General features: G+C 47.3%; 2 protein-coding genes across 2 annotated transcripts; both read right to left on the reverse strand.

Annotated features, from left to right (window-relative positions):
• Positions 1 to 40,352: 40,352 nt before the first annotated feature.
• LOC142568355 (uncharacterized) lies at positions 40,353 to 55,061 on the reverse strand. The gene is made up of 4 exons (XM_075678356.1): positions 55,031 to 55,061; positions 44,863 to 44,931; positions 43,720 to 43,800; positions 40,353 to 41,383 (listed from the first exon to the last, which is right to left on the reverse strand). The coding sequence occupies exons 1-4, from the start codon at positions 55,059 to 55,061 to the stop codon at positions 41,130 to 41,132; spliced, it is 435 nt and encodes a 144-aa protein (XP_075534471.1). The 3' UTR covers positions 40,353 to 41,129.
• Positions 55,062 to 56,246: 1,185 nt separating this feature from the next.
• On the reverse strand, positions 56,247 to 120,936 carry LOC142568356 (uncharacterized). Its single transcript, XM_075678357.1, has 13 exons — positions 120,846 to 120,936; positions 116,966 to 117,812; positions 114,362 to 114,742; positions 102,392 to 102,506; positions 101,365 to 101,512; positions 100,479 to 100,597; positions 98,830 to 99,009; positions 90,522 to 90,584; positions 89,710 to 89,801; positions 79,348 to 79,421; positions 70,883 to 71,111; positions 65,880 to 65,982; positions 56,247 to 56,598 (listed from the first exon to the last, which is right to left on the reverse strand). Exons 1-13 carry the CDS (start codon positions 120,921 to 120,923, stop codon positions 56,304 to 56,306), a joined length of 2,724 nt encoding a protein of 907 aa, XP_075534472.1. The 5' UTR covers positions 120,924 to 120,936; the 3' UTR covers positions 56,247 to 56,303.
• Between the last annotated feature and the right edge of the window lie 960 nt (positions 120,937 to 121,896).

Consider the following 121,896-nt stretch of genomic DNA (forward strand, 5'->3'; position numbering starts at 1 on the left):
CAACACAATTTTCACCATGTATCGGAAGGGTGTTTGAAATTCCATCATCATCATCATCATCATCATCATCAGCCTAGTTACGCTCACTGCAGGGCAAAGGCCTCTCCCATACTTCTCCAACTACCCCGGTCATGTACTAATTGTGTCCATGTTGTCCCTGCAAACGTCTTAATTTCATCCGCCCACCTAACTTTCTGCCGCCCCCTGCTACGCTTCCCTTCGCTTGGAATCCAGTCCGTAACCCTTAATGACCATCGGTTATCTTCCCTCCTCATTACATGTCCTGCCCATGCCCATTTCTTTTTCTTGATTTCTACTAAGATGTCGTTTACCCGCGTTTGTTGCCTCACCCAATCTGCTCTTTTCTTATCCCTTAACGTTACACCCATCATTCTTCTTTCCATAGCTCGTTGCGTCGTCCTCAATTTCAGCAGAACCCTTTTCGTAAGCCTCCAGGTTTCTGCCCCATATGTGAGTACTGGTAACACACAGCTGTTATACACTTTCCTTTTGAGGGATAGTGGCAACCTGCTGTTCATGATTTGAGAATGCCTGCCAAACGCACCCCAGCCCATTCTTATTCTTCTGGTTATTTCAGTCTCATGATCCGGATCCGAGGTCACTACCTGCCCTAGGTAGATGTATTCCCTTACCGCTTCCCGTGCTTCGCTACCTATCGTAAACTGCTGTTCTCTTCCGAGACTGTTAAACAATACTTTAGTTTTCTGCAAATTAATTTTCAGACCCACCTTTCTGCTTTGCGTCTCCAGGTCAGTGAGCATGCATTGCAATTGGTCTCCTGAGTTACTAAGCAAGGCAATATCATCAGCGAATCGCAAGTTGCTAAGGTATTCTCCATCAACTTTTATCCCCAATTCTTCCCACTCCAGACCTCTGAATACCTCCTGTAAACATGCTGTGAATAGCATTGGAGATATCATATCTCCCTGTCTGACGCCTTTCTTTATAGGGATTTTGTTACTTTCTTTGTGGAGGACTACGGTGGCTGTGGAGCCGCTATAGATATCTTCCAGTATTTTTACATATGGCTCATCTACACCCTGATTCCGTAATGCCTCCATGACTGCTGAGGTTTCGACTGAATCAAACGCTTTCTCGTAATCAATGAAAGCAATATATAAGGGTTGGTCATATTCTGCACATTTCTCTATCACTTGATTGACAGTGTGAATATGGTCTATTGTTGAGTAGCCTTTATGGAATCCTGCCTGGTCCTTTGGTTGACAGAAGTCTAAGGTGTTCCTGATTCTATTTGCGATTACCTTAGTAAATACTTTGTAGGCAACGGACAGTAAGCTGATCGGTCTATAATTTTTCAACTCTTTGGCGTCCCCTTTCTTATGGATTAGAATTATGTTAGCGTTCTTCCGAGATTCCGGTACGCTCGAGGTTATGAGGCATTGCGTATACAGGGTGGCCAGTTTCTTTAGAACAATCTGACCACCATCTTTCAACAAATCTGCTGTTACCTGATCCTCCCCAGCTGCCTTCCCCCTTTGCATAGCTCCTAAGGCTTTCTTTACTTCTTCTGGCGTTACCTGTGGGATTTCCAATTCCTCTAGGCTATTCTCTCTTCCACTATCGTCGTGGGTACCACTGGTACTGTATAAATCTCTATAGAACTCCTCAGCCACTTGAACTATCTCATCCATATTAGTAACGATATTGCCGGCTTTGTCTCTTAACGCACACGTCTGATTCTTGCCTATTCCTAGTTTCTTCTTCACTGTTTTTAGGCTTCCTCCGTTCCTGAGAGCCTGTTCAATTCTATCCATATTATAGTTTCTGATGTCCGCTGTCTTACGCTTGTTGATTAACTTAGAAAGTTCTGCCAGTTCTATTCTAGCTGTAGGGTTAGAGGCTTTCATACATTGGCGTTTCTTGATCAGATCTTTCGTCTCCTGCGATAGCTTACTGGTTTCCTGTATAACGGCGTTACCACCGACTTCTATTGCGCACTCCTTAATGATGCCCATGAGATTGTCGTTCATTGCTGCAACACTAAGGTCCTCTTCCTGAGTTAAAGCCGAGTACCTGTTCTGTAGCTTGATCCGGAATTCCTCTAGTTTCCCTCTTACCGCTAACTCATTGATTGGCTTCTTGTGTACCAGTTTCTTCCGTTCCCTCCTCAAGTCTAGGCTAATTCGAGTTCTTACCATTCTATGGTCACTGCAGCGGACCTTGCGGAGCACGTCTACATCTTGTATGATGCCAGGGTTCGCGCAGAGTATGAAGTCGATTTTATTTCTAGTCTCACCATTCGGGCTCCTCCACGTCCACTTTCGACTAACCCGCTTGCGGAAAAAGGTGTTCATTATCCGCATATTATTCTGTTCTGCAAACTCTACTAATAATTCTCCTCTGCTATTCCTAGAGCCTATGCCATATTCCCCCACTGACTTGTCTCCAGCCTGCTTCTTGCCTACCCTGGCATTGAAGTCGCCCATCAGTATAGTGTATTTTGTTTTGACTTTACCCATCGCCGATTCCACGTCTTCATAAAACCTTTCGACTTCCTGGTCATCATGACTGCATGTAGGGGCATAGACTTGTACCACCTTCAATTTGTACCTCTTATTAAGCTTCACAACAAGACCTGCCACCCTCTCGTTAATGCTATAGAATTCCTGTATGTTACCAGCTATTTCCTTATTAATCAGGAATCCGACTCCTAGTTCTCGTCTCTCTGCTAAGCCCCGGTAACACAGTACATGCCCGCTTTTTAGCACTGTATATGCTTCTTTTGTCCTCCTAACCTCACTGAGGCCTATTATATCCCATTTACTACCCTCTAATTCCTCCAATAACACTGCTAGACTCGCCTCGCTAGATAGTGTTCTAACGTTAAACGTTGCCAGGTTCAGATTCCAATGGCGGCCTGTCCGGAGCCAGGTATTCTTAGCACCCTCTGCAGCGTCACAGATCTGACCGCCGCCGTGGTCAGTTGCTTCGCGGCTGCTGGGGACTGCGGGCCAGGGTTTGATTGTTGTATTCATATAGGAGGTTGTGGCCAAGTACTGCACCAGGGTGGCCAATCCTGCTCTGGTGAGAGAGTGCGTTACCGGTTCTGGTCACCGGGATCAGGCCGCACTCCAGGCCTGCTTGTGCAATTTTCTCAACACACGTTCTTTTTTTTTTTGTATTTTCCGGTGGAGAATTGGAGAATTGCGCTGCACCGGGATTTGAAACACGGTCCTTTTGCACTGGAGACGGATACTCTACCGTCCCCGCAGGAGTTAAATTAAAAATTGGATTATGGGGTTTTGCGTGTCAAAACCACTTTCTGATTATGCACGCCTTAGTGGAGGACTCCGAAAATTTCGACCACCTGGGGTTCTTTAACGTGCACCAAATTCTAAGTACACGGGTGTTTTCGCATTTCGCCCCCATCGAAATGCGGCCGCCGTGGCCGGGGTCCGATCCCGCGACCTCGTGCTCAGCAGTCTAACACCATGACCACTGAGCAACCACGGCGGGTCCCGCAGTAGTTGTACGCCTCATTTAACCTACAGTGGTGCCCAATTTGATCAGTCAAGGTGGGCCAATCTGAGCTCGGTTATACCGCATGGATGGCACTCGCCTAGAGAACCTGGTATTTATGACCTGCACATGTGTGGCCACACATAATTGAGGATATATAATTTTTTTTTTAGGAGGGTTTCCATACAGTGATAAAATGAAGGAAAAGACATTAAAAAGAAAGAAAAAAAAAGGGGGAAAAAAGGAACATAACTTGTGATTTGAACTCGTGATCCTTCAATGTTGCCCGGAAAGGTAGCTCAGTCGGTTGCTTCGTCAAGCCAGCGGTTACTTTCAAGCGCCATAGCTCCTGCTCCGAGCCTCATACTTATGTGGAAAGGGGCTGGTGTTGTCCGCGACAGTTGGAAGGCATAATTCCTTGGAAAAATGGCCGCCAGAGGAGCAGCGTGAACTCGAGCGGCTTTAGAGACTAGGAAAACTGCCTTACAATATTTAGACTTGAGGGGAAGCTTCGTTAACAAACTATAACACGGCAATCAGCACTCGAATATAATTATAACCCTAATAATAATTGTAAATATTCATCTCATCTATAGGATCTAAAGCGCGCGCTGTTTCTTGCCTCTGCGTGTAGTAGTTAAGAGAGCCAGTTTAAGGGCGGAGAAGAGGGAAGGAAAGGAAAGCAAACATGCAGCGCCGTGGTTTTAAAGCGCAACCGTGGTAGAGAAACGGAAAGGCGATATAAGCATGCGTGGCCATGATACGCACACGACAAACTGCCTTACAATATTTAGACTTGAGGCGCAGTTTCGTTAACAAACTATAACACGGCAATCAGCCCTCGAATATAATTATAACCCTAATAATAATTGTAAATATTCATCTCATCTATAGGATCTAAAGCGCGCGCTGTTTCTTGCCTCTGCGTGTAGTAGTTAAGAGAGCCAGTTTAAGGGCGGAGAAGAGGGAAGGAAAGGAAAGCAAACTTGCAGCGCCGTGGTTTTAAAGCGCAACCGTGGTAGAGAAACGGAAAGGCGATATAAGCATGCGTGGCCATGATACGCACACGATAAACTGCCTTACAATATTTAGACTTGAGGGGTAGTTACGTTAACAAACTATAACACGGCAATCAGCACTCGAATATAATTATAACCCTAATAATAATTGTAAATATTCATCTCATCTATAGGATCTAAAGCGCGCGCTGTTTCTTGCCTCTGCGTGTAGTAGTTAAGAGAGCCAGTTTAAGGGCGGAGAAGAGGGAAGGAAAGGAAAGCAAACTTGCAGCGCCGTGGTTTTAAAGCGCAACCGTGGTAGAGAAACGGAAAGGCGATATAAGCATGCGTGTCCATGATACGCACACGACAAACTGCCTTACAATATTTAGACTTGAGGGGTAGTTTCGTTAACAAACTATAACACGGCAATCAGCACTCGAATATAATTATAACCCTAATAATAATTGTAAATATTCATCTCATCTATAGGATCTAAAGCGCGCGCTGTTTCTTGCCTCTGCGTGTAGTAGTTAAAGGGACACTAAAGGTTACTATTAAGTCAACGTGAACTGTTGAAATACCATCCCAGAAACCTCGAAACGCTTGTTTCGTGCCAAGGAGAGACTTATTTTAAGAGAAAATGCGTTCTGAAGCGTCCGCGTACCTCTAGCGCAGTTCAAATCGCCCGCCCTCCGATCGAGGAGTACTGACATCATGGTCTCACAGTGACGTTGCGCCATCGGTGAGTAGAACGGCGTCCGCAGACGGCGCTACGGCTTTTCTGCGCAAAACGAAAACGCGCGGCTAGAAACACAGCCAAGACAGAGCCGACAGCAGAGCGAAAGCGGGAGTATGGTGGCTAGCGGAAGGAGAAACGCGCGACCATGAGGCTCTTGCATTGCCTAGGGGGCGCTGCGAGAAAGGTGCTAAAAAACGCCCTCTGTCCTAAAATGGGTCGTACCAAGCTCGGTCGTCTGCTTCGGAAAGCACGTTTACAATATGGACCCGCCACTTTTGGTTTTGTTGTACCACGGCTTGCAGCTAATATCGGGTGCTGAAGATTTTTTCAGGGGTGGCACGCTGCGTAAAGGCAAGAAATTATGCAGTGCCGAATATGTGTACGCCTTTCAAGAATTAGGCGGCGAAGTTTTAGCACGGTGTCAATCGCAAGTGAAGCGAGTCGCGTACGAAGTGGAACTACAGGTAAGGTTTGCACGCTAGCTGCTAGATTCAGGCGCACAAACGCGAGGAAATGCGTGCTATAAATGAATCCACAGCAGCGATAAGCAGACATCATGTGTACGGAACTGCTCGAGCACACGACAATACGCGCCGCGATGTACGAACTGCTCGAGCGCACGATCGTACGCGCCGCGACGGCAGCGGTCTTTCGACATGCCGCCAAACGGCGGGCCTCCTGCAATCTTTGTTGACTGCATGCCGCTAAACTGATGCAATGGATATGAGCTCGCACGTGCGTGCGAATCGCGCTGTAGCGCGAGCTTGTGCGCTGCTCGCTTGATGTAGCTTTTAATGACAGCGCTCGAACATCGATGTGCTGCAATCATTACTGCCTTGCTGCGCTGCCTCAACGTGCTGGCTTGAGATCAAGGATGAGCGCATTTAACTCTCTTAACCTGTGCTGCTCGTAGTGGAGTAGTGAATTGTCATCGAATAAGCCCGACCATTTGTGCTAATTTGCACACACTTCACCACTTCGCATCGGTCGAATTGTTAATTGTCGCTGTGGCCGGGTCTCGAATCGTGAATTACCAGCCATGCCTGCTGCTATGTCGGTCTGCTGTCGGGACTGTATGTGCAAAAGACCGAAATTTCGAACGCAGATAATCAAGCAAGCTTCAAGACAGGCGAAGCAGTCAGCATGGCACGAAGTTTCGCTTACTCAGCGCGACGAACTGCAGCTATGCAGCGCGCCCGACGCTCCACTTCGTGAGGCCTTGAAGGAAAACGGTAGAATCTGATGTTGGGATTCAGGCCTTCTTGTTCATGGCAGCCCATGACGCAGAAGTAATGACGGTGACATCTTTTCGAGGCTGGGCTAGGTCTCTCCGGATCGGCATCACCGATTCCTTCTGCTCCCAGCATTACGTCCCACGGCACACGGAGAGTCCGTTTTCGTTAAACTATAGGCTGCGGCGAGCTCGCAGCGTGGTCGGCGTGGTCTGTGAGAAGTGACGAGCCTTTTCGCACTCGCAACAGGGCAGAAAAAAGTGCGAATCGACGCAAAACTCGGCCTAGAAACGTGCTTCGCCACAGCCAGGGCTCAATACGACCCAAGCTGGTACGACCCAGATGTCGTTTCCCGCACCGCCACCAGGCGCCGCTACTATACCACAAACTCCAGCGCAAGACGCCCATAAGCTGGTACTTCATTCTATGACGCAAACTTCGACGCTCGTCGCAATGGTGGGCTCAACTTCAGCGATTTGAGCACTGACGAGCGCGACCTGTAAAACCCCTCAATCTCCCAAAGTAGCTCCATTCACTTCCCTCCTCCTCCGCTCGGCGCGGCCTCGACGGTGGCGCCGCCGGTGGTGGGCCTGCCGTAGCAGACGACAGATAACACGCTACGGGAGGAAATTTGCAGAAAAGTTCGTGCGAGCCCTGCGGAGCAGTTTTTTCAATCGAGATGTTTCTTTGTCAGTCGGTAACTGGCCTTTAGAATTTCGTGTTGGAATTGCGGAAGAAATAGAGAAAAGGCGCGCGACGTTGAGAGTTCGCGCGTTGCTGAAACACGACGCAAGCACGCGGTGTATTCAAACACGCGCGTAATTACCAAATTTTCAGGTGTTGTCAGCGTAGAAGTATGTGTACGTGGTTTCGTAGGTTCATTTACGTACCTGCAGGATACTTTTGTTTGGCCGGTCCGTGAGAGATTCCGGCTGTGTGCGGTCAGCAATGCCTGCCAACAGGGCCGTTTTTTTTTTATTGCGGGGTGCTTTGGTAATCGTGATGATATACAGTTTTTTTTTACAAGTACAGCTCCTGGAGGGCACATGTAATGGCTAACGGAGGCCTCTGAAGAGCACGTGACATTACAATAATGCAGGCGTCGCAGGGGGTGTTCGCATACAAAATTGGCTGTCCGCGATCTTATACCCTCTTGGCATGCACACGCTTCGGCGAGCCCCATCCAGCCCTGGTTCTAGCTTTGGTGTTCCCGTTGCCGCTTTGGTGCCCTGGAGGCGCCGTCAATAATACGAAATAATGACAAGTTGTTACAACTAGCAAATAAAATTTATTGGAGAAATACAATCGCGCGAGGCACCAACTTCTAAAGCAGCGCTAGCGCGCCCGCGCGGGTATTATGAAACGCCAACGAGGAATTTACCGGCCCACGTACGACTCTACGATCAAAGTGCACGTTAAACATCCCCAGGCGAGCTAGATAAAGTTATCCGGAGCCATCCACTAGGACCTCCACCCTAGCTTTAGTGGCTTGGGAACGTTAAAAACGTCAACCACCACAAACCAAATCAATACATGCGGGCGTACATTCGAAGCTAAAATACTGCATCGTAAGTCATATTGAGCCTTGCAAAAGCGTCGAGAATGTGCGAACTTCTGGTGGAGCTCAAAACACACCCTGAATAATGTCGCTTTTATGTCACAGGCCATCTGCAGATGCGTGCATTTCACCGCAAGACGAAACTACATGAAACAATGAGAGCACATTCGAAAAAAAAAAAGTCGAACAACGCGCTAAAAACCACGCAGAGCATGAACACACACTTTTTCGAAGCGGTAGGCGTGAACTAGGCTAAAAATAAGAGGCTGTGAGTAGGCGTGGCCCTTACTTCACTAAGCCGTGCGCTCTTTGCCACTTCCTCGAAGTCAGCCCGCCCGATCCTGCGAATCCACACTTCTTTTTGCCTTGCGCCCGCCGGACGGCAAACCAAAAAGCTTTTTGCCCTCACTGTGTCTATTGCGGTAACCGAAGGCGCAGCAGCATGGCACCGCAATTAAGTTCTCGGCCCTACACATTCTATTACGCTAACGCACTCCGTCAGTCCGCCTGCCGTACTTTCGTCGCGCAGGCCCAACAATGGAGGTCGGCGCGCGCTGGAAAGAAAAAATATACAAAAGCGCGGCGCCTGCTCCGCACTGGAAAGAAAAAATATACAAAAGCGCGGCGCCTGCTTGCACGTGACACAGATTGGCCAATGGGGGAGCGGAGGAGGCTGGGGCGACTAAAGCCCCTGTATCTACGCCCCACCCCCGCTTTCTTACGTAGCGACAACCTTTGTTGTGCGACGCCTTTTCCCCTCACACCAAATCCGGTTCCGGTATTTCCGGTTCCGGCATTTCCGGTTTAAAAATTTCCGGTTCCGGCGTTTCCTCTTCCTGTAGTTGCGCTGCGGGAATTTCTGCTTTGACTGCTGTTAGACGATGGTGAGACGCCCGCGCGTGCTTAGCAGAGCTGTGGCAGTCACCATAAGAAGAATGCAAAGGGGACAAGCTGTTGTATTCCGCTGAAGTAGTAGTTCGCGGTCGCTGTTGTCCAAATGCACGAAAAACGGCAGTGGTCTCCAAGCGCCCAGGCACTACATTCCACTGTACGTTGTCGCGCGTGCCACAACCCGTCGCAGGTTGACGCGAAGCAGCGAACACGAGCAGATCGCTGGTTACAGTAGGCGGTGGTTCTTGAATGTAATCGCATTCACAGTTTCAACCGCAGCTCGTGCAATTAAAGCCTCTCCAGCGGCGTGAAAGTAAACAACGCTAAAAAACAAAGTGTCACTTCCACTCGGAACAGGAAGCTGCAGCTACGTAAGTTCCGCTTGACGCCGGAAGCTAAGGGGATGAGGGGGAGAGGGGCGTGGAGAAGGAGGGCAGGTTGGCGGTACTTAACCTGGTCGGAGGAAACGTGTATGGAGGGGCTTTAGGGGCGACAGGAAGCGTGGAGGAGGAGGCGCCAGGGTGAGCGCGGTGGCGGAAAGATCTAAGAATGGCGCTACTTTTGAAAAATTGAGGGGCTTTAGCGACCTGCTGCTGAGGGCTCGCGCTGCCGGCGTCGTTGCGTACTACGACGGCGGCCTCGACACCGGCTCTGCGGAGGGGGAAAGCAACGAGGGCTTCCCACGACATCGCATGGACGTGGCATTCTCGCTGCTTGTTCCAAATGAAAGTTTCGCGAGCCAGCAGAACCCTCACAGCACGACGCGATAACCAAACTACTGAAACTCCAAAGCGTGCGCGGCGCAGAGTTATGGTGGCTGGCAGAGTCGAGCGCGCAGAGTCTAGCGAAAACGAAACCTTTCGAACACCCATATTACTGAAGGGTAACGTCAAAATGTTATTTTTTCTTAGAATCGAATAGACGTAGACAAGTAGCATTTTTTTCCGTCTTATAATCGAATTAAATGATATTTTTAATACGAGTAGTTGAGTATTAGTAACACAAATTATGAGGAGTGCTTTCGTCATCGGGCTAGTACCGGAATGTCGCTGGGGGGTCTCAAATCGTGTCATGCATTTACCTCAATTTCTCGGTTACTAAAGCTCTGTTCGCGATTATATTGACGCCTTAGACGTTCTAGAACATTGCTCTACCACTTTAACTTGAGTTTCTGGTAACCTTTAGTGTCCCTTTAAGAGAGCCAGTTTAAGGGCGGAGAAGAGGGAAGGAAAGGAAAGCAAACTTGCAGAGCCTTGGTTTTAAAGCGCAACCGTGGTAGAGAAACGGAAAGGCGATATAAGCATGCGTGTCCATGATACGCACACGACAAACTGCCTTACAATATTTAGACTTGAGGGGTAGTTTCGCTAACAAACTATAACACAGCAATCAGCACTCGAATATAATTATAACCCTAATAATAATTGTAAATATTCATCTCATCTATAGGATCTTAAGCGCGCGCTGTTTCTTGCCTCTGCGTGTAGTAGTTAAGAGAGCCAGTTTAAGGGCGGAGAAGAGGGAAGGAAAGGAAAGCAAACATGCAGCGCCGTGGTTTTAAAGCGCAACCGTGGTAGAGAAACGGAAAGGCGATATAAGAATGCGTGGCCATGATACGCACACGACAAACTGCCTTACAATATTTAGACTTGAGGGGAAGCTTCGTTAACAAACTATAACACGGCAATCAGCACTCGAATACGACGAGAGAAATTATTGAGACGTGGAAAATTCCCTTGAAATAAATCTGGTTTGCGAGACAAATGCTTGTACGTATTGAATCTCTTAAAAAATGAGGGGGGAAATATGCGCTCACCGAGAGGGCATCGTCCGCACGAGACCACCACCAGGCACCTTACGGGGATTCCATATGAAGCTTAATTTGGGGAAATGTGAAGTCATGCATATATCTCGTTCTCGCATCAAAACTGCGCTCAACTATAATCTTAATAATTTTCTTCTGTCACCTATAAAGGTCTACAAGTACCTTGGTCTTCAAATTACTTAACTTTCAGGGCACGCCTCTGCTATTTTGTGACCCCGGCCAACTCGCCCTTTTCACACACTGGAAGGCATTGAGAATCAAGCCACACGTTTCGTTATTTCCAACTACTCGCGTCATGTCTGAGTAACGTCGTTGAAGACCAGTTTAATGTTACCCGATTTTTCAATGCCTCATTAAGGCTCCCACCTCTGCCTTTTTTCGTAAAATGCATCATTATAACCATGTTTTCAAAGAAGCCATCTTTTTTTTTCTTCCCTTGCCTACATTTCACCTAGGTCACACCACAGGTTTAATGTAGCATTGTCAGCTTGTCATGCGAACTTGTTTAGCGAATCGTTCAGCGCTAGAGCAAGCGTAGACCGGAATCACCTTCCTGCTTCCATCGCTGTCATCCTGAATTATAACAACTTCAAGTCTGTTGTTAGCCATGCTTCTTGGGCGCACCCCTGAGGCGCCCCTTCCTGGGTTGAGCGTCGTCGTCGTCGTTGTTGTTGTTGTCCTGAGTGGCCGTGGCACATACCCACAGTGGGGGACTGGCCATGAATCGGGTGGTTCAATTAGGTGCATAAAAAGTAATAAGAACAAGGGAGTTAACAATTTGAACATTGGAGTTTAAAAGTAAACGTTTTGTGTTTGGAGAGAAAAACATAATCGAAAAAAAACCGGGTATAACAAGAGAAAAAAATAGGAAAGAAAATTTATAATAGATAAAAAACTAAAAGATATGGTGGGGAGGGAGAACGATCAGTCTAACCTGAAAATCGATTGGTTTCAACGCGGTAATTTTGGATTGCCAAGCAAACATTTCTGTGACTCCAAAAATGGAGGCTCCAAAAGATAGGATCACAGGCAGTAATAAATTTAGACAAATGGTGCGAAGCGGGATTTCGAGTAGTCGTTTTCTTATAATATAAAAACGCCTGCAAGACAACAAGAAATTGTCTATTGTCTCCGCTTTGCCACAGAATTACCATAATGGTGATAGGACGAGACCAGACCTGTGAAGATAGAAGTTCAACGCAGGTATACGGCAGCGCAGCCTCGTGATGGACATTTCAATTTTCCGTGTTCGGCAAAAATCTCTGTGCCAAGGGTATAGGAGATGTCGGTAATCCACAGAGTTGGTAATTATGGAGCCTGATACTGCCTGCATGACACTCCTGCGAAATCTAGCAGCAGTAACATAAGTCAAAGGGCAGTAAGGGAGAATCGGGCCACTTATCGATGCCTTGGCTAGAGTCTGCAATTTCATTTATAATTAGTCCTCTTTGACCAGGCGCCCAAAGCAAACTCACGCTTCTCAAGTACCCAGGTGCCAATGATTGAAACGTCCTCATCACGCGAGAATCATGAGAAGCAGTAAGGGATGAGCCCAATGATGCCGAATCAGTGACTATCACGGCTGACGTAATTGATGGTCCTAATTTGCGTAATGTAAGCACCACGGCCATGAATTCGGCTAAAAAGATCGGTATGAAATCTGGCAGCCGAAGAGAAAATGTCCAATCAAGAATCGGGTAAAATATTCCTACACCTGACTTTTCTTCACATTGTGAAGCATCTGTCGCAATTACAATGTTCGAAGGTTCTTCAGATGACCTTGTAACAAACGATCTAGAATACGGTGTGGAAGTAATTTTGCATACCCGCGCGCTCGCGCTTTCGTCGTCGTCGTCGTCTTCTTCTTCTTCTTCTTCTGCTGGCTCCGATGCCGCTCATCATGCCAGCGTTCCCTTACTGCCCCTCACGTTCGTGCCACCACTCGGCGTTCGTCCTCGTCGTCTTCGACTGCTGGCTCCGATGCTACCGATGCCGCTCATCATGCCAGCGTTCCCATACTTCCACTGACTCCGCGCGCGATGGCGCTGACGGCACTTGCCCACCACTGCAAGTCGGTGCCGTTATTTTGGTTTCGATTTCTGTGCCTCAATATAATTGAAATGAGAACGCGTATGCAGCTGCGCTCAAATTTCGCATTAGGGTATTTTAAACGTCGGACACTTTTTGTTAAACGGAATGCATATGTCTTTCTTTTTTAATCGCACTTCTCTAAACCACCTTCGCGACTTGAGAGTGTTTAAAATAAATAAATTGTCTAATATAGACCTGACCATCAATGGGACAGAACAAACTGAATACATCTTTTCCCTCCACGGCATCACCAGGAAAGCGGGCTCGGCACACTCCCCCCCCCCCCCCCTCCACTAGTATACCAAGTGTCTCGCGTAACATATGCCAAAAATTTAGAACTATGCAAGTTCCATACGTAGCTGGACAAAACCAAGGTAATGTTAGCTTTCGCTTCGGGCAAGTCAGACAATTTTTTTGTATTTCGCCTTACATAATTAGTCAATATTAATCAATGCGCTTCTTAATTATAAATTCAGAGCAAAAGTGTAAACTAGAAAATTTTAGACCATCCTCGAAAATTCCCAATCATGCGCGACTAGTCGCGTGGCACTTTTTCGTGTTTCGCGGGCTTTCTTTCGGGCTTAAAAAAAAAAATTTTATCATGCATTGAAAACAGAAATGTTTTAGTAATTTTTCAGGACATTGCATTATTCTTTCAAATTCGAAGCGGTTCCCTCTCTAAAGACTTTCTTTTCCTCGAATTTATTCCTCATAACATTTCTTTCTTTGCTTTGAAGCAGGTTGTGCTCACTCTTTTTCCGTTCAATATTTATTGTCCCTGGATACGTTTTTAGCGTTCATTGTGCACGATATCGCCTTTTCACGAACCGATTCTCGCTCTATACCCCTTAGTGTGCCTGCGCCACTTGACGTATGGAAAACAAAGACGACGACGGCCATTCGATGGCCTGTGCATTTCCTGCTCCATTAACACCGGCATCACCTACACAGCAATGTAAGTGCTTCCTAGGGGAGGCAGGATTCTCTTCTGTGGCTCTAGCCTACTATCTTTGTCTAGTATTTCCCGTTTCATGTACCAATTAGTGGTTTAACTTTAAAACATTATCACTTTCGGCACCATTGAGGAAGCGTTGCGGGTGACATAGAGGTGTGTGTGTGTGTGTGTGTGTGTGTGTGTGTGTGTGTGTGTGTGTGTGTGTGTGTGTGTGTGTGTGTGCGTGTGCGCGTGCGCGTGTGTGTGTGTGTGTGTGTGTGTGTGTGTGTGTGTGTCAAACATCTGCTTTGCTGCTGTGCTAAGGGAACCTACCGTTCGACCAACCTGAGTCACTCGGTTTTGTTCCGACGCCGTATTCACAATGCTCGCGGTTTTTTCCCTCCGGCGGAACTACTTGGTTGTGATCGGAGCTTGACGTGCCGTGAGCATCAGGACACTAGGCGACTGGGCAGGGATGACGACGAATCGTTGTAAAAACTTAACGATGTATTAAACGATGGTGAAGGTTTGAGAAACGATCAGAGCAAAAAGTGCATGGCAGGCTCCTTAAGTAGCCCGACGTAACATTGGATGCAGTCAGGTGACTTGAGGCCAGTGAGGGTCTAGACGCAAAGAGGTGTTGTCCTCCCTCTGATTGGCAGCCGGTCACGTGGCATCAGGAAACGTTTTGGATTGGCGGTCAAGTCAGTGGGCCAAGTTAACGCCATTTTCGGCGAGGAGGTCACTCCTTTTCCCACAGTTGCGTAGAAACCTTTACACCATAGTGATACATGACGTCGTTCACTCTCTGGGCGAACGACGTCATCAGCGCTCCATGTGGCTGCTGCTTTCCGCGGTGCTTGAGAGAGGGCGCATTCTTCAGTCTTCTATGCGCCAATTGTCAACCCCTAAGATAAGCTCCTCACGACGGTGTCCTTTCTTCTCGACGACGCGACTTCAATAGATCTTTCGCAGAAGATCGCGGCCGCGACCAGTGTTTAACCACGCACCGCCCCATATTATATACAGTGATCTCAACTTGTAGAATTTCCTACTGAAGTTGTAGCTGGCAGACCAGCAGGCGCCTGTCACTCCCACTCATTTAAGGCATGAGTCACACACCACACTAAACCGATAGTTCCAAAATTTGAGTTGTAACAGTATGTAACGCTGGGTATGTGCAGCTCTTCAATTGACTTTGGCGGCAACTTGGGTCACTGGGTATATGTGCCACAGTGGTATGCGCCGCTCTTCAAGGAACCTCTTTGACCGCAGCTGAGGTCGCTGGGTGTGTGCCACTCAACATCCGCCGCCCTACAATGAACCTCTTCGATGACACCTTGAGTCACTCGTTATACACCACTCTTCGATCAGAAAAACAACTTCAAAATTGATCCGGTGCTGGGTGGAATATGATCCACGTAATAGATATTCGGATAATCTTGTCTGAATAATATATATATATATATATATATATATATATATATATATATATATGCGGACACGCGCGGACTACGCGGCAGTGCCGCTAGATGGCGCAGCGTGTCCAGTGGGATGCGTGAGAGAGGAGCCCGAGTGCAGTACATGGCTCGTACATGACGCGTTTCGGCGGTGGCAATGCGGTGTCTCGCTACATTGCTTCCATGCTAATCGCATTCAGCTCGACAGCCATCGTAAAATGGGTGCTGCCAGAATTTTTTTTCGTTCACTTTTGTCCCTTTGATATCCACGTCTCATGGCCGGCTGGTCACAGGAATAGTGTCGGTGGAGAACAGCTCGGACCACTGAAGAATAAAAAACATTTGAAAGAAAAATAGGATGGAATCGACACGTATACCGACCAACGGTTCAGAAGTAAATGTTTAAAATTTGAAATTGAATTTGAAAAGTGGTAGTGCTAATTTTGTCCTTGCGTATATTTGTTGTTCTTATCGGGAAAGCGAGGGTTAATTAACTGGATTGGATGGAAGAATACTCTCAGAGATGTGGGTGGGCTCACTAACTTGGTTAACCCACTAAGCAACACAATATGTGGAGGCGCGGATGCTTACACCTTTTCCCCATGAGCACCTTTTCACTACAGGAAAGCGGTACTTTGTCAATAATGCTAGAGAGCTTTACAATCGCGTTTGCAAGCATGGGGAAACATCTTACGTATGCAAGAATTGTTGGCGTTGCTCTTAATGACATTGGGTTTCAGCGGCTTGTTAAATGGCAGCGCTCATGGCTTCCGCTTCAGTCCGAATTGTCCCTATTGCAGCAATCACACTATTGTTGGACGCCAATAAATAGTGAAATGAGCTTGCGCTTCCTGTAAAGCCACCTGAAACTAGTTGTGAGCGCGTATATCTCGCCCAGTTTGCGAAATGGTTGGGATATTCCAGTAGGGCTCCTAATGAATTATCTTAGCTATGACAGGGTTGAGAAGAGGCACCATAAGCGCCCTGTAATCTGACGCTTTCTTTCGTCTACAGAATGTCTGCACTAACTGTAACAGAAATTATTTCACGTTCCAGAATTGGTCGCCTTGGCAAGTGGTGCCTTGTTGCAAAGATAGGCCGGCAACCAGCAACAAGACTTCATCTGAAGTAAGCCCCTTCGCGCAATGTTGCGGCGTTTTGAAAATCCCTTTTGCCAGGCCCGTCAAGAATACCGAAAAAGCGCACAGCTGAGCAAAGGTCAAGGTAGTGACCAAACCGATTCACTATGACGCAACCATCCCCCGGTGCTGAGCTAATCTGCGGACTCCCGCGTGCAGCGTGGGAATCGATATTCCAACTCTTGGACGGAGCCTCCCGCCTCGCTCTCACCGAGGCAGCAGCTGAGCTCACCGGAGTCGCCAACTGCATGCGGGTCGTCGAGGCAATAACGTTCACTTCTGACACAGATGAACGTACGCTTGGTGAATACTGCGAGAAGGTGAACACGAAGAATTTGCGCCAATTGAGGTTCACCAACTGCCTAGCTTTACCCTCCGACGTCCTCCTTGGATTTGTCGCCCTCTGCGATAACATACAGGAGCTATGCGTTGTGAACTGCGTCGTCGAGCCTCCGGCGCTTTTTCGAATGCTCTCACAGAGGCTCGCCAAGATGAAGAAGCTAGAGTGGTCGCTTTACGAGGACCGCCGCTACAATTCGTGGCTGGACAAAGACGCTGTCGCGGGCACAAGCACGCAATGCGAGCCTCAGACACTAAAGCTACAGTCCATGTACGTCGAAGTTGTAGCGACTCCGCTGACAGCAGACTTCTTGGAGGGCGTCTTGAATGGTTGCCATGGCCTGCAGAGCCTGCACATTCACGTCATACGTAAGGATGCTGTAGGAATACCGATGGGCGACGCCAATATCAGGCTGCAGACGCCCAGGCCCGGTCTGCGCACCTTCCTTTGCACTTGCGAGCGGGTACCTCCGCCCAAAGGCCGGCTCTCACCCGAGACCTCGTGCAGCTTCATCCGACTCGAGGACGTTTGGGAGATGAGGACATCGCTTCAGGGAGTGCGCCGCGCGGTCGCGGCAGTTGAAGCCGACTCGGAAGCTGCCAGCCGCTTCCTCGGAGCAGTGAAGCACCCGGAGCACTGGAACGATGTCAGGTCCCTCTCGCTAGCCCTGCTGCTCGAACAGGTCCAGCTCGAACGCCTCCAGAGAGCTGCTCCCGACTTCCTGAAACCAATGCGGAAGTTCCTCCGAACGTGCCTTGCCAACATCTCCGAGCTCAGCCTGACAAAGAGCCACTTCTCGCTCGTCTGCAACTTCTGCTCAGTCGTGGGCCCGGCCTTGTCTCAGCTGCGCTCCCTGGCCCTTCCACCGTGCGCCGTGAATTCTCATAACTCACTTCAGTGCCTGGCGCGAAGCTGCCTTTTCCTCGAGGAGCTGGACGTCAGCAACGACGAGACTCCTCCATGCGCCGCCTGCAAAGTGCCTTTGATGTTCACAGAGCGTGACTTCGAGTGCCTGCACAGGCAGACTAGGCTGTGGCGGCTGCACATCGCTGAGACTGCGAGGATCTTATGTTTCAAGTTCCTACTTGGGTGCCGAGTCACCGACCTTCGCTTCAGCCTAGATAGTATGGTGAGTGACGCCGGCTCTGTCTTCTACTTCGGGCCTTGCCATCTCCTTTGCGCAAATGAACGGCTCTCTACACTCACCATAGCAGCACGCCACGTGATGCTTGGGCAGAAGCCTTGCTTCGCTGCTAGACTCACTGCGGCAAAGTCTCTGCGCAGATTGTGCCTGCTGACCGGAGCTCAGGCAACGGACAGCGCGGTGGCAAACTTTATCGCCCGCATGGTGGAAGCATTGCCACTACTGCGATTGGTTCACGTGCACTACCTGGCTACCACCTCCACGCTGAAAACCATGTCCTGGATCAGGCAGCACCACGCAGTCGTGAACACTCTGCCAAACGGCAAGAGGCTTCGTTGGCAAGGCCAGCTCTGTGACGACAGTCCATGCGTGGGCCGCTACTGCTGCGCCACATCGTTCATCGGTGTGGCAAGGCCGAGGAACCGCTACTGAAAAAAAAAACATACTTTCTCCGCAGTACACCGCCGCCGCCACCTGTTCGCCTATCATGGAGTAGATTTCCTTCGGAAATAAATTCCAAGTGCAGCTACTTTCTCCTTGCATTACCGTTGACGTAGTTCACGTAGCCTTCCTATCTGTGCATAGGGCGGCAATAAGGAAATGTAATACGAGACACCTCAAAATTTGGCACGTTGTAGGCTCTGCAGCCAAAATCCTAACCTACTTGAAGTTTTTAATGTGCGTGCATTATTTATGCTAACACGAAGTTATGATTCAGAAACAGTACCGGCATTGTTAACGTAAGTCTTCAGTGCTACGCGGACTATTATACGGAAGAAATAGCAAAAACCTTGTGGATATATGCCTAACGTTGCATGGGTTGAGGTGCGGCTTAACTTTCTGTTCGTACAATATTTCGGACTAGTGTTCTAGCGCAAAATTAAGACAAGGGCGCTCACAGCACCAGCGCTTTTGTTGCGTTCCCCTGTCAAGCACTGATATATTTTGCAGTAAAGCAGTTGCATAACTATTTTACAGGGTCACTCTTGCATGAAATTTAAAAAAACGTGTTGAGAAATGTCTGTCCCGAATTGCATCCGTGAGTCAAAACGACAAGAAATAGAGTGACAGGAAGTCTGCGCAGCCGCGTCATGACCGTGAGGCGTCAAATATATTTTAACCGTGGAGATATAGCTCTACTTATACAAATATGTCCAATGCTTTTAGCATAATTGTTACTGTGGTCCCCAAAATAGTGTTCTGTAAGGCTGATTTCGTTTGAAGCACCTCGTCCACACACTTACTTCCGCCCTTATTTCAAAAACAAAACGTCGACTTATTCGGACTCGCTTGTGCAGCAATAGTATAGTCATATGAAATCGAGGGTTCGACGGAAGCCCGTCTGGTCGGGATGAAGCATTGAAGAAATAAAACGAAGGACACGGCACCGGCTGTAAATAAAACAAATAAAACGAAGTATAGTCATAGTGGTAGTGATTCAGGGTGAGCAGAAAAATTACTTTCGACCACCCTTAGATAGAGCCAGTCTTCGCGTCTTGGAGGAGTTAGGGAAGAGAAAAAGAGTAAAAGCCGGTTATTACCACATAGGAAAGGGTTGGGAAACCATTCCCCTTGTTCTCACGAAAGCATCGCCCACACAGAGCAACGACCAATCTACTTAAAGAAAGCGAACGCATACATTCACTTTGCTCACCCTTTATGCTTGCCAGCGAGCGCACCCTACCTCGAATGCTTTAATACTCTGGAAACCAGGATGTTTCGGTAGAAAGCCACTTTCCAGGAAAGCCAAACAGCGGTTCATTTTATCTCGGGGAAAGGAAGAAGGGGGCGGGGTGCACACATGGTTCGTGCACAGTGCAGGAACAGCGTAGGCAACACAGTGGTTCTTTTTTTCGACGGATTGGGATATTTTATATGCTTGTTCGCTTAGGTAAATTCGCAGGGAGCACTCCTAGTGCTAGAAAAACCTATACAGGGCTGCGAACACGAGGATTGAGCCACTTAGCATGTGAAAATAGTGTCCAAAGAAAAATTCAGCGAGAATACAATTGTCTGCATACTGCTTTCTTTTTCATATCCCCTTCACTAATGTTCAAAATTTAGCAGCATTCGTATAGCCTTAACGCATTTATCTAAGAACAAAGGACACTTGACAGTATAAATTTGTTTCGTTGGACTAATTCTGCCGATAAACAACGGCAGAATTAAAATAAAATAAAGATTGAATTCTGGAGTTTTACGTGCCAAAAACAATTTTATTATATCAACTTTTTCTTTTTACCGCCCTTCGTTATCGGCTCGGACATGACTCGCTCGCCGCCGCGCTGCCGCTATCTCTGCGATCTGCCCCACGGCGCGTCGTGTGATAGAAGCAATGGAACATGAACTCGAACATTACGATATACGGGCCCTGCATTGCCTGCGCGAAGTAAAATAGAAGAGTGTGGTGGTGACGGTGCGCGCTGTGCGTGAAATTGAGAACCAAAGTGCGGCACTCCCGAACTACAGCAAAAAGAGCACCCAATTAAGAGATCTCCACAATCTTCCCGTCCTGGCTCTGCGGTTTTGTCAGCCGAAGAAAGGAAACGCTGGAGCTGCCTTTGTTTAACCTTTCTGTTTGCCGCATCGTGATCTCCGAGCTATGGACGCTGGCTACAGCACAGGGAATTCGATCTCGCCATGCAAATATCTCCTTGACATTGGCTTTGACAGCGGGGTTCTTAGGAAGGCTCACCCAGCGCTTCTACTGGCCAACACAGCAATTGCGAGAGCAACTTCGTGGACAGAGTTGGCAACAGAGATCTAGGCCATTCGGATTAATACTTCGCTTCCGACAGGCCGGTGGCGATAAACCGCAGCGCGCAATTCCTTTTTCTGCGTGGAACGACCGCTAGCTGGTACGCTGTCACTCGTGTCTACTCCAGTTGATAGCGTATACATATAGCCTGCAAAAGGTCTGCTTAGAAAGCCTACAGGGGCGGTGCAAATAATTATCCGTCATCTCTTCGAACCATAGAGTTTCTCACTATAACACCTAGAGGGTAATCTGGCGCCACCGTCTATGGGAGTTTCTTAAGGGGGCATCGTGCCGTCATGGGAATGACGGTATATGTGTCTGCGAGGCTCGTGTTGGCTGGTGTTGTAAGAGGCTTCGTCTAAAACGTGGATATGGCTACGCAAATAACGCGTTCTCAAAGTAAAATCTTCATAAAATGTTTCCATTCACGCATATTAATCTTTACTCACCCACGATGCATGACCAAGCGAAGAAAAGCAAGAACAGACGACCAACTGTTTCAAAGCGAGCGCGAACCTTGTCGTCTGTCCTCCAACTTTAGCGGCCCGCTGATACTTTTTACGTAACATGTAGTCGTACACGCATTAACAAGTTCTCATAGTTAAACAAAACGCGTTTTCGCGTAATAATAAAGCTAAAACAGCTTTTCACGTGCTGTTCCAGTAGAAAATGAATCATTATGACAGACGGAACGGTATTTGCCAAGCGCGTCTTCAAGGTGTCCTGTCTCTACGAGAACGATGCCAATCCGAATCCACAATATACCGGCATTCCCTTGCATACCACAGCGCAGCAGCGCCAGATTTCCCTCTAGGTAATGTAGTGAGAAACTCTATGCTTCGAACGCGCATCGCATTTGCAGCCGTCATAGATATCGAAAGAGCAACGCCAAGCAGACAAGGGCAAGCGATAGCCCCCGTAGCAACCAACGCACGCAAGCGCGACGCCAGCGTGTCTCCGGCGTCGCGCAGCCAGTTTCGCAAGCCACCAGTCAAGCCACAGCAACCGAACCAAAAGTAAGCTGCCTCTTCGCCGGTTACACTCTTAGCCGACGACGGGTTTGCTTTGAAAATAATTGACGTATGCGTGACGTGTTCATAATTTGCAGTGCCGCCCCACGGTCTGGGATAGCCGGTGCCGCAAACATAATTCTGACCAATCACATGAAGCGAAGTGAACCGTTTGTTTTCCGAACTGTTAGAAGATTCCGGCCCTCCTGAGCAGCTCCTCACGGGGCCGTACCGATGATGATGTTGCCATCGTGATGAAATACAGGGAGGCGATATTACCGTCAGAGGCGCTTTTATTTTTACGTATATGCCACAACTTGAAGATTCGCGATGCGGTTGTATGAAGCTTGGCGGTAAATGGGGGCACAGCGCCAACGAATGAGGTCTGCGGCACAGCTGTCACGGCGGATGATGGATGAAATCGAGCGGTGCTGCGGATGACGCCATTGGTTTTTCCCCTCTCATTTAAAACGCTGTCAGTGTCGCATCGGTCACAGCGTTATAATCGTGACCTTGAGCAAGATGGTCGAAGTGAATGAAGTTAATTCTGTAGTTCTACGTGCGAAAACCATGATTCGATTATGAGTGACGTCGTAGTGGGGGACTCCAGATTAATTTTAACCACAAATGATGTTTAACGTGCCCCGAATGTACGGGGCACAGGCGTTTTTTATTTCGCCCTTGTCGAAATCCCGCGACCTCGTAAGGTGGTCCACTCTTTTTTGCGTCGGTTTCGCTTTTAGAAAGACACAATGCTCTAATGTTCTGAATGCAGTCATTCATTCTTGTCTGGTGGATTTATTTTGAGTTTCCATGAACTCTATATCTGATTTGTCTCCTAGTGTGGATGTATGCAGGGAATTGCTCACTCGCTCGCTCATTGTCTCTTTCGAGCGCGCGCGCCCACACACACACCCAAACACACCCACACACACCCACACACACACACACACGCACGCACACGCACACACACACACACACGCACACACACGCACGCACACACACGCACGCACACGCACGCACGCACGCACGCACACACACGCACGCACGCGCACACACACACACACACACACACACACACACACACACACACACACACACACACACACACACGGACGCTGGCACAAGACGTGGACAAGTATATACACTCTCTCTCACTCCTTGCTGACTCTCAAAAACTTTCGAGTTCAAACTGAGTGAATGACATTCGCTCTGCTGTTACCCGTCCAACGCAAGCTATAATATCTCTGTACGGTCAAAATTTGGCGACTCTTCCTCAAGTCAATGTGCCATTTGCAGGGAGGTTGCAAAACGATTCGCACCGGTCGTGCGACTTCACCGCCCATCCATGAACAATACACGGCTTTGTCGCCCCAGCAATGTTCCGACTAAGTGCCAATATGCATATGTTGTAAGAAGGGGCTACCCTCTCGGTGCAGTCTGCTGAAACTTGTTGATACTACGCCGGATATTTTGAAATATCATTTTCAAAAATTCAGAGCCCTTCCACTATGAGAAGATGGAAGACCAGCGAGGCTGTATTGCTCAATAGCTATATTAGGTTCTAATGATGGTTATGGCATATTGATTGAATAAAGGCGCAAACACATAACTTAGTTATTTGTTTCGTCTTAGTTATTTCTTTTTATTTTTTTCTTATTCTTTTTATGTGTTATTGTTTTTTTGCTTCTGACTTCTTTTTTTTACTTTTGACAACGCAATCACGAGAACTATCCTCTGCAACCTCGTAAACCTGGGCTTCGGGTCTCGGACATACGACTATGTCAGGAATTTGTTCACGGACCGCACGGCCGCAGTTGGAATATACAACCTGCGCAGCGACAGCTTCCGACTATTGAGCAAAGGCACCCCGCAGGTTTCGGAAATATCGCCGTTGCTATTCAACGTCGCCGTGTTCAAACTACCCAGCCTCCTCGACGCCATACCAGACTTTCGACACGGTTTTTATGCAGATGATATCACGTTATGGGGGACAAGGACCTCAAACACCGGAACGCAAGAAACACGCCTACATGACGCAGTAGATAACATCGAGAGCTACTTGCGAAAATTAGGCCTCCACTGCGCTCCCGAGAAGTCGGAACACCTCATCCTCAAGTCAAGAATGAGAGGCAGACCATCCGGCTACGATGAAGGCGATCCAGATGTCACCCTCAATGGAACGCCCATCCCACAAATGGAAACCCTACGAGTTCTAGGGCTACACATCCACAATGACGGATCCAGGGCAGCCACCCTCCCTCGACTACAGTGAACGCTATCACAGCTCACGCATCTCGTTAGCAGAGTTGCAAGCCATGGAACCGGACTTAAAGAACAAGACACACTACGCGTGGTGCAAGCACCCCTCACCGGTCTTATAACATACCGCCCGCTCTAGCTCGCGCTGATGAATGCGGAGGTAGAAAACTTGACATTCAAATACGCGAAGCCATCAAAATCGCCCTGGGGCTACCATCCACGGCTTCGACTACAAGACTTCTCAATATAGGCTTACACAACACCTACCAAGAACTAGTTGAAGCTCACAAAGCCAGTCAATTAGAACGACTGAAACTCACGCCCACCAGAAGATCAGTACTACAACGGCTGAGTTACCGGCGGAACCTTTAAAGCCACCAGGGATCAAAAAGAAAGAATTCCTCCAAACATCTGCGAATCTCTGTGCTCTGTGCATAGCACCCAATTCCACGCAACATGGACACACACGTACCACAAGGAAACTGGGGCGCACCAGCTCCCGCCATATATACAAGTCATGTGGACAAAAAAAAAACGCTTACGCCCTGAGCGTCGTTGATTCCCAGAGCAGAGAGCTAGCGTCTGCCATAGTACGCGCACAAAACCCTGAGACTGCAGAAAAGGCGGCGATCTCTTTTTCAGAGAACAATGTCCAGGGCCGCACATCGCATCCTGATTGGGGCGCACCAGCTCCCGCCATACATACAAGTCGTGTGGACTCCGGGGCAAGAGTCCTTACGCGGTAATCAGCAGGCACACGCCTACACCCGAGCGCATGCACACCAGATGCCGCGAGAGGGTCACGCCGAGCAGTTCCACCCCGAGCCCATACCATTAACATGCACGCACATCCTACAACACTATCGTTTTTAACAAAAAACACACCGCCGCCTCATAATGCCCTGACGCGAGAGGAAGCCGTAATATGGCCAAAAATCCAAACTAGTACATATCTTCACTTTAGTCTCCAGCACGCCATACACCTTGCGCTGTATTCCTATAAGTGGCCACACTGCGATCAATGCGCAACCCTTTAGCGCATGGTATGGGCTTGCGCAAGTACACGACAGCTCACACCCATAACACACCCCACCACACGGCAATGGGTGGCAGCGCTGTCCAGCTCAGACTCGACGGACCAGCTCAACCTGGTCAACCGAGTGAGAAGGGTAGCTAAGGCCGCTGGACTCCTGGACTGAGGGGCCCACCCAGTGCACAGCGGAAGAGCCACCCACGCTCGTGTGCTCTTTTCTGTAAAGTCTACTGTCTGTCTATCTCTAACCAGAATTTGTTAGCTGTACTCGTTAGCCTAACGTAGAGGTACATTTAGAGATTTTATGTCTTTCCAACATCCACTTTCAAAATAAAAAATGTCGCAACTGCGAGGAAAATATTAGAGCTGACAGAGCCAGGTCAATCTTCGCTGGAGTATTGTTGTGAGAAGAACCCATTCATTCAGTGGCTTTCAGTATGCCCTCACGAGTGACAATTCTTATATTGGTGCCGTTCACGCTGGCCTTACCCGAGACCTAAACTTGGGGGTTTACTTGAGGATTGAAGCCTGCCGGTGAAATAAGAAAACTCACGCGATATTTCGTAGTCAGTCACTAAGGATATAGATCTTACATAGGATGTAGGTGTATGCTAGTACTGAACAGCAGCGGTGAGAGCCAACGGCTGTTCAACAGTGCCGCAACAGTTTCAGAAGTGGCCGGGCCATCTATATTCTCTTTATCTTCAATGTCGCGTAGAAAAATTTTGCAGGAGAAGCAACTGCGGCTTCCTGGCGTTGCAAAGTGGGATTTAAATGCCCTAGTAATTTGGCTTGTGTGCATCAATGACTTGCAACTCTTCGATGTCATGGTTAGAGTGCCTTTAATAATGTGCACAAATGCGACAAAGAAAAGCCTGTGCCAGAAGCCAATGATTCCTGTTTGCGTCTGGCTGAGTTGCGTTTACGGCGAAACTGCTGTTGCCACATGGAGCCAACCTGCAAGAAACCACGAATAAATGATTTATGAGTGCTGTTTCCGCTTTTTAAGTCATAAATAGCAGATAGGTAAGCGACAGCATTTTAATGAACACCTAAGTTGCGCGTAAAGCCCTGTTTAAACCACAATTTCACAACAGTGTAGCATAGCATTTGCAGATAAGATTCAGGTGGCCATTGGCGGAAATTCGTCTTCATAAAAAGGTCAAGCAAACATCTGTGCATGACAAGAACGAAGCCATGGCGGTGAATATCGAGGTATACAAGCCCCTCTTGGAAACTATTATTGTGAATTATCTGAATTACTCGGAATTTTGAATTCTCATTTGAATTGCGTTAAGCTTAACTGTCATAGACTGATATAAAAAAAAGTATGGGTGCTTGTGGCACATATATGCCACATTCTGCACGCCGCATGTATAATTTTTAAAGAAAAATAACAGTAGATGACTAAAATATAAGAACGCTATAAATTTGCGTGAGGAAGGAAGTACAGCACCAAAAAAAAAAAAACACGACAGGAACTGACTCCGAAACAAACAACCACAGCCTAGCTGAAAACTCATATCTGTTCAGTTTACGTATTCTTTTGTTTATTTATTTTTCGTTTGTATGCCTGAAAACACCTTTTCAGTTGCGCTAAGAATTTATTTTATCACATGTTTGCTTAATTTCTCATTGTGTTATCTGGTTTAATTTTCTTTCTTTTTTCTCTTTATACATGTGATGTTAGCCCCTTCCCTATCTAATGCATTGTATGCCCTGACGGTACAATAAAGAAATAGATAAATAAATAAATAAATCTACCTTTCCTATTCGAAGCATAGCAACTCAGCAGAGCGAATACCAACAAATCGTAGTAACACGGCGTGGTTGCTTGGTGGCTATGGTGTTGGGTTGCTAAGCACAAGGTCGCAGGTTTGAGCCCTCCCCCCCCCCCCTACGGCGTGCCTCAAAAATCATATGGTTTTGGCACGTAAAAACCCATATACAAGAATTAACTGGCAGCCTAAAACGGGGTCTAATGTGTACTAAGTAAAAAGAAGCAATACATCAGACGAATTTGCATGCATAAATATTTCACAGTATGAGCGACTAGACTATTTCACATTTAAAATAATTTTCTCCAGAGAAATATTGTAGATTTCATTTGCTAACAAACACTTCCATCAATGAAGCGCCCAGGGAAATCGCACTCACGTGTAGGGCCTGAGGCTCACACTCAGTTCTACATCGGCTGAAACATTTCCCAAAGCTGTCCCAAGAACCGTTGTGCACTGAGATCACCAAAACATTTTTCTACACCGTTGTAGGCATGGCAACGCCAAAACACTTTTACATATAGCATTGGGAGACGAAGTTATCGACGTATGTATAGCCTAACCAAATGCATTGTGCAATATTCTCGTGCGAAGAGATTACAGAAATGTTTTAACCGCATTCAGTTCGAGTAGTGTTACTTCTTTAATACAGGCTCCTCCGTAGAGCATACTTCGGGAAAGGCATCACAAGTGACCATTGTACAAATTGTGACAAATGCGCTGCAAGATACGGATACAGGAAACGGCATTGTCTCATAGGGTACGTTTTTTTTTTAATTACACAGAGGATCTATGCAACACAAAGCACAAGCACATCAATGCTCAACATGCCACACGATGTGTGAGCACAACGTGTAATGCGCAGAGCACGTAAACATCATCCGAATAAACACTGTGCAGTGCATTGCACTGTTGTACGGGGCGATATTTTCCGTCATGGTAGATCGGCAGATATTCCCAGTGGTACTTATACCTATTCACCAAACGTGGTGTCGAAGACATTCATTGAAGAGCGGCACACACCTACTGGCACATACCCTTAGCACTTCTACATATAAACCAGTAATTTAACCTATGCTTTCATTGGTTTCTAGGACTGTTGGCTTTGTATTATTGTAACTCACAAAGATCGGTCTTGGATAACTCTTGTATTCATTGCTATGGATGTAGCTAAATGATCTCCAAGCACGTTAGACTCTTAAAAAAGTTCGCACCCTATAGGGCTTATCTTGTTCCACAAATAATAATCCCCATCTTTCTTACCGCCATTTCCTTTCTTTAACACTGTGGGCCCGGTACTTCCATGCCACGAACGGCATGCGCGCTATCAGCGTGACATAGCATTCTAGACAGGACACAATTTTCAAGAAAGGAAACGCAAGCAAAGCAGATGACGATTACTGTTGTGGGACAAGATGAGCCACAAAGGCTGCAAACTTCTTTAAGTGCATACCCCCGATTCATTTGTGCCCGAACGCACAGCACACTATAACATGTTGGTTACATGCGTAGGTAGCATGGCAGCGAATAAAAGTAGTTAAATACAGGGTTTTTGTGTCTTTGTAATGAATTGGAAATGATTGCAAAGACACAAAAGTGCCGTAATACATGAAAGTGTAGTAAAAGCAATAAATATTTCCTTTACTGCACTGAATCTGTAAACGAAATTACCTTCTGTAATTTTACTTTATTTGCGTTTTATTGCGGACAATATTGCATAGGGCTCAGCAGTAAAAATACTTGTTTTCGTGTGCAAACAGCAATACTGTTACGAGAAGGATGAACCGACTAATGCATAAGAAAATCCAAGCGTGCGACTTTGGTGCGTGAAATTCAGTACAACCGTACTTCGCCTAAAGCTCTAGGAAGCGCATACGAATGTGTATCTCTGAAGCGTTCTTCGTGACTTCTACAAACGATGCGTCACATTCTACCAGCTGCCACTATCACGGTGGCGGCAGCTTCGCTGGAGCCATCAGGTAACGTTCAGGCACTGAGACACTTATTCCTTCACTGAGTTTTCACACATGGAATGAGAACGAAAGCTTCGCTGTAGGTCAGTTATGGAAGCGTAGTACATGTGGCATCGGTAATGGTGTAATAGGAAGGATACGCACGGTTTGTAGTTATTTTCAGAAAATATCGTGAAACTGGAATGTGAGCTTTGAAGATGCAGTGACTACACATATATGACTCTACTTAAACAATTTGTGCAGGGCTTGTCCTAAAGGCACCGGTCGCGAGGCAAATGTCAAGACGTGAGCCGACGGGGGTTCTATACAAGTTCAAAAAGGCGTTTCGTGTGAATGCCCCTTGTTGAATGTAATAGAGATTTCAATAAGTTCATTGTCTTCAGGCGTTTAGCTTTCAAGTATTTATTGTGGGGAATGAATGTCAGTTTTGAGTCCAAAATGATGCCGAAAAAGTTCTGTGCTTACAGATGGTGTACTACCCAATAGCAGGCTCTCGTACGATTCCTCTCTTAATTGTGAAAAAAAAATTCATGAACTTTGTGCAGACTCAACCCAAAACCACGTTTATCAGCTCATTTAACCAGCTGGACATATCATTTCACCATGAAAAATGTATAAGTGATCCCGCCGTCTTGTGTAATGCCAGTTTCTTGGTTGAAAGACGTGGACAACGCCTGGTCAACCTTTACACGGAAAGTACGGTTCGACAAATAGCTTTCGATTTTATTAACAGGTTTGTCTTCTCAACCCGAACCGAAAACCGTACCTGAATTCTAGCCGGAACTGATCCCTAACCCATATTCTTATAGTGTACCTGAACCCGAACTGAACCGAAAAAAATGAGCGGTTTCGGTTTCGGCACGAAACGGTTCAAGCATAAAGGGCGCTAACGGGCGCTCAATGAATCAGCGATTTATCGAAACTAGTTTTTTTAGTCGCTGCACGCCACTATAGCAGATCGTTACGACTAACTAGTTGGGTTATGCGCGAGAATTGGCGTGTGTGTTGGCAACTGTAGGACCACCTAGGTAGAAATGCTTGCACTTACCTCGGCTATATGCGGCCTGTGTTCCGCCGCTGAAAATTTTTTTCAAGGACAATGTAGAATCACCGTTTTCTCTTCAAGGTCCCAATCCGGCCGTCAAATCAGCTCGCTATAATTACAGCTAAATTTGAAACGCGGGCTCCAGGACACACGGAAAGCAAGAAAGAAGGTAAAAAAGGAAAACCAACTAGTTCGTCAGCATGTCTTCATTTAACGACACCGCGGTCGCTAATAAATGTCCCCACCCTATATTCTGGCGTCTTACGTGGCAAAACTACGGTATGATTATGAGACACGCCGTAGTTGGGGACTCTGGATTAATTTTCGCCACTTAGGGTTCTTCAACGGGTACACCCAATGCACGGAACAGGGCCGTTTTTGCATTTCGCCCTCATCGAAATGCGGCCTCCGCGACCAGGATTCGATCCCGCACCCTCGGGCTTAGCAGCGAAACGCCCAAGTGCACTAGACGCCACCACGCCGGATGTAGTTACCTTCTCAATGCGCGCTAGCAGTGATTGTAAACGGCACAATATCTTTTTTCTTACGAGCCATGGTTCAACTTGCGTTTGGCGCATACAAGCAGAGTATACAACGCTCCTAAATTTCTGCAAATCATTCCCGGACACGATATGCGCGATTTCGACATTTTCTTTAATCTGCGCTTCCTAAGCGCAAGCCTATGCGTGACGTGCAGTTGCGTAAGGTCGTCACACAATATTTAAACAAGGAAAAATTCTTTCTGGCGTGGAACGTGGAAGGGAGCGGACGAGATCTAGGTCACAGCGCACAGTGCAATTTATTGCTCACATGGCGAGTGTATAAGCGCAATGAGGGGAAAGGATACGGAAAAAGAAAGAAACGGGTGGAACTGCGTATGGACATGTACGAGAACACGCGCCGCTTCTAAAAAAAGTGATATTCATTATCTACTAAGTTAACAGAGTGCGCTCTCCAATGCAACGTTTCTTCCTGCAACCTGAATAAGAAAGGCTTCGTGAATTCCACATGCCCAAGCAAACTATCTACACAAACTTTGTGGAGAGCTTTTGTGGGCAGCTGTGTTTAGCACCACCTGTTGTCGCCCATAGTTCAGAGGCGTCAATGTCCTCACCTGCTTTTATATTTAAAGATATAGTAGAAACCCGAGCAATATATCTCTCGCTGGTCTCTTTCTTACTAGAAGTTTCGAGTTGCAATTTACGTAATACAACGTCATCCTGCGCATTATCATATGCTACTTTGCTACCACCAATACAGTAGTAATTAATTGAAAGGAAAGTTAAGTGACGATACTGCTGGCGAGGTGCGGAAGCTAAGCCCACCCCATGCGTACACAGGCATTCTCGCTACTTAGCTATGCGATAAGTATACACGAAAATTTCTCCGTATCGGCGCAATCGAATCTTAAGCTGCCCGTTGTAGAGGAAATACGTCTTCACCCATTCGTACGAAGCCGTCTCACCTGCTTTCCAATAGCTTGCCTTCGAAAAAAAAATGCCGCTAAGATCGCAGCGATGGCTCCCGTTCTAAGCACGACGCGCGCAGCTTGGATAAACGTTTCGCGCTGCCGCCATCACTGCGACTTTAGCGACGGCGGCAGCGCGAACAGTTTATCCAATTGCGGCGCGCGTCGTGCTTAGAACGAGTGCAGCTAGCACGTTAATTAGGTTGTGACCGTGACAATTCGTACTTACGAATCCAGGCGCTTATACTATTCGCGCTTTCCAGCTACGCTAGCGCCGCCGCGCGGATTTTTTGGGAACCCGGGAGGGGGTGATGGATTTCCCGCTCAAGCGGTTTCTGCAGCTGTGTTAGCGTTTTGGTACTCTTCGATATGGAAAAAAAAACTGTCGACGAGCGAAGAGCAACTGCATGTGCAGTGTGCCACAATGCACAAATCGTGCAATATTGGGAAAAGTATTGGGAAAAGCACCACTTTCCAAAAGAAAAAAGAAAAACGGAGGAAGTTGCAGGCGATCAAGCTCCGCATCGGGAAGCAAGTGAGCGAGGAAATTGTCTTATGTAGCGAGCATATAAAGAAAGACGACTTTTTTGGGGCCACCGTGGTGAATGTAATTGACTGTTGCTCAATGATTTCATTATATTTTTGTGGCGAGCCCTTACGAAAGCGGCTGAAGAGAAACGCCGTGCCTTCGCAAAAGATCCCGCTGCAAGAGTGAGACGTAGGGTTGACCGAAGAACGCCCTCTACAGATTCCCAGAGTAAATTTAAGTACGCAAGTGTCACTGTTCATTAAGTTTTTTTTTCTTTCTTTCATGGTATTTATTACAGTAGCAACAATCCGATATTCACCAGTTGTGCATAGTCAGAGAATGGAGAGCACAATGATAGTCACTCAGAGAAAAGGCATCGTTCATACTGTGGGTAGAAATGTGGTTTCACTTTAGAAGGGTGGTAAGGATAGGCACCTCACCAAAATGGGGTACCAGTCCGGCTGGGTATCAAGTCCATCATAAACCTGGTTTAGGTGTAGGGTCATTTGGATGAAATTCACCCTTGTAGGTACAACCGTTTCGGTCCATCATTCGCGTTTTCCACAAACTGCATTCCGATGAGAAAAAACATCTCGAAAGGTGTACTATTATCAGCGGTCGGCAGCAGGTATCGCACAGTATGAGCGTTGATGTCAAAGTCTTTTTTTAAAGTCCGTTGGAGGACATCGTTCATTAGCTGTTCATTAAGTTTTCTGCCTGCACTCGGGCTGTTTCGGCAAATACTCTGCGTTTGTGCCTGACGTTGCGTCGCGATCATTGCAAACTAGAGAACCTATTCCGCAACTGTTCTTAGTCGTTTTGTGTGAGAATGAAACAGGCGGTCTATGCACAAGGCGCTCGCTGGTTTTTTTTTTTTGGCTGTAGTGAAAGATGTATAAGGATCGGAGGTCGAGCGCACGCGTTTCTAATTTTGTATTTTTGTTTGGTCTTAAAGCATCTCTTCTACAACAATGTTGCAGGAAACAATGGCTAGGACTACGTACCTGAAGCGGTCATTTATGAAGATTGCGCATGCGAGCTCCCCTACAGCACGCGAAAACGCTAATCGTGCTGTAAAAGGTGCGCGCTGGCACACCTCGTCGTCTCGCTCATACATTGTAAATCGGCACGACTGAAAGGTTTTCGTGTTATCTGGCATCTTATTAACAAGCATTGCGCAACTAAGCCGGTGCATGGAGTCATTTAGCTCGTCGCGAATGCACAACGTTTATTTTATGCAGCGGCATGGAGTGTACAAGCTTTAATTACATCCGAGCGCTGCCGATTAACTGCTTCACGTCAATTCTTGTACATCGCGTATATATTACGAAACGTAAGGAGAAATGGTGACCTTTAAGGCGCCGGTTGCGTCGCAGACGTGAACTTTAACAGTATGCGGCGGGGCCTCTCACGCCGCTTGTCTGCAGGCAGAGTCACTCGACCTGGACAGCCGCGCTCGTAGTCTCTCGTACTTCACACCATATTATATGGCCAGCGTTAAACGCAGCCTCCCCCTCTACAACACATCTCTGCGTTTCCTTAGCAATGTCAACGATCGCGCTAAAGATACCAGGGGCCCGTAAGCCGCCTGTTTCTGGAGATGCATACGCTTTCGTATCGCCTCCATCACCTCTATCCCCGCCATATTGAAACGTTCTCCGCGCCACCTATAGGCGCTGAAAAGTGCGAATAGAGTTGCGCAAATGTTCTAACTATTAAATACGAATTGAATAGTTTTTGTTAGTCTACTCCTACTCAATTCTAGAATCCACTATACTAAATAGGCGACTGTCTGTCTGCTCCAGTGTTAAGGGGGACAGCAACAGTCCTTGCTGTGTGCAGGGAGAAAGACTAATGCAAATGGAGACTCGCCCGAATCACTCTGCTTTAGCAGAAGACTTGTGTGCATAAGATCGAGTTTCTGAACAAATACGCGGAGCAGGTCACTTACGCACAACAGCAGCCAGCCGTTGGCAAGCATGTCTCGTCTAGGGCAGCCCATGTATTCGCCATCTCGATTTAGACAGACCAGTTTATCATTTGACCTATCTCACTATGTTTGGATTCCTCCAAAACGATGCCCGGCACTTAAGCATTGCACTTAATAGCTTTCTAAACGAGCGCTACAATCTACTAAATGCATTTGGCACGCGCTGTTCCGTTTTCTTTTTCATTACTTTTATTGGTCATCGTTAACCTGATGTACTCGTACTGCGTCGCGGTGTACCTGTTCTTATGATTGGGGGCTCAATCCCGTCGTTCGTAGCCCGTTGTCAAGATTGGAGGCCGGCATGAATTCGACGGTAGCTGGCCCATGCCGTCGTCCAACTTATCCACGCTGAGGACGTTGATGAAGGGAAGTACTGCTTCTCATCGAGAACGAGGAATATGGGTTTATTTACAGTATTTACATGCAGTTCATCAGTCTAGCATGACTGCGAGAGAAAGTATGTCAGTCTAACACGACTGCTTGAGGGAGTGCCTCAGTCTAACATGACTGCGTAAGAAAGCCGTTTATAAACACTCGGTCCTCCCCCGATTCCAAGGTGGCGGAAACGTTTACACACACACACACAGGTTCTCGGTCCGAAACCGACATCACACGAATTTCGAAGAACTCGGAGCGGACCGTCGCAGTGCGCCCGGGTAGCCATTGTCTTGCGTCTTGGTCGGCGCGTGGGAAGAGGTCTCCGACGACGTTCCCGCGGCAACTCCCGCACTCATAGCAGATCAGGTCCGCGTTGGTGAGTTCGGTAACAATAGTTGGCCCGCCGAACTCATTCAGTCACAACGGCGACCAGGCTGGAGCGTAACTGTGGCGGTTTCAGCACAAAGCCTGCTTCGTCAAACGCATCCTAGCTGAAGCGACGGAGTGTGGAGGACGCGCGTATTGTTCCCTACACAAAGTCGACTTCGTCACGCCGTGGCTAGAGGTTTGTGGCGGCGCTCCAGGAAAGTTGCGGCCACTGTCGCAACTGGTTGGCAAAACTTGCACTGCAGCTGGCCGTTCTTAAAGGCAAGCTGAAAGGTTTTCCAGAAAAAATGAGTGAACATCTGTACATAATGGTTTTCAACCCTCCGAATTCGAATATCGTATCGAAATTGAGCGAAAGAAAGCGCAAATATATTTTATTCCGACGAAAAGTGCAGCAGCGGACACGCCCAGCTCGCGCGTCTCGTTTCCGCCTGTGATTGGTCGGGCGCCTCGTGACGTCAACACTAGTGTTCGTCCGAACCGACCGCTGCCGTTACACATGAAGCGCGGTGCCAGGTAGTTTGGTGCTGTTTTTCTGAGACGGTAATGGAAAATTTAGAGAGGTTGCGTTTTTCTGAGGAGTTCGGCGTTACTCCCTACATGTACGAGCCGATTGCGAAGAGCCGGCCTCTCGAAGAAGCAAACGATGCTGGTGCGAGCAGTGCTTTCGACGCGAACGAAAGCGAAGTCTTGGGATCTCCTCGTGCTGGAAATGCTCTTTGGTGAGCATGTTTTTTGCAAAGCGATCTAGTGATCTCGCCGATCTTTCGCCGATCTAGTGAGCTCGTTTCCGGTCAAACAACTGTAGTGTTGTGTTCCTGCATGCCTCCTCGTGGAACGTAAGCGGGGATGCGATCGTCGGCATTTGTGCGCTGTCTTAAGCTGTCGGCAGTCTACAAAGACGGTTTAAACGCGTTAAAAGCTTCCCGGTTCATGCAGTACGTGTAGTGACCTTCATCTGTGCGCCATCCGCACACTACTCGTAACAGAAGTCGTAAAGGCGGCGAATTCCGTCGGTTACGTGAGACGGTCGGTTTCTCGCTGTGCGCGAGAGAAGGAGGGAGCGTAGCGTCCTGGCGTGCGCCGGTTTTCCAGCACATGCAAACTCTACATTTGCACTGCGTTATGGTAGCTGCATGCAGGCCCTTTTACAACACACGTGCAAATAGAAAATTCGCGGCGCTTTGCGACGAAACCTGCGTCAAGGGCGGGAGATAAACATGCACCTTCCGTTCAGCGTGCTAACACGAAGGAGCTCGCAGTAAATCAAAATCCAGGTTTGGGCGAGTTCGTGTATTCATAAGGCCTTCCAACACCAGTTATCATCAGTCAGTCCGCACTCGTGCCGTCTTTGTTTTCGTTGCTCCGATCTTTTCGCGCTGCGTTTAGAAAGCCTGCGAGTGGCTACACTCTAAAAACAAAGGGAGTGCCGGGCACTCTCTTTGAGGGAGTAGCGGCTTGTCCCATATTTCACTCTCTTTTCGAGAGTAGATGGACCCTCTTTGAGAGAGAGTAGGTCAACTCCTGTTGACAGAGTTTTGTTACTCCACCGCCAGGGATTGCTAGTACTCTTCCGCAGAGTGATAATACTCTTCCCACAGGGAGTGCTAGTACTCTTCCGCAGAGTGCTAATACTCTCACCGCAGGGGTAATGGCACTCCACCAGACCGAGTACTTCTACTCCCCCAAACAGAGTGCTAGTACTCTTCCCAATACCCTCTTAGCGAAGTCCTGGCCACGCATGCAGGCAGGAAATCAGATCAAATTAGGGTCGCTGATATACCGTTCCCTAGGCGGCTCCTCAGAGTCAGTAGCCCAATTCCAAGCGGCCTACAGAATAGGCGTGAGCAAAGTTATGCAGGATTTTAAAGTCATTTTTCCTGGCTATTTGCTGCCTGCCTACCATGAGGCGTGACTGCTCGGAACCGGCCTATGCGTATGCGTCGCGAACGCCACTGCGGAGAAAAAAAAGCTAATTAACATTTAATCCGCAATTATCTTCGCACATTTCACAATCAGGAGACAATTAATCTAATTAGAACACGATAGTCGAGGGAATCACATGGTTATGGAGAACCACATTGCTCTATACATCACGTGGATTCGAACCCGCGTACACTCGCATCTATACAATTCAAAGCACACATCCTAACCATTACACCACAAAGCCACCACGCTCAGTCGTGTTGTTTTAGAGGTTATATATATAACAAATGTATTTGAGGAATCGGCTGCGGTGGGTGGAGTTTCTCTGCAGTGTGCTGTGCTGTTGTGTACTGGAATACGTTTGCGTTTGCATCATTTCCATTCCTTGCTACGACTAACGAAGGAATACAACGTAGACGACGACGTGAGAACTATTCACGGCTTGTCGTCACCCCAGGAAAATAATAAATGTGCCGTTCAGCTCACGATCGAGTGCTTTTCCAGTCCATGCATTATATGTTCTCCGAAAATACGCGGATACAAAGTATCGTGCCAACCATCCACGTATGTGAATTTAAGTCGCGCGTATACTGGTGAGCATGTCTGTTTATTTTTTCCGCCAGTTCCATTCGTATGTGGTTAACTGCGACGCCAGTACCAAGCATTTCGACGTGCCTCACGCTGCCGTGTAGGCGTTCTTTTCAAGTGCATTAGTTTAGAGTTCGGTTCAGTCCGCTGTGAGCTGTTGTCCTGCATTAGCAGCGGATCGTTAGCGTTTCGAAGAGCATGCATTCCAGCATTTGAAGACTGCTTATGCCGATAGCCGCGTCACATGCATTGACACGCATGTTTAAATGACTAATGTGTCCACTTGTTACGCGTGCACTGCTCGTATCCTGTGGCAGTGCTCGTTCTAAAAGCTTCGAAGACCATCTACATTCATACGTGTGTTCAATATATATGCACAGGATGGACTTGTCGGCTAGTTGGTTGAGCATTTTAGAAGAAACAGCACAACGCAAGGACGACGCAAAAACATGGACCACACCACGAAGCACTGGTGTGGTTGATGCTTTTTTTCGTCCTGGTGTTTGCGCTGTTCCTTCTTGCACGATACACGCACACCACAGGTAGGCAAAAGTTTAGGAGCATAGGGTGTTAACTTTGTTTTCCCGTTTCCTCTCAGTGTCAATGGCACAATGCGTTGCCCGGAATTGCGCACGCTTACCCTCATATTCAGAAATGCATCATAACTTGAAGCCCATGCTTGACTTGATCTAAATGACCCAAGCCGTGAACGCACCAAAAGAAAGGCAGTGAGCGTCTAGGGGGACGTGCGCACCAGGCGTCGTTTATACAAAGTCAAGCATGAGCTTTGTATTAAGATACATTTCTGAATATGAGCGTTAGTCATCTACTTCTCACAGAAAATGTCGAAGAAACGCCCACCAAAACCAGGCACAATCGTAAACTTAACTAGGCAATACGAAGCTCCATAGAAAAAGAGTGGTATTAAAAGCTTTCAGTATTTTGCTTTACTCCAAAATGGTTGCGCTCTCGTGGCTTCAATGTACAGAGATAGTGCAGCGTTAGCTAAAAAGCATGAATTTCCAAACTCCGCGCCAAAATAAGCTTGTAAAATTATTTAGGTGCTAGAATCCAGGGTTTGTAGCGATCCTTGAAAACCCTTTATTTCTAAAATGCAATTTTCAAGGCATTGAAAACCCTGGAATTTTTAGAAGTACTGGAAAGTCCTTAAATTTGTACACTTGGCTAGACTTAGCAGACATTGCCAAGCGTTTTTTTTTTCCCTTCTGTGACAGTCTTCGCATGTCACAGAGAATTGTCTGTGGAGGTAATAGAAAGAAAGCGACATCCTTAAAGTTGAAATTACAAAGGAGCTGCAGATACCAGTTTTAGGCACACGGAACCGGCGACAAATGTACTTGGAGGAGCAGAAGCAGGAAGCTCAACAGTTGAGACAAAGAAAAGCAGTGATGAGTAAATCGAGAGCTACAGACACAATAAAAGGAAATTACAAACGACTTGCTTATTTGGTGGTGAAAAGCTGAGGCAACAGATGACATCACATACACTGTCAAACCAGACAGTATTCAAAAACTGCAAATGTTGCAGGTCCAAGTAGTTAATTGTGCTATTGCAGAAAAACTTTGAGCGCTTTTTTGAAATGCTTCCTTGTGTGCGTTTAGTGTGAAAGGCAAATTAGCAGTTTTTCAAATGTTTGAAATCAGTGAAATGCGGTTTGTTTTGTTTTCTTTTGTTTGCATTAAAGTTAACGATGTTGTTGAACAGGTTATTGCCTGTCCAAACTACTAAAAAAATCGCACGAGGTCCTTGAAGTTACTGTGTCGGGGCCTCGAAAGTTCTTGAAAACCATTGCATTTTTTTCTTCAATATTGCTACGAACCCAGTAGAACAACTGTTATGGAGTAAAAACCTTGACTGAACAGGGGCTTATACGAAGAGCACAGGAAGACTAGAAATGCAGTAGTAGGCATGGAGGGCCCTGAAAAAAATGTGCCACATCTGCTCGTCTGCCTTATGTTTCTGCATTTACTGTCCCATTTTTAATAGAAGTGCACTTACTGTTCTACTCCAATAAACGCAACATTACCAACTCCAGTGTGGGGCAGTCCTTCAGCCAGTGCAGAACTCTTTCTGTACATCCCTGTCAGCTCTGTCATTTTTCCAGCATTGTAGTACAAGATTTGTTAAACTGGTTTCGCAGAATATGAGCAGTATACTCTTAAATTAGCTGTTTATTTGTATGCACAAGTTCAGGTCCTCAGTTTGGTTGCATGACAAATTGCCATACCTCAATAGATACAAGAAAAAATGTTATCAGAGTTTAATAAAATCCAAACAGTAATAATCACAACAATATAATGACATACATTTCTTTTGGTACGTATACAGCCCATGTCTTGGCACTGTATAAATTCAACTATACATCGCAAGTACTGTGTCCTGACCACTATTATTCACATGTGTAAAACCATCACAGCAATTCTTCAACAAATATCACAGTGATTAGTGACATACACTTTGTAACTGCTTTACATGAGCATAATGTATACAAATGGTCCCTGTGTACCTACACATGACTAGTGCCACCCGAGTACTATTACTCACAGGTGTAAAACCAACAAAGCAGTTCTTTAAAAATATCACAGCGCTTAGTGACGTACATGCTGTAACTCCCTTGTAAAAGCTTAATACAAACACGTGAGCGCACAGAAAGCTAGCAGTGCGCCTACATGGAAATACCACCGCCTCAATACTAATTCACAAGTGTACAACCAACCAAGCAGTTCTTTAAAGAATATCACAATGCTTAGTGACATACAATTTGTAACTAGCTTATATAAGATTTATACAAACATGAGAACATACCCAAAGCTATCGGTGCACCTACATGGAAGTGCGGCCATCTGAACACTATTATTTGCAAGTGTAAGCTCAACAGAAAAGTTCGTTATAGTGACGCCCATTTTGTAACTGTCTTATACAAGCTTAGTGCAAGCACAAGAATGCGGAAAAAATAAATTAAAAACTTGCTCTATGAATACACAAACAGATCAACACAAATGGTAAACACCGCTTTGAAGACACGTGACCGTGACAAAGCGCAGTGCTGTGCCGGTTGAAACTGCCATCCACAAAAGTATTGAGCAATGCTTAAAACAACAAGCAATAAAGTGCTGAAAGACTGCATTTGTAACGTACCTATTTTAATTCAAATTTCTTGAATATAGGGCTCTCTTGCAGATAAGGCATCTGATCCAACTGACCTGATTTTACACCTGCTAAATGCATACAATGCACTGAGATATAACTGGTAATAATAATTATAAAAGGCATTTAAAAACTTGATAGTATGATGAAGATGCGTGAATAGAAAAGTTCTGTCCCCCTCGTACTTGTTAAACAGGTGTAAGTACGACACGTGTTCTTTTTTTCCGCAATTTTTGCATTAATGGACACCCGGGAACCTCGAACCCACAAAAAAAGAAGATACTGCTGTGTTAATAGTGTTGTGAATAATTTTTTGTGAAAGCTTTTTACAGACAAGTTGCAGTCTCGTTTCTGGAGGTTGAGCTGTATCATGCAAAATAACATGGAAAGTGGTCACATGGGAGCATGACACTATGCCATAATGTTCGTTTCAGTTGACTCTCTTGCCCTACAAGTCAGTGCTCACTGTGACCAGTGCTGGAACAGCAGTGTCTGTGTGATTTTCATTACACTTCTGTCCTATGCCATCTTTACCAGAGTTGGCGGCACATAGGTACCCAAATTTCGATAGTGTTGCTTTCTCAGGTGGTTGTTTTTGATTTGCTCAATATCAGTTGGCACTTCAGCTGCATCAAACTTCTTTTTTACCTCTTCAACAACAACATAAACAACAATCTTATGACACCTGTGTTGTCCTTCTGGTTGCCTACAAAGACCAGTTAATCTAGCAACAACACTGACAGTCTTTACTATCTTCTAATGGGGAAGAGGTGTGTCCCACCATGTGTTCCACGTTGTTGTCGCTATGTGGGCTGGCTGGGGAGGCAACAACTGTAATATGTTTGCATATTTTAAAGTGATGCTTGTACTGTGTTATAACACCTAACTTAGTCTTGCACTTGCTGCACAAGAACACTGGCTCACAGTCGTGGTGAAAAGCTTTTGTATGTTGAGCAAATGAGTTGTATGCACTACAAAAAGTCAGTGATAGCACACATGTTGCTCTACCAGGCCTGGTGTGGTTCCTTCTGACACTGCTGCTGATGCTGACACACTGCTGCTTGCCTCGTACACTGTTGCAGCTGCAGTAGACATGGCCGTCTCTGTATCTATTGCTGCCGTGCCACCTGTCATGGTAACTTCAGGTGGTATCGGGCTCACTTCTGCAACAGAGATGTCGTTTGCCCCTTGAGGGCTCTCGTCATCAGGGCCAATAATTTCGTAGGCATTGTCTCCTGTATTGAAGAACCAATAAGAACAGCCTGAATTAATAAACATAGCTCTAAAAAGTACGGACATCAAAACTTAACCACAAGCTTTGCACATCAGTGACCAGGCTTAAGGAATAATACTTGCAGGAGGAGTTACACAATTGTGTGCGTACATTACAGTTAAGCCTCATTAGAAGAGATACTCAAGAGGCACGGGAAACATGTCTCTCGAAACCAAAAATTTTAAAACACTGAGGAGCCAGACTAGATCACCTTATTATGCATCATCACTAAAGTATGTTTAGATATATCTGACGAAATAATTGCTCAGGGTGGCTTAAAGGGCCCCTAAACCACTTCTTGACATTTTTTGAACATTTCAAGTAAACATGCGCATCAAAATCAGAATGCCGTCACAATTGACGACGCCAAACGCCACAGTGCGTAGCACTGTGGGAGCACCACAATATGACGAAAACGACCCCGTGCGCCTCTCTGGACCTATCCTGCACCCCGCAGTTTGTCCTGACATCACCAGGCTGTCTCTGATGATGTCACCAGTTTCCGGTGCTGTCGATTGGTCGAACGAAAGTGTGTGACTGCCGGCAAGGCCTGCAAGCAAATACACACTCCTTCTTCCTCGTCGCGTTGCTCGCGATGCCATTGTGGGCAGCCAATGGGGGCAAAGAACAGAAACGCCAACAGAAGGGTCTCCCTATGAGGCTGTTTAACTAGAGTCACCATACAGTTCCATTGTATTGGCAAGGTCATTAGCGCCACCCCTCGAAGGATGACGGGCCTGCGCGGCAGCAACAGAGCTCGCTGGTGATGGCCTGTCCCGTAACATTTGGAGGTGTACTAGGCAAGGAAAAGACGATACTGTCCAGATGGCGTGTACCAGATGAAAGAGTAAAATGAGCGGGGACTACTTTTAGATAATCAAACACGTAGCTCCACAATTACTGGACCGTTTTGAAAAATTCTCGTGGCTACGTGTTCGTTGCCTTAACATGTACAACTGCAACACCGCAACTAAATTTCAACCTCGGTGGTTTAGGGGCCCTTTAAAGAAGACATTCACAGCTTTTTAGTGACTGTAGATTGTGTTAGCTTCCTCCCTAACTTCTGGAAGTTAAACACTTCACTTTGCAAGCCTTGTTGCTCGCAGTGCCTTTGAGGTGCTCTTAGACGCTCGTCAGCTTCAACTGTCGACACTTTCTGCCCTGCACTGTCCTCGTTGCCCTCCTTTTCTAGTTCATGCTAAAGAGACATGCGCACTTGACCTGTGTGAGGATTGCGTGATCTTTACACCCTTCAGAGCACACAAGGTGCATGAAGTGAATGTGTCTGGGTTGTGTCCCTTCGAAGTAGTGAATACTTAAAAAGTCGTTAGTAACAAAGGTGACTCTTGTGTACAGTGTTGTTAATGTGGCAAACCAACCAAACCATTTTCAGATGTCTCTTACAACCAAGTGTATCTTGTAATGAGATTCTACTGTACTGAATATTTTTCATCTATGGATCATCTGCATGTACATATAGTCACAAAGGCATGCTGTGTGGAATGGCGAATTAGGAAAAAGCTCGTACTCTTACTTTTTGTCCCTAATATAAGCAGCTGATAATAATATGATAAAAAGCAGGTAATGAGGCAAGCATGGAACATAATCCTTCAGCTCTAAACAGTTTTTTGGGCCCGCATCATTCCCTCATGACATAAGGAAACAACTTGATTGCAGTAATGGCTGCATGTGATCTGAGTTGATTGAAACAAACAATACGTAAGGTTGCCCTGTATGTAATTTTATCAGTGCTTTTTAGATGTCCTGCTGGCGATCCTGGCTGCACAATGTTTCTCATGCTTTTTGGCACGATTCCTTTATTTTCCACTCCACTCTTTTTTCTGGTTTTATCCCCTTTCCCTTCCCCCTTGCATAAAATAGCACACCTGAAGTATCAAATCTGTTGAATTATTGTGTGTATCATACCTGTTAACATGCGGGCTTCTCTGTGGTCTGTGTTGTATTTTTGCGCTGTACAAGTCAATTCAAAATGAAAGATGGAATGTCCCTGCCTATTGTGTGTGTGTGTGTGTGTGTATATGTATATATATATATATATATATATATATATATATATGTCTCTCATGTTTTGAAATATATATACATTCAGGAGTGCCTGCATGCTCTTCTCCCCTGCTCCAGTGACGAAAAGGAGAGCCTTTTTGTGTAGCATAGTAAAACATTCACATGTTTTTGCTGTGCCCATTACATCACTTATCATATGGATCTGTCACAATACAGAGTAGCAGTGGTCTATAATACTAACTCATCCCAACAAAACTATAGATTAGCACACACCGACATGCTGTGAAACAGCTGTTGCAAAGCCGCTGGTGCTGGCAATTTCCGCAGCACTGCAGTGGTACAGCAGAGTGCCACCTGTATAGTGACAAATGCATATGTATGTTAGCAACTCACTAGTTGCTGATGGTTTCATAAGCTTTACACTACACAATAAAGTAATCTAGACAACTTTGTTGGAACAAATACACATAATTAGGACACCACTTAAAGACTAACACGATTAATTGCCCCCAATCTCTCACTCACTAAGGAATAATACTACTGAAACATTGGTGGAGAGCTCACATTAACACATTCCATAAAGGACAAGCTTTCTTTGAGGAAAACAGCTATAACAGCGGTTAGTTTTCTTGATCATCTTATGTGCTAGCTTTGATTTAAATGTCATGCAGTACTATAAAATATGAAGTGCCGCATTTCTAGCAGCAGAAGGCGTCATCAGCCTCATGGTACAACTGATTTTTACACTGTTTGTGTCAGTGAGCCGACACATACAAAGAAAACCGAATTCACACATACATATACAGTGCCAAGTGCACTCCTCCTTCTGAAAACGCAGCCGCCAGTTCCAATGCTGCTGAAAGGAAAGGTTATATAGAGTGCGAGACTGCATGGAACTACCACTTATGACAGTAAGTGTATGATCTGCTGATTGGAGAGGTAGTCACATGCTATTTATAGTCTTTTTTAGAAGCATTACTAAAGGATGAATTAAAATCTATTCATAAGTCATGAATTTCACGCATCCACGGTTCGGTTAAATAACTTGTGAGAAAAAGACATGTTTACCTGGAAGAGCAATCTTTTTCCTGCTGCAAAATTTTCCTTCGAATTAATGAAATAACTTTACAGCGTCATAATATATTGTGTTTCTCGCAACTACTTCCCAGCAGTGGCGAGTTACAGTGTTTATATCTGACTCATTGGGCGACAATACTGCCAAACACAAATGCTTCACGAACACGAGAACACGTCCCTCGCAGAGAATAGCAACCACATATGCCTCTGTGAGACATGATCGCACCTTTGTTGTCAAAATGTACATTAGAACGACACCACCATCTGATTAAAAAAAAAGCCTCAGTACAAGGCAGCAGCCAACTGCATAATGTGAAATTGCAACTGATGTCTACTTACTGGTGGCCTGTGTTCGAGTCACTTCTGGCAGTTGACTGGGTGCTGAGAAATGCACGTCCTGGGTTGTCCCTACAACACATACAGGGTTATGTCGTATGTTGAAAATATATATACACCGGCATTTCATAAGTTGCAAAACAAATGAGTAAACTAATAAACAACTGTAATGTAAACAGAGTACACATAAGATAGGCTGTCAACTGGTAATGCATTACGCAAAAAACCTAATGCATAGGAAAGACTATATGTATACACACGAAGCTGACACAATTCAATTTGCTCTAGGTTTTTCCGTGCAGTATATTCAAATTATTATGTCTTGTGGTTAGAGCAAAATTAGTGTAAATTACGCACTAAATTATGTACCCTGGAAAACTTTTCTTCAGTATGCACCTGTGCGCGCTTCGAATGAGCAGCGTTGTAACATTTACGTACATGGCATTTAACATGGTTGCTGAACACGGATTTCCTTTGCCCTGTGTCGTGTACAGTGAGCTACATATATCTGCCCCCCCCCCTTTTTTGTACTAGCCATACTGCGTGCCATTGCACTTATACGCACGTCAATAAACCTTACGACACAGAAATAAAAAAAGCGCCAATCACCCATGCCTGCATGTTGTAGTGGGCCTAACCTAACCAAGCATGGGCTGTTGCTTTTTATAGTAAACACAGGCACTGTGCTCATTGCAAGTATGTATCATGTCACTAAGCAAATATGCAATTTCATTGTACCACTATTTTTTTATCACATGGATGTATCTGTTGAGAGGCAAGACAAAAAGCAGTCACTTCTCAGAACTAATCAGCTTTTTTAAAACACATTTCTAACTTTTCGATGACACTTGCTGCTATGTGTTTGTCTCCAGAGAACATACTTGATTTGACTTTCCAATCGGAGACATTACATAAATATACCATGTTAAGATGACTGCCTGGAGCACGTGAGAATTTTCATCTTGGTGTAACATACTGTATCTTGATTTTGGTTACATTTGGTCAAATGGCACACCCAATATACCCACATACTAGGTGTCTGGTCCAAATTGCATGGCAATGTATTTTGATTTTTTGGCATTGGCTCTTCTGCACTACGTGAAGTAGCGCTGCACTGGCTCTTTCAAATCCTCGTGTCCTTGCAGCTGCTTTCTTGAGTTATATAAAGCGGGTGCCTGAAAAATATCATATGCAAAAGTCAACACAAGGGCATGGCGCAAAACAACATCAAGACAGTCAAGGCCATGGCAATAAAAGAAAGTCTTAGCTCTTAGTCTTTTTAGTGAAATGCATGCAAAACATCCAAATGACTGCAACAGTCAACTGCTAAATTAACTTCAATTTTAGATTTACACAAAAAAGAAATAACGGACAGTTCATCCTCGTTCGGCACGAATGTTAGAATACTCCTGCTAATGAATAGAATATTGGTCATTTTCAAACATCATAGGTCTGTCATGAGCCTGGTGTATCGCAAACACCATATGTGACACATCCTAAGCACGTGCCCAGTGTGCCCCCCGCACCATCCCTGGTTGTGCCACTGCTGAAGCCATAATTTGAGGATTATAGCTGCAAACATGATGCTCAGTAGGGATGAAAATATTGTCCTTCAGTTCAATGGATATATGGATGTGCCTATAAAAAAGGGCAACGAGGCTTGTTATGGCAAGCTTACCCACATTTCAATACTAACAAGAAAGTTCACTGCGGCCTGCATCTAAGCTTACTAAAAGACATGAACTTATTTTCATGTATGAGGTGCACAATGGAGTTCATTTTTGACAGACCCGACTACTGCTGCACTTTGAAATCTAGCATTTTAGATTCTTGAAGACATGTAAATGTTGCAGTTAAACCGCAGTTATTGGTTTATTACACCAACCTATTGTTCTGTGTACGACAGACTGGTAACACGGAATTAAAGCAACATTTTATTTTGATATTTTATTTCTCTACTAAAAATATTCAAGCGATAAACACATTTTGATCTGCCATGCAATAGCAAAATGCACACATTACGCTTGTAACCCCCAAAGGAGGGCTGATTTAGCTATTCATATGACATAACCCTGACACGCCAACTCATATTAGCAAATGCACAGGCATGTCCACAACAATAAGCGTATGCAAAGCGCCCTTGCAATTGTAATTCCACACAGCAGCCGTTATATGCGATGCCGATGCATAACTAGCTGCTCGACAATTCACCGAGTTCGTAGACATAAGCATCCTTTCAGTTTCGCACCATGCACGAAAACCGCAACAGGAGACAAAACCAGACCTACCTATAATCACACCATTTCAATACATGAGCAAAAACAGTTCAGTCTTAGGGATAAACACTGTGAGAGCGATTTAGTGCGCGACGGCGACGAGCGACAAAACGGGCCGTCGCTTGAACAGATGGCTCGGTTCTGGAAATCTAGAAATCATCGCTCGTCGCCCGAAAGTGCTATGAGCGACTAGCCAATAGCACGAAGCCGGAACTAGATGTACATCGCTCAAATACTACCGATTGTAGCGCGGAACGAGCAAATGATTAAATTTTTATACGTGCAAGGATAAGAACCAACGGCAAGACCTCCGGAAATATTTTATGCTACTTTTTTAGTAAAATACATCAACGTAAATTACTAAAGCACGCGTCACGCGTCATTGCAGCCCTCATGCCGGCAACACCGGGGAGGCGTCGCTCAATATCGTCGCTCGCACGGAGTACGACTTGTAGGCGACGAGCGAAAGCGACAGCCATCTCCATCGCGTCGCTTGTAGCTGCCGCGCGCAAGATCGCTTATATGGGGCTCATACTCTTTTCAGCATAAAACATGGATTCCTCATGCGTTTCCAGTAAGTTCAAGATAACGCGCCCAACTGACCTCTTGCAGCATGCAGCTGAATGCCTGCGGCAAAGTTTCTAACTAGCACTGGTGCTGCACGTAACTTCAGTGGTCGCAGATTCCCCCTGCGCGAGACACCGTCAAGCGCGCGGTTTATTTATAAAAAAAGCATGCTGCCAGCAAAATGACGCCTTCTGTTATGTGATTCCTTAGTTCAACAGCGTTCCGTACACAGTAGACTGCTAAACTGAATAAATTCAAACACACAAAACGCACGCTAATCACGCTCCGCATAGGCTCGGAATCACGGGATGGTGAACGAACCATTTTAAGCGTCCTCTCGCCTGGCGTCTTATTGAACATACCATAGTTCTGGCAGCGTTTGCGATCTTTAAAGCTCTTACGGACAACGGCAACGTGATAAAATCACACGCAGTTATCGCGACGACTGGCTTTTTCGATTGACAGGGAGAGACACAGCGCGTATGCCTAGTCCTTTGTCAATCGCGTCGGCTAAGCGCAGCGACGACTTCCTGGCGATAACATGACATATACGGAGAATGTGCACCTAAGTTAGAATTCACTTACCGTGGAGGATTTGCTGTTATATCCAAGGCATGACGAACGACTGTAGTGTTTTCGTAGCGACGCGACATGGCTGACATACGATCTCCGTTGGCTGGCCTTCGCGGCGGCGGTGCAGCCGGTGCAGCTCGCTGTACGGATCACCTTTCTCCGGTGCTGTGTTGTTCCGCGATCTTGAGCGCGCGCGCGCGGTGGAGCAAATCCGAGTGAACAAGTAGAGCGCTCGCTACGCGTTCCTTTGAACTGCGGCGGCCTGTTCTCTTAGAAGCAACTGCATGTAATAAAGCACAATGTCCTATTCTGCCGTCTAAGAATAGGACACACTTTTGGCACACATAACTTCTTACACACGGGAAACGAGCCTCCAACCTGTGGTAGATGCGGGGAGAGGCTGACCGTCCTCCACGTCCTACTGGAGTGTCGGGAAGCCGAATCCGAAAGAAAAAAACATTTTCTCTTAGCATACCGGCACCACATCCCCCTTCATCCTGTTATGTTACTTGGCCCAGAACCACTCTTTGACACCAACGCCGTCCTAGGTTTTTGAAAGATGTTGTGTTGCATATTATTAGCCCCACACGTTCGTAGCGCTTCCTCTCTTCAGAGGATGCCGCTGCGATAATTATTTTGAATAGCACATGCCTCTAGGCCCTTGTGGTTCAAGGGCTCTGGCGAGGCAGTAGTGCTGTAAGCAATTTAACATTTCGCATATTTTAAACAATGCATCATTCCTTTACGATGGATTTTAATGTTCATAGTAGTCGTCATTAGTCATCGCCATAATTTTATAGCACGTAGATTTTACGCACTTTACAGCGACTATTTTTAGGCCACTTTACAGCCAAGTCACATCTTCCATAATACATCGTTAACATTACCACTTGTCATGGCGCTCTTTGGCCAAACCTGGCCCTTGCGCCACAAAACACCACACAGCATCATCATCATAGAAGCAAAACGATGTGTTCTTTGCTCAGCGTGCATGAATGATACATTGCCATGTTCGGGGCCAGCCACCTACAGTTGAAGCAGAAGATTACGCTACGTTTTGTTCTCTATTGCCGCAAGAGTAGTTCTACTCTCTCTCTCTGAAGAGGAGAGTAAAAAGCACATTTCACTCTCTCCTTGGTGACAGAGTGAACAATGCATTTCACTCTCCTCGACATTTTGCGAGAGCAAAACGACGCTTTGAAGAGTGAACCGGCCGCTTCACTCCTGCGATACCCTTCCTAGTTTTTAGAGTGTAGTAGTCCTCTCTCATTCTGTGGCCATATACAGCAACTGCGCAGGCCGAATTGCAGGGCTGGCCGTATACTACCACTCTACATACACGCAGACGCACCAACAAAGTAATGCAGGGTCGATCGAAGCAGATTACGATGGCACGCACGCAGAAACAAGCACGGTCAGTCACGGTCGCGGAGGCTGCGAAAGAACGGAACACTAGTGTTGACGTCACAACACCGCGGTTTCCGGTCTCCGCTCGCATCGTCAGCGTCAGCAGCAGCGCGCGGCATACGACGGGAGGGGGGGGGGCGGAGCTACAGCGCAATTTTAACCGACGATTACGTCGCTCCTAATTGAAAAAAAAAACCAAATTTTACCTACATGGTTTATAAGGTTCCCGGATCCGTATATGAGCGTCTTATTGAATTCGACAGACTCTTCAGCTTCCCTTTAACAGCGCCTCCATGACCCGGAAAATCTCGACTGTCTAGCGCTGACAACCGCTGGGCAGGAAGAGAACGGCTGGTGGCCAGGGGGTAATGTCTTGGCTCGCAGTAAGCACTTGTGCAATGATGCCACCGCCCCAAAACATCCAACAAGGACAGGCAACTGCAAAATGAACCCCACAACACGGCTCTGCACCGAGATGACGTACATTGGCTCTCACTTTAGACCCGCTAGGCTTCAAAGAAAAAATAAGTGCAGAAACAAAAAATGCTGCATTCCGCTATGCCAATTTTTGACGCAATTTCGTGCTGATAAATTCAGCAATCATGGAGGGAATCCTGCTAAATGAGAGGGGATCTTCTTGGCTTAACAAAACTAACAATAGTAACCCTAAAATTTAGGCGGGACCCTCGAACGCAGAATTCAAGTTAGCCTGCTCAAACCATCCGCATTGCTATGCAACTTTCCCTTCTTTTATCTAACGGAGAAGCTGTGCCCTTGGAGTGTGAGGCTCCATCGGAGCAAGCGGCCATTTTTGTGTGACATTTCATTGAGCCACGTCAGAGGACAGTGGTCGGTCTCGAAGATGAACTTCGCTCCGTACAAGTAACATGACAACTTCCGGGCGGCCCAAACGCATTCCGAGAGAAGCGCATTCCGTCTCTGAAGCGCTTCTCTCTTACTTTTTTTAGGATGCTCCTAGTTATCGTCGCCGACCTAAGTACCACGCCCATACCTCTGCCGCTTGCGTCGCATTGAACTATGAATTTCTTTGTGTAGTCTGGCGCGCGAAGCACAGGACGAGAAACCAATAGCGTTTTCAAGCTTTGGAAAGCGTTCCCTTTGTCCTTATCCCAGTGTACGCTACTTGGTGGTCCCTTTCGGAGGGCGTCCGTTAATGGACTTGCCATTTGCGATTAATTCGGAATGTACCGTTGATAGTACCCCACAAGTCCCAAAAATGAACGAAGGTCTGTTTTCGTGCGCGGTTGAGAACATTCTCCAATCGTAGCTATATTCAGCTCGGCCGGCCGTCTCGTGCCCTGGCCGACAACATGGCCCAGATAAGTAACCTGTCAACAACCAAATCTACACTTTTCCGCTTTCATCTTTAAGCCGGCTTCCCTCAACCGAGAGAACACCTGTTTGAGGTGCGATACGTGTTGTTCCCAGCTGTCCCGAAAAATTGCTACATCATGAATTATGGCAAGGCGAAGTCCTGCAAGTCTTTTAGGACAATATCCATTAACTTAGAGAAGCTAAACGGCGCGTTCTTCAGCCCGAAGTCGAGTGCGAGAGGGCGAGAAGTGCCTACAGGTGAGATGAATGCGGCATTGTGGCTGGCACTTTCTGAAAGGGGAACTTGCCAGTACCCCCGCACGATATCTATAGTTGAAATGTATTTAGCAGCGGTAACTCTTTCAATTCGTTCCTCAATGTTGGGTATCGGGTACAGCTGATCCCTAGTGATGGCATCCTAGGGATCAGGGTCCCTAGGATGCCATCATCGATGGCATCCTGGGAGGGTCCTTGTTAGGAGTTTCTACCAGTATTAGCGGTGACGTGTAGTCACTCTCAGCGGGCTCAATAACTCCCAACTCTAGCATGCGCTGTATCTCTGCCTCCATAATCTCAGTCTTGGAGACACCCTGTCAGGCTTTGATCTTACTGGTTCGGTTGATGTCAGCTCTATTTCATGCGTTATTAGTTCGGTTCTAGCCGGGCGATCGCCGAATCTGTCGAGATATTCCCCTAACACCACTTTTAGCTCATCTAGCTGCTCGGGTCTTACAGCGTGCGAGCTTACCGAATGTTTTACTTCTAGGCCGATTTCAGAGTTGGAGGTCGCCCTATACTCCTTAAACTTGGTACTGGTGCCATCCTGCTCGTTGATGGTATAGTTAACGACTCCGCTCCGCTCTACATACGGCTTCATCAAATTGCAGTGATATATCTTCACCTCCTTCCTGCGACCGGGCACTTTCAGAGCATACTTATTATCGGAAAGTTTGTGCAACACTTTAACGGGCCCGTCCCAGTGAACTTCGAGCTTGTTCTTTCTTGAAGGTTTGAGGATCGTTGCCGGGTCTCTGGCGTTAAACGTACGAAGCCTCGCATTCTTGTCGTAATATAATTTGGCGTTCTTTTGAGCTACTCCCATGTTCTTTCCGACTAGTTCTCGGGTTGCGCTTAGCCGTTCCAGCAGATTTAGCACGTATTCAACCACTGTAGGACTCTCTCCTCTTTCCTCCCACATCTCTCTTAACATTCTTCGTGGAGACCGGAGTGTCCTCCCATACACTAGTTCTGCTGGCGAGAACCCTGTCGCTTCACGTGGAACCGTTCGCAAAGCAAACAAAGTTGCCGGCAGACAGTTCTCCCAGTCCTTGTGCTCGTAACAGAGCGCACGCAAAACTCGCTTAAGCACTGAATGCTACCTCTCTATATTGTTTTACTGAGGGTTATAGAACTGTATTAACTTTACCCCGCACTTTTGCAAGAATGTGGAAGTCAGTGCGCTCGTGAATACTGACCCTTGATCTGCCTGAATTTCGGCTGGAAACCCAACTCGCGCAAACACTGTCAAAAGCGCGTCTACTACTTCGGTGGAGCTAAGCTCTTTCAGAGGGATTGCTTCTGGAAACTTTGTAGCCGGACACAGCATGGTAAACAAGTATCTGTAACTTGATTTTGTTTATGGTAGAGGCCATACCGTGTCTATTACAAGTCGTCTGAAAGGTTCTGTTATTAAGGGCACTAGCTTTAGTGGAGCTTTCCATGTATCTCCTGGTTTACCCGAGCGCTCGCAGGCGTCGCATGATCTTACAAAGTTTTCTACGTCTTTGAAACAACCAGGCCAGTAGTATTCCATAAGCAATCATTCTTTTGATTCGTTTATGCCTAGGTGGCCAGACCACCCATTTCCTTGACAGAGACTCAAAAGGTCCTCCCTGTATACTTTGTTTAGCGCAAAACGACCGGCACAAGAAAGACGACCAGGACAAGGCGCTTCCAACTAGCCCGCCAACGCATTGTGCTGAACTATCCTCCCTGTACTTAGTAGGTACGACTAACTGATCTAAAATCCTACCCTTTCGATCTCTGTAGTGCCGATACAACAATCCTCCTCTCTCTTGTTCGTCACGTTGCGCCTAGCAATGCCTTCTTTAGCTGTGTGATGTAATTTAGCTAAGCTGTCATCATTCTTTTGCTCGGCTGCTAGTGACTGTCCACTCGTAAGAGCTTATCAAAGTTCTTTAAGGCCGGTGATAGTACCGACTCTACCTCACTTGCGACTGCGTCAGCTGGCTCTTCCTGCAGGCGTGAACTTTGACACCCTAGTTATCTGCTCTCATTGAGCTGGTCAGCAGCAGGGTTTCTTCAACCGTTTTTTCGTCCCTCCAGCCTAGCTCGGATTCAGTTACAGAAGTTTCCTCTTTTGCTACTTCCGAGAGAGCAGCTTTTGCCTTTTCAGCTGAAAGCTACGCGATTTTACGAACTTCGCCGCGGGTCAATGCCTGTACTATGCCATCTCCCAGCTTAAGCCCTTTGTCACGCAGTAACTGATTCGAACGATTCGAAAAGATGTAAGGGTACTGCAGTGACAAAAATTTGGAAACTGCAGCCTCAGTCTCTAGCTCCCCGAATGGTCCAATGATTTTGACTTTGGCCATGGGCAGACACACGCTGTGTTCTTCTACAACCTGTTTGGTCCATGCTACTTCTCCGGTGAAGTCATCTACCGTCACGTAAGACGGATGGACAATGTCCATCGTGGCGGCACTGTCTTTTAACAATCGGCATGGTTTGCCATGCCGATTGGTCGTGAAGATAGGGGCTTAAAAGTTCCATATTCTCGTCTTTTTCCTCTATGTAGGAAAACTACGCTGGGTTTTCCGCTGGGTTTACAGCTGTATGCCCCAGTTCGTGGCATTTATAACAGCGGATCGGCCTAACAAATTCGAATTTTTTCTGTTCCTTTTGTGCGGTTTCCCCGTCAAGTTTCTCCTCGCTCTTTTCTGCGGGCTTTTCCTCCACGTCTATAGGCTCCGATCGTCTAGTCTGCGAACCCTTTTTGAACGGAAATGGTTTCCGCGGTCCATTTCGACCGTCCCAATTTCCGTCCTCGGCGTTCAACTTTCTACGGGTTGTGTACTGTTCGGCGAATTCAGCCGCCCTTTCCACAGTGTTTACATTCCCTCTGTCTTGCACCCACAGTTTCACAGCATGGAGGATGCTTTTGTAAAACTGCTCGAGACGCATGCATTCTATGATCATGTGTCTGCTGTCGTACGCTTCCGCGCTTTTTTGCCACTCGACTAGGTTGTCCTACAAGCCGTATGCAAACTCCGGATACCCCTCGCTATATTTCTTGCCTGTGCTCCTAAACCTTTGCCGAAACGCTTCGGCTGAAAGGGTATTTTTTCAGGAGACTAGCTTTAACTTTTGCATAATCATATGCATCCTGTGCACTCACTCTGGCGATTACCTCTGCAGCCTCACACGGCAACATAGACATTAAACGCTGTGGCAATGTACTCGGACCCAAGTTCATCTCGCAAGCCCTATCAAAATTTCTTAGGAACAAGCCTATGTCGGTCCCAACCTAAAATGGCTTTAATAGCCTGTCCATGCAGTGTGATTTTGCCTCACTTGATCGTCCCAGGGCCCCTTCACTTCCTTGAGACAACTCCAAACATTTGCTTTCAAGTTTCATTTTTCTTAACTCGTGATCTTTATCGCGTTCCTCTCTCTTGTTCTCTCTCGTTCTCTCTTTTTCAGAAGTTCAAACCCCATTTCAATTTCTTCCTCACTGGCCTGTTCGGAAATTAGTTCCAATAATTCGGATTTTAGCATTTCCTTGCGTACATCTAGGCCCAGTTCCTTACCAGCAATCAACTCGTCTCTCAGCAGTGTCCTTAACTCCATGATTGCTGCTTTACTGCCTTGGCCCAGCTCGCTAAATCTAGCTAGGAAAACAAGCTAGCTAACACTCAATCTAGCTTCCCTACTGTTCTAAACAGAACCACAAAATGAAGCCTAGAGAGTCAAAGCAAGAACCAAGCACTCACCGCAGAGACAGCACCACGTCTCAAAGTCCATCTCACCGCTGTCAGCCAGTTGTGATTGGGGGCTCAATCCCATCGTTCGTAGCCCGTTGTCAAGATTGGAGGCCGGCATGAATTCGAAGGTAGCTGACCCATGCCGTCGTCCAACTTATCAACGCTGAGGACGTTGATGTAGGGAAGTACTGCTTCTCATCGAGAACGAGGAATATGGGTTTATTTACAGTATTTACATGCAGTGCATCAGTCTAGCATGACTGCGAAAGAAAGTATGGAGCATCCGCACAACAGCCGTTTATAAACACTCGCTCCTCCCCCGATTCCAAGGTGGCGGAAACGTTTACACACACACACACGCACATACAGGTTCTCGGTCCGAAACAGACATCACACGAATTTCGAAGAACTCGGAGCGGACCCTCGCAGTGCGGCCGGGTAGCCATTGTCTTGCGTCTTGGTCGGCGCGTGGGAAGAGGTCTCCGACGACGTTCCCGCGGCAACTCCCGCACTCACAGCAGATCAGGTCCGCATTGGTGAGTTCGGTAACAATAGTTGGCCCGCCGAACTCATTCAGTCACAACGGCGACCAGGCTGGAGCGTAACTGTGGCGGTTTCAGCACAAAGCCTGCTTCGTCAAACTCATCCTAGCTGAAGCGACGGAGTGTGGAGGACGCGCGTATTGTTCCCGACAGAGTCTACTTAGTCACGCCGTGGCTAGAGGTTGGCGGCGGCGCTCCAGGAAAGTTGCGGCCACTGTCGCAACTTGTTGGCAAAACTTGCACTGCAGCTGGCCGTTCTTAACACTGTACCAAATAATGTGAACAAGTTTTACTTTTTCGTTGTTGAACGCGATCCACAAACAGTTTCACCTTATTAGAAATTGCAAATGTTCGATTCGATATTTAACGGTCATTTTTCTCAAGCACTCGGAGCATCTATGTGATCTTTATTCCATGAATAAATAAAATCGCAATACATAAATAACTAAAATATAAAATTAACATAGAAGTGAACAGAACATCTTTACTTGACAAAACAAAGAAAGTAAAAGTCGCAAAGTTGAACTGCGGCACGCAATTTTTGAAACAAATAAATTTATGTGTTTCTAAATACAATTAACAAAGACAGATTGTGGGAAAGATATATCAACCTTTTCCGATAAATTAAACAACCATGCAGAGTTTCGCATGAAAAAAATATATATTTATAACGTTTTTTTTGTTTTTTTTTCTTTTTTCATATTATATATTCATATATCGCTAAGTGCACGATGGCGCAATTAGCGGTGCGCCCGAAGATTCATGGCGTGCGGCTCCTCAGTCTGCGGCCGCTTCGCTCTGCGCGGTGCCTCGGCGTCGCGTTCGAGGTGTGGAATGACCTGTTCCACCACAAACTGCTCGGCCGACGGGAAAGACAGGATCACGTCCATCCAGACGGCCAGTCTGCCGCGAGAAGTGGACGGTTGAACGACCTCAGCGACCTGCTTTGTCTTGGGCAGCTTCTGGAGCAACTTCATCAGCAAGTAATGAAGCCACAGCACGTTGGTATGTGGCCGAAAGGCTTCCCAATCATCACTGCAATAGAGCGAGTAAGGTGTGTGTCGTAGATTCGTTTACAAAACTTGAAAATGGACAGTCTGCAAAAAACGTTCTTTAAGCGCCGCGCAAAAAGAAAAAAATGCGGCTGGGACACGAATAAACCCACACCGACGTGCTATACTTTCAAGTTAGCGCGTTTGCCTTCTGTTTTTTCCGTTTGTGTTTCTATTTGCGCCTTTCCTTGCATCGCCATTCATACCTTTCTGACATCTGAAAGGACGCAAGTTCAAATTTTTATTTTTCTTTATTTCAGTGCCTATCAGTACAGTTTTCTTCCTTATTTTGAGTCATTTTCATCAGTGTTTCGGCCCATACGAAAGTGAAATGAAGGAGCCAGAAAGGAAATGCTTTCAATCTAACTACCTGAACTAAACGTTATACATTCATTCACTGATGGAGCTATCGACCTAATAATCAAATTCGCGTATCGACGTACATGCCTGTTAACATTTGCGCTATGATGGCTGAAGGACGCCATATTGTTATCCATGGCCAATCAATAAAGCACATGCTGTCGCGCTTATTGAGAACAAGTTTCGAGCACATGGTTGTATTTTGACATCTTCGGATATTCAAATGTATTGCACTGAAAGTTGTCAAACTGACAGAAAAAGGGTGAAAAAAAAAACGAGCGCTGCCGGTGCTCACAATATCGGCCAAGCCGTCGCCACACTCGGCTGGTCCGACGCTGGGCGACGCTATTTAGTCGACTGTCGCGACATGGCGCAGCTCAGGAACTTTAGCGGCTCCAGTTTGGCAGCCTTCAGAGTTTAGGCGCATACGACAGCGGTTAAAGGAAGAGGGATTCTTCGTTTGTGCGAAGCCACCTGAAAAGACCAAGCACCCCGCGTAGCGGGCAAATGCCCGGCCTCTGGCATCCAATAAAGCCAGACACGTGTCAGTTTTCATTCGGGTTGGGAACGCCAGCTGGCGTATGCAAGACGTCCGTCTCCCAGGACGTCCACTAACTTTGCGGGGACTGTGTAGCCAGTGCTGGCTCGGATTCTTCAGTGCCTTAGTTGCCACGGAGTTCTCGCACGTTGCTGTACGATTAGCAGTGTTGCAAGAAAGAAAATGCATTGTGACGAAAAGCAAGGCGGGCTGCGCAAATGCGAAGGCGTGGACAGGTTACAGCACACTTTCACAACGCATGAAAGCAGCAGGATCGAAGCCGTGCTCATTGAAGTGCGTTCATCAGCATTCGCGCGTTAACTATAAAATGTGCCGGGTAGATAATTCAAGCAAAATCAAAGAAAAGCGCAGTTACGGTGGTGCTTTATCTGTGTTTAGTGTGTGAGCGGGGAGACCGCAGCAACCCACGTTAGCCAAGTATCGCGGGTCTTTTTTTTTTTTTTGTCCACGTCCACGCGAGTCTGACATGCGCGGGAACATCTTATGGCAGCATATACAAGGCTAACGTTAGCCACGCTCTTAAAAATAAGATTTAGAATACAAGGAGGACGCAACCAATGGTATTCCGACAGCAGTAACGTACCACAACAGGAGGATTTTTTTTCATAACTATGGATAAAGAAGTTAATTAACGAACCATTTAATTACTGGATGGAGGGCGCGAATTTTTATAGAGAAGTAATGGATGGAAACAACTATTTTGAATCCGGCAAATTTGACGACCCGGGCTGAGGTCTCCCATGAGGGGACTTCGAGGCCTTGCCTCGTCGCCGCCTCTCGGGCTTGCTGGACAGCCCACTCTTGTGTCTTGAGGTTGGAGCTGCGCAGAGCGGCGGCGCACTTCGACGCAAGAGCCTCTGGAGCTACTGCCATTGTAGGTTATGTAACCTGACACTCCCACAACATGTGTGACAGCGTCGCTCTATTTTCCTGACATAATTTGCAAAGAGCAGTCGGGTATAGCGCGGGGAAAATGTGCTGCAATCGCACCGGACTGGGGAATGTTTGTGTTTGCAATTGTCGCCAGATGACTGCCTGGCGACGTTTCAGCATGGGGTGAGGTGGGGGCAGCAACCGCCTGCCTAGCTGGTAGTGCTTGGTGATGTCATTGTACCTGACCAGGCGTTCTCGCGTGTTTTGAGCCAGCAGTTCCGAACTCGAAGAGGCGGTCCCCGATTCTGCGCGGCGGGTCAGTTCTCGCGCAGAGCGGTGTGCTACCTCGTTCAAGTTAATGAGGCCCTCATCGGTGGAGGTGGCGACGTGCACTGGAAACCACATGATCGCGGTGTTATCGAAGTGCTGTCGACCAGCTTTCCTTAGAATCTGGGGAGCTTCGGAGGAAATGCGCCCCCGCGCGTAGTTGCGAACTGCGGATTGCGAGTCGCTAAAACTACCTCGCAGAGGGGGTCGGTAAGCGCAAGCGCAATCGCTACCTCTTCCGCTGTTTCGGGGTATTCCGTTGCGACACTACACGCGTGCGTAAGCCGGGAGCTAACGTCTACGACTACCGCCGTGAACCGGTGTTCTCGTGCGTATTCTGCGGCGCCTACAAAGCGCGTAGTCCTCTTTCCACCCAAGGAGCGCAGCAGTGTCTTGGCACGGGCCTGGCGTCGGCCCCGATTAAATTCGTGGTGCATGTTTCGAGGTATAGGGGCGACAATCAGCGTGTCGCTGAGGTCGGGTGGAATGACCTGCTTCTGACCGTGTTGGACGTGGTAGTTGAAGCCGAGTTTCTGCAGGATGTACCGGCCCGTGGCTGTCACAGACATGCGTTCGAGTTGAGAGGTTTTTTGCGCATCCACGATTTTCTCAAGCGTGTTGTATACCCCCAGCTGTAGCAGACGAGCAGTGCTTGTGGACTCCGGTAGGCCAAGGGCAATCTTATAAGTCTTGCGTATAAGGGTGTTGATTTTCTCCCTTTCAGTGACATTCCAGTTGTGGAAGGCAGCCACATAAGTGATGTGACTGATTGCGAAAGAGTGTATGAGGCGCATGACACTGTCCTTCATGCCCGTGTGCTTGTTTGTAATGCGTTTTATCAGGCGGGTAGCCGCTGTAACCTGGCCTTCGATTTTGCGAATAGCTTCTATGTTTGACCCGTTGGCTGTTATATGCATGCCTAGGATGCGCATCTTCGGGACTCGGGGAATGCAGGAGCCGTCTTGCGTATAGAGGATTATGTCGTCACATTGGCGTGATTCGGCTGTAGGCTTGGGCCGGCAGCGCGGGCGGTAGACGAGCAGCTCCGATTTCAGTGGAGATAGTCGGAGACCTGTGTCTTGAAGGTAGGATTCGACTGCAGAGACCGCTGCTTGTAAGGTGCATTCTATCTGACCGTCACTGCCCTTGTTGACCCACAGGGTGATGTCATCTGCATACAAGGCGTGATGGAGGCCATCGATCTCGTCGAGGTAGGCCGGGAGACCCAGCATCACGAGGTTGAAAAGGAGCGGGGATATGACCGATCCTTCAGGAGTGCCGCGCTAGTGTATGTTCGTCGGATGTCATGCTGCCGACCGCGAGGGTGACTGTGCGGCGCGACAGGAAGTCTCTGACGTAGTTGTAGCTTCGCCCACCCAAGTTGAACTTGTTTATGCGGCTCAGGATTGCTGCACGTGCTACATTGTCAAATGCCTTTTCCAGATCTAGGCCGAGGATGGCCCGGTTGCCACTAGTTGGGTCATTGATAATCTGGTGGTAGAGCTGGAGCATGACGTCTTGAGTGGAGAGGTGTGACCGGAAGCCCACCATAGTGGGTGAGTAGGCTCCAGTGTCCTCGAGGTGGTGGTTGATGCGGGAGAGGAACGCGTGCTCCATCACCTTGCCAACGCAGGATGTGAGGGAAATGGGCCGCAATTGATCGAGGCTGGACGGCTTGCCAGGCTTCGGTATCAAGACTGCTTTAGAGCGTTTCCACGCCTATAGAAAAGTAATAATGGCGTTTTAGAAACACCCGATTCAGTTGTTTTCAGTGCGCTGTCTCCCGTAATTATTTTTTCCGCCTTATAAGGAAAACGCGCGAAATACGAAAATAGCCGCACGATTACGCGTCCGCGCGCCGCGACACCAGCGGTGGCAGGCGTTGCTCGGAGAAATCGACTCTGCTCTAATACCTGGCTCGTCTGCCACGTGAAAGTGGCGAGGCATCGGTATTTGGCGTTGGTCACCGCGAACTGCAAGTTTCCTTTTCCGCGTGAAGCCAATGCAGTGCGCAGCGTCATTGAGCAGAGTCCATTGATCTGTCTTGGTGACATCAGCACGTGTCCTGCCCTTCCATGCCCCCACTTTCATCCAGCAGAGAACAATGGTCGCCTGCAATAAGATCGGATTCCGCCTTCGGCATGACGTCAACATCCGGGGAGCTTTAACGGGGTTCTTTAACGTGCACCTAAACATAAGTACAAGGGTGTTTTCGCATTTCGCCCCATCGAAATGCGGCCGCCGTGGCCGGGATCCGATCCCGCGACCTCGTGCTTAACAGCCCAACACTGTGTGCTTTTATGTTGCTATGATATCGCTGAAGTGTTTTGTTTGCTGCGAAACCTCAGTGACTAGGTTGAGTAAAACCCGGGCCCTGACGATAAGATACACAGCGATATTCCGAGCACTCTTAAAGAAATTAGACACCCAACTTGGCCCGCAGACTAAGATTGAAGGCGTTCAACTGAGGTTTTCCGACATTGCAAACTCACATGACTCTCTTAAACAGTGTCAAGCGAAAATTCAGACTTGTGAAAGGTACATCAATGCCATGCAAAAAGGACTTTCACGCACGACCGAGAAAGTAAATGACTTGGCAAATAGGGGACGTCGCAACAACGTTGTTATGTTTGGGCTAAAGGAAGAGGGAAGCGTAACCGCCACTCAGCTTCGATAAAAAGTAGAGAACTATATTTTCAAGGGTATGGTCGGATGTCTACGTAAAACAATTGAGCGTACTCACCATCTTCGCTGAAAAAATAGCAACAGGGTGCATGCCCTCATATTGCGCTGCTTTTGCTTCACAGAAAAAAATGGCAGTTCTGCGCAACTGCCACAAACATAAGGATAAAAGTGTTTCTGTTGTAGAAAATTTCTCAACGATTGTTAGGGGGGCACGATGCAAACTGTGGCATTCATCCAAGTTTTACCATGAAAATGAAAAAAAAAAGGTAAATCGCGTTTATGATAAGCTTAAAATTAATAATGACACGCACGTGTGAGATTCTGCTGGAAGGAGGAGGGTGCTTTCAAAGCAAAGCAGAAACCCGCTTACTTAAGTCGCTGAGGGGTCTTCGTTGTGGTATGCTGGAGCAGCAAAGACAACTGTCGACAAAGCTTAGTCTGTGTGAAAAGTTACGGAAATAAAATTGATAAATTAGAGGAACTGATTTTGCTCTACCCTCCCTCTTGATGGTCTGGTGATTACAGAAACGTGGCTGAATACTTTGATACATTATTTTGACATGTTTCGCATTTTTTACTCAGTCTTGTTCGCATCGCCACAGTCGGGGTGGCGGTGTCGCAGTAGCTGTCGAGCAGAGCTTATATTTTCGCAAATAAGTTGCCATTGACCATCACGAGAACTGATTTAAACACAATGTTTAACTTTGCTCCAGCTCACCCGGCTTGACACGCATCCAACGCGCACTCGGGAGGTGGTATCGTCGGTGTTGGATCCTGTTTTTCGCGTCTCGTACTTTAACACCAAAGCGAAATATCAAAGATGGCTTCACAAAAAAAAAAAAGTATGAGTTTGACGTGCTAAAACCATTTACCGATTATGAGGCACGACGTAGTGGAGGACTACAGAAATTTCGACCACCTGGGGTTCTTTAACGTGCACTTAAACCTAAGTAGAAGGGTGTTTTCGCATTTCGCCCCCATCGAAATGCGGCCGCCGCGGCCGGGATTCGATCCCGCGACCTGGTGCTCAGCCGCCCAACACCATAGTCATTGAACAATCACGGCGGGTGATGGCATCACAAGAGGCTGTCGTTAACGCTTCACCAAATAGATAAATACGTTAGAAATGGTCGTGTTATTTCGCGTATTGCATTTGAAGACTAACAGGGCCAATGACGAAAGCGTCATTTATTGCCTCGAAGACCTTTTGGACGATTTTTCCCAGTTTATAAAGCAAACGCCAACGACGTCTAGCTGGATCAAACACGAGGCAGCGATTGCGCACAATACGAGGAAACTGTCACCTCAGGAAAATTCAAGACAGTAAAGCGCGAGACCACGTGAATTACTCGAGACATATTTCATGTGATAATGCGATTGCAAAGCACGCGGAGAAGCAACAGAAATCTCACTGGTATAAGAACTTGCTCGTAAATTGAAGGCAGACAATAAATGCGCCAAATCAAACAAATTTCGAACACTGACAAACTGTTAGAACCATAGAAATTGTGGCGATAACTATCGGACGCACATAGTTCGATACCGAAGCTAAAGATCGCAAACCATGTGTTAGAATACGCGTGTGCCATTTTCAATTCGTTCGTAAATTTTGCCTTCACACGTGTTCCCTAAACAAATTTTGATTTCTCAGCACTACGCAGCTTTATACAACCTGTGCAGATTTACAAGACCGGGCATCTTGAACTTGCTATTACTTTTTGGCGTAAAAAAGATCCACGTCCCAGACAACATTTCAAACAAGTTCTTTTAAAAGATACGCAGAAAAAAGCTTTCGTCAGTGTTACATATGTAATATTCACAGTATCGCTAGGTACGGGTGCTCTTCCTGCAGGCCATTTCTATGCTCTAAATTCCTACCTATTCACAAAGATGGTGACAAACTATTGGTAGAGACTTATCGGCCTATACCCTTAAGGAATTGTAAAATATTAGAACATGCTATCAATAAAGCAATCATAAGCTACTTAGAAGTTAACTTACTTTATAGCCGGAAACAAGGATTTTGTAGAGATTACGAGCTGTAACCCAAATGGTTGAAGTAATGCATGGCTTGTCATGGTAATTAACTGCACCCTGCAAGCCGACGCAATCTTGATTGATATTGCTTCCACGACCCACATTGCAAGTTAATCGAAAAGCTGAATTCAACAGATATTCATCCCAAAACAATCAAGTGGATTGAAGCATATCTTTCGAACAGAGTGCAGTACGTTTCCATAAACAATGTCAATTCTAGCCATCTTAATGTTTCACCAGGTGTGCAACAGGGATCGATTTTGGGACCTTTATTTGTTCCTAACTTATGTTTATATTTATTCATGCGTAGATCCAGAGGTTATACACTGATGTTATTAGCCGGTGTCTGCGTGATCTACACTACTGTGCCAGCGTGAAGGACCAGGAAAGGCTCAACTTCTCATTACGTGAAATTGCTGACAGGTATTTGGCTTGGGACATGGAAATAAACGTCAAGTAAACAAAGTTCCTCAGAGTAGCCAGAAAAAAGCGCCTTTATTTTCAGTTACCAAGTATAGGGTGCTGATATAACACAAGCGCAGGAACTGAAATATTTAGAAGTCAACTATACAGGACCTAAAACGGGCGGAGAACACCGAGACTACATGCACAAAGGCATTCAAGCAATCAGGATTTCCACTCTACAAATTAGGAATGGCATCAGCACAGGTGGAAGTAGCTTACAAAGCCTTAGTACGGCCAATTCTTGAGTATGCAAGTATAGTTTGGGACTCCAGTCGAGCTTCTCAAAAAGCTTGAAAAAGTACAAAATAAAGCACTCACGTTTATCTGCGGTAAGTATCCACGTCACGTTAGTGCGAGTGCTTTAAATGTCAAGGGATGCATTTGTTCCTTCGGCAGAATATCGCTGCAACGAAGCTTTTTTTCCTTTGTACCTTATGAAGCAAGCATCGTAATTGAGAAGGAAGACTACCCGAAGCAACCGTGGCGGCATTCTGGTCGAAACAACCACGACAAGTACATTCGAGCGTCTATCGCACGGTGCAACACTTTGAAGAACAATTTCCCAAAGCAATAGAATTGTGGAATACACTGCAAAATATTGTGAAAGTTGGCGTGTTTTTTGCCACGTTGAAATACTGCTTGAATCGCTGCGAGATTGGTGAATTGGCTTTATTGCGTGCTCGATTTCCATGTCTTATTGCATCGACCAGTTTGCGCTGTCAGCATTAAGTTTTTTTATTACTTTTTATGCTCCTCTTAATAGACTATTTTTTGCACTGTGCTGACAATGTTCTTGTACCAACTACGGTTATCTATTATCTGTACCCACTTCCTGTATGAGCCTTAGAAGGCTTACGGTATGAATAAATAAATTTTAGAAAGACGTATTAGGTCACCAAATGCTCTGGACCCAATCGTCTTGACCAATGGGTCTAGAACGGTTCGATATCGCTTGCAGTTTACCCCGTCTACAGAACCCCTATCGCTGCAAACTTTCTGGCCAAGCTTCTGTAAACAGTTTTGCCTGCTGTGCACTGTAACAAGCAAAATGAAACCGCACACGTATTGCTTAGTACTCATTTTAACGTCGCTTGTATTAGGAACCCGCAAAGGTGGTCAAGAGCGTCGAGATTCCCTGCCGCATTTCGAGTGAGGAGAAAAAAAAAACTAGTGTATAGACTACTCCCTTAACGGCACTCCTCGCAACTCGGTGTAGCTTCGGGACACATAAGCCCCATGACAGAATGAATCACTGACTTGTGTCAAAAAACGAAACTGCATATTTGATTCCTCATATTTTTCGTAACGTGACGGGAACGAGACTTGACACGAAAATTAGATCAAATCGCTCCTTAGGGTTCCAGCCTCAAAAGCGATAATTCGGCTTAGCAGACAAACCAGTTATAACCACTCTTCTACAGCGCTTAAAGCGAAGCTTACTTTGCGAACCCAGCGCCGCGCGTGGCAATTTTACCGCTCCGGTCACCACTCACTTGTGCTAATCTTTTTCCGCTAGACTGTACGAGCAAGGACTATATTGCCGCGTGAATAAAGGAAAGAGTTAACCTAGTGGTAACGCAAGACTATCTCAAGTAGTGGTCCCATAGTTGCGAAAATCCTTAGAAGTACGTGACGTCACACCAACTCACCGGCGCTGTTCGGGAGCGAACTTCGAAAACGCAGTGCCAGACGAATTGGTATTGGCGAGAAACACTGGCTTACCCTCACCCTCGAGACATGCGGGCACTTTTGCAGTCGCAATTAGGCATGCAGCGATTTTTGTTTTTGTAACGCCTGCAAAGCAAATACGTAGGGCCGCGAACTCGACAAACAATCTTATGCTAGAGCTGCAGGCGTAGTATTAGCGACGGCAGCGGGCCAATGGCAAGTAGCACCTACGAGCAAAAATCTGCGCATTCGGGCCATGGTTTTTCACCAAGCAGTCTCACCCCACTCACCCGTTCTGCTCCTTCATGATCCGGTAGATGTCGTACTGGAAGCTCCCCGTTCCCTGGAAAATAGCGGAGTCTTTGGAGAGGTCCGTGAAGTACACCTGTCCACCTGGGCCGAAAAATAGGAGACAGATGCAAACTTTGTACATTACTCTGGAAACTAAAGAACGACGTACACAACCTTGGGGTGAAAGCGAATGTGTATTCATGTCCTCAGTATAGCATGTGACCTCGCTTTCTGTATGTCATCGTCTGTGCCGGAATCACGGAGTAATACATTTAGGAGGTGAAACTCCCGTCAGCGCGAGCGAGCGCGGGCGACGAGATAAGATCACAATTGTATGCGCCGACGGGGCCGTATGCAGTGACGGCGCCATGCGGCGCGTCGTAGAAACCGCACCGAAAAACAATGCAGCGCCCGGGCAGGCGGCTCCGGCGCGCTCTCCGGCCACTTCCTCCGTGCACGCATCGTGCACCGCCTATAGAGGCGCCACTGAAAGCCACCTAGCGGACGCTTCCAACAGTACACGCGGTAGCAGTAGCAAATGACAACCCTTTAGAGCAAGGATGGCTGAAGTTCGCTACTGCGATTTCTCCTTTGTTCGGGTGCCAGGCTGCTGCTTCTGCGGTGACAGCTGTAGGGAAGATGCTGACCTCTGCGCGAGCGGGTATGAACACGATGTTACCGGTGTTTGGGACAACTTGGTCCACATACGTGCAAGGTGTGTCCCGCAGACAAACGCCATGAACCGCATTTACATGACGTGGAGCTCATGTTCACTAGCCGATAAATTTTGTTGAGTGATGCGATCTCTCGATGTTTTTTTTATTCTACGCTTGCCGCAATGCTGCTTCTGTACCTGAATAATAAGCACTCGTCGTTAGTGCAGACTTACATCAAACAAATACGCACGCTGCACTCTCTGCATATGCCGTTGTGATTTTTCTGCCGATGAATGCATGTGACATCGCCCAATAAGTGCAGTCGAAGTCGCCTCAAGAAGAGTAATTGCCAATTTATTGATGGAAACGCGTACACTAGCCAACGAAGTCACCAAAAACACGGGTTAATAAAAGCGCGTGTCAGTGCTTTACCGCTGATGCAATTCTGCTGCACACGGCGATGAACTACCGTTCCCGCTGCAGTTTTAAATTCCCCAAGGGAGCTGCTTGGACACGTACAAAGCTAAAGACTGACTAACTTTTCAGTACTTTTTTATATTACTAGAGAGGTGTCACACGATATATTTAAGGGCAGAGCAGCGCCAGTCAAAGTAGATGAGCGCTGGCGGCAAGGCCTGGTTTAGTCGTTTGCAGCGTAAGTATAAGAAACAATTCAGTTGAGTACAAAACTCACATGCAAGAAGGAACTATGTCGTGAAACAAACAAATCGCTCGGCGTGTTAAGTTTGCTCAGGCAGCATCGAGGTGTGACGACTTGCCAAACTCTCAGCGAGAAATGGAACAAAAATACCATATGCAGTAGCTATTTGCAATTCCCGCCCCGAACTACCTATTTTCTAAACACATTTCCAAGAACGCAAACAATATCTAAGATGCCCTCGGGCGAAAAGAATAAAGCTGTTAAAGAAGCACTTTCTTGGTATCATTCCGATAAGACACAGCGTGATTTATACCCTTATTTATACCTTTATCCATAAATTGGCAATTACTCTTCTTGAGGCGACTTCGACTGCAGTTATTCGGCGATGCCACATGTATTCATCGGCAGAAAAATCACAACGGCATATGCAGAGATTGCACCGTGTGGATTTGTTTGATATAAGTCTGCACTAACGACGGGTGCTTATTATTCAGGTACAGAAGCAGCATTGCGGCAAGGGTAGGATAAAAAAAACATCGAGAGATCGCATCACTCAACAAAATTTATCGGCTAGTCAACATGAGCTCCACGTCATGTAAATGGGGTTCATGGCGTTTGTCTGCGGGACACACCTTTCACGTATGTGGACCATGTTGTCCCAAACACCGCTAACATCGTGTTCATACCCGCTCGTACAGAGGTCAGCATCTTCCCTACAGCTGTCACAGAAGAAGCAGCAGCCTGGCACCCGAATAAAGGAGAAATCGCAGCCGCGAACTTCAGCCATCCTTGCTGCAAAGGGTTGTCTGCTACTGCTCCCGCGTGTACTGTTGGAAGCGTCCGCTAGGTGGCTTTCAGTGGCGCCTCTATAGACCGTTTTTTCGTAGGCGCCGCCATATTGTGAACGCAGTGGCGCCGCCTATGAGCAGCGCCATACTGGCTTGGGTGAAAGCGGTCTTTTGCACGGCAGGTATACGCTCGGCGGTAGATTCTGGCGTGTGTTTTCGCGGTCGTGCGGTCTGTTTAGTATGACGTGCGTCTCCTACGTGGTAAACGGTTCTGTGAGACGTGCTGAAGTGGTTTAAGGAGTCATGGCCGGAATTTCTGCTGGCGTTGAGGTGGACGGAACATGCAGTGCGATGTGTGCGTGCATATTTGAGCCTTCAATCAGCCTCGCAGATCAATTGTGTATTTCTGAATGTTCCAATCACTAATGTGACCTTATTGCAGTATTATCCTCTATTTCTAAGCTGCGGTTTAGGAGCCATGAAACATACGCGACGATCGTAACAGCGTGGGTACCGTTCTGCTACGATAGGAGCTGTGCTGTTATACTTTGACAAGCGTTCAAACTGTTCGCTGCAGGTTACATAGCGTGACTACTTGGTTGGATGGATCAGGTTTACACCCATGAATAAAATAGTTTTGGCTAGTAATAACAACATACCTTAGTGTTAATTAAGGTTGTGCAGCAAAGCGACCGTTTACGAACTGCGCGAGCGTCCTAAGCAGTAGTAGGAGGTGCTGGACTACAGATATCTTGGTTCTATATAGCGCATGGTGCAAGCATACGGCATCATCGGTTATATATTTATAAAAGTTGCGCTATGTTAGCCCGTTTTGATTGCTTTTTAGAGAAAGAGGATGATAACCGAATTTTTTTTTTCGGTTGTGTTCATTCAGTTCTCTACGACGCACTCACACGTATTACGGAAATTTAGCGCTCAAAAATAGCCATCGCATTATTTTTATGCGAACCCTCTCATATATTATGGCTGTATACAGGCCAAAAGGGCAATGCCGAAACACACAGCTTATATATGTATCGTGCTGGCTCACCAACCGCAGTGATCGCTGTGTTGAGCAGCGCCATGGGCCTCATGCAGCAAGGCTAGCGTAGACATATGGTAATTTCAAGCATACTAGTCTTGAAATGTGTGAGAACGATGCCAGTGTATCACAAATATTTGATAGCGCCTGCCGCTCAGATGTTTCGTGGGCATGCACGAGCATGCGCTCTTATGTTTTATGTTTTACTCCCTACGCCAATCGATCAGACAGTGAGCTGATTTACCATTTAATGCTGGTAATACAGAGACGCCGGTTTTCTTTGTCGAGTTAAAACCGATATAAGCAACATATACAAGCAATATGAGCAAATGCGTGAGAACGATGCCAGCGTATCACAAATATTTGATAGCGCCTGCCGCTCAGATGTTTCGTGGTTGCCATAGGTCGGCCGTGCACGAGCATGCGCTCTTATGTTTTAGGTTTTGCACATACACGCACCGCGACTGATAATGCGCGTACACCGCGGCTGGCTATGCGAGTCACATTTTTGCGCCCCCAAGACATATTTCTGCCTACGGTAGTTACCGATGCACCGAAAGGCTTCCCTGACAACCTTATATGAACGAACATGGCGTAAATTTCACAAAGTAAGATCTAAAAATTGGAGGACGCTTAAGCTTCGCCTTCAAGAGTGGAACGCGACAGCGTTCCCGTCGACCCGCCAAGGGGTGTAAGACAATGGGCTACAGGGCAGCCATCACTTACGAGGCGCCCCGCATCGGACGCGGTGAGCGTCGAGCCATATGGTTGAGCAACGCGGCGTTCGGCGCAGCAACGAAACGTGCGCCTGAGCAAGCGGAACGAATCAAAGAACTCGGTATCTCGGAGGGGGAAATGATGCACGCCATCCAAACGTCGTGATCGGCACGGGCAGAGGGACAGATAGAGATCTAAAGAAAGGAAGGACGCTTGATTCTGCAGAGGGAGCCAGGCGAAGCGTTGTCAGGGGAGAGAGATTCCGGGCCGCGACCCCCCTCGCACCGGTCCTTGCACAGCTCCAATGCGCGCGTGGCGCGCCATCTGTCGGGGCAGCGCCCTACATGGAGAGGAGGGGGTCTTGTGTGCTTGCCGCAAGATGGCTCTGCGTGCGCGGAAAGCGCAGAAGAAATGCAGCGGAAACGCACTTTGCTACTCGTGTAATTGCGACTTCTGTAAGTTACATGTTCATAATTACCGATATACACCGCAGTATAACTTTCCACGGCTCGTTTCGAAGGCAACACCGCATTCACTAGAGGCGCGTTTGTAGCACTTGGAAGCATCAAACTCGTGGCTGAGTGGTAGCGTCTCCGTCTCACACTCCGGAGACCCTGGTTCGATTCCCACCCAGCGCATCTTGGAGGTTGCTTTTTATTTATGAAGTGCCTGCCGTGATTTATCGCTCACGGCCAACGCCGCGGACGCCGACGCCGACGACACCGGCTTTTCTGCGACACGAGCTCCTTAACGCTATCGCGTTAAAACAGCTCGAACTCGTTCCACAGCAAGCGACAGCAATACTTTCAAGCAGCGCCGCGCCGGATCGCCCAAGCCAGAGAGGAGGACAGGCTCTCCGCGCGCCCTATCCTCCTCGCCCGCTGAAACGGTCTATAGGCTGTGCACGAGGCGTATACGGGCGCACGAACACTGGTGGAACACGCGACAGGCTGTCGCAAAGCCCAGGTCGCCATAGTCTATAGGCGGTGCACGAGGCGTATACGGGCGCACGAACACTGGTGGAACACGCGACAGGCTGTCGCAAAGCCCAGGTCGCCATAGTGGGTCTTCTTGGTCCTTAAAGATCCCGGGACAGCGCAAGCAAAGCCGGCCGAAGCGTTCGCTCAGGGTGGAATACCTATGCGTGTCCGCGACAGCGTGTAGTCGATGACGGACGCCTTGACGCCAGCAGTGCGCACTCGGATCTTCCGGCCGTGCAGCACGAACTCTGCGAACTCCTGCTCCGTGGGCTTCACCAGCACGTTGTCGCAGTGGAGGTCTCGGTGCTCGAACTCGAGCTCGGGCTCGGCCACAGCCAGCGAGCAGGCGACTTGCAAGAACACGCTCTCGAACTGCTCGATCGTTACCTGCATGAGTGCAGGTGCGCCACACCCTTTATGTCGCCCCATACACACACCGCAGGACTGCCTTGGCGAGTAAATATGCGCAGTTCTCGGGCAAGTATACGCACGCTTGTTGTAGTAAATGCCAGAAAACTCTGCGCCGCTTTCCTGTGAACCGTAAGTGCTAGCTATGTTTTAAGAAACAACTTTTGACGACCATGGTTCAATTTCGAAAAACGCCGCGAAACGAAAAAAAAAATCCAGCATGATCCGGTCTGGTGGCAGATAGCTAAGTGAAAACGTATCTTTTCTTTTTTTTTAACCATTAAGAATGGCACAAGTTGGGTAATCCCGAGTTAAACAAAATCTTATTGCAGCACTGCATCTGGATGGGAAAAAAAACGAGTGTAAAAGTATACGCCACGTACACGTTGGCGTAAACGTCATTGCACTCTTGCCCCTAGCTTGATTCTGCTTGACAATACCGTCCGATTTTTTACCTGATGCGGTACCATTGCGCGCGAGAAGCGTTAAAACCAGCTAAAAAGCACCGAGGACAGCGCGGGCGGGTCTCCAGCCTAGACACGAACGATGTCGATTTGTTTTCGGCAGTATGAGACCACGGAGTAGACACGGTGGAAAATCTAGTTTTTCCTTCGTTTGCGCTAAAATATGTGGAGCAAGTCTAGGTACTTTTCGAGGGCTACACGTGTCCAGTGCTCGCGAACGAATTATTTGTGCGGCCACGTTCAAGACCGAATTTGTTGTCGACAAGAGCACAACGTATATGGCAGACCGCGTGTACGCCGATTACACGAGAGCAGCGTGCGACGTATACAAAGCCCGCAGTAGCGGTGCGGTTTGGGCGACGAACTGATTAAAGACACGCCTGATATTTAGAGTCGATCAAAACCCGAACGATGTTCGCAGACAGTGACACATGAGACTGCTCGCCAGCGAGTTGAGGCAGGTTTGTAGAGTCGCGCAGACTTGCGCCGATGCCCGCGTGCACATTCAATTGGTTCGATTCTCAGGAACGCAGCATGAACTCCTGTCTACATCAGTTCACCATGCTCGCTACAGACACGCTGGCATGGCAGACAATTGCAGCTGGAAACAACGCTTGTACGGGGCGGACGCACAAAAACAGACATGGGCGATGGGCTATTTCTGACTTAAATTTTATATCGAAATGTGTCATTTCGTGCACGCACTGAACGCAAACCAATCCACTTATACAAGGCTTATTTCATCCAGTTTGGTACACGTTAGAGAAAAAAAAATATAACCGATGTACCAAGATTTAAATAAAGCTGATAAACTGTCCTAGAGCTGCTCCAGAAAACAAGGCGCGTCTGCTTCGTTACACCGATTACAATTACTTCCTTCAAAAATGCAATTACCAATTACTGCCCGACAGAAGTCATTCTTTCTCAAAAGTAATCGATTATTTCCACATTACTTTCCCCATATATTTTCTTCATTTTTCACAGATACAGTGAACGGAAAGATGGCCTTGCATTTTCAACTATTTTTTCGAAGCTTTTGCGGGCCGTTTTGCCTCGTTTTTGTTGAAGACATCAGCAGCGACACTGAAGACTCGCTCGATGTGCGCGCTGGAGCGAAGGGCCGTGTTGTAACTCACGGACACCTCGCGCACAAGATTGTCAATTACTCGGCGTCTCTGTCTTCTACGAAGCGGAACGCTTCATTGTTACGGGGACTTGAAGATGCCCTCCGGTGGGCCAATGAAAGGATGAACAAAAACTCGTCCGCAGGCCATTTCCTGGCATTGATGTCCTAAGTGGCCGTCGCTATCGATAACGTATACCAGCACCGCGGTTCAGTTCGCTGGCTAACAACAGGTGAGGAAATCAATTCAACTGGAACACACCTTGGGGTAAAAGTCGCCAGCAGTGCGATTATCATTGATGCAATGCAGCGATACACGCGTACTGCAGCAGCGGAAACCCGTTTGTCTTGCGTTTCCCACTGAGCACGCTGCGGCAGGTGTCAGCCTTCGCCCAATCTGTATTTTGTGATGCGGGTTAGATTCTGTCCAGCACCGGACACACACACACACACACACACACACACACACACACACACACACACACACACACACACACACACACACACACACACACACAATTTGCCACATGCGCAACGACACATACCTAGTGACCGAAGTTGGTCCGACGGTTGGTTTCGAACTCTCAGCAGAACAGCCCAATGCCTGACCCATCTTTAGCATATGGACTACCAAGTCATCCAAGTTGGTGGGAAAGCGGTTAGATAAAAGGTCCCCTGAAATAGCTTGTGAAGTTGCCAGAGAAAGCGCGTAGAATGCCGAGTTCCTGGGTGTGCCTGTCAGAGCATGCGCGTCCGCGAGGCTGCTGCGTAGCACGATATCGGGCCAGTGTAGTTTTCAAATTCACGTTCTCAAACTGACGTGGCCTGTTACCGCTTGACCTTTCAAGGAATCAACTGCTTACTTGTGATTACGGCAAAAAGTAAGTGAATTACAGTGAGCGTTACCGATTAAACAATGTAATCGTTAATTCACGAGGTTAACCAAAATGTAATTGTTTACAAGTAACTACGTATAATTCGTTACTTAGAAGTTTCATTGCAGCCCATTCTCGGGTGCGTGGATAGACGTACTACGGGCGGCGAGATGGCTAAATGACAAGGCCGTAAACAAAAATTAGACAGTCACATGAAGGACCATCTCTCGGTGCAGTGTCGTGTCTGCGGGCGTGAGACGACGTTGAGTGCTGCACAACATCGTTGAACAATAACACCACGACAGCGACTCAGTGGACCAGCTGCGTGGCGTAAAAGAATGGATAGAAACAAGCGGGTGGAAGCTATGCCCGATTGCGAAGGTGGACCCATTACAAGCTATGTGTAGCATAGCCATGGCGTGCTCGCAATAACGCCAGACCAGTGAAGCCTCAGCGTAGTCAGTAGAACAAAATAAACGTTTATTCAAAGGTGTAGAGCATATTTATAAGTAGCCGAGTGGCAGGAAGATAGAAAGGAGCACGTGTTAGTAGAGATAGTCCGAACCCGAAGGATCGCCAGATGAGGCGATAAAGGTGCGCGCACTTCGAAAATGCGTTAAGTTGCAACATTCCTTCCTCCTCAGAAATGAAAGCGTTGCACTGGCTTGCGTTCTCTCGTTGAGCATCTCAGAGTTTGTTGGGCGACACCTGTATGCAATGGGGCCACTGGAATATCTGGTGCCACAAAGTCTGGAGAACGTGTGCCATTTGGAATGCGCCGAGCGGTTATGCCTTCATCCGGATTCACCGTTTCTGGATGCTGTAGTTGTGTTGCTTGGTTCGGCTCACTGCGATGTGTGGTGGTTGTAGTTACTGTCGGTTTGACGCCTGGTACTTCCTGTCGAGGGCGGACCTGGTCCACGTGCCGCTGGATGACTCCGTCTGATGTTTCCACGGTCACCATTCTCGCTCCCGACGTCGCCTTCACATGACCGGGCGTCCACTTGCTCCCCACACCGTAATTGCGGGTATACACTTCACTTGCAGGTAGCGGCAGCCAGTCATCTTGGTCCTCTTTTGGCCCTGCAAGTGCTGGAGGAAAGCATGTGTCCAAGCGTGAGCGTATTTGATAGCCCAAAAGGAGCTCTGCTGGGGATTTACCCGGTTTTCGCGGAGTCCTCCGGTAGTTAAATAGCAACCGTACTAGGTTCTCTTCCAGTTTTCCTTTCGTCATTTTTCGAAGACCATCTTTTATCGTTCGCACTGCCCTTTCCGCCGCACCATTAGACTGGGGATGGTATGGAGCGCATCGAAGGTGCACAATGTTGTTGTTTGCCACGAACAACGCGAAGTCTTGACTGGCAAATGGGGTCCCGTTGTCAGAAACGATCGTGCGCGGTATTCCAAACCTGCTGAAAATGCCACGCAGACAGTCAATGGTAGTCTGCGTTGAGGCATGTGACAAAGGTATTGCTTCGAGCCATTTGGTGTGTGCGTCGACTACTACGAGTATCATTTTTCCGCAGATCGGACCCGCGTAGTCAATGTGAATACGGGACCACCTTTCGCCTGTTTCAGGCCAGTTAACGACGGGAGCTGCAGTTGGCATCGGCAGATTTTGCACACAGTACTGGCATTGTGCAGACACGTCTTCAATATTTTTGTCGAGGCCTGGCCACCAGAACAAAGAATGAGCGACAGATTTCATTGCCGGTGAACCCTGGTGCGTTTCATGTAGAAGATGCAGCACTCGCTCCCTAGCTTCGGTCGGTATTATGACCCTATTACCCCAGTACACCAGTTCATGTGCTACGGATAATTCGAGCTTGCGGTCAAAAAACGGCAGTACGGCCCGGGCCATTCCGTTTGCGTTTCTGGGCCACCCATGTAATATGTACCGTTTGACCTCGACCAGGACAGGGTCAAAAGCCGTTAATGCTTTCAGCTCACGCGTTGTTATGGTGCCATTGTTCAGCTGGTTTAGCGACAGCACATATTCGGGCGGCTCACCGTCATCGTCAGATTCCGAAGATCTTTGCGGAAGTCGGCTGAGGGCGTCAGCGTTCAGCATCTGTCGTCCTGGTGCATACTGTAGCCGGTAGCGGTAGGCCCCCAGGTGGAGTGCCCAACGTTGTATCCGTGCGGCGGCCATTGTGGGCGTCTGCTTGTCCGATTTCAGCAGGCCCAACAATGGCTGGTGGTCAGTCACTAAGGTAAATTCCAGACCTAGAAGGTAGTCGCGGAATTTCGTGACGCCGAATACCAGTGCCAGTGCCTCTCGCTCGAGCTGCGAATAGTTGCGCTCCGCCTGCGTTAATGTTCGCGAGCGGAACCCAATGGGCCTGTGAACGTTACCGGTCGTGTGAAACAAGACAGCTCCCACACCGTACGGAGACGCGTCACACTCAAGTTTAAGTTCCTTCGAAGGGTCGAAATGTACTAGAACCTTGGCTGTTTTAAGGCTTTGCTTGGCAAGATCAAACGCGTGCTCTTGCGGCTGTTTCCATTGCCAGCGTGCGTTCTTTTCAAGCAGTTGATACAATGGGCCAAGTGTGGTTGACATGTTCGGCAGAAACCGCGCGTAAAAAGTAATCATACCCAAGAATGAACGAAGCTCACTGACATTACAGGGGCTCGGTGCCTTCATGATAGCGTCAAGGTTTTTTTCTGTCGGATGAAGCCCATCACGATCGATCCGATGGCCTAGATAAGTTACTGCTGGGCTGCGCAAGTTGCATTTATCGAACCTTAGCTTTACACCGCGCTCTCGGAAGCGCTGTAAGACGTTTTTCAGCCTTTCGCCGCCGTCACTCGCTTTTTCGGAAATGAGCACATCGTCAAGATAAGCCTGTGCTCCTGGAAGGCCAGCCAATACCTCATCCATTTTCCTTTGGAATATTGCGGGCGCTGAGGCTATACCGAAAGGAAGTCGATTGTAGCAAAATAGCCCTTTTGGCGTATTAATGACGCAAACTTTCTTCGCGTTATCGTTTAGCGCCACTTGATTGTATGCATCCCGTAAATCCAAAGTGCTGAAATAGTCCCCATCGTGTAATCGGGCAAACATATCCTCAATGATTGGCAATGGGTATTGCTCAGTTGCACACGCTGGATTTACTGTGGCCTTGAAATCGCCGCAGATTCTTACTGCGCCGTCTTTCTTAAGCACTACGACTATGGGCGTTGCCCATTCAGAGTGTGCCACCGGCGACAGCACGCCCACAGAAACTAAACGGTCTAGCTCGAGTGACACTCGCTCGCGTAGCGCGTATGGAATGGGTCTGGCCTTGCAGAACTTGGGTACGGCGCCTTCCTTCATGTGCAGGCTGGCTGGAGGACCCTTGATTAGCCCCAGTTCCTCGGAGAACACGTCGTTGTAGTCATTGAATATGCTGTTCACGCTGGATTCGCTCGAGTAATTTGTTGCCGCCGAGTTCTCTACAAAACTAACCACTGGAGCACCTGCGCTGTTCAGCCGCTGGATTAAATCGCGACCGCAGAGGCTTGGTCCCGCACAGTCCAAGACTGTCAGCGCACACTCCACTGTCACCCCTTCATGACAAACCTGGAGCGCAAGCTCCCCAAGTACTGGAAGGCGTCCTGTGTAGCAAGATAAATTGAAACTGGACGGTTTCAGTTTCGGCCATTGCTCACGGTGCTTATAATATAGTTCACGCGGGATGACACAAACGGGCGACCCGGTATCAACTTCCATGCTCAGCTGCACACCGCACCAATCAAACGTTCGGTGGATCGGCGGTTCCAGACAGCTTTTTCGTTGGGATACCAAAGTCCAAATGTGGGTGGCTTCGGATTCCTTGTCGGCTGAGGCTTCCGTCCCCAAGAGGGTGTTAGTTTGGGCTGTCCTTGCCGTGCCTTGTTCTCTAGCCCCGCGACTTCGACATTTCCTTGCAAGGTGACCACGTCGTCCACAGCGGTAACAGCGAGCGTTAGACCAGGAGCAACACGCGTCATTATGTTTTGTACTACCGCACCTTGCGCATTCTTGACGTGTGGCAGCCCTCCTCTCATCCACTAGAGTTTCTTTCCGATACGCCTGTACTTTTAACACGGGTGTCGTTGCCGGTCCGATCATCTCTTTTACATCACTATCCGCAGCCTCAGCTGCAAGGGCCATCGCTTCAGCGTCTTGTAGCGTTAATTCTCGCTGTGCCATTAGCTGCTTCTGCAGGGCACCTGACCGTATTCCACAAACAATGCGATCTCGAAGCATGCGATCCAAAGCAATGCCAAAATTGCAATTGTCAGCTATTCGGCGAATGTCTACCAGGAATTCATTAACAGGCTCGCCCTCCGCTTGACAACGACTGAAGAACTTGTAGCTTTCGGTGATTTCGTGTCTTTTGGGACTGTAGTGCTCACTCAAAACTTCGACGACTTCTTCATACGTCAATGCATTTGGCTTGCGTGGAGCCACCTTCCCTGCCAGCACTTGGATCGTATGCGTATTTAACGCAGCAACAAGCAATGCTCTTAGTCGAGTCTTCAATCGCATTCGCTTCGAAGTATGCTTCTACTTTAATAAGGTACGGCTTCCACTTATCTTTGCCTTCTTCGAAGTCGGGAAGTTGGTGAGCCATGATGACCTTGGTTTCTCGGTTCTGCGTGGGTTCCGGTTCAGCGTCGACTTTCACTGCATGGGCGATGTCCATCCTCGTCGCCACTGTAGCATAGCCATGGCGTGCTCGCAATAACGCCAGACCAGTGAAGCCTCAGCGTAGTCAGTAGAACAAAATGAACGTTTATTCAAAGGTGTAGAGCGTATTTATAAGTAGCCGAGTGGCAGGAAGATAGAAAGGAGCACGTGTTAGTAGAGATAGTCCGAACCCGAAGGATCGCCAGATGAGGCGATAAAGGTGCGCGCACTTCGAAAATGCGTTAAGTTGCAACACTATGTCTGTTAAAAATTGAATTATGGGGTTTTACGTGCCAAAACCACTTTCTGATTATGAGGCAGCCGTAGTGGAGGACTCCAGAAATTTCGACCACCTGGGGTTCTTCAACGTGCACCTAAATGTAAGCACACGGGTGTTTTCGCATTTCGCCCCCTTCGAAATGCGGCCGTCGTGGCCGGGATCCGATCCCGCGACCTCGTGCTCAGCAGCCCAACACCATTGCCACTGAGCAACCACGGCGGGTAAGCTATGTCCGTCTGCATTATTTATGACCTATCTGAACTCTGCAGGAGTACGGGAGCTGTTATATTCCCCTGCATATCGAAATAAATGAGTCGTGAGAAGGCCATCGTTTATGCCCATGTTTCTGTGTCCTTGTCACTTAGCTATACGTGGCTCCCTGTAATGTCAGTGAAGAAGCCCATACGCCCCCTCTCGAGCCCAAAGGTCTGCTTTCATAGCATAGCCACATCCTTGTCTTGATAACGTGTACGAAGTGAGCCTGATGTCGAGCAATCGGCACGACACACGGCACGACACACAGCACGTCACTATACGCCTCGTTTATCTTGCATGCTGCGTTCTTACCTGAATTAGTGACTCGCATCTCTGTCGCCATGCGAGGATACAACACGTATATATATTTATTTTCAAGGGACCCTCCCAGATCGACTGACAAGTCACTGCTTCAAATAAAAGTTTCATTCACAGCATTACTGCATAGAAAATCGTGCAGTGCAGCTCAGAAAACAAGCCATCAACAGCGCACAGTTGCAAGTGAGAGTCTACGCGTGGTTTTAAACCCCAACACTAATTCCTGTAGCCCAGGCCCCATACCTTGGAGCGTTCCAGCGTCTTTCCTCCGAACTCGAACTCGAGCAGGACGTAGTGTTGGTTCTCCTGTAATAAGGCTGAAAAAGACGGCCGAAATAAGTACGGAAGCGGGAAACAAGCATACCAATATTTTGGCACGAATTTCGCAAGCAAGAAAAAAAAAAAAAGAGACTCCGGAAATTCTGAAGTCACAGTAATGAAAACCGCGGCAGATCACTTGCCATGTTAAGAATCCAAGTCATGAGACATGTGATTGTTTCTCTTTCACCGTGGCCGATGTGCAATGCATCGAATTGTTTCTAGTGCAACCGAACCACGGAACACTTAACCGAAAAATGGACGCACCCATAGACACCGACAGGGTGCTTCACTTAACTTCAGCAAAACTTTTAAACCATACGTATAGCTGGACCGAACCATGGTAATGTCGTTTTCCGTCACTTGTATATACTCAGACTATTTTTGCATTCCGCCTAATAGAGTAATTTGTCTTAATGATATTTTTAGATGTTACAATTAGATGAAAAGTGTCGATGAGAAAATTGCAGAGCGACACGAACTCCCGATACAGCTTTATCTTCCTCGATACGTGCTACACAAGTGTTCTTCCGAGCATGAAAGAAGCCCGTGAGTGCACGCAAAGTACCCCGAGCTGCCAGTCGCGCGGCAATTTCTTTGTGCATGTTTGTGCAATCCCGCATTATTCGTAAACAATATCTGATGGAAAGAAATGTTTTAAGTAGACATTCTCATGCAAACGCCAGAAGTATCGCACAAGTTGTGTTTTCAAACACTTATTTACGTGCTTTGTGCCATTATAGGAACCTTGTGCAGTTATTCTGTCATTTGATACCAGCGTTTCTGTTCATACATTTATTCGCAGGACACTGAATATAGAAAACACAAGCACTTTTGTTTCATACAACATTCGTGGAAACTATAACTATTAAAGTTTCGCTGTCTTCAAGGACACGCAACAAACACCGGAAATACAACTAGCCTGTTTCAGCAGCCACAAATGAATTACTGGACTGCAATGTAGGGAAAAACATTGGGAAGGCGGCAGATGGAAATTCAAGATGATGAACAAAGCGAGAACAAGGTAAAAGCGGGAGCCAACGTTTCGACAAGTGCACTTGTCTTTTTGAAGGGGACATCATTGGAACATGGTTCTTCTAAAGGGGAGAGGGGTAAGTCGGGTGGGCGAGGCAACGACCGAAGGTGTGTTAGCGGCGAGGGTGTGGAATTGAGATTGACAGGCAGCCGTGCCCATAGCCCCCCTTCATTATCTGCTTCGCTGGAGATCAGTTGGCTACCGTCTCTCTGAAAGAGATGATAAAAGGAGCGGCAGGAAAGGGTGCTCCATTCTATTGTTCTCTATTCCATTTAAATGAAATCAATATATAAAGGGAAAAAAGAAAGGAAGGAAAAAATACACTGGGCAACCAAATGAAAATAACTAAGTGCTGTTGTCTATAGCCTGAAATTTAGCGAATAGATTCTAAAGATCCCTTTGAAACGTTTATGCCTATTAGTTGCAGTGTCTTCAACTTATGGATGAGGTATGCTTCTCTGTATTTTGTTTCTCTTTCAGAACGGAAATTCCACTGTAAGTTGCCGAGTTTAAGTTCATCAAAGTAATGACCTGAAATTAAACTCTACATCTTACGATCAAATTTCCGTTCTGAACGAGAAAGAAAATACAGCTGGAGAATCATACGTGCGCGTGTTTTAGCTCGCATCAGTGCTTTTTGCGTGTCGATCGCTATCCTGCGGTGCGATCACTCGCGATCTTCCCTTGCGGAAACCTTATTAGGAAGACCTCTTACTCTTCCTTGCACAATAAGAACAGACAATATCCGCAATTACGTAAACATTCTCAGAGCCATCAACCTACCAATTAGCGTACCAAATTCATTGCCTTAGCTAGTGTCCATTGAGCTGCCTACCGAGCTATCGCGGCAACATCTGTCCAGCCACTTCTAGCGCATCTGTGCGCAGAATTAGCCCTCATAGTGCTAGCCAGCGCCGCTCGGGGCGAAGCGGTGGCGCCTTGAATGCGAGGATGCCTTCGTCTCAGCAGCGCTACCGCCGTGCAAATGAACGTTAAGCAACTTACCCAGTTTTATATCCCGATGCAGTACCAAACTAAGCCCAGCAATGGCAATTTGCGCAGACTTTCGTGGGTCAGGCGTGCTCGGAGAATTGTGGGGCCTATCTACGCATTTCAAAGGTCACAGCGACGCTGGCGTGCGAAGACGACGTTATGCGCATCACAAAGGAAAAAAAGAATTTGTTTCTTTAGATGAGATGGTGTTCGCCGAGAGAGCTTGTCCCAGCATCACTAAATAGTCTCGGAGCCGCACTGAAGGCTGAAGTTTGTCAATTCCTACGAGCGTTCGGGCCCAGCAAAGTACGCGCAGAAAGAATCCGAAATAAAAAGGCATTTGTATGGGGTACACTAAAAATTTAATTAAAAAGGCATATTTTGGGGGAACCACCTGCTCGAGCTTTCTTTTTTGCTCGTGATTTCGCCCTGCGATATGAATTTAAGTGAACTTACATCTACAAGACCACACGCCGTAAAAAACAGAACGACAACTACGAGGCCGTAGAATTTTTTCCGCTTCCCTTGCATATTCTGTCAAAACCGGGATGTCAGACTGCGTATTCAATTTAGTCAAAATTTAGATGTTGATTAAATTATAGACCATTATGGGTTTGATGTAAACCAACAATAATAAATAATGATGTTTAGACTTCACCCCCCCCCCCCCAAAAAAAATACACAGAACCCCAGGAAGAGTGCGCAGTGCAGAGACTCAACAATGCATGTTTGGTATAAACAACACAAGGGGTGCAAGAAAGCAACAAATCGCGTGCATTGTACTGGAGCAACCTTTGTGGTATACAGGCAAAGGAAATATTGTTCTTTTTTTTTTCAATATGCCAATGTAGCTTTTTTTGTATCTTCGGCACACCTTTCTACGATATATACTACTCGCCAGATTACAGTGAAACATTTACAGTAACACTGTAGTGCTAACAGTCAAAATTCATTAACAAAATATTCTCAATAAATCACACTGGCGTAAAAAAAAATCTTGTTTTCTGATACATACCGACGAGTTTAGACATTCTTCCTCGCAGGCTTCTAATACAAATAAAAATTTAGGTTCTATTTGAGAACTGTTACATATCAAATATACCTGCCCAATCAAATCAGCCCATCCTGTGATTAGTTTGATGATGATGTTTGACGTTTAACGGCGCAAGGGCCAGGTATGGCCAAAGAGCGCCATACTGGTGGTAATAAATATGTAGTGGTCTGATGGGTTCTGTGAATTTAATGTGACGTAGCTGTAAAGAGGCCTAAAACAGTTTGTGTAAATTGCATAAAATGTACACGTAATAAAATTACGGCAATGATCAATGACGTGTACTATGATCACTAAACTGCATTAAGAAAGAATGATGCAATACATAAAATTTTGCGAAATGCTAAAATTGCCTAAAGCACTACTGCCTCGCCAAAGCCCTTGAAACAAGGGGCCTAGAGGCATGTGCTATACGAAATAACTATCACAGCGCTAACCTCTGGAGAGAGGAGGCGCTACGAACTAATGGGGCTAATAACATATGGCACAACATCTTTCAGAAAACCAAGGACTGCGTTGGTGTCAAAGAGCGGTTCTGGGCCGAGTAACATTACAGGATGAAGGGGAATGTGTTGCCGGTATGCTAAGGGAAAATGTTTGTCAGATTCGGCTTTCAGACACTCCAGGAGGACGGTCAGCCTCTCCCCGCATCTTCCACATTTTGGAGGGTGATTTCCAGTGAGTAAAAAACTGTGCCAAATGTGTGTCCTATTCTTAGACGACTGAATAGGACATCTAATCGGCGTGGTTTTGTTGCAGAAGGCCAGAACCCTAATTGTGGCTTTATTACGTGCAGCTTATTTGTTTCCATGTCCCACAAGCGTTGCCACTAGTTTCGCAGTTTCGTGCCCAAGAAGGGCCTCAGATCTGTGACAGGGACTGCAGCGGTAGGATTAACAGAATACGATGCAATTGATGTGGCCATCTGGTCCGCCAGAACGTTACCTTCGATGCCCCTATGACCCGGCACCCAGCTTATGAAATGCTGGTTACATATATACGCTTTACATAGGACGGAGTATAGTTCATTGATTACTGGATTTCTGTGCTTACAAAATGACATCAAGGCCTTCACAGCACTTAGGGAGTCCGTATATATATATATATAAAACAGATTTTTTTAGTTTTGTTTTTCTTATATGCTGCACAGCCGACAATAGTGCGTAGGCCTCAGTCGTAAAGATGCTTGTTTCCGGATGCAGTACATCGGATTCCGAGAATGATGGACCGACGGCTGCACAGGACACCCCCTCGCGTGACTTCAATGCGTCTGTGTAGAACTCAGTGCAGGAGTACTTGTACTGAAGTTCCAGGAAATGCATTCGGATTTCTATATCTGGGGCGTGCTTTGTAACTTGCATGAAAGTTAAATCGCATTGTGTCATCTGCGACTCCTAAGGCGGTAGCAGCTTAGCTGGAGGCATTAAACGATGTTTGAGGAGTGGAACATTGATTTCAACACTAAGCTCCCTCACACGAAGTGAAAAGGGCCGTCTTACAGAGGGACGATTACGAAATACTGTAGCATATGTCATATCGTTAACGCTATTAAAAGACGGATGGTGAGGATTCGAGTGGACTTTCAGAAAATATGTTTGGCTGATGCATGTTCTCTGCAGATGGAGTGACCATTTGATTCTACATAAAGTTTCAATGGGACTTGTTCTGTAAGCGCCAGTGGCCAGTCGGATTCCTAGATGGTGGATCGAATCTAGTATCTTTAGCGCACTGGGGGCTGCAGAGTGATAGATCACGGCACCGTAGTCCAATCATGATCGAATTAGGCTCTTGTGGACATTAATCAAACATTTCCTGTCGCTGCCCCATGTTGTGTGGGATAAAACGTTCAGTAAGTTCATTGTTTTTAAGCATTTCACCTTGAGATACTTTATGTGCGGAATAAATGTTGGTTTAGAGTCAAGTATGATGCCTAAGAACTTGCGCTCTTTGTTCACAGGGATTCGCTGACCATACATTTCGATATTGGGATCTGGAATGAGCCCTCTCGTGTGAAAAGCACACAAGAACTTTTGTTCGGGTTCACTTTAAATCCGTTTTCGTCTGCCGATTTAGATACTTTGTTCAAGCCCTGTTGTACTTGCCTCTCACACACTGCAAGGTTGCAGGATTTGAAACCTATTTGTATGTCATCTACGTAAACAGAATAAAAAATGGCTGGTTGTAATGAAGCCCGAAGCGTGTTCATCTTTACGATAAAGAGCGTGCAGCTAAGCACACCTCCTTGGGGTACACCAGTTTCTTGTATAAAAGGTGGCGACAATACATTGCCGATTTCCACGCGGTAAGTACGTTCGGACAAATTGCTTTCTAGTATGTTTAGCATATTTCCACGAATGCCCATACCCGACAAGTCTCGCAAGATCCCGTATCGCCACGTTCTGTCGTACGCCTTCTCCATATATCGAGGAATATCGATAAGAAGAACTGTTTATGTACAAATGCATCGCGGATATTTCCTTCAATGCGTACAAGATGATCAGTTGTGGACCGCCCTTCTCTAAAGCCACACTGATTGGGATCAAGCATATTCCTCAGTTCAAGGAAGCGTACTAGTCTACGATTAATCATTTTTTTCAAATAGCTTACAAAGACAAATTGTAAGAGCTGTCGGACGACAACTTGCCGCCAAGGAAGGGTCCTTACCCAGCTTCAAGACGGGAATAACAATAGCTTCCTTCCATGAGGATGGGAGGTATCCGGCAGCCCAGATAGAGTCGAGAAGTGCCAGAAGTGTAATTTGTGTGTCTTCGTGTAAGTTCATGTCATAGATGATTCTATCAGCTCCCGGTGCAGAGCTTCTACATGTGCTCAATGCAGCTTTAAGCTCGGCAATATTAAAAGGACGGTTATTGATGGACGGTTATTAAAAGGACGGCATTTATGATCTAGTGTCTGAAGTTCAGCTAATTGTTTATATTTGAGGAATGATTTTGTGTAATGTGTGGAGCTTGATACATGTTCGAAGTGTTCACCCAGAGCGTTCGCCTGGTCCTCCAAGGTAGTCCCTTGGTCGTCCACTAAGGGCAGAGGGTGGATTTTTTGCCCCTTTATCTTTCTTACGCCATTCCATACTTTGAACTCTTGGGTATAGGAAGTGATGCCCGAGAGAAACTTCTCCCAGCTAGCCCTCCTTGCCTGTCTCCACGTGCGCCTTCCCTTCGTTTTTGCTAGCTTAAATTTTATGAGGTTTTCTGCAGTCGGGGAGCGACGCAGCAAACCCCACGCTTTGTTTTGTTTCTTTCGTGCCAGTCTGCACTGCTCATTCCACCAGGCTACCCGTCTTTTACAAGAGAGACCTTGTGTTTGGGGAATAACCTTTTCAGCTGCGTCGATTATAAAACAAGTAAAATATGCTACTACATTGTCTATGTTAAAATCAGTGATAAGATCTCGTGATAAGTAAGTTGATTCTTCAAAATTAATCCATGCGACGGAGGCTAGTTTCCACCGGGGGGTATCGGGGGGGGGGGGGGCATTCGTGCTGACGTATTGAATTTAACGTTACAGGGAAGTGGTCACTTCCAAATGGATTATTCATCACATTCCATGCCAGATGAGGGAGAAGGGAAGCGGAGCCTATTGCTAGGTCAATGGATGAATATGAATTGTGTTGAACGCTGTAATGTGTTGGTTCCTTCTTATTAAACAGGCAGGCACTAGAGGTCAGAATAACGTTTTCAATTAGTCGGCCTCTTGCGTCGCAACGCGCCTCTCCCCACAACGTGTTTTGGGCGTTGAAATCGCCCAAAAGTATGTAGGGTTCCGGGAGCTGTTTTACGAGGTTATAGAAATTGGCTTTTTGGAGGTGATAGCTTGGGGATATACATATCGTACAGACAGTTACCAACTTATTGAAAAGAATCCCTCTAATTGACACTGCCTCGAGGGGCGTCTGTAAGGCCACCTGGCGACAAGCTACGGACTTGTCTGCAAGGATTGCTACACCGCCGGACGAGGTGTTAGCCTCATCACGGTCTTTGCGGAAAATGGTGTACTGTCGGAGGGAGTTTGTATGTTTTGATTTTAAGTGTGTTTCCTTTAAACACAGCACTTTTGGATTGTGTTTGTGGATGAGTTCTTGCACATCATCAAGGTTTCTAAGGAGACCTCTGACGTTCCATTGAATGATTTGTGTATCCATATTGGAAGTAAATAGGTGATGTCTGTACGGAAACGGAAGTGATGCCTTAGATTACAGAGCTCTTGCGAGGCCCTGTAATCGGGGTTTTGCCCTTTCTGAAGCGTTCGAGGGAGCCTCGCCGCTCCTTAGGCGCTTGGCGCGCCTTGAGGATAGGTGTAGTGTCCATTGCCTCCTGTGAGGCGCCGGACACGTGCTCTTGCGAGCGAGAAGTTTTCCGAGTGAGTCCGGCCTCGGAAGGCAAGACCCTTGCGCCCACCAGCCCAGAGGTCGATGGGGGCTCCCTGAGGGATTTGGCTGCGCCGGCTGTTGCCACCGCTGGAAGGGGCCGGGGAGGTTGGGGCAGCCTCGGCTGCGCCCACCTTCGGGGTCGATGGTCCCTTCTGGGTTGACGGAGCAGCGCTAGCTGCAACCGCCGCGGGGGCAGATGGCGTAACTGCCGAGTCACTGCTTGTGGGTCGAACAGCCGCCGGAGGCCGTTGTGACGCTGCCCCCTGACGCGCCACTTCGGCAAAGCTGGTCTTTCGAAGGTATGCTACCCGCCTGCGTGCCTCTTTGAATATGTTTTCGTTTACTTTGATTGTGACTATTTTTCTTTCTTCCAAGACGCGCATGACCGCGAGTATGCGGCATGCTCGCCATCACAGTTCACGCAGTGTGGAGCGTTTTCGCATGTTTCAGAGGCATGGTCACGGGAACTACATTTTGCACATGTCTGCCGGCCTCGGAAGTTCTGGGAACTGTGACCAAAACGCTGGCATTTGAAGTAGCGGAGAGGATTTGGTACATACGGCCTGACCCGTAGTATTACATAGCCGGCCTCGAGTGTCTCCGGCAGAATGCTTGAGGAGAAAGTCAGTACAAGATGCTTGGTTTTTATCTCCTTCCCGTCGCGCCTTAGCATGATTCTTTTAACATTGATCACGTTTTGCTCACTCCAGCCTTCTAACAGTTCGGCTTCTGTTAGCTCCATCAAATCGAAGTCAGAAACAACACTACAGCTGATGTTCATAGTTCGGTGTGGGGTTACTGTTACTGGGATTTCCCCAAATGGCTCAACTTTTGGGAGATTTTCCAACTGTTTCGGATCGCGGAGTTCCAAAAGGAGATCGCCGCTAACCATTTTCGATGCTTTATAGCCTGTACCAAGACTTTCAGTGAGATACTTAGACACGAGCAAAGGAGAAATCATTCTCATGGTCTTTCCAGGTTTGTTTGAATGAATTACATGGAATCGGGGGAAGTTTGGCGGTTTGTTTCCAAGAAATTGGAAAATATCTTCGGTGCGCCCTCGTTTCTGAGAGCGATCAGGTAGTCGCGGAAAAGAAGTGGCCATTAGAAGTATGGTGTTTTCGGCAGGGATGGCAGCCTTCCACCATGGAGCCCAACCAGGGGACGACACAGGACGGAAATATTCAGTTCTGCGCACGCCAGCGGTACAACCCCACTATATATAACCGAATACATATACCCAAGACTCGATATAATGCACAAGGTTACTCGCTGCCTACGAAGCCGGAAGTGACACGAAAATAAAGAGAGGACAGGAAAGATTGAAAGTGAGAGGAAGACGAAGGTTGGAGGGAGAAAGAGAAAGGAAATGGCAACTACCGATTTCCCCCGGGTGAGTCAGTCCGGGGGTGCCGTCTATGTGAAGCAGAGGCCGAAGGGGTGTGTTGCCACCGCCGGGGGGCATTAAAGGTCCATTCACCCGGCATTGGCTCAACCCCCAGGATCCCCCTTTCCCCAGACACTGCTAAGCCGCACACGGTTAGACGCGGGAGGGTCCAATACCCATGTGCTCGGGTACGTGGTGTCGCAACACACCAAACGCCTGCTGATGCAGACGCCCCTGCGGGCCGGCGATTAGTTTCCGAGAAAGGGTACACTGAAAGTAGAAACTCTACCTAGAATGTGGCACATAAATACAGAAACTATTGGAGGTGCTATGGCGGAAGAACTACTGTACTTTCAGCACGCAATATTTTGAATTGACACACGCAATAGTTTTTTATGACAACGCTGGAACCAAGTCGACCCATTGACCTATCCTCCGCGTTAAGGCATTTGTATAAAGCGGGTACGGGCTGTGAGCGCGAACAGATTTTTAACTAAGTGTTTTCGATACCACAAATTGTGCCTCTAGCAGACTACTGCAACTTTGCTGCCGCCGATGAGGCTCGTGGAACAGTAAGCATCGCGCGCAAACTGCGGATGAAAATTATTATACTATAACGTTGTTTACAAAAGACACTAAAAAAACCGCTGACTGTTTTGGGGAGGCGACAACCAAACTATCCTACATTCGCAAGAATACACAATGTTCGCGTGTTAATATGCGCACTACAGATGCAGTAAATTTTTTTTGTTTCCTCCGGCGTGCGCGCGCGCCATTTGCGCATTTCATGCGGAATACCAATATTTCCGTGCAATAAGCGCAGCAAATGAGCATCATGTCACGGAGGAAAGGGTCATCACAATGAAATGCATGTTGTAGAATACTTTAAATGGAGACGAATGGTAAGTAATAAGAGGTACAGATCGCTCCGAATTCGCGGGTATTTCTTAGTTATGAGACGAATCATTGAGTGAGTGCCGACACATGTTCCCGTCACTATCGTTGCTTACACGCGAACACAGTCGTGCGTGCTTACTGCGGGTGTTTCACCTCCTGCAAACTTTTGCGCTGCCTCGTATTGGTACGCCGAGCATGGACTGGCTTGGAGACGCATATCAAATGTCAAGGTATCAGTTCAGCAGGAAAAAAAAAATAAATTATGGGGTTTTACGTGCCAAAACCACTTTTATGAGGAACGCCGTAGTGGAGGACTCCGGAAATTTCGACCACCTGGGGTTCTTTAACGTGCACCTAAATCTAAGTACACGAGTGTTTTCACATTTCACCCGCATCGAAATGCGGCCGCGTGGCCGGGATTTGATCCCGCCACCTCGTGCTCAGAAGCCCAACACCATAGCCACTGAGCAACCACGACGGGTAGTTCAGCACGAAGAACGGAATAAAAAGGCAGTAGCGTATAGTTCACTTGCCGGGGTCGCTGTTCTCAGAGCAGAACTGGTTGTCGTAGTCCTTCCAGCTCTTCATCAGGACGGGGTGGTAAGTTCCTCGGACACAATAAATTCTGCAACAGAGGACGAACCCATAACGGCGGTGCTATACTACAGGGAGTGCAGATGCGCAAAAAAAAAAAGAAGAAAAAAAAAAGACGCGGGAGATCCTTTCGCTTGTCATAAGCCCGCCGCGTAACAGGAATGCGACGCCTCCCACCCAATCTGCGGAAAACCGGGACGGGCTGATGAAACTGTTGTTCCAAGTATATTCCTTTCCGCGCTTCGTCAGTGGTCGGAGGGAGGCTCTGCCATTAGTGATGTCCTCACAATCGGCTGTTTGGGATCGGTAGAATATAAGGAATGTAACGAAGCGAAGAGGACTTTCACGCTATGCCGGACACGAGTCTTGTCATGCAGAATACACTTTGCGGCGCCGTAAAGAAGCGATGGGCAATTGTTCAGCTCCGGCAATAGATGCGACGCCGCCAACAAAAGCTCTCGTTATGACAGAAAACAAATCGCTTCGCCAATTTATCCGTGGAACTGAACGCGAACGTGGGGCCGTATTTTGTAGAATAGAGCAAATACCTTCTTCGCGTTCATTTCCTATAGTCCGTTCTGCCGAGTGGCCGATCTGAGCGCTAACGGAGGTGGTATATACCTTAGCGCGAGCCGACGACGAACGCGGGGGGGAAAAAGTGAAGTTGTTTACAAACTTCAACCCCCCCCCCCTCCCCACAGCCTGGAGATTTGTGCTTGGCATTTCTCGACGGGTGCGCCCGTATACTCACCTCTCGAGCTCGATGAAGTTTGCTGACTGGTTGGTCTCGTTAAAGCGCAGGTTGCTTAGCTCCCTGGAAAATAAATAAATAATGAATAATAATAATTTTTACTGCAACTAAAATCGGCAAGAAAAACATCTGGTTATTCTACTTAAAACAAAGGAAATTGAAGTAAATATTACGATACAAAAATGTTCTGGAAGTTAATTTCACCACAGCTCCTTTAATAATTATTTCAGCGTGCTTTTCGAAGACGCGTTAAAGATATCTGGTAACTTGTTGAAGATGTCCGATGTCCGGCACATAGTAACAGCGTCTGGCCGCACCATACCTTCTGGCTGAACGATAAACTATATAACGGATGTGTTATTCCCTTGTGGCGGCGTTTTTTTTTTTTTGTCTTTTTTTGAATGCCGAATTCCAAGTATGTTTCACGCCAGCTGTTTCGATAAGAAATGATTGAAAATTCGGTAGACCAAGTTCACGGAAGATATTTGCAGCTTTTACTATTAGGGAATTGTAGGCAACATATTTAAGAATTTTTTTTAATAATCCTGTATCCTGCATCTCGAACCATCCGAACAGAAGCCGAAGCCTAATGCCGCACCTCAACACTATAACCCAGTACATGTGCAATGACATTTTTTACAAGCAAAGGTGCAAAACTTTTGGTATTAACAGCCAAGCGACTGACAGTTTAGAATAAATAAGGGATAAGTGATGTTGCCAAGATAAGTAACTAGATATTCAGTAACAAGAAAAAGATATTCCAAAATATTTCACACAATCCACGTATGGAATAGGCGCACATTTACAAGACACAGTTCGACTCATGTAATTAGAGAGCAGATTAGACAGCAGATTTTTTTTTTTTTTTGGTGGAGAGCGAAAACAAACAAGTTGTGTTTTTTGGGCCTTAACAACAGTTCCATTGTTAGTCAAACAAAGCATCGCATTGTACACGTCAATTTGCAACTTTTCAGTGGAAATTTTGTAAGAAAGACGTTTCGCCAGTAACACAGTGTCGTCAGCATACTGGAACACCGAACATTTGCAAATTGCTAAAGGAAAGCCATTAACGAAGATGTTAAACAACAATGGCAATAATAAAGTGGACCCTTGATGAACTCCAGCTTTAAGCGATAGCTTAGAACTAAAAATAACAGATCATCGGTAGCGATGATCTGTTGAAACTTGAAATCTATTGCCCAAGTAATTTTCGAGAATGTTGTAGAAAGGCCCGCGAAATCCCCCAAAATAAGGCTTACTTAAGATTTGATGACTCAGTGTGTCAAACGCTTTCGCTACATCTGAGAACAGAGCACACGTAAAGAGATACTGATCGAATGCCGAGAACAGTTCATCTGAAAATTCAAGCAGTGCCACAGTCCCATGCCCAGAAACAAACCCAAACTGTCGATCAGTCAGGATAGAAAATTTGTTAAGAATTTGTTAGACGTTGAAAATAAATTTTTTTAAGACCTGAGCAATAACCGGCAATATAGACCGATAGTTTTCAATATTTTCTTCCCTGACTTGTGTAGCGGTAAAACAACTGCAGTTTTTAGGCATTCCGAAATTTCTTCACTTCCCAAAAAACCATTCAGCATATGCAGAATACCTGACAGAGCATTGAAATTCCTTCCGATTGTATGTAATGATATTCCATAATATCGAGGTGGCTTGTTAGGACGGAAACTGAAAAGTATTCTTTCCAGGTCACACCTCCAAATTCTCGGAAGAAAAGCTCACGCAGATACGAATTGCCCTAACAACCGAGTGTTTGTGGATAGAGAGATCTCTTTGGGACGCTCTTACAAAGTGCCTGTTGAAAGCATCAGCCACTGCTGTGGGAGCTTGCTGAAAAGCACCGAAAACGCACTGTTTACTGGAACTCCCTCCATAGAGACGATTTGCCGAAGACCAAGTTTTGCTTACATTAATTGAAAATTGTTGGAAGAAGTAACGGCGTTTGGCGCCATGCAGAAGAGCAACAATTCTATTTCTTGCCAACTTGTGTTGTAATTGCAGTGCTACGTTACTCGCATTTTTTTTTTTTTGCAACGTTTCCACAAGGTATCTGTACGAAACAGAAGCAAGAATTTCCGTGTTCATTCAGCAGTGAACCTTTCTTATCGGCTTAGCTATCAGCCATGTGCAATGCAATTGATCTTTTTTTTTTCATTTGCGTACAGAACGTTTTATAGACTTTGCCCGACGAATCTTTTTTTGGTTAAGGATGCCCAGTCAAACGAAACGATAAGATTATCAAGCTTGTACTGAGTAATTATAGGGACAAGGCATCTGCACTGCACAGATGCAGTTTTGACCGACGGCGTTCCAGATGGGTCTGGTAATACAAGACGGCATGCTACAAAGTAGTGGTCAGCCAACCTTTGTAGACTAGCACATGACCTAACTGAACAGTTGGGAGCTCTGACCGCCATGTGATCCATACAGGATTGGACAAGGTTATTAATACCGCTCTAGTAGGTGCTCCAATTGTACATTCCAGGCCATAAGCGGAAAACAGACAATCACACACAGACACTTGTTCGGGGCACAACATGTTGATAGTTATGTCTCCGATCAAACAGAATTGGTCCACTGAGCTCCACTGCCGCACAGTTTCATCAAGCTCTACAAGAAACGGTGAAAGGCTGCATGAGGGTCGTCGATGATAATAATAATAATAATAATAATAATAATAATAATAATAATAATAATAATAATAATAATAATAATAATAATAATAATAATAATAATAATAATAATAATATAAAGGGAGAAAGGCAGCGTTAATTGGGTGCTTGCCCGCGGATGATTAAAAACGAAGTGTGGACCAAATGCGACAAGCGTGAGGCACCTAAGCGGTGGTCACTGATAAAGTGAAGATTCCAGGCGCTTTTTAGACGCAGAAAATACATAGCGATGTTTGCTAACTTTTATTTATTCTAGCGACAGCATCCTTCAGCTACCTCGTCTACGTTGGATGGCTGGACAGTGGGCGGCGATCTGGCACGGCGCGTGGGATTCCCTTAAAAAAAACATGACAGCGACGAGCAGAGGAAGAACGCGCAGTGCGCCGAAGGAAGAGGAGAGTGAGGAGGACGCGCGCAAGGGCTGCGAGCGCCCATCCACAACAGACTCCGCAACAGTCGAGCGCTGCCGATTGACGCAGAGCCATTGCAACCACGCTGCAGTCAGGTGCTACGGATGCTGGAGGCTGCTACGAAGTGTCAAGACGATTCATAGACAATTTATTCACGTGCGCCATTGCTGTGAATGTTGGCATGCATTCCAAGAACGATCACTTTTTATCTTGAATCACCCGTTATTTAATAAATGGAGAAATAGGTTTTCAAGAATTGTGCGGATCCCACGCACGGTGGTAACCGATGTAAGCAAAGCGTTCTGCGCTGTTTGCATTTCATTGACGATATTTGGCGGTGATGTTGACGTCCTACGACAGTCGCGATGCGATGTGAACTGTTACCGTGCGTGCACCGCTTGCGTTTATCTACGCAGCAGACGTGTTTGATCGAGGCATTGTTATGCGGCATTATTCGTAGCCTGCGAGAAAACGAGCAGTGTCATTCTGAGATGTCCCCGCTCACACGGGCGCATCGCACCTTGACTGAAGCGTTGATTTGCTGCACAGCCGCTTGTGTGTTGACTGTTGACGCTGCGGTGTTTTAGTGCAGCTCCGCGTCTGCACGCCCTGCGTCAGTTGTCCGAATGTAGAAACATGCAAGGCGTTTATTCTTCAGAAATACCGGCAGAGACGTCCGTATGATACCTTGGATTACATTTCTTACCGTTTGTCCACAAGTGTTCCCATGTCTAGTAGTAGCGTTTCCTTTAACGACGAGACCCGAAACAAAGCATACTTTCCGACGGCGCCTTTCCCTTCTGCCGCGAGCATCCCATGCAAGCTGCCACGAGCAATGAGTGCCTATCATTCATCGGTTCATTGGGGCGTAGGCTTTACACGTTCTCTGTCTGATCTTTCTACCGTACTATCTCCCCTGTGGGCTATTGCATATGAGTACAAATACCGGGGGCTAATGTGTGAATAAATATAACGGGCGATGGCCAGAGTTTCAGAGAGCAGTTTGACAAGGGCCAGAGAACTCCAGAGGGCATTAGGGTGCCCCAGGAAACCCAGTAAAGAAAAATCGGTAGACATGATGGTTAATGATAATCAGGGCGGCGAGCATAGGATACAGGAGGTTACGCTGGAAGGAGTGGATAAGTACAAATATCATGGCGCCTGGATAAACAATGGGGTAGAGTACCTAAATGAAGAATAAAAAATATGTAACGACTAAGGATAGCAGGAATGCAGCTATTATGAGAAATTGGGCGGCGTGGAACTAGAATAGGTACGAAGTGGTGAGAAAGATTTGGAGATGGGTGATGGTTCCTGGTCTGACTTTCGGCCATGCGCATGGGATCACAGGTTCGCGCAAAGTTAAGCATCATCGGTTAAAAAGAAGATTAAAGAAACAGAGGGGTCTGTGGAAAATAGGGATGCAGACGAAGTCAGCACTAGGAACGCGCAGAACTTCCCAGCAGAAAATTGCCTAATAAAATATCTGCGATATCTAGGGGAAGCTCTTTGTTGTTTGAAGCCAAGACGGGAGTTTTGCGGACTAAGACGTACCGAGTGCAATAACTGGGGACAGGCACGTTACGCGGTGCGTGTGGAGAGGAGGAGCAAACGGCTGAACACCCGATACTTTTCTGTAAAGGGCTTCGCTGTACAGTTCCAAACAACGGGGCTGATTTTTCGCGAAGCAATGGCGTTTAGAGACAGTGGAGGCAAAATAGACATTAAACGGGTAGAAATAACCAAACAGAGGGTATCCGAATGGTGGCTAAAATCAATGCAAGAGTGAAATTTCACTTTCCTCTATGTACAAATGATATCACTGGTCACGGCTAGGTGGCGCGAGCCGCCGCCGGATTTAGAGGGTTCAACCTTATCCATCCATCCACCCATCCATCCATCCAGCGCGCCTCCTCCGTCGCTTCTCGCACAATGCACACCTCCACAACACCGAGACACCCTATCAAACACCCATTCTTTAGGAGGGGGTATTGTGGCGACGCCCACGAAGGCTCAGACGCCTCTACTGCGTCTCTACTGTGTATGTACATTATACGCGTTCTCGACCACCCCGCGACGCGGCGTGCAAGACAGCGACCGCAGCTGCAGCCAGCAGCAGTGCCAAAGTATAGGGAAAAGACAAAGAAAGCGAAACGTTCTGCACCTTTTGAAAAGAGAAGGCACCTCGGCCTCCTTCAAAACCTATGGCTTGGTTCCCTGCGAGTTGACGCTCGAATGAACCGTGCCAACTCGCGACAACGTACCGACGGCGCGAGTTCGCACACACTGGATAGTTGCGGGGGGGGAGGGGGAGGGGACCTCTATAACGTGCACCCGATGCACGTTACACTGGCGTTTTTGCATTTCGCCCCATAGAAATGCGGCTGTAGCGAGCAGGGTTTGATCCCGCGACCTCGTGCGTAGCAGCCGTAACGATGCATGCACGCATGCATGTATGCATGCGTGTATGTATTAGCCTGAACCATAACCGGAACCCTAAATAAATGCCTCAAGCAACCACGGGTGGCGAAAACAAACTGAGCCCACCACCACGGCGTCCCTCGGGGACCAGCGTGCAACCTGGAGCTGCTTAGCGCCGGAATCACAAAATATAGCACAGACATGTGAACGTAGTACGGGGCGGTTGGTCGGTTATGGTTCTCATTAAAGGCAGTGCTAGCCTGGAAGTCCGGACGTCCGTTCGTCTCTTCGCTGCTCAGGAATCTGCCACCACATGTCTGAGCTCAGTGCCGCGTAGGTATGCGAGCAGAATGCGCGAGATCGCGGAAGGGCCGAGGACAGCCTGCGAGAAACTTATCTCTTCCAGACATGTTCTGAAAGCGCTCTTGTTTGCATGCTGTCAAATAGAGCCTTCCTTTCGATTGAAGCGCCGGCGTGGTCATATGAAGTCTCCCGAATGCGCCTACCGCCTACCGCCTACCGGCTACGAAGTCTCGTACGCAAAAAAGGGGTGAAAGTCGCTAGGGAAATTTAGAAATACGCAACCTAAAGTTATAAGGGGATTTTGTCGCCCAGACTTCTATAAAGTACGCAAGCAAAAAGTATGCAAAAGAAAAGAAAAAAAAAGGAAAAAGCAACGCAGAAGGCGTAGACAGGAGTTTGACTCTTTGGGTACGCAAGGACGCTTGGGGGACGGTATTTCTTAAAACTAGCATTTTATTGGAGGATCTGCGAATATTGCCCTGTTCTCCCGTCCAACAAACCTGCCATTGGCAATATTCATCTGACGCAAAATCATCGAATGAAGACTATGGAGAGTTGCAAGACGGGGGAGGGCGGACAACAGCCTAACGCGATATGTACGCTGATAAATCGGAGTGCCGAAGTAGAGAAAAAGGAGTTTCAAAACAGACATTATGTGGGAATTGCTTCAGGGGCTTTCAACTTTCGCGTCGAAAATTCTCGCATTGCTTTGAACGGTCCCCGCAAACTCGCGAACTGCAATTTCTTCTATTTTTTTTTTTTCAATATATGCAATACTCCCACATGCGCGCGATTATATATGGCCAAACTGAATAAATTATCCTGGTTTGAATCAATTCACGTGACCCTTCATTGGTAAGCGCTATTTGCCATTGGCCGGCCTCCTCCGCTAACATTTTACGTCCAACATCACGATTGCCTCGCAGCTTTGGTACGATTGGCTTTAGCGCAAAAATAAAAAATAAAAAAAAAAGAAACACATTGTAGCGGGTCCTGATGTGAGCGCATCATTTCGCTTGCTTACAAGTTGAAACAGCCTCCGATACCGCAGTAGCGTGCATGGCCGTCAAAACACTTGCAACACAGTGCAGCGCGCGCATTAGCCCAGTTTCTCGTAGAATCGGCAATATCTAAAAGTTGCTCAATTATATTATTGTAACTGATTATGACGCTGTATTTGTCGAAGTCATTCATTTCCTTAAAATTTTCATATATACGAAGTCTGTTGGAAAAGTATCCGACCTTTTCTTTTTTTGCGAACACCTGATGGATATGGAACAAGAGCGCTTGCGCATCAGCCACATTGAACCTTCGTGCGCATGCCCGTATTTTTCCCCGCCTGCCGATAGCGTCAGTCGCTGGGACGCAGCGTTTGAGTGAGGTAGTGGGCAGTGCTCTCGTCGGTTTTTTTATTGCAAGGAAAATGGCGGAGCGACTGGAGCAGCGCTACTGCATCAAATTTGCCAGAAACTGGGCGACAGCCAAGTGGAAACCATACGGAAGATTCAGACGGCTTTCGGTGACTGTGCTAAGAGCAGCACACAGATTAGGGAGTTGTACAACCGGTTTACAATACAACAGCAGTTTACAATAGGTAGTGGGGCACTGGAAGTGGTAAGGGAATACATCTACTTAGGACCGGTAGTGACTGCGGATCCGGATCATGAGACTGAAATAATCAGAAGAATAAGAATGGGCTGGGGTGCGTTTGGCAGGCATTCTCAGATTATGAACAGCAGGCTGCCATTATCCCTCAAGAGAAAAGTTTATAACAGCTGTGTCTTACCAGCACTCACGTACGGGGCAGAAACCTGGAGGCTTACGAAAAGGGTTGTGCTTAAGTTGAGGACGACGCAACGAGCTATGGAAAGAAGAATGATAGCTGTAACGCTAAGGGATAAGAAAAGAGCAGATTGGGTGAGGGAACAAACGCGAGTTAATATCTCAGTTGAAATCAAGAAAAAGAAATGGGCAGGACACTTAATGAGGAGGGAAGATAACCGATGGTCATTAAGAGTTACGGAACGGATTCCAAGGGAAGGGAAGCGTAGCAGAGGGCGGCACAAAGTTAGGTGGGCGGACGAGATTAAGAAGTTTGCATTGTTCCACTTATCTTTTTTTAAAAAAGACCTCGTTTTAGGCATTGAAGCACGAAAGTAACTGGTCAAAGTCATTGAGGAACGATTATCTCGAAACTGGTCTCATCCGGCGAAGTCGTTCCAAAGAGTATACGTCATGCGAACTGAGCGGCTACAATTCGTAAATCGAAATTTGCCCCGCATTGTAATTTAATTAGAAAAAGTAATTAATATTTCATAATTGAACTATGCTCTTCGATGTCTCGCCCATGCAATGTCTCGTCTCTCCAGTATTCCAGCTCAAGGGCGAGAATCGTGCCATCTTCCAGAGGCAATATCTAAAGAAAAAAAATCGTACGGTCTACAGAAAAACAAACCAGCACGGGCCCGGTAGCCGCCGAACCTGGTCATGACGCATTCGAGGATGACGCTGCTCAGCGACATGGGCAGCTCGCCGTTCTCGTCGCGGCCGCCGCCCACGGGCATCACCTTGACGGCGCTCTCGTCTCCGCTGGGCCTCCGGATGCGGTAGACGTCCGCCGTGCAGCCTTCGCCCAGCTTCAGACACCGGTGGCAGTCGTAGCTGCACGGCACAGACGGAGGACAGGGTGCTGTGCGCGGGTCCTTACTCGGGGGGAGGGGGGGGGCGAAAAAAACTTCCTGAGGAGTTTTTTTTTTTTTAGATGGCTAATTCCGCCGTTCGGGTAGGCGATCCACACGTATACACTCGGCGCCACTGATTTTGGGAAGAAACACGAACGTCTTGGCACGTTCTGTGGGCGATCGTAACACCCGCCGCACTAAAACGAGGTCAACATTTCAGCTAGAAACAACGAGCTTTTTATTTTCGCTACAGCAGCCGAGGATTTACATTATAGCGGAGCAATAGCGTTTAAAGTTGGGAGCTGACTACCCACATTGCGCGACTCCCTTTCGGAGCTAGAGTCGGGACAAGCTCTGGCTTCCCTTCCAACGGCGAGAAGCTGGGGGTGCAGACACCGGCGAGTTCTCAAAATAAAAGCCCTCCTTGGAAGAGGCGTTGCACCCGGATCACGGACACATTTGTTAATCGACTGAATCGAGTCGCGCACAGCGTAACCGAATGCAATCGGGAGAACAAGCGGAGAGTCCCGTGGAAATAAGCCCACACAAGAGGAGCGCCTTGTCGAAACAATGGCCGAAAACACGATGGATACTTTTTTTTTACGTAACTATTTACTGCTCAGAAGATGTGCAGTATTTTCGCGAGTCGGTATTTTGATTTCTGCCGGTGTTCACCACATTATCACTGCTATCAGATTATCGCTCGGCTCAAGAAACGCGAAAACAGTACATATACCTGAATTTTCTTGAACGCTGTCGCCAATTCCATTGAAAAGGATGTGCGCGTCCGATCATCAGATTACGCGCGCCGCGAATAGTGTATACACATTTGTCGAATGACGACGAGCACCAACGACTACTCTGAAATGTGTATGGACGCGCGGTGAGACACGTATAAATGCCGGGCGCACTCGACGCACTTGATCCGTGAGAACAGACCGGACGAACAGACGACTGTGCTCGCCAATATCGCCAGGCTTCGTATTATCTGCTAATGACGGACACTTTCGTGGGAAACGAACTGCCCCAAAGAGAGCCCGATTTAAGCAGTGCCTCATGCGAGCCTATGAAATTACCTATATCAACGCCACCTAGATAGCACAAGGCCTGTTCACTCCCATCCATGACGTCATGCAACTGGCCCGACTGCGATAGAATGTAACGAGTATGCTCTCGAGTAAGCCGCAGTTATTTTGACGTCACTGCTGTCGTCACGCCAGCCTTGGCAATGGACATTTCGGGCCAGAAGCAGGGGACGTCATGAATCGGAGTGAACAGGCCTTGTGCTACCTAGGTAGTGTTGCCTATATAGGGCGCTTCCCTTGGCTGTTCGCTTTCACTCAGGCCCGTGGGCAGATAGACGCGTGGATGGAATAGGGAACGCTCGCACTGAGCCGGCGGCAAGTACGGGGGAACTGAGGAAGTGTGACCTCCGCGTGGACAACTCACGTGAGCCGCAGCGCGACCTCGAACGTCACCGGCGCCTCCTGTTGGCAGAGCTGGAGCAGCTGCTGGAGCAGTGTGGCGGGCCCCGAGTCGTAGTCGCGTGCGGCGGGCGCCTGTTCAGGCTGCGTCGCGAGAAATATATATACATACATCGCACTTTGGGAGGCATATCTGCGATAAAAAAAAAGGCTTTATGATAAAAAGACGGCCAAAAGAAAAGTTCCTTTGAGCAAGAAAAAGAGTGAGCGCGTCGCCAAAATCTAATGCTTGTGTTTTGAAAAGCGCTGCACAAACCATCTGTTCACATCTTCGACATAAAGTTCATTCATGAAAAAGTTGTTTATTAAGCACTAATAATTAATCTAATTGCTGTTTACAAAGAGCCTGGAAAGACTGCGGTTTTACCTAATGAAATTGCCAGCTGGCACGGTAGCGAATGTTGAGTCGCTGACTCGCTGTAGTGCGCCAGAACACAGGCCAACCCATTTTCGACACTTTTCCTCTGCCACTAATCATAGCTTTGCAAATCAATTTTGTTGCAAGTTACACGGGAAATTAAACGTTTTACACTTGAGGCTTGTGCCACATTACTTCTATCCGAACACGTAATAATGTCCCGTACATTGATCAAACTTGAAAACGCGCTTTGCGAGCATTGTATACTGCTAGGACCCGAATGTCTCCTGTGGCATGCAAGCCACAGGAGACAATTGCGACGGCGTTCGCAATTGCGTCTGTACTCTAACAAGCCCACTGTTGACCGCCGTTCAGGCGTCAGCAGATGCAACAAACAACTGCTACTACATCAAAGCACTGTCCGTTCACTGGCGCGGGCAGGTTGCGCTCTGAGCACGTGCACAGGTGCGCACAGGCATGCACATCGACGTACCTGTTCGCGCAGCGGGTCTTGCGGAGCATGGGAAGCACGAGAACGGCTTCGTGCGCCGAAGCTGGCGATGGCCGACAATGGCGACAGCGCGTCGGACAGCAGGACTCGCTCGCGGTTGGAGCCGACGCCGAACCGCATCACGATGCTCCTGCATAGGTTCAACAAAGCGAGCGCTCGATGTTGCTTCTTTCGATGAGCCCTCTGCGCCCATTGACTCACCGCCAGCGCAGTTTTGTATGTATTTAGGCACGCCGTGGTGAAGGACTCCGGAAAAACTTGAACCACCAGGCGTTATGTTAACGCGCACCCAATGAATGGTGCACGGGTGTTTTAGCAATGCGCGCCCATCGAAATGCGGCCGCCGAGGCCGGGATTCGATATCGCAAACTCGTGCTTAGCAGCCCGACACCATAGCCACTAAGCAACCACGGCGGGTGTTAGCCCAAAGTACATGGCGGTAAGACTTGTTGCGATAACGAAATCAATTATAACTTATTTTAATGGAAGCCGCAGATGGTCGAGCTCAGTGTGATGCGTTTGTTATGGAATAACCCACATGCTAATAAAAGACGTACACGTCAGGCGCAAGACACCTTTGACATGACCATAATCTGTTATGTGAGCGTCGAGCGCAAGAGTGGAAGCTATAAGCACTGATAGAAGGCAAGAAGCAAACGTGATAACATTGAGGCAGAAAAATTTACGAAAGGAGAACAAAGGGCGTAAAGCAACTGGGTAGGAACATATACAAGAATATGAGTCGTTACGTCTGCCTTCGTGGTTGTTTCACCCCCTATTTTCGTGCCTTCTCAACCCCTCTCCCTCAGATTGTGCTTATATTCCCGTCATCCGAGCCACAAACGTGTGATTGTGTGCTCTGTCCTGTCGCCTTCTTCCTTCTCCGTTGTGCACACCAAGAAGTACTTTCTTTTATTGTCTAAAGAACGCTTCATCAACCAGTCACCCGTAAACAAACCTTCGTTACTGGGGTTTGTTGTTTTGTTTTACGCAACACGAGCAGACCCACCACTCCGCTGCGTCGACGCTCCTCCGACTGATCGAGCTCTCGTCATGACGCCGTGAGGCTGGGCTGGGAGTGGCGCTTGGAGGCCCAGTTGGCGGCTTCCCACCGAAATTGGTCCCTGCGAGCCACGAACACATGGCAAAAAAAGAGAAAAAGTCCTCAAACATTTTTGCTCAAACCAGTTATCACGACTTCGCCACATGCTGAATCCCAGATCCTAAATCCGAACGGGATGCTTAAGCGAGAGAAAGACTGGTTTAAAGCCCTATGTAATCATCTGACAAAAACACCTTGGCGTGTCACCATCTCGGACAAAACAATGCTCTACTCTCCTCAGATTCTTCAAACTGTAGGGGAAGCCTGTACGATACCGTCTTACAGGCATGCTATCACTGAGAGACAGTTCGCATGCCAAGTCGGAGGTTGTACAGCGCAAAGATGCGCGGACCCAAAAGCACTTTTTCGTGCTAGACGCATTTTTCAGTTATTCGTAAAGAGCCCGCAATTTTCTCACACGGGTAGCGAAGTGAAACTAGCTCTGGATGCGCTAACCTAACATAAAAGTATTAAAGCGAAAGCACTCTTCAGCTACTTTGTCCAGTCTGAATGTGCGTCAGCCGATGCCGCATAAAAAAGGGAGAGGGTAACACGAACGCGAAGAAGAGTACAGACCGGAGACAGAAAGCGCCGCTGCAGAAGAGAGCAAGGCATCTGATTGGTGGTCGCGCACGCACGTGACGTCACGCACTATAGCAGGAAAAGATGAGAGCGCCTTGTCCTAGACCTTCCACTCTCGATCGAATCCGGCCGCTTGATGCAAAGTCACTGCAAGGAATTCGCAGTCAGGATCTCAGGGATAGTGGGGACTGCTACGGAGTTTCAACTGAGGTGCTGCGATTACAGCAATATAGGAGAGGGTGCTGATAAGCATAGAGCCTTACCCTGAAAAATGACGAGGTAGCTGTAAATTGCGTGTTACATCGGTCAATTTGTTCTCAATGGTGCAAAAATGAGATACATAATTTTCAGTTTATCATTTGTTTTCAGGTTCAAAGTTAACATGAGACAACTTCCAGAAAAGTTTATTGCGCAAGAACATGGGACCATAATAAACTGCTGTTTCTTCGAGGCAAAGGTTTAAAGCAGATCCATGATAATGTCACTAACTGTGCGATACGGGTCCTTCATATGCTACCGTTATTATGCTACTGCATATGCTACCACTACCGCCGTGTCGTCGTTTTATTCCTTCTGTTGTCTGTCTTGGGTGCGCTGTTACAACCCTTACCATGAATCCCAACCAACTGTCCCAACTTGACGTTCTGATGCTACCGTTAAACGTTGGGTTGCAAATTTTGAGATTATCCATTTAGGTTTTCAAGATGAGAAACCTAGTGAAACGGCTGTTTCTGCCTGTGCCTCAAATGTGAAATGCCTCCATGACATCCTAAATATCAGGAAACATGCCGTGAGAATTAGTGCCATTATCCACTACGATTTGGAAATGAAGGTTGCAGCAAAGTTGATTCCGAAACTTAACTGATCGAAAGAGGAAACCTCTGGAGAGATCATTGGCTGTTTAGGAATATATTCAACAAAAGTCAGATTTCCTGAACAAACTGGTAACTGGTAATGACACATAGATCTACCGCTATGATCACGAGACAAAGGACCAGTCTAAGGAATTAAGGCACGGTGGCTCTTGCAGGCCAAAGAAGCTCCGTGTGCAAATGTAGCTGTGGAAGCAAACGGCAATCGTTCCTTTTGATAAGAAGGAGTTCTGTTAGTGGAATGCCAATACGGTGCAACTACCATAGCAGAGCATCACTGCGCGTTATTGACTAAGTTAAGACAAAACATCAAAGAAAGTTTTCTGACGGTGTCGTCCTGTTGCATGACAGTACACCGTCGCACACTACAGGCGAAACAATGGGAAAGCTGACCTCTTTAGGGTTTGAAGTGACACCCCAACCACCCTATTTGTGCCGACCTCGCATTTTGTCACTATCAACTTTTCCGCTGTCTCAAAAAACGATTAAGGCTCAGTCACACTAGGCCGACCCGACACGGATTTCGATCTGCCGACTGTCGGCGACAGCGTTTTTTCCTTCGTGTCGGCGCCTCTGTCGCACCGTACCGACGCCGACAACCTGCCGACGATCGACGGAGAGCTCAGCGTCGGTATACAGTGCGACAGAGGCGCCGACACGAAGGTAAAAAACCGCTGTCGCCGACAGTCGGCAGATCGAAATCCGTGTCGGGTCGGCCTAGTGCGAGTGAGCCTTTAGAGACAACTGTTCTGAAGGCAAATTATGCCGAAAATGAGTTACCCAAGCAGACGGAAGAACTCTTCTTAACGCGTTAGCATTATAGAAGGGTCGAAGTGGCAAAAAGTATGGGAAGTGTGGGAAGCCGGTCACGTGGCGCACGCCCACAGACGTGCACACGCACGCGCTGGGCAAAATGCTGGTGCTGCGTTAGGGCGGATCGCGTGCCTAGACACGATAGTCACGCCGCATAGCCCAGCCGCCATGTACATAATTCCCGTATAACAAAAACGTTTCGCAAAGAAAACCGCATATCAACGCGCATTCAATTTTAATGAAAGGTGGGGACGTTAGATGAACAAAAGGTTTGGCATGCTACTACAGTATGGGGTATGTATGAGGTGATCCTTTTTATCTTTTCCGGCATTTTTGATTGATTTCGAGGGTTAAATTTACACGCCAAATCCACGATTGGATTATGAGGCACGCTGTAGTGGGGGCGCGCTTTGCATTTGTCCCCCATCGAAACGCGGCCGTCGGGGCCGGGATTTGATCCCGCGACCTCGTGCTTAGCAGCGCAACACCGTAGCCACTAAGCTTTCCGGAAATTTTAGACATCGCCTGTGGCAGATAGCGCAATTCGTGTCCTTAAGCTGGACTATTCGAAGAGGCGGACACTTGCAGCATGTTAAATCAAAACGTTTTACAAAACAACGTTCACTGATTAACTTATTGTTTTACGGCACATATTACAATTGACGAAATGCAGCGCATGAGTTTGCAAGACGTATTCACTTGAAATTAATCTCCAGGATGACACCAGTTTCGAGATATTCCCCAAAGTGTGGGACGAAATACACGGGCGTTCCAGTCCCTTTTGTGCATAAATGCATAAAAGAAATTTGTTAAAGATGAAAGTGGAACAACAGGGCAGCTTTATGGGGAGTTCGTATATTTGCAAACAGCAGTGAATTAGCTGGGTGATAAACTTGGGAAATTTGCAGACGCAAGTTGGAATCTGCTAGCGCAAGACACCTGTATTTGGAGAACGCTGGGAGAGTCGCCCGTCTTGCAGTGGGGGAAAAAAAACCCGGCTGGGGGTGATCTCCAAAGCGGTGTCATTCTGCAAATTCATTCCAAGTGAACGCGCCTTGCAAACTCACCCGCTACAATTTATACATTGCAATATGTGCCTAAAAATAACTAACAAGATAACTACTGTTTTTGTTAGCTGAATAAGTAACTTTCTCGTGCAAGTAATATCCACCTCCCTGAATAATTCAGGTTCGACGAACGAAAGGTTCGGCATGCTACTACAGGTTCAATATATAACCAGAGATCAAAGGACGAGAGCACAAGAAAAAGATAAAGAGACGCACATGCATCCACTCGCACAAAAACTCGGGAAGCGGCAGTAGTGAACGCCACGAAAGCAACATGGTGGAAAAGGGAGCTTTATGGCGCCGAAAAACGAAATGTTATCCATCTCTGGCCATTTGGCTGCACCACAGCAATGGGTAACATTTTGCTTATTGACAGTTGACAAAATGCCAAAATACGTGGCAAAGTAGGTAAATTTAATGCTATTGACAATTCCAATGGCGTCAATATATTCGAAAATTAAGGACATTACACTACACCCCTGTAAATGGTACACCATCGTAGATATAGACACGTTGAGGCAAAGCCCCCACACGGCACACTTTTCGGAAAATGACTTCGCTTGGACTATACTCCATCTCCGTAGTTTTTTTACTCAGGCCGCTTGGGGGCCAAGCTGAGAAAAGCCGCGCTATCCATGGTCTCCGTAAATTTTCCATGATGGCGAGCGGAATTTGAAGACTAAACCGTCCTTCGACGAAGAGAAACGTTGGGACGCCTTCCAAGAACAACAAGGCTTTGGCAGGAGGACGCCTCTCTGGGACACAGCAGCGACTTTCGTGAGCGGCCACGCCGGCGGCCCACCTGACCCTCACCTGGCATACGACAACCCGCTGCACCGGCGGGTTTTCCACACCCTGGCCTGACTAGAGACCGGGCCCTTCGCCAAGGGCCAACACCGGCAGAAAACACGGACCTCCTTGGAGGGGAGGGAGAGACAATCTCCCCTGACGAATAAGAGCATAAGGGTGGATGGCGGCACACCACCGCTGAAAATCGATTACTCGTAGCAGCAACAAGTACCAGTAACAAGAATGCAGAAAACTATGGAAGGAATCGATTGTCGGGTTACGACGCTTGAGAATATGCAAAAAAATTGGACGCTCGATCGGAATAGGGCCGGTAAAAATCCACAAACCCTACGATAGGCCCACGGGGACCAACGAAACTAGGGCCACCGAAGAACCAGTTCCCAGGCATCATGGCCTCACGTAATCATTACAGAAATTGGCAGTGGAAGTGCAGGGGGGCACATTCAGAAACGGAGTAATCTTCAGCAGTTCATAAATAACAAGGAGGCGCCAGACATCAGCGCTCTACACGAAACGGGGGGACCAGCCAAACTGTCCGGATATAAAACGTATGATACTGCAAGCAATAAAACGCGTACGTGTCTCAACCCTAGTTAAAAGAAATTTAACTGCACTAACACGATACAGGGGTTACAAACGAGAACCACGTCCTAATCGAGATAATCCCTAAACAACAACATCAGGAGAGCTTATTCGTACTAAATGTTTACAGCAGCCCTAGAAGCAACAAGATGAGGTTTGGAGAGTTATACAAAAACTAACTGTAGCCAATCATCAGGCATTGGCGAAACTAGGAGAATAATGCACGACACCAATGCAGGGGGTACAAAAACGACACCGCGAAAGGCAGGAATCGATGGCTATTAACGGACGCACAAACACCCACCAGGATAGGCAATAGCGTCAGCATCGATACTACGCCATACTACGCCATTGATGAGAACCATGCATGATGCCCATTGGACAAACACCCAGGAAAATCTTGGAAGTGAGCATTATATCCTCGAAACAGCAATAAACGGCGGACCCCCGCGCAGGAAAGGAAAATGCCTCATCATGGTAGAACGGACGAAACTCGACAAAAAACGGAATATACTTCTGCACTTGATTGACTCTGAACATGGTAAAATTGCGTAAAGCCATATCAATAAGCAAACCCACGCATATGCAGGCACAGAAACAGAACCACTGAAAGAGGTGCAATCACTATACATAGACCTAGCGCAGACTGCGTTACCGCACTATACTGGAGAGGAAAACCTCGAATGGGGCATGTCTGTAAAGTAAGCAGAAGTTAAGCGCTTCAGTACCTGCGCCCGAAATCCGCTCCGCGCCCCGATGGCATCAGCAACAAACTTCTACGGAATTTCGATGATCCCTCTATAAAGCAAAAATAAAATTATGGGGTTTTACGTGCCAAAACCACTTTCTGATTATGGGGCACGCCGTAATGAAGTACTCTGGAAATTTCGACCCACCTCGGTTTCCTTAACGTGCACCTAAATCTAAGTACACGGGTGTTTTCGCGTTTCGCCCCCATCGAAATGCGGCCGCCGTGGCCGGGATTCGATCCCGCGACCTCGTGCTCAGCAGCCCACCACCATAGCCACTTATCGTTGGGTCTCTATAAAGGCGATTACCCAATACGTGAACGACTGCTGCGAGAAGGGCGCTATCGCTCAACAATTGAAAACAGCGCATATAATCATGATCCCAAAACAAGGAAATGCTCAAGTTAGAAAATCTATGGCCGATATTATTAACCTCGTGTGCGTTACACACACAGTTGTGTGTAAACCCACAATAAGAGCATGCTATTGCTGTGCTTGCTCACCTAAGAGAAAGACTAGTGACGGGTGATAAATGATACGGTATAAGAAAAAGTATTTTGAAGCAGCTTTAAAAGGAAGCATTCCTTAATCTGACAAAAATTGGACAGGGTGACAAGGTGTAAGATGTGTAACAATGCGTTTAAGATAAATGTCACGATGGATAAGAGGACGTTGTAGTAAAATGAGCAGAACGGTTAGTTGCTCTCCACAATCAAGACAGGTTGGCGAGTTCCCTCCGATTAAAAGCACGAGCGTTCCGCGTGCGTGTGTGCGTCCTATTCGTAATGTACAGAGAGCTACTTATCCGATAGCCTAGGAAACTTCAGTGCTGCACTTCCGCAATTGTGGTTATAATAACAATTTTTTTTTCATATCCCGCTCTCTGCCAGCGGTTTTGGAACCTCTGGCGGACAAATCTCTTCGTATCCCAACTTCGAATCTGGTTCGCATCTGTCACGGTACATAAAACAACTTTTGTCGCATTCTGATCTGCTAGTTCATTTCCTAGCATACCACAGTGACCTGGCCACGACCTACTGTTATACAGTAGGTCGTGGACCTGGCACCCAGCATAATACAATAGCTATCTTTGACCGGTGAATATACTTTAGAACACTTATTAAAAAATTCATCGACTATTATGATACTCCTTAATGTGAAATTTGAGCGCAGCTCTATACGTGTTTTTATTTCGCGATTATTGGCTGGCGCCGACAATCTGTCTCGTGCGGCACGTTGCAAACGAAGTGTGGCGTGACTGCCTCGCTAATCGGGGGGTGACGCGTGAGCGCGATTCATAGCAATCGTCGCGCAGAGAGATCTCCGCTCATGCAGCGCTTTGTTTCCATATATGGTGCGGTGGCGTCACCGGTGGCGCTACTCTGGTGCAATCTCGTAGCCATCGTCTTGCGCGTCACTAGGCTTTCTTCTCACGCTTTCGCCCTGCCCTCCTGCTGCCCTTTCCACCCCATGGTACCGCTGCACCCTCCTCCTCCGCTTTCCTCCTCGCGCTCTATTCTCTATCGCCGTCTTTCATCACCCGCTGCGCTCCGCGTTCACTCGGTTACGAGGGACGCCGACGCTCGCCGCAGGAACAGGCGCCCAAGCTGCGCTCTGAAACCGAGCTGCGCGAGTGCATAACCGAATATAGTCCGGTTAGGACACTTAGTGAATCCGTACATATGACAGCTTGCTGTATTCTGTTTTCTAGGATATGAATGACGGTTAGGAGAATGCCGTAAGCTTTCGCTGTAAGGAGGCTGCTGTTCTTTTTTCAATTTTCGGCAGCTTTCAAGGCTTGTATCGTGAGCTGCATATGATACTGCTGTGGTGGATTTTGACAGAGAAAAATGAAATTGATCGATACATGTATTCCAAGAATAAAGTGTGTGATCGCTACACTTGGATTGTGCTTACTATTTATGGATTTGAAGGAAAATCAGTTTACTGGGCGAAGATCCCACGGGAGCGATGCTATTGCCGTAACTTCCATCACATCATTGAAGCTAATCTGAAGCTTATTCGCCACTGCCTTCACAGCCAACGGGAATGGTTTCAAAATGGACAGCCGATTTTCAAGCAGTTGTTTATCGAGAGGATAGCAAAGATGTGATTTGCAGGAATGTTTACTTTGGGAGATGACATTCAGAGCAGATGTCACGGTTCGTTGCTCATAACAATCTTTACCGACTAACTTCTGTTAATGTTTGCCACGTCTTTTAGCCCTGCGTGCAGAGAAACCCTTCAGCAAAACAAACTGAAGTAAACTTTTTCTAACACAAATAAGTGTACTGTTATTAGGATTTCCGTCACAATATACCTTATTTCCTTTCTTTGTTATTTGAAGAAATTTTACTTCTTAAATATGAGTGACTAGATTTTTAATTAATTTTCTGTATAATGTAAGGAACTATTTCACGCGTACAACTTTCTCCAAGATATCGTAACACAGAAAACTGATGGTGTACCATCTGCGTTGCAATACATGAGTAAAAAGTAGCACATGTCCTAAACAGAGAAGAAACAAAGCGTCGCGAAGTCAGACGGGGCATCAAAATCGGCAAGCTCACTCAGCGAGCACAATTGTTTGTGGATGACCAACGTGAAGCTGCTGAACGAAGGAAAACTCTGCGACTCGAGCCACATGCCGGCGGTTTGTCCCTCCACCAGGTTAGTCAGAAAGTTGTCAAACTCCCTTGCTAGAACGTGGCGCACAAGGAAGCCAGGGTTCACGGGCTTTCTCACTATGGCCTCAACTCGAGCATGAGGCGATAGTCTGCGCAGGTGAGAGCCAGCCTGGATACCGCCCCCTCTCATCTGTGCTGCTCGTCTCCTCTGCCGCTTTTGTCTAAATTGTCTCTAGCGTCTTGCTGCTCAGCCCCGGCTCCATTTCCGCCAGATGCTGAATGCAAGTAGGACTCGTGTGATGACCTCCGAGTGCACATCAAAGCAGGGCGACAGGATTTTTGAGACTACTTTTTTATATGAAAGTACGGCATCCATAAACCTTAGAAATATCAGTAAGTGTTATAGCGCTCTAAATAATTTAATATCTTTTCTACAACCAGTTTCGATTTAATTCCCGAGGAGGGGACCGTGTCGTGACGCCACGATAGGGTGGCTAGAATTGGGAGGTGTGAAGACCGCGGCGCAGCCGCCATTGCCTAGGGAGGCCCCGCTACGCGTTCCTCCCACTGGGGTAAAATTTGGCGCTTCCGTCGGGGGCGCGGGTAGGGTGGCTAGCGCGGGAGCGCCGTGAGCTTGTCAGTCTCGTAGGCCACGGTGCAGTGCACAGTAACTCTCGTGGTCGGTATAGTGCAGCTGTATTTTTCTCGCGTTTCCTAAATTTCGATCGCTTCACAACACAGCGAATCTAAGTGGCACAGAATGGGATGACGTGAAGGTCAGAGTGCGTGAGTGCTTCAGGTCTTGGGGCAAGCTTCGAGCGCACGAGGAGCGTGGGGAGATTAAAATCGTCTCCGACGCGATCCTCCTGCTCTAGAGGCCACTGTCCGGCGGGCCTGGTGTTGCTTCGGCTCTGGCCTCACTCCGAAAGGAACTTCGGATTCTCCTGCAGCGACGCTGGGACGGCTTGAGGGCCACAGCCTGAGCAGAGCTCTGGGAAAAGCAAGCGTGGTGCAGCAGAAACGTCCTACGTAAGCATCTTTCAAGGAAGAACACAACTGTCTTTTCCCTAATAGATCCAAGTGATGGTAGCATAGTCGACTCACCAGATGGAGTTCTTGCACTGGCGAGGCAGTTTTACATGACCTTGTGTGCCTCTCCAGCTGTCTTTCCGTTTGCTTCACCAGCTCAGCCGCCACAAGCGTGCGACTCAGCCATAGATGAGCACGAGCTATTTTCGGCCTTGAAGTCTATGAAGCGTAATCGCAGTCCAGGATCCGATGGTCTGACAGTCGAATTTTATGTTAAATTTTGGACACTGTTAGCGAAGCCGTTCATATCACTGGTGAACAGGCTACTCGGTGAAGGGACTTAGCGTCTCAACGAGAGGGGCTAATCACTCTCCTTTGTAAGGACGAGTCGAGGAGCTCCGATCTGAGAGCATGGCGTCCAATCACGCTTCTGCACTGCGATTAAAGCTCATAGCAAAGTTCCTGTGTACGCGACTCACAGCAGTGTTCAGCACTGTTTTGGGTCCATACCGGGCATGTAGTGTCCAGGGGCGCTCTACTCAGCTTCACGGTTTAGCGGTGAGGGACCTTCTCCTGGAGGGAAATACCAGGAAACGTCCGGTATTCTTTGCTCCTTCGATCAGGAGAAGGCTTTCGGCATCATTAGCCACAGGTACCTTTTCCGTGTTCTGCAAGGGGCTGGTTTTAGTGCGGGTTTTCGGCAGATGGGGTCCAAGCTTTGTATTCTCGACCGAATTCTGCTGTTGTCATACGGGACCGCGTCTCGGGGGCTTCTGTATCCCTCAGCATGTCTATACAACCTCATTCAGACACTCGAGTACAGGTTCACTCGTGCATTTAGCACTACGCGACTGCACGCAAAAGTTGTGAAGAATTTGTTTTTAGCAGCCAATGTGCCACAGATTGGCTGCAGGAGGCATTCCGCTGATCTAACAGGATCGGTGTCTAGGTTTTATTGTATAACACGTATTCACTTTTTCCTTAAAAGCTTAAATCAGTGTGTCATCCAGAACAAAGCCAAGAAGGTTAAGCCCTCCGTTTTGTAAGAATGTGATGTTATGCAATAACTGTTATTTCCAATAAACATGTATAAAGTCGCAAGCGCTTTGTACTTTCTAGAATTTCTTCACCACAATGCTGATATATTGCATGAACTTCCTCCATTTAAAGTAATGTTGTAATCCCAAATATGTGACTTATGTGCGGGCGACACATTCAAGGTTATTCCAATGCGCTCGCCTTGCGCGGCAATTCCTATGAACTATATTTTCGGTAAGGTATAAGCGCGCTAATCTCGGCAAGAGGTGGTCGCAAAAACCGTTGCTGTGTCGGCTGCGTAGTCGGTGCTCGCTGTTCCCATGTGGAATGAGAGCAGCGAAACATCATTAAGTTCTCTCAGCATCTACAATGTAGAGAAAAAAAGTCTGGTGAGATTTTAACGCATTCAAACGCAAAAACTAAGCGCTACCAAATCATTTTCCCGCTCGGAGGTATGCAGACGCCCCGAGAAACTACGGCGCCCTAAACGGCGCCCCGGCCGGCAGCGCCGTCACGTGGCAGGAACGCGTTTTGGGACCAGCTTCCGGAGGCCGGTCTTCACACCTCCCCATTCTAGCCACGTCGCAATAAGTGGTCACGTGGGAGAAGGGCCCATCGAGACATCTTGATACTCCCTCCGGCTCGCTCCTCCTCCTATGCTGCTACATCGGGCCATTCGTGCCATAGAAGTTATTTAACACTCCAGACAACTCATTTCACGCAAGAAGTGAACAGCCTGAAATATGTCCGCGCTCATTTAAAAATAAATCCCAGTGAAGCAAAGAAATCACTCCCTAGGTGCTTTCACCCCGGCGATTCTCATAACCCCCACCTTGCTAGGGAACGTGAAAAATCTATCATCATCATCATCAGCAGCAGCAGCAGCAGCAGCAGCAGCAGCAGCAGCAGCAGCAGCAGCAGCAGCAGCAGCAGCAGCAGCAGCAGCAGCAGCAGCAGCAGCAGCCTGGTTATGCCCACTGCAGGGCAAATGCCTCTCCCATATACTTCAACTACCCCGGTCATGTGCAAATTGTGGCCATGTTGTCCCTGCAAACTTCTTAATCTCATCCGCCCACCTAACTTTCTGCCGCCCTCTGCTACGCTTTCCTTCCCTTGGAATCTATTCCGTAACTCTTAATGACCATCGGTTATCTTCCCTCCTTATTACGTGTCCTGCCCATGTCCATTTCTTTTTCTTGATTTCAACTAAGATATCATTAACTTGCGTTTGTTCCCTCACCCAATCTGTTCTTTTCTTATCCCTTAACGTTGCACCTATCATTCTCAATCAATCAATCAATAATCCGTAAATCACAATCGATAGTGCTATCTAAGAAGCAAATGCTGCTGCGAATGGAGCGTCAGAGGGAATCGCCGTTCTTGCTGCCAGTCGCGAGAGAGCTGCGCGCTCACGCGGGTATTCAAGCGCTTTTCTTCCCTAATAAATGTAGTGCATGCGAAGAACGAACGCTATTCTTGACAGGAGAAACAGAGTGCCCTTGAAAAGCACGGGAAATTTGAAACCACCTCTCCTCCACGCAATACCGTAGTGTCACGGTTGAGACATTTCTCTAAGACGCGTCCATGCCTCCCTGAAAAGGTATCGTGCTTCTCGAACACTGTCATCGCGCAATCACACCCGCATGCCCGCGCTCGGCAGCGCAACGCCACAGGGGCGCGCACCAACGTGTCTCGAAGAGCCACGCACCTTCCTGCAACTCGGGCAGCAGCTGGGTGATGACCAGCGTCTCCCCGCGGTCCAGGACCTGCAACCTGCGGTCCGCGCGCTGCCTCCTCTCGGCACTCGCTGCCTTGACAAGCGTCCCGAGCAAGGCGGCTGAGTCGGTCGTGCTGATGTCGCGCGAGGAGACGAACCTACGTGGGGCCCCGTGCGGGGTGGAGTGCCACACGCGCAGAGATCCTCTGGAGGTTCTCGCCCGTGGCCTCATGAAGCCGATGGTCGCCGAGTCGTCCGAAGAGAGACTTGAGGGCGGAGTCTGGCCCCGCTCCAAGCCACGCAGCGGGTCCTCCGCACTGGACGCCGGCGAAGGAGTGGCCAACAGCTTCCTGCGGACGTTACTCAGACGACCTGGGATTAGAGGACGAATACAACTTCTCACCCATCCCTATTGGAAAACACCCACATTCCTGTATGATATCACGGGATCGTATGTCGTTTCATATGAGAACTATGATGGTAGAGAAACGTCAACATTGGGTGTGTAAGGGGCATACGCTTTTTATCTTTGTCCTCTCTCTCTCTCTCTCCGTCTCTCTCTAGGGATCGGTTTATGCTCGAAGCCCGTCCCGTCATTCCCATCACCATGACAAAAGTGCTTGACTGACTGTTGGAATCTGCATCTGCGGCCAGGAATGGAACTCGCGGCGTAACGCTCAGCGGCAGAACGCCACGGCTCACTGAGCCTTGGGGTACTCCAGAGGTCACTGCAGCAAGATCAGAGGAGATGCCATTGAGAACCACAGACTTGTCTATGTGAAAGATATTCAGATATCCATGCAAGTACCTTTTTGTGCAACTTGTAGGCGTGTAATGTGCTAATAAGTAGCTCGTGAGCCACAACGTCAAATGCTTTACGAAAATCTAGAAAGATGCAATCAATTATCTGCCTTTTGTCTATTGCTTGAGCCAAATAGTGAATTCTACAAGCTGCGTAGAACAAGAAATACCCTGCCGAAATCCATGTTGGTTTGCATTTAATAGATTATTTTTAACTAGATGTGACATAATACAACTATATATAACGTGTTCCATTATTTTACATGTAATACTAGTCGAAGACACCGGTCTGTAGTTCTCAATTCAGTTTTTAGGCCCACTTTTGGGTACAGGCACAACATTTGCCATTTTCCAGTCGGTAGGTACGGCACCCATGTCTAAACATTTTTGGAAAAGACGGCGTAAATACTTGCATAACGATTCACAACAACAACTAAGCATTGCTGCTGCTATATCGTCTGGTCCATTCGCCTTTCTTGGAGAAACATTTTCTTATAGCTTGCGTACACCTTCCAAAGCAAACTCAACTTCGGGCATTTCTTCACTGCATAGCGAAAAATCGAGACTTACAACCCGAAACTGGTGATTACTAAACACAGAAGAAAAATAACTACCAAATGCCTCAACTTGGCGCTTGTCATCATCAAGTACCGTGCCTAAGTATTCAAGAGGAGGGACAGAATTGTTGTTCTGTCCACTACGCCGAATATACTTCCAAAATTCTTTGAGATCTTCTACCAACCGTTCCCCAAGACGAGCAAAATAAGATTCCTTAGCCGATTTGGCTGAATTCCCAAAATCAAACTTTAGCCTCTAGTTTAAATAAGTTTTCCAGGGACCTGTGTTTTTTATACTTTAAGTATACCCTCCACACCCTGCGCAGCAAGATGAGCTGTTCCTGCCGAAACCGCGGTTTGTCTTTATCACGTTTAGATGAAAGCATCCGAGTTGGAACGAATTTATCTCGAAGATAAAGAGCGTTTCTTTAAAGCTTTCCCACAACTGTTCAACGCTCAAATCATCCGCTAATGTGTCAAACGTTGGGAAGTACGAATCTAACGACTGATTTATAGAACAGTAATCAGCCTTACTATACAAGAACACTTTCCTAGGCGGTTTTTTCACCATTGGCACATTTGTAACATAACGTCAGCAATAAAAAATATGGTCGCTGAATCCAGGTAGTGCATGAACGCCTGATACAATATCAGACCCATTACACAACAGCAAGTCCAAGACATGGCCAGTACCATGGTCACGGCACGCACTGAGGACATATTGACATATTGGCTTGTACTATGCCAAGTTTTCTTTTCACTGATTTCATGCCGCGTCCATTTTTTTTTTACTTTCTCACGTTATAATTTCGAATATCCCTTACTTTCTCCTTGTTCATCAGTTTTGATAGTACTGTGGAATTCACTGCCGAGCTACGCCTCTGAACGACGAGCGACCGGAATTCAGCTACGATTGCGTCATGTGTGGCGCCATAACGGCGCCATCCGCGCACGCGCCACATGCGTGATTGAGTAATGGCTCTCCTCTAAACAACGATACCGAAGCAAGGTGCGTTGCAAAGATATAAGCGACAATGCTATAACGTGTTTTCGTTACATCTGTTTCAGCAAGCGAACCCCTTTGAGAATTTTTAAAGGTGTTTCCACCGTGGTCCGCGCTTTCCTTTTTCCCCATTAGAGCATGGGCCATCTGTTCGATGAACATGTATTCAATCAAAGTTGTTTCCCGTCAAAATGAAAAGGAAACGAAACATCACAAGGACACAGACAGCATCACCTGCTACTCTGCGGTCTGTTGGCGTTACGACGGACGAGCGGCGAAAGCTTCGCTTCCGGCTCGATTCGTCGCTGGAACTGCGGCGCCCGGAGCAAATTTCCTCGAGGAGACTGCGCTGCCTTTCGATCCTCTCCCTCCTCTTTCGGATGACGTCGGCTCTCGTGAGTGACGAGGAGGAGGCGCGCTCCGCGTCGCCGCCGCTCTCACGGTCGACGTCCTCCTCCCGGACGATGCGAGGCAACGCGCCAGACGTCTCCTGCGCCCTGGAGAGCTGCGCGACGCGCCCGTTCGCACCAGCGTCGTCGTCGACGTCGGTGCCCGAACTGATGTCGTCGACGCGGCCCTCCGACGCCGTCGGCGGGCTACCGACGTCCTTGTCGTCGGCGTCGTCGCTGCAGACTGGCCTTTTACGCGAGCTTCGAGACACATGCGTGTCCTCGTCGTCGGAGCTCGAGACGACCGAGCCGTCCGCCAGTCGAAACAAGACTCGCCTGTGAGACTGCGCTTTGCGAGGCGGCTCGCGAGGCGCCTCACGAGGCGGCTCTGGGAGGCCCGCCTTGCTGGTTGACGCTTCGGCAGAAGCCGGGACGACCGTACTGCTCGCCGGCACGCGGAGCCCCCTTGGCGGCGGGGTGTTGGGGCTCAGCGAGCTGCCGCGCGTGCGGTACTCGAACGGCGCGTAGGTGAGCTCGAACTCCTCGATTTCGCTAAATTCCGCCGCCTTGGGGGCCAATTTATTAGCGATCCTTTCGTCCTCGGCGCGTCGCTGTTTCGCGGTCAGATTGTAGTACCACATCTCGGAGGACTCGTCTTCAGCCTTCGCGCGCTTTGCGGCGGCCTTCTCATCCTGCGTAAAGATAAAAAGAATTGTTGCAGAAATAATCGAAGAGCATTTTAAAACCAAACGAATGACGGTAATGCTGGCATAAATTATCGTCAACATGATTTTTTTTCTTTTGGTATACACTGCACGAGAGTGACGACGACGGTGTGACGACGGCACAATGAAGACGATGGAAATGACGCGGTGCGACGATGACGCCACCGTCACACAGACGGCATGACGAAAAAGCAATCGCGACAGCGTGCCGACGATGGTGAGATGATGGACGCTGTGGAAGCTGCGGTACACTCCTTTGCCAACAGGAAGGACAAAGTCAATTCGGGTTCAATGGCGCAAAAGCGACTAAGGCCATGCTGCGCCAGTCACAGGCAGGGTGTAAAGGTATATGCAAGTTATACAAATTGCGCAAATGTTTCCGCCTCTGTGTTTCAGTATGTGGGCCGGTCACAATAATGTGGTTTACTGAAAGCGATTCATGAAATTTCTCGCAAGTTGGTGGGTTTTCTTTTCGAAGTAGAAAATTGTGTGCTAGGTGCGTCTGCCCAATTCGAAGTCGACATAAGATCACGTCATGGAACCGTTCTTCGTGACTGCACGATTTCCACTCGCCAAGCAGGGGTTTAGTCACATGCATTTGTTATTTATGCACGAGTTAAATTCTTGTTGCCATTTTGATGCACTGGCCTTACTAATCGCTTGGATACTGTCTTTGTATGGAAGTGTTATGCGAGTTACGCATTTGTGCGCTGCCATGGACGCGCATCTATCTGCTGCTTCATTCCCGCGTACTAACATGGCTCGAGACCCAGTAGAACGATATGGTTCTTCCGTATTTGTTAGTAAAGGGACATTAAAGGCAAATATTACATCAAGCTAAAGTGATACATTAGCCCTCGAGAATATTAAAGGCGTCAAAATTATCGCGAACAGAGCCTTAATTATCGAGAAATAGAGGTAAATGCAGGACGTGATTAGAGACTCCCCCGGGGTATTCAGGTACTTGCCCGATGACGAAAGCACTCCTCAGTTAAATTCTGTCCCTAGTATGCAACCACTCGTTGCACAAAACATCCTTGTATTATAAGACGAAATAAAATGCTACTTGTCCAGTTCTATATTTCACTTTTAGGAAAAAGAACTCATTGAAATAACCCTGACAAAGACGCGGGCGGTCGAAAGGTTTCGTTTACGCTCGACTCCGCGCCGCCCACACTTTCGCGCTTCAGAAGTTATCGCGTAGTGCTGCTCCGGTTTTGCTGACTCGCGAAACTCGCACAAACTGCAAGCAGCAGAGAATTCGACTTCAATGTGATGTCGCGGGATGCCCAAACGGTATACGCCACTTGACCAAAGAGCAGCTGCAGCGCCGAATCCGCCACTCTGTCTTGGCTCGGTGCCGCCGTCTGTCGGGCGCCGCTTTACTCGCCGACGGCAGCAAAGGGCGATCATGGTGGCTAAGGTGGTGATTGCGTATGCGACGTCACCACTCCCACGGTAGGGTGGCGGGAGATTCGAATTGCGATAAAGGTATACGGACCCTTCAGATGAAATTTTTTTCGCAAACTAAGTATTTTCTTGGCAAGAAACAAGCGTTGCGAGGTTTCAGGAATGAAATTTAAACAGTCCACATCGACTTGGTATTTGCCTTTAGTGTCCCTATAAAGACCATGTTTAAGAAATCTCCAAGCACGGGTTCAGACGCGGAGTTTAGAGCTCTGAGTGCACTTAACGAATTGGTACAAATAATAGCATTCTTCTGCTTAGTCGGTGGTAGTTTTTTTTTAACTGCCGTGCATATCGCGTAAACTTTGGCGGTAGACTGAACCGAAATTATTTATCCGCATGCTATTTTTGCAATTTTTCGTTCTGCCTTCGACACCCACGTATACTTGTGCTTTAGAGCCGTCAGTGTGAAATTCCCTGTAATATTTACATTTTTCTTGAATAGCTCAGAACACTTGTATATATTCTTGTGGGGTGTCTTTTCTTTAGATGCGTTAGTGTCCAGTCACATAGCTGTCTGAAACTCCACCATGGGGGCAATCTCTGCAGCCTTTAAGCAACCTCCAGGATCTCTTCAGGAACATCATGAGTCAAGAGTATTCCTCGTGTCGTAAGGGGCCGAATCACGTTATTTGTGTAGTATAAGCTTGAGCTGCATCGTGTCACGATGTTGTACCATATGTGCTGCGGTGGTGAATGAATTCTAAGTACGTAGGAAAAAGTGAGTAACCCTCGGCGCTGCTTTAAGAAAGGCTCATTACAGTCAACGTATAAACTTGGGGCAGGTGATGTTCTGTAAGCACCACTTGCCAGTCGCAGCACAAGGTTATGTACTGGAACAAGTCCTCCAATGGAAGGGTGTCTGGCTGAGCTATAAGCTACGCAGCCGTAGTCCAGGAAGCGGAACGTAAGATGTATGTAAGATGCTACGTTCCGACCGAACGTAAGAGGCACGCTCGGTCAGAACCCAAGTGCTTATTGGATAACTCTTTCAGAATATTTAACGGTTTATTTGCCTTAATTTTTGTTGTCTTTCTATGGGCCACGAAGTCTAGTTTTTTGTCAAAGAATACTCCCGAGAATTTAGATTCTTGTTTTACCGGCAGCGCCACATCATTCAGTTTTAGAACCGGGTCTAAGTACAAACTACGTTATTTGCGAGAATAGCACTGCAACAGTTTTTTTTTTAGTAGAGAAGCGAAAGCCATTTTTTTTCAGCCCATTGTATTAGCTTATTGTGATCTGGAGCTGCCACTGTGATTCGCAGCACTATCTATGCCTGCTGCATAGATAGCGCTGCTGTCTACGCAACATAGTGTGTAGGAATTCTAAGAACAGAACTGAAACAGCTTGACCAATGATTATATGGCCACCCGATTCAAAGCACATCAACATCCTATGGCGACGCCCATGAAAAAAAAAAGTCTACTTTCCGTGTGCCGGTAGATACTGCTCCGGATGCCCAGGGTCCATAACACGGCTGAATTATGCCACTGAACTGAGCGGTCAGGTTCAGTACACGACAGCACTCACCCAGGGCCTTGAGAACCGCGGCAGGATGTCTGAAGTGTCGCTGTCGGCCGCCTCAGTTGAGTCGCTCCAATCGGACATGACTGCCAAATGAAGAACCAGGATAGGAAAACAAGCATTGACAGACTCGTTTACCAATTGTATATAGTATAGTTACAGAAACCGACGGCAACTCTAAAGTGTGCCATGTTTCACGGATACATTGCCGTAGTATTAATGCCATGCACTGCTGAATGAGTCTCGCCCGTTCGGTTTGAATCGCAGGAGTGGGGTATGCTGCACTGATACTTAAAGGGTATTGACGTGATCACTTCAATTATTCATTTCTGGCATTAAGCGAAAATCGAACACGTAAACCGTAGAAGAAAATTGCGACATGCCACACAAGGCCATTAATAATTTAGTATAACAGCTTTTTCTTTAATTATGGGGTTTTACGAGCCAAAACTTCTTTCTTTTTATGAGGCGCGCCGTAGTGGAGGACCCCGGAAATTCAGACCACCAGGGTTTCTCTAATGAGACCCTAAATCTAAGCAGACGGGTGTTTTCGCATTTCGCCCCCATCGAAATGCGGCTGCCGTGGCCGGCATATACGATCCCGCGACCTCGTGCTCACCAGCCCAACACCACAGCCACTCAGCAACCACGGCGGGTGTAACAGCTTTTCGACAGCCAGTTTCGTTTCCAGGAGAAAACTGTCGTGGCGTCAGGACTCAATGTGTGAGCTGGACATCGCGACGTTTTGCGCTTATGTTCGCTCACGCACACATGTCCCCTCAAACACACTGGCTTTCATTCTTAGTCACGTTAACGGGGACTGACTGCAGTTCATACGTCAACTCACGCCTTCCGTCACTCATAAACGCCTTTGACACGAGTATGCCGACCTATATATGTGCATATTTAGACAATAGTGCGCACTTTTCACGACGTATAGAAGCATTTAGTCTTGGGCTATAGTCTGTGCTGTATTAAGGTCAGTGACTATACTTGTCATGCAATCGACGTGTGATCATTGCACCCTCCATTCGCCACAATAATTCCAATTTTCTTG

The sequence above is a fragment of the Dermacentor variabilis genome, unplaced genomic scaffold (genome assembly GCF_050947875.1).
Source record: "Dermacentor variabilis isolate Ectoservices unplaced genomic scaffold, ASM5094787v1 scaffold_18, whole genome shotgun sequence".
Lineage (NCBI taxonomy): Eukaryota > Metazoa > Arthropoda > Arachnida > Ixodida > Ixodidae > Dermacentor > Dermacentor variabilis.

Coding starts and splice junctions, on each gene's coding strand:
- LOC142568356 (XM_075678357.1), bottom strand. CDS start 120,923: ATGTCCGATTGGAGCGACTCAACTGAGGCGGCCGACAGCGACACTTCA. Junction 117,813..120,845: donor CGCGGTTCTCAAGGCCCTGG/GTGAGTGCTGTC, acceptor ATCTTTACGCAG/GATGAGAAGGCCGCCGCAAA. Junction 79,422..89,709: donor CTCTGAGAACAGCGACCCCG/GCAAGTGAACTA, acceptor CGTCTTTTTCAG/CCTTATTACAGGAGAACCAA.
- LOC142568355 (XM_075678356.1), bottom strand. CDS start 55,061: ATGGACTTTGAGACGTGGTGCTGTCTCTGCG. Junction 44,932..55,030: donor GACGTGGTGCTGTCTCTGCG/GTGAGTGCTTGG, acceptor TATGTGTTGTAG/GGACAACCCAGGACGTGCAT. Junction 41,384..43,719: donor AGCTGTTTCACAGCATGTCG/GTGTGTGCTAAT, acceptor TCTTCAATACAG/GAGACAATGCCTACGAAATT.